This window comes from Chenopodium album, chromosome 6 (genome assembly GCF_948465745.1).
Source record: "Chenopodium album chromosome 6, dcCheAlbu1.1, whole genome shotgun sequence".
Lineage (NCBI taxonomy): Eukaryota > Viridiplantae > Streptophyta > Magnoliopsida > Caryophyllales > Amaranthaceae > Chenopodium > Chenopodium album.
The window spans coordinates 76,760,628-76,881,845 of record NC_137839.1 but is presented as its reverse complement, the minus strand read 5'-3'; the positions used below and the strand labels follow the sequence as shown (position 1 = coordinate 76,881,845).

Genomic DNA, 121,218 nt, shown 5'->3' with positions numbered 1-121,218 from the left:
ATTACTAATAGTAGCAAACCAATACTCAAATTCATTGACATACCAGGAATTATGGAACTATCACACATTCCTTACCAAATCAACTAGTCAAGCACTATATTCACAAGTAGTTGGACAAAATTGACGCATGTAAAGGTTTCAAGGCAATCAAACATCATATCATGATCAACTAATCCACAATGCCTATCATCAATTACCAAGGATCAAAACAAATTTCTCAATTAAGGGGAAAAGGGAAGCATAATTTATAATTCATTGGAACAAAACTAACCTAAGAAAGTAATAAAATCTATACTAAGAAAAATAAAAATAAAAATAAAAAGAGAAAAGAGAGAGTGAAAGATGTACCATACGAACACGAGAACCTCCCCCCAAGCTAAATCAGACAATGTCCTCATTGTCTTAAAGGAAAGCTAGTAGTCAAGGTGACTACTCTTCATCATCACCACATCAATGTCACCAAAGGCTCGAGGATTGCAATGCATCTCTTTGGAACAAAATTGGGCAAGAAAGAAACAAAGTGTTAGTGGGAAAAAGTTCAAATTTGAGTCAGGTGCACTATTCTGATCATAACTTTTGATGTATAAATGATAATACAGTGATTCTAATTGCATTGGAAACTAGACTTGAAGAGCTTTCCAACGACAGGTCACACGCAAAAATCGGATAAGAAACGCAAAAGTTATGGCCTGTCGAAGTTGACGTAGTTTGCTGACGCGTACGCGCGCCCGATCGGGCGAGCTCTGCCCGATCGGGCCCGTGCTACTGATTTGACGGGGCAGCTTGCTGCTGCTAATTTCCCTGGGATTCCTTTAGCCCTTCGATCTTTTCTCAACTTTTCTAGTATCTGTGCACAAAATCACACTCCCACAAATATAAGATATACTCTCCTCTACCTCTCTAAAACAAAACAAAAAGAAAACACACAAACAAATAAATAAATAAAAAAAAAAAACTAAATAAAAATCAACAAAATACGGGTTGCCTCCCGCAAAGCACTAGTTTATCAAGGTCCCGCTCGACCATACTCCTTCTCTCAATCGGAAGAATTCAATGCCTTGAGTAACTTATCAAACGCTCCTGCAAACATTTCATTAAGCACTATATAGGGCTTAATAGCAAGCACATTTATCCCTATAAAGAAAAAGTTAGGGGTACATAAAGAGAACTCAAGGTAGAAAGAAAAATGAAAAGAGGGAGATGAAAATATACCACAACCTTCTACTTCCTCCGCTAAAATTTTAGAATTAATAGAACGAACATGGAGGTAGTCATTGTCTTTATCATCCAATAATGACTTTAAAATTTTACCCTCACAAATAACCTCATCATCAACAAAGGAATTATCAACCACCGTTTCTACAACTAATGATTTTTCAATCACCGATTCGTCAACCAATGATTTTTCAACCACAAATTCTATAACCGATGGTTCTTCATCCTCAATAACATTCATATTATTATAGTGTCCATAGACTTTTTCATCAAGAGCCTTCCAATAACTTTCATTAGCAACTAATCGTTTCCGAATATGATCATATGTATATGGAAAGACTCTAAAATCATCCGGAGCACGCACAAAAAACTCACTATAAGGGCATTCAGGATTTTCATGACAAAGACGTTGACAACTACAGTAGTTAGGTGCTGCATAAAAATTATATAATTCTTGTAGTGACATAAGCATGGATATTTTCAACTCATAAAAAAAAATTAAAAATTAAAAAATAATAATAATAATAAATTAAAAATAATCTAGACTCTAATAATAACTAGAAATAAAAATAAAACCGTTTCCCCGGCAACGGCGCCAAATTTTGACAGGGTAAAGTCGTATCCCCTAATCAAAAATAATTACCTAATTCACTAACTAAAGTAGATAGGGAAGTAGGGTCGATCTCCACAGGGAAACAAGTCTTTTTACTCCTAATTAAATATTATAATCTAAATTATTTAAGTAACCAATATTAAAAGTTGAATATGAAACTAAACTAAAAAGAGTAGGAAAAGGGAGAAAATAATATATAAAAGGATCTAGGGCATAGGTTCACCAATAAATAATACTCCGGGGTAAAATAGGGTAATCAATCATTGACATTGCATAAATAACATGATTAACAGGCTCTCGCAATTTTATTAATCAACATAGATCTAACAGGCTCTCGCAATTTACTAGATCTAAGTTCTTATTGAAAATAGCCTTTAATATTAAATTAACATCTGCTCGATTCATCAATTCAATATTGCTAAACATTCACAATCAAATTACATCTGCTCGATTCATAATCTAATTGCAAAGAATTAAAACAATTCAATAAGAAATTATCATGCAATATCAATAATCAACAATAACAAATTATCCCTTCATATTAATTATGGATCCCCATAAACCCTAGAATTAAATTACTCAAACATAATAAAACTAAACTAAACAAAGCAATTAAATAAAGCATAATAGAAAGAGATTTAAGTAAGAGAGAGGAATAGTTACCAGAGTAAAGGAGATAGAGTATGGAATAAACCAAGAGTTGTAGAGAGAGAGAAAAGTAGAGAGAGAGTAAGAGAGAAAAGAGATGATCTAAGGAAAATTGTCTCACACAATGATCCAAGACAACTAAAACTAGCTCCACAAAAGAGTATTTATACTAATCTACGAAACCTAAGCTAAAGCAAATAAAACGAACGCTTAAACCGACTTCCGGAAACACGCGCCCGATCGGGCAAAGGGCCGCCCGATCGGGCGCGCCTTTTTCCTCGACTTCATAATCTGGGCATAACTTCGACAGGCCTTTTTCACTTGGGCTGAATTTTTCTTTTCTTAATTTATCTTGGACTTAACAAAATTAATACTCCAAACAAACCGAGCCCTTAATCACCGAACCAAATTTAATTAGCTCGACCTTGGGCTTCAAAAACTCGTCATAAGGTACGATCATCTCTAATATTTTCATAGTGGCTCAATAAGCTCGGGAATTGTCATAATTCTTCAAATTCCTACAAAATAATACCAACTCTACAAAAACGCTAGAAAACGTATATTAGTAATAAAAATAGCTCCGTAGAGCCCAAATAAGCACAAATATGACCGTGGGACGGGGAATAAATATATATATATAATAGACTCATCATTAGTATAGTAATTACACACGGTTAACATAAACATACTTAAGTTAGTGTGAAAATCAATATTTTTTTTTTAAAACCAGTGTGAAAATCAATATATTTTTTTAAAAACCAGTGTGAAAATCTATCAATATAATACTACGACTTTTGTGAAATGAAAGTATCAGCATTTTGGCAAATATAAAAGTTTTAACACTTACTCCGTACAAAATTATAATCAACCGATTATGACAATCATAACAATAATATAAATTGAATATTTCATATGATAGTGAAGAATGCTTGTCAAGTTGGCATAATTAAAACTACCACCTTTGTCCCACAGCCCCCACGGGCTACGGTAGTCAATAATCAAAGTGTATGTGGAATGGTGCTACATTCCACGAAATTACTACGGACAGGACTACTTGCCACTTTCTTATGCACAAAGGTACCGCCAACCTACCAAGGAAAATATGTAGCAAAAAGTCGAGCAAAATATTGCATGATCTTCCAAAGCATGAATATTTTAAATAGGAAAGAAAATTATGATTTGTAATCCTTAAACTTTCTTATGGTCTTATGTACTCTCATTAAATACAGTTTAGGTAGCTTTTTCACAAGTTTCACAAGGTATTATGACTAAGTATAACTTATTTAAAGGTTCATTATTATAATTCTATTACCAATATAATCTATTTGAGCCCACAATAACATTATACAATAGCTATAAGTTTATCTATTAAAGATGTGTCGGCCTTGAACATTATACTAAATAAAGATATATTCACCTAATGGGGTAAGTAAATGTCAGTATTCATAGGAAGCAACTCTTAAAAATGATTACAACAAACACGCTAAGAGTTGAGTTTAGAGACAATAAACGATTAAAATAGTTGCTAAACAAAGAAATAGATTGACCAATTTATAAATATGTATGAAAATGGAATTCTCACTTATGAATTGAAATAATATAGCATATCATTTATTTAATTTTTTATTTATTTAAACAACCTTCATCCCCTTCCTCTAGGGACATGATGTCAAGTTTGCTATGTTTCCATCCTTAGACATTTTCATTAGTTCACTGGCATGTTTAGCTACATTATATCTTTATGTGATTTCTTTAATTTAGAAACAAAAATGCAAAAGAGGTAATCAACAAAAAATAAATATTACTGTACTTGGTAATTTTTTTTACTAACAATCAAAATTTTATTAAACACATAATCACTTGTTCTTTCAGCTAGGCAGAGACATCATCTTGTGCCATATGTTCCTTTCAAAAGCTAGATTGTAAAAATTATTGTCATCATGTGCCAATTTATAAGATATTTCCATATTTTTACTATTTTCTTAATTCTACGGAGTAAAATTATGGCTACTTTGATCCAATATTAATATACTACTCCCTCCATCCTCAAAACTTCGACTCTTTTGGATTGATGTTGAGGTTATTAAGAAACTTAAATAAAAAGAAATAAAAATATATTGGAAAGATAAATTTATATGTGATTTGTACAAAAGTAGAAAGATAAAGTATTAAAAATACATGAAAAAACAAAATTTTATATGAAGAAGCTAATTTTGCACAAATATTGTTGTAAATTGATGGAGAGAGTAAGTATTATAATTCTTCATATAACCACATTGTAAACATTTCCATATTCCCTATTATTCCTTAGCTTCTTCTTCACCCCTAGTATTTCTTTTCGTAAATCCCACTTACTACAATTTTTGAACCTTTGAAAGAAGGTACTACGTATATAGACAAAATACCATCAAGTTCTAGAATATATTGTAACTAATGGAAGTTGAATACTTTGGAAAACGTCTACGTGTGATCTGACTTTATAAGTATAAATCATCCAAATCACTTTTTTTTTTTTGAAAAAAAAGGTAAGTGCAACATGTACGTCTCTATGACATTGCCCAACGTTCATTTCTCATCACTAGATTTATTTTAAAAAATTGTGTTCATTTACATTTTCTAATATAGGCTAGGTTCTCTCAACTTGAATATTGAATTTATATTATTTTTGCTGAATACAAATTATTTTTACTTACGAACTTAATGAAATTCACTAAATAGTTATTTTTATTGGTCTAAACTTATTTTTGATGATTTTTGTTAAAGTGTAAACTTCCCAAAACAATACATGGAAGTGTCGCACATTGAGAAATGAAAAGTGAGTTACGGAGTATATGCTTTATTAGGCTAAGGGGCTACTCCTCCTGTTGCCATTTGATTTTGGGATGAAACCTCCTTAGACTAGTGAAGTGGACTCTTGATCTCTTCTTGGTTGTGGGTGCGGTTAGGCTCGTATTTAACATTGTATTGGAGTCAGGCCCACGATTTGGGACCGTTAATGGCTTAAGTAATGAGTACATTGAGCCAGCTTATCCACGTAATGAAGAGAGCCTTAAACGCCTAATAAGGCTAAGGGGGCTATTCCTTTTATTGTCACATGATTATGATTTTGGGATGTAACCTGCTTTTGCTCTTGTGAAGTGGACTCTCTCTCATGGTGACGAGTGCGGCTCATGCCGTATTTAACAGGTTCTTATTATTATTCTTTAAGCTTATTGATTACTCCCTCCATTTATTTATTGCAACACTTTGACCGGCATGAAGTTTCATGCGGTTTATGATTTGAATTTGTTTCTCTTTTTCGTTTATTTATGTGATACTTATCAAATGCGTCCGTTTTTGTAAAGTGCTACATTTCCATACATTTTTGGCAGAAAATAAAGCTACATATAGAATTGAGATCATGTGAAAACCAAGGTGAATAATAGGAACTAGAAACCAATCTCAGCCTTTAATCACCCAACATCTGACGGTTCACATCTCTACCGCATTCATTAATGACATTTTCGTAATTTTTGCGAATTTTTAAACTTTTTTTTCCAGATTTTTAACTTTTAAGGCAATTTTACTTTATGACTGATTTCATTTACTTTTACTAATTTTCATTTACTTTTAGAAATGAAACTGGAAATCTCTTTGTAAAGTTGAAATATTACGAAAATGCCATTAATGACATGTTGACCATCCGATTAACATGATCTAAGGGCCTAGATTAGTTCCTAATTTTTACTATAGCCTTAGTTCTCATTATAACTTGGTCTTTGTTATAAGGTTACGAAAGTAACGATTATAAGGTTACGAAAGTAACATTTTAAAAGTTGAAGGCTATCAAAGATAATTCATATACAAAGTGGCTACCAATGGAAATAAGCAAAAGTTGAAGGCTACCAATGAGAATTTCCCTTTTACTTTTTATCACCCGGAAATAAAAATTGCTGAAATGTTTACCATAATCCCTAATACCCGCCAAGAGTCCAATTGGGTGGGTGGAACCATCCAATTTTCTTTTAAACGACCAATTACCGGTTTATAACTTGCATCCATTTCATTAACTCAATCCTACCACGAACATTTATAACAACAAATGATGATCATATATGGTTCCAAACAGTATAATATGACCCCGGGATGTATATCCTACAATCACAAGCCTTTTTGACACCTAGCCAGAAACCTCAAAAATTTCTCAAAAAGCGTGGATATTAGCCTTCAATTTTAGAATTTTTTGACTTATTTTCGCTCGGAAAAAAAATTGACGAAATGTTTACCATGGTCCCTAATATCCTCCGGGAGTCCAATTGGGTGGGTGAAACCATTCAATTTGCCTTTAAAGGGCTAATTTACAGGTTTACAACTTACACTGATTCCATTAATTTAAGCCTACTACGAACATTTATGACAACATATAATGATCATTTATGGTTCCAAACGACATTATATGACACTGAGATGTATCCACTAAAATCTCATTTCTTTTCGACACCGGGCCCCGAAACCTTCGAATTTTCTAAAACAACATGAATAATGCATTCAATTTTTGAATTTTTTGACTTTTTTCGCACGGAAATAAAAATTGCTGACATGTTTACCATGGCCCCTAATACCCCCCGGGAGTCCAATTGGGTAGGTGGAACCATCCAATTTGCCTTTAAACGACCAATTTACTGGTTTACAACTTGCACCGATTTCATTAACTCAAGCATACCACAAACATTTATGGCAACAAATAATGATCATATACGGTTCCAAACGACATTATATGACCCCGAGATGTATCCCCAAGAATTTCAAGACTTTAAGACACTGCGCCCTGAAGACTAAATTTCTCAAAAAGCATGAATATTCGCCTTCAATTTTTGAATATTTTGACTTTTTCTTTGCCCGAAAATAAAAGTTAACGAAATGTTTACCTTGGTCCATAATACCCTACCGGAGTCCAATTGGGTGGGTGGAACCATCTAATTTGCCTTTAAACGACCAATTTACCGATTTACAACATGCACTAATTTCATTAATTCAAGCCTACCACGAACATCTATGACAACATATAATGATCATATATGGTTTCAAATGACATTATATGACCCCGAGATGTATCCACTAAAATTGTAAGGCTTTTCGACAATGGGCCCGAAAACTCCAAAATTTCTCAAAAAGCGTGGATATTAGCCTTCAATTTTTGAAAATTTTCACTTTTTACGCCCGAAAATAAAAATTGATGAAATATTTACCATGGTCCCTAATACCCCCCGGGAGTCCCATTGGGTGGGTGGAACCATCCAACTTGCCTTTAAACGACAAATTTACTGATTTATAACTTGCGCCGATTTCATTAACTCAATCCTACAACGAACATTTATGACAACATATAATAATCATATATAGTTCCAAACGACATTATATGACACCAAGATGTATTCCGTTGAATTTCAAGACTTTTCGACACCGAGTCTCGAAACCTTCAAAATTTCATAAAATGCGTAGATATTAGTCTTTAATTTTGGAATTTTTTGACATTTTTCGCTCGGAAATAAAAAAATTGCCAAAATGTTTATCATGGTCCCTAATATCCTCCGGGAGTCCAATTGGCTGGGTGGAACCATCCACTTTGCCTTTAAATGGCTAATTTTACTGGTTTACAACTTGCACCGATTTTATTAACTCAAGCCTACAACGAACATTTATGACAGCATATAATGATCATATGTGGTTCCAAAAGGAATTATATGACCCCGAGATGTATCCCCTAAAATATCAATTCTTTTCAATACTGGGCCTCGATACCTCCAAAATTTCTCAAAAAGCGTGGATATTAGCTTTAAGTTTTCGAATTTTTTTTGAATTGTTTTCACCTTTAAATAAAAATTGCCGGAATGTTTACCATGGTTCCTAATACAATCCGGGAGTCCAATTAGGTTGGGTAGAACCATCCAATTTGCTTTTAAAAGGCGAATTTACCGGCAAGCCTACTACGAACATTTATGACAACATATAATGATTATTTATGATTTAAAACAATATTATATGACCCCGAGATGTATCCCCTAAAATCTCAAAAAAATTCGACCCGGGGCCCCGAAGCCTACAAAAATTCTCAAAACGCGTGGATATTAGCCTTCAATTTCGGAATTTTTTAACTTTTTTTTCGCCCGAAAACATAAATTGTTGAAATGTTGCCCATGGTCCCTCATACCCTCCGTTAGTCCAATTGGGTGGTGGAACCGCCAATTTGCCTCTAAACGACCAATTTACTGGTTTACAAATTGCACCGATTTCATTAACTCAAGCCTACCACGAACATTTATGACAACATATAATGAACATATATGGTTCAAAACAGAATTATATGACCCCGAGATGTATCCCCTAAAATCTCAAAGATTTTCAACACCGAGCCTCGAAACCTCCAAAATTTCTCAAAAAGCGTTGATATTAGCCATCAATTTTTGATTTTTTTGACTTTTTTTTGCTCGTAAATAAAAATTGCTGGAATGTTTACCATGGTCTCTAATACCCTCTGGGATTCCAATTGTGTGGGTGGAACCATCCAATTTTCCTTTAAACGCCCTATTTACCGGTTTATAATTTGCATCGTTTTCATTAATTCAAGCTTACCACGAACATTAATGACAACATATAATGATCTTATATGGTTCTAAACGACATTATATGACTCCGAGATGTAATCCTTAAATTTCAAGGCTTTACAACAACGAGCCTCGAAATCTCCAAAATTATCAACAACCATGGATCTTAGATTTTCATTTTTGAATTTTTTGATTTTTTTTTTGCCCAGAAATAAATTGCCGAAATACTTACCATGATCCCTAATAGCCTTCGGGAGCAAATTGGATGGGTGGAATCATCCAATTTATTTGCTTTTAAACGGCCAATTTACCGGTTTACAACTTGCACCTATTTCATTAACTCAGGTCTTCCATGAACATATATGGTTCCAAACAACATTATATGACGACCCCCGATATGTATTCCCTAGAATCTCAAGACTTTTCAATACCGGGCCCCGAAACCTCCAAAATTTCTCAAAAAGCGTGGATATTAGCCATTAATTTTTGAATTATTAAACTTTTTTTCGCCTGGAAATAATAATTGCTGAAATATTTACCATGGTCCCTAATACCTTTCGGGAGTCCAATTGGATTGGTGGAACCATCCAATTTGTCTTTAAGCGGCCTATTTACCGGTTTATAAGTTGCACCGATTTCATTAACTCAAGCCTAGCTACCACGAACATTTATCACAACAAATAATGATCACACATGGTTCCAAACGTCATTAAATGACCCCGAAATGTATCCCCTAGAATTTCAAGACTTTTCGACATCGGGCTCGAATCCTCCAAAATTTTGTCAAATAACGTGGATATTAGCCTTTAATTTTGAAAATTTTGACTTTTTTACGCCCGGGAATAAATTTTACTGAAATGTTACCATGGTCCCTAATACCGTCTCGGAGTCTCATTTGGTGGGTGGAACCATCCAATTTGCCTTTAAACGACCAATTTACCGGTTTACAACTTGCACCGATTTTATTAACTCAAGCCTACCACGAACATTTATGACAACAAATAATGATCATATATGGTTCCAAATAGAATTATATGACCCCGAAATGTATCCTCTAAAATTTTAAAACTTTTCGTCACATGGTCCCAAAACCTCCAAAATTTCTCCAAAAGTGTGGATATTAGTCTTCAATTTCGGAATTTTTTGACTTTTTTTTTTTGCCCGGAAATAAAAATTTTCAAAATGTTTACCATGGTCCCTAATACCCTCCGAGAGTCCAATTGGGTGGATGGAATCATCCAATTTGCCTTTAAATGACCAATTTACCGGTTTGCAACTTGCACCGATTTCATTAATTTAAGCCTAACACGAACATTTATGACAACAAATAATAATCATATGTGGTTCCAAAGGCATTATATGACCCGAAAATGTATCCCATAGAGTTTCAAGACTTTTCGACACCGGCCTCCGAAACCAACAAAATTTCTCAAAAAGCGTGGATATTAGTCTTCAATTTTGAAATTTTTTTGACTTTTTTTCTCCTGGAAATAAAAATTTCCGAAATGTTTACCATGGTCCCTAATACCCTCCGGGATTTCAATTGGGTGTGTGGAACCATTCAATTTGCTTTTAAACGGCTAATTTATCGATTTTTAACTTGCACCGGTTTACAACGACCAATTTAATTAACTTGCCTCGAACCCAACTTGAACCGAAATTGACCCAAATCCGTTTTAACTCGTCAAAATCCGAATTTAACACGACTTGTTACTAACCTGACCTGAATTCAACCCGACCCATTGTAATCCCCCATATTTTTAAATATATTATAAATGAAATTATATATTATTTATAATATTTATTTGTATTTTTCCGGAATTTAATTTCAAAAGTTTCAAATTATTTTTGGGGTTGATAAACGATTTTATTAAAAAGAACTTTTTATGAACCTTCCTTCTATAATTTATGTCCAACAAACAAACCAAACCCAGTTTACTTTCTTAATTGACCCATTAATTTAATGAGGCCCAATATCCCTACTTACCCTACTACCCTCTCTCCTATAAATACCCCATACATCTCCAAAAATTTCCCCACACAAAGGTTAGTCTTATTTTCTTTCTCCTTTGTTTTATTAATTTGTGTAATTATAATTATTGATTATGGGTTTTGATTTTATTGTTTGAAATTAATTTAATTAGTATCAAATTGTATTTTGATGATTAAACTTTATAATTTCAGATTTTATAAATGTTATAATTTTCAGATTTTGTAAATTTAATAACCTAGGGTTTTTAATCATTGAAAATCATGATTTTAGGGTTTTTATGAACAATCGATTTAGGGCTTTTATAGTAATGATGTTTTGAAATTTTGGTGATTATACTACTAATTAGTTTAACTTAATTCCAGATTATTTTGAACACGTAAATTCGTGTTTTAATGTTTAGATTTTGGTTCGTTAATATTAATCCCGTTTTAATCCCGATCAGGTTCTGAACTCATCCGATTTTGACAAAAAAGTAGTGTTTTCCATGTGGAAACAATGTTTTAAGAAAGACTCAGCATCTTTGGTAGTGAGCACCACCCTCTCGTGGCCAAATTCAGCCTCTAAATATGATTTTCGGGCAGTTTTTGATTTTTAACGAAGTTTTTTTTATGCTTAATGTTTATAATTAGTTTTGGGTTTTGATTTTATAGTATAAAGTTTATATTTTTAGTATCAAAATCATGTTTTTATGTTTTAAACTAATAATTTCATATTATAATTGTTGTTATAATTTTCAGATTTTATAATTTTAAAACCTAGGGTTTCAATTTATTTAAATTGGGATTTTAGGGTTCTTATGACTAATTAAATTGGGGTTTTTTTCCTATTGTATTTCTAATGCATAATTAACCATATAAACATGTTTTTAATGAAGTTTTAAGGAGTTTTAATCTAAATTATATTGCTGGAAATTTGGTTAAGTATTAATTTATTATTGTTGCTTGTTTTCTAGGAAGTGATTATTTCTTAGGAGACTTTTAAGTGATTAAAAGTGGCACAAAGGATTGTTTATACGAGGTACGTACATGTCTACTTCGTTGTAAGTAGTATCATGTTTAGGTACCAAAGAAAAGAACTTAGTTTCATGATTAGAGAACACTTGGATGGAAATTGTTGGTTATACATTTAATTAATTCATGTGCTTATGTTTATGAGACATGTTTTGGTGAATTGATTATGTTTGTATGGAATTATGGATGCAAACATGTTGAATTATATTGGATTAATTGTTTGTATGGAATGTTGATACAAACATATTTTATTGGATTGGTTTGTTAACCACATTTGGATTATTAAAGGATTGAAACTGAATGGTTTAAGTGGAATGAATTTATTAATTATTCCACAAGGTTGTTATTTTATTTTATTACTCAATCATGAATTGTTAGTATGTTGAGTAAAGGTGGATTAAGCCGAAATGGCTAGGTGAGTTGACTATGTTCAACAATTTGGATAATTTGGAAGTTTAATGGAATTAAAGGTCAACTTGTGATGTGATCACCATTGTCCTAAATAAGATTAAAAATAAATTGATGTATGATTATTATGTATGTTCTACTTGATTGAGTCGGCTATTAATTAAATTTGTAATCACGTAAAGTGAAACATGGATGAGCAATAAAACTCTGGAAAGTGTGCACTTCTAGAGTATTGACAATTATGGGTTGGGGTACACGGTGGTAGCCCGTGGCTTTCCGAGGCTTGTTTGATCAACATGTCCTCTTCTCTTTTGGTATTTACATTTTTATTTTATAATGAAAGTTAGATGGGATCCTAGACTAACTTTGTGAGAATGGAGTCGCGCCCATTCTTGCATCGCGCTAAACTTTTATTTTAAATGGTCATTTGGGACCAAAATGATTCGGTGGATTGGACAACCTCGTCTATTGCTTACTCCAAACTAAATTAATTAAATTAAATATAAAGAGTCAAGTGTTTGGAATTTATTAGCAAGTATGTTGAGTCGTTTGAATTGTTTAAGTGTGGAGTCTTGATTAATGAATTTATGTTGTATATTTATTTACTTTAACTAGTTGAACATGCTAGATTTTGTGCGTTGTAGCTTGTATGTACTCAGCTTTGCTGATTGCGTGCTTTTGTGTGTTTTCTTTTGGTCATGGCCTTCGCCATTCAATGACCCTGTGATGATCCAATTATTACACTTGTATTATTGGGGAGCAGTATTGCACAGGTTATCTTGATGATGTGAAGTTCGGGGATTTGACATACGCATTGTCAAGGGATTGGTGTGATTGAGAGTATTCGTTCTTTGTGTTAAACTTATTTATGTTTTACTATTCTAATTATGTTTTGGGATTTTGATTATTGGTTTTTAAATAAGGGTCTTTATGGTTCCAATTTGTAAGCTTTGACTTATTGGTTTTCTAAATTATATTATTTTAATATTTAAGTTGGATTTCCGCTGCAATACTTTGATAAAGCCTTAACGTTTTAACACGTGGCAGTAACATGCCAATGGTTCTCCTCTATTTTTATTTAAAGTAAGTGGTTTGGAAAAGGGAGAATTATTGGGGTGTTACACCCATTCCTAACCCGACCCGAATTTAACCCATCCTGTTACAAACGCGACCTGAAATCAACCCAAATTGTTATTGACGTGACCCAAATTTAACCCGACTTGTTATTGACCCGACTCGAATTTAAGCATACCTATTACTTACCTAACCCAAATATTCAACCTGATCTGTAATTAACCCGACTCGAAATTAACACGACTTGTTATTGACCAGACCTAAATTCAACCCAAATTGTTCCCGACCCGATTTCAAATCACCTTAAATGCAATTTAGACCACCTTATTATTGTTGATCAAAGCGTTTTGCCTTGGGAGAACAAGTTGGTGTCGGCCAGCAAAAGAAAGGAGCATCATCCTCTAATTTAAGAGTTAAATATAGTATATATTTGTTGTATGGTCAAAGGAGATAATTATCTGCCTAAATTATAGACTATAGTTCCCTAGTATATTGTTATATATATTATAGTCAAAGGAAATAATTAGCTTGATAAAAATGATAATTATCTATTTATAGTTAGTTGAACCCGAATATGACCTGACTAGGAAATGACCCGACCTGATTGTAATCTGCAAATTATTGACTTGAACATAATCCGACTTGAATCCGAGAATGACCCGACTTGGAAATGACCCAACTTGATTATAACCCGCAAAATTATTGACTTGAACCAAATCCGACTTAAACCCGAGAATAACCCGACTTGAAAATGACCCGACCTGATTACAATCCGCAAATTATTGACTTGAACCGAACCCGACTCAAACCCAAGAATGATCCAACTTGATTCTAACCCGCAAATTATTGGCTTCAACCGAACCGGACTCGAACCCGAGAATTACCCTAACTCGTTTTAACCCGTGAAAAACCGAATTAAACCCGACCTATTGTTCACCCGACCCGAATGTAACCCGACTTGTTATTTACCCGACCTAAACCCGATAAAAAGTATGACCCGACGTGACCAGACTCAAGCATGACCCAACCCAAACCCGACCCACATAGATTTTAGAATTAATCTGAATTGACCCATCCCGAGTTAACTCGACTCACTCCTACCTGACCCAAATCTGAAATGAAGTTTTGTAATTAAAAATTGAGGATCGGATGTAAAACTTTTAGTTTTGCACACGTCGTGGAATATGTTACTGTACCATTTTTTTTTTTTTTTTTTTTTTTTGGAAGGAGAATATGTTATTACACTTTTTTTTTTTTTTTTTTAAAATAGAGGAAGTAGAAGCTTTATAGAATTTACTCTTAGCTGGAAGCCTCAAGCCTGGAAAGACTTCTCTCGTTGACTTATATTCCTTAAATGTACTGCTCTTATCCATGATAATGGCCATACAATTTACACTAACGGGTTGCAAGAAAATTGCTCAAAATTTTCATATACTTCTTTGTTTTTTGTTTTATTTTTTTAAATTGCATTTTTTTAAAATGTTGGAGGGAGACAACGGAGAACCACACCCACATTTGGACACTTTAGCCCGAGAAGGTGCTCAACTTGGATATCAGCTTCAACCCATTTTCCTACCAGGTAAGGAGGTCAGGACTCAGGAGGGTTTGTTTTGTTTTTTTTTTTTTTTTTTTTTTTTAAATTTATTTTATTTATTTAATTTAATGTACATATATTCAAGACAAATAATTGCAATTCAAGAATTCCCTTCAAAGAAAAAAAACAAAAAAATTGCAATTCAAGAATTGAGGTGAAAATATATTTTTTTTCCCCCTTTTTAAAAAAAGGTACTATCGTTGTATTTTCTTTTGTTTTTCACACTTTCCTACTATTTTAGCTAGTAGTAGTACTTCGTACTGTAAGTAATATTTTTGTTTTGTTCTAGACTTCTAGGTAGTACGGAATATTTCTATAAAAATAGCTTATTATACTAAATTTGTTACAGAGTATCTTCAGCTAAGAAATACGCGTATTCGGAATAATATAAAAAAAATTCAATCAATATTATAATAGGGTAAAATCAGTAATTTTGACTATAGTGACTTAGGCCTTGTTTGGTTGCAATGTTAAATAACTTCCCATGGTAATTTACAATTCACGGGAAGTTATTTCATTCATGCAATTCCTAGGAATTTAGTCTAATTTGTTTGGTAGGTATTAAGGAAATTATAATTCATAGGAATTTTAAATGACTTAGGGGGACCTAGGTAATTTACTTCCTAGATTATGTGGGAGCTTCAAATTCTCATGAATTTCAACTTCCTCCATTTTACACTTTTTTAGTTAACCAAACAACTTATCAATTTTGCATTTCCTCGGAATTTTGAGTGCCCATGGAAAATTAATGTAACCAAACAACACCTTAGTAAAAGAGTGAAATTCAGTTTCAAAATGTGAAAAAATCCATTCTAATTAAAGAAAAATTAGTTGCAATGAACAAGTTAAAACGAACTCTAATTAATAATTAAAATTCTATTAAAAACATAGAATATGTTTTAAGTTCAACAAGTATCAGGTGAAGAAAACACGACTTTAATTCCCAAGTTTTAATTTTTGATAAATAAAATGTCATTATGATGAACATTTTTTCCAAAATATTTCAAACATCTTCTATATAATAGTTCTCTCTTTTATTTGTTCATTGTTGTTGTAACTATTTAATTTTCTTTTAAATGAAAATGTTGCAAGTATTGTACCAGTAGAATTGTATATAGAAACAAATATTATAAATTACAAAAAAAAATTGTTATTTTTTGTTTTAATTTTTAGGAATTAGGGATAAGACTTAATCAGGGAATTCAAACATAAACCTACTTTAGAGAGAAAAAAAATAATGGAACAATTCTTTAAGTTTTATAATGATAATTACATTATTATCAACCACATTTTTATATCATGCATTAGTCCCCAGTTTTATTATTTTTAATTAAACTCTCCACCAACAAAAACTATTTCCATCAACTCATCATCATTTACATAATTAGTAACTTTGTTTTGATGTTGCTATATGAGCTTATCAAAAATTTCAAAGTTTCAAATCAATGAATTAATGTTATATTTTAATTTGCTTTTCCATACCCCTAAGAACTACATGCATGTAACATTACCCAAACTATAGAAAAATGCTATACATTAATTTGTACGTGATTTTGTCATGTTTTTCTATAATCAAATAAAAAAAGTTATTAAATGCTTATTCATCCCCTTAAGAACTACATGTAACATTACCCAAATTTAAAAGCAGGTGAATAACAATTTTAGCGTCACAATTTCAATGATTTGCTGGTTAAAGGAGACGTCAGTTGACTTATTGGACCCCTGTTCAAAGTTTGCTTTCATTGCATTAATGCTTCTTGTATCCCAACAACTTTGTATATTAGTATTGTAGCCTTGTAGGTTTCTATTACATGAATGAAAAATCAATACTGTGGGACATATTTTTATGGAGAAGTAGAGACTATTTTAAGACACGTTCGAAATATATAGAATCCGATCTTGTAATAACCCACTTAAGTTAACTACGTGTATTCCAAATATAGGTCACAAAATGAAGTTAAAGGGAGAATATCATGAATTCATGATCTTTAATCTAGCCAGTTTTTTTTTTTCTTTAATTTTTGACGTGGAACTATTGTATAATATTATATAGGAAAATTTGTCAATTGCAGTCATTTAAAAAAAAATTGCAAATTGTAGCTCAAAACTTCTTATAAATTGTAAATTGCAGCCTGTATCAACTTTTTCATCGGTTTACGTGTCGAAAAATATTCGGTTAAGGTTTTAGGATTCATTTTAGTTCCTAATGGTTCGAATTGAGCTCAGAATTAAAAAAAAAAAAAAAAAAAAAAAGTTGTCTCTATCCGAATTGAGTTCAATATAGGAATAAGGAGATTTGTAAAGTCAAGTAATTTTTGTTGCCCACTTGCCCTATTCAAGGTGGCATAATTTTTATCTGTATCTCACCTTATTTTTCTTATCTCTTTCCCTATCACGATCTTACCAAACGACTTATAACGCCCATAAAGTACAAATATTAGGGAAAAAAAACTATAGGAATAGGGAGATTGGTGTAGTCAAGTCATCTTTGCCCACTTGCCCTATCCGATATGACGTGGCGACTTCTATGCTCTTAGAAGACTTCACGATTAAGGGAGACTTTGACAGTCCGTAGGAATAACGAATAAGTAGCTAAATTTTGAAAATATGCACTTCATCTCACTCAAATGGTTATGCAAAGTATGAAAATTTTGATTAAAATCTTTAACAAGTATCACTATTACAATTTTACAAACATCAAAATATTACTATATGTAAGGTGTATGATTCGTTTTATTGTGTATTTGAATGAGTATAAAACTAATGATTTATTAAAGAAAAAAAATGAATCATATAATTTGGCGAAACACAATATTTTAGTAGAGAAAAGAAATTGAAAACTACAATAAGGAATGTGATAGTGCCATTGAGAGAATAACTCGTAAAGAGGTTATATAGGAATAATTTACAACTTTTTTCACAATAAAATACATTGCGATTTAGAAAGAACAAACAACGCATAAATAGTCAAATGCGTTCTTTTAAATCGTGAAAAATCAAGTGGAACCATTTCAATTAACTCTCGGTACTTCGGTAGTACGTCATGATATTATGATGCTTCTATGTTGGATATTCACATATGATGAAAATATAGATGAAACAAGCATGGAATTCTTGCAATATGGTGTGAGACTATACCAAGCAGCCATGAAAGGTGATTTATTGACTATAGACATGATTAAGCGTCAATCCCCTTCTTGGATCCGCGCAAAGATTACTAAGGGAGGCGAAACAGCTCTTCATATTGCAGCAGCAGCAAAACATGTTGAGGTTGTTAAAAAGCTCGTACACTTTATGTCCTTTGATTCTCTAGCTTTGACAAACAAAGTTGGAAATACAGCACTTTGTTTCGCTGCTGTGTCCGGTGTTGTTGAGATTGCCAGAGTGATGGTAGAGAAGAATGTCGAGTTGCCAAACATCCGAGGAAGTCAAGGGATGACACCACTTTACATGGCCGTCTTGCTAGGCCACCGGGATATGGTTTGGTATCTCCTCGACGTCACTGAGGAAGAAATATTGACAGATCAAGACCGCATTGGATTACTTACTAGCTCAATCAACGCGGATATGTTTGGTAATTAACTAGCACTCTACCAATAACTGCCTATATATTGTTAACTTCTTGCTCGGAATCTTCATTTCACCTCAAGAACCTACATTCTTGAGACAAGCTTGTTTGGGTAAAGCCGTAAAGGTAAGGGAAGGAAAAGAATAATAATACTTCCGTTAAATTTTATGTGCAACTTTGGGCTATTATTTGTTGCACGTAATATTTAACGGAGGTAGTATTATTCACTAGCTCAATCAAAACCTACATCACAAAATAATATTATTTGTTCAAACTTCAACAAATTCTATGTTTCTTGTCGCATGAATCAGATGTTGCATTACATATTCTTGACAAGAATTGGAACTTAGCCTTTTTACGAGATGCTAAGAAAGAGACTGCACTACATGCGCTAGCTAGTAAACCTCTGAAGTCCATTGCTCATCAATCGAGTATTTGGGGCGTGATAATGGAGCGATTAAGTAAGTTGCTAATTACGTATTTAAAATTGCTCTTTATAGTTTATACTTAGCGAACTAGTGCTAAACGGGTCAATAAATCGATGTTTCGCTCCTTTACAGTAAGCAGCACATATCAAGAGAAAAGGGTAGAGCCACAACTTGCACTTCAACTTACACAAAACCTTTGGGGCGAAGTCATCAAACTAAAGGAGGAGGATATATCGAATTTGATAGGCTACCCTTGGAGGCTGCTATTTGTTGCCGCGAAATTAGGGAAGGTTGAGTTTTTAACAACTCTCATCCAATCTTATCCTGATCTTATATGGAAGGTAGATGAAAACAGGCGTACTATTTTCCACATTGCAATCATGCACCGCCATGAAGAGATCTTTCAACTGATCTACGAGATTGGAGCAATTAAGGACTTAATAGCTACATTCAAAGATGATCATGGTAATAACATGTTGCATTTGGCTGGCAAGTTAGCACCCCCTCATCGACTTAACTCTGTGTCCGGAGCAGCTTTGCAAATGCAACGCGAAATATTGTGGTTCAAGGTGATGATAACTCTATGTGAATGCAAATTCTATAATCCATTTCTTTTGATATATAATTTTAAAATTTAATTGATTTCTTGCTTTGTTGTAGGCAGTAAAGAAGGTAGTGAGACCTGAGTATGTTGAAGCTGAAAATGAGGATAAGAAAACTCCTCAAACCTTGTTTAGCGAGGAACATGAAGAATTAAGGGCCAAAGGCGAGCAATGGATGAAGAAGACTGCTGAATCATGTGCACTCGTTGCTACTCTTATAGCTACTGTTGTATTCTCAGCTGCCTTCCAACTACCTGGAGGTGTTAACGATAAAGGAAGTGCTGTCCTACTGAAAAGTGCATGCTTTGTGGTATTTTCCTCCTCGAATGCAGTATCATTGTTCACCTCCCTCGCTTCTGTGCTGATGTTTTTATCTATTCTCACTTCGCGGTATGCAGAAAGTGACTTCCACATTTCACTTCCCTTAAAGCTCATGATGGGACTCACCTTATTGTTCGTTTCGATTACAACCATGATACTAGCCTTCACTGCTACTTTCTTCATAACTTTTATTGAAGGTGTGAAATGGCTTCCTATTCCTATTGCCCTGATCTCTTCAGTTCCTGTTGCACTTTTCGCCTTGCAGCAGTGCCCTCTCTTGTTGGACATATATCGCTCAACTTACAAGTCTCATCAATTTCTATTCGAATCAAGCAAAACAAAGCTTTTCGACCATTCTTCTCAGCACGATCTCATTGTAAATGCCGCAGCAATGGTGTCCATACGCCCAATTAAGATTCATCCAATAACCTCCTTAACTTCTAACATCCCTCGCCACAACTCTTCCCATAGGCCAACACCCTCACAGATAGTAGCACCTTGTGCTTCAGAGAATAACACACCCAAATTTTATTCCTCAAATGATTTGTTTTCAGAAGCTGATCCTTGAAGCGGATTTTTAAGTTAGCAAGGAGAAATACTCATATCAGCTTATATCTGCCAGAAGCTTTTGCTCATCTTTTTTTGAGCTATTACTATCATTTTTTAGGCCATTAAGCTATTAGTTTGTTCATTTAATCATTCTTTAGTTATTCAACCGAATTCATATGTGACTAATGATTAATAATTAATTATTCTTTTAGCTAATTACCTGTTTTTAATCCTAGAGTACTGTCATAATGAGAGTGAACAATTCTGATTCTTACAATAGTTAAATACTCAAATGTATCATATATGGTGTTATGTTCTAAATTAAGCAAACATCAATATCTACCAGATGATCGTGGCCCATGCCATATAATATCGTGGCCCATGCCATATAAAATTTTACACGCTCTTATAGCCTCTTATTACATGTTGCTCATTTCACTTTTTTGAGCATCATCTGTAAGATCCACTCCTAAATCTTTCAAATAATACACATAATAGAAATTCATCAGTTCAGATTTTTAATCCAATTGCAGTTGTAATAATAGATACACTGACATAACAGAAATTCATCAGTTCAGATTTTTAATCCAATTGCAGTTGTAATATTAGATATACGACATAACAGATATTCAATAAGATCAAGATCTTAAAATGTTAATTTATAGTGCTTACGCAAGTAGCGATTTCAATGCAAGCTTAATAACTTTTACTGACAAGGTTGAATTTAAACACTATTTACAAACTCTATTTTGATATTTTTATATATAAGGCAAAAGCTAAAGCACACATCGAGGGCATTAGATAAGCTAACTAAAAGTAGAAAGATTAAATTAATTTAACATTAATTACACCTATCGCCACTTGATTTTGTCATGTTTTCTCAAATTAATGTCACTTTAGGTAATATTTTAAATGCTTATCCAACTTCCCGGAGACGTTCGTTAGTAAGATCCTTATAATAAAGCTCATTCACATAGAACCAGAATTGTCTCAATACCTATTTCATAATAACAAATTTAATAATTTTGCATATAAATAATTAAATCACTTTTATAATATATACTACCTCCATTTCATATTATTTGCAACGATTAGACATTTTTCCTCTCTACTTAATGTCAAATTGTTGCAAATAATATGAAACGTTGCAAATAACCGAGCATGGCTCAAGAATTACCTACTACGGAGTATCATATAAATCTAAAATTTGATATATTTCGTAAAGCCGCCAAGTAATGAATGCTTCTCTTTCCCTTTCCTTCCTAGTTGTGCTAGTTCCCACACGTTTTGACTTAGAGATAAATCATGAAATAAAAACGCTACTTCAACATGAAAGTTGAACGAAATTTACATTTGCACAAAGGACAGTGGACACGGACTAAAGTTGACTTGATATATCATTCTCCCATGCGTATTTTCACCAAGCTCCGATTTAAATTTCAACATTTTCTTATCTCCAAAAAAGAAAATGTAACTAGTATTACAACTGCAATTGGATTAAAATTGCCTTTTAGTGATAAGTATCTATCTTTCGAATCATAATAGCAAGCTTAAACCACAAGTCTGATACCTACAAGTTAGCAGTAAAAGACACAAAAAGAAGCCAGCAAATGACGAGTTCACAGCAGACAGAAGATGTATTTCCGTCGCTCCCTCAACCTGTACCTCTGCCTCGACCACCAACATCAATTGCAGGACCATTTCCTCCCGCTAACCAACCTGGTGAGTTCATCTATAAAAATACTCATTATTTTTAGCTTAATGTCTTTAATTGCATCACTGCAGGAATTGACCCTTTCAAACAAAAATCATTAGGCTCCGTTTGTTTTAATGGAAAAGATCTTTAGAAAATCATTATTTTTTAAAATAAAATAAAATAAAAACTAATGGAAAATATGATTGGGGGAATTAATTTCCTTTGTTTGATTATAAGAAACTTAAGGAGAAAAGGGGAAATGGCAGTAAAGGGAGAAGGTTGAGAAGAGAAAATAGAGTAATGAGAAAAATGTAGCATACCTTTGTTACAAAAGGAAAACGTCTTTCTTTCTCTTAAAAGTAAATTTCCACCTAAAAAATTGTTTACCACAAAACAAACAAAAGAAAATGAAGAAATGAAGGAAAATCATTTTCCATGAAAATGTTTTCCACAAAAACAGAGTTAAGATCATAATTGGACCCTCAATTCTTCATTTTTTCACCTTTTAGGTACTCAATTTTTTTTTTCACCGTTTTTCCGGCAAAAAAAATTAAATCCCCCAAACAATTGAGTACCCAAAGTTAAGAATTGAGTACCTTGAGTTAAGTCATGTAGGCCCCACCCAAAAAAAATCTCCACCGTTGATCTCCAACTCCGACCCCACTTTCCTCTTTCTCTTTCCTACTTCGACAACCATAGCCCAACTCCCAATTCTTTCCTTCTTCACACACACACATTTACTCTCTCTCCCCTCTTCCCTTCCACCATACTCAAGATCCAAAACACCCATTTAAAGCAATCAATTCAATTCCCGTGTTCATCCATCATTTTCTCTCTTTTCCTTTTTAATTCATCTTCCAACCTCACAACTTATTATATTGTTGTTAGCGAAGATGTCGGCATGGAAGTTGTGGGCGGTGGTGTTAATGATAGTGCTAATGGCGAGGTTAGCGATGGCGGATATGTCAGAAGAGACGAAGGTGAAGGGGAAGAAGGTTTGTACAAGAGGGTGGGAGTGGGCGATTGATTATAGTTTTGTTGCTAGTTAGGGTTTTGGTTTTGTGGGTTAATAACGAAATTGAAATGGTGATTTGTTGTTGTTTTGTCGAATTATTTGTGCTTGTGATGTTGTTTGAATAATTTGTTGTGAGTGATGTCGGATTATATAAATTGCAATTTCAAAGTACTAAATTAAATCAAATCCACAAATTGAAATTAAATATACAGTAATTAAAGAGAAGGAAGGATTACATTGAGACGAGAAGATGAGTTGAGGATTTTGCCACGACCAGCAAACACAAGAAAATGAAGCAAAAAATTAAGAAGAGAAGATGGGAATGAAGCAATTAATATGGGCAAAATCGCTGCTAACCATGCCATTCTTAGTAATCTTTCAATTTCTAACTCCTTTTTCAAGATTTTTTTTTAATTTTTTTTTTATTTTTTATTAAAAATTTTGGGCTAATCGTGGATGGTGATTTTAGTCTTAGAGAACTTGATCTGTTTTCTGTTTTGCAAGGATGTATTCATGGCTTTTTTTGGCTGCTTTACAGTTAAATTGATTAATGTTTTTTTTTAAAATTTAATTAATTTTTTAATTATGTATGGTTATTGGTTTGTGGTGAGTTAGTGATGAGTTAGTTGGCCTGAAAATTTGTTAGAGTACCTAAAGGGTGAAAAAAAAGTTTGACTACCTAAAAGGTGAAAAAATGAAGAATTGAGGGCCTATTTGTAGTCTTAACTCACAAAAACAAATGCAGCCTAATCTTGACAAGTTACAGAAAATTCACCAAATGATATTATTACTTGTCTGCAATAAAATTAATAAGAACAAACCTAAAATTTTGAAAGAGCAATAAACATATAGACAACAAATAACTTAACAATAATTTGATATCAGACTTGGTTTAAATCCCCTCGTTCAAACAACTTATCAAGAAAAATCAAAGTACAAAAAAGCTTGTTTTGAGTTTTGACAGTACAACAAAACAAATTTCTGGTTCCTAGCACCTCTCCTTCATCTTCAAAAAAAAAATAAAAAAAAATAAAAAAATAAAAAAATAAAAAAAAAACAAATAAATCTTATTTTTGGCGCCAACTCTCGTGTATTTCAAGAGTACTAAAACGAACAAAGGTATTCAGTTAACACAAGATTCAAATCCTGGCACTCTAGCAGCCACAAAGCTATTGAGGAGCTAGACAACTTTTCAATCTCTAATCTCAAAAGAGTTTTGCAGGTAAAACACATAGCAAAATGGAAAAAACATTTTAGCAGTTGAGTATTAAATGTCCTCGAGTAATGTTTGGCTACATCCATATATGTAATAGGTGATGATTTCTTGGCATACGGAGTGAAAATTTATCGAGCAGCACTTAAAGGTGACTGGTTAGAAATAGAAAGGGTAGCCCGTGTATCTCCTACATGGATTCACTCAAAGATCACAAAAGGTGGGGAAACAGTTCTTCACATAGCAGCAGCAGCCAAGCATCTCCATCTTGTTAAGAAGCTAGTTAATATTATGGATGCAGATTCTCTAGCTTTAACTAACAAACTTGGAAACACAGCTCTCTGCTTCGCTGCTGTTTCCGGGGTGGTTCATATTGCACAATTGATGGTAGAAAAAAACAAAAGACTGCCAAACATCAGAGGCAGTCAAAATATGACTCCACTCCAAATGGCAGTCTTGCTAGGTCATCAGCATATGGTGTGGTACCTTCTTCAAGTCACCGACCATCAACAGATGACAGACCAGGATCGAATAGGGTTGCTTACCAGCTCAATTGACACCGATATGTTCGGTAAGCCAAATTCCTCTATCAATGGCAACAACAGACTGTTACTTAGATTTTCATCTCAACAACTCATGTTGAATATTTTCTATTTTTTGGACACATATATGTGGTCATATAATACTAGATACTTCCACTGGCAGTGTCACACCCTAAACACCCACCCTTTATCTAATGCTTTTAATTGAGGTGAAATGATAGTCATATAGGTAAAAGCAATATGCTTTCGTGTACTAATTCTAACTTCTTAACCTTCTCTATATTTGAAAATGTTTCATAGTACAGATGTGGCATTGCAAATTCTAAGCAACCACCGCAACTTGGCCCTTCTTCGGGATGCAAAGAAAGAGACCGCATTACATGCATTGGCTCGAAAACCCTTAAAGCCAGCTGATGGAAAACTGAATGCTAGGTTCTCATTGCAATGTAACTTCCAAGACACATACCTAGTCAATCTCACAATAAGATAAAAATGGATTTATGAGCACATAAATAAATTATTTTCAGGGACCGCTATAGATCAAGGTAAAAACATGGAGCCACAACTTGCAATTGACCTAATACAGCGCCTTTGGGATGAAGTCATCAGACAGAAGGAAGAGGATATATCTGCACTGATTGGCTACCCATGGCGGTTACTGTTTGTTGCAGCTAAGTTGGGGAAGGTCGAATTCTTAAAGACATTGATCCAATCTTATCCTGACCTTATATGGAAGGTAGATGAAAACAGGTATACTATTTTCCATATAGCAGTAAAGCACCGCCAAGAGGAGATATTCAAACTTATATATGAAATTGGAGCAATCAAAGACTAGATAGCTACTTACAAAGATGATAATGGAAATAACATGTTGCATTTGGCTAGTAAGTTGGCACCTGCTCATAGGCTAAATTGTGTGTCTGGGGCAACTTTGCAAATGCAACGAGAGCTTTTGTGGTTCAAGGTATTTTAAATTAGGCTATAAGCCTTAAGAGTTGTTTAAATTCTATAGACTTCTCATCATCACAACTAACAAGAGTTTGATTTGCAGGCAGTGAAGAGGATAGTGAGGCCTGAGTACATTGAAGCTGAAAATAATGATCATAAAACACCTCATGCGTTGTTTAGTGAAGAGCATGAAAGATTAAGGACAAAAGGGGAGGATTGGATGAAGAAAACAGCAGAATCATGTGCTCTAGTTGCAACTCTAATTGCTACCATGGTGTTCACTGCAGCCTTCCAATTACCTGGAGGAGTTAACGAAAAAGGATATCCAGTCCTACAAAAAAGGGGTTGTTTTGTGGTTTTCTCAGTGTCAAACGGAGTATCGTTGTTCACCTCTACTGCTTCAATATTGATCTTCTTATCAATCCTTACTTCAAGATACGCAGAGAGTGACTTCCTTGTATCATTGCCAATGAAACTCATGAGCGGGCTTATTTTGCTGCTCATTTCAATAGCAACCATGATAGTGGCCTTCACTGCTACATTCTTCATCACTTTCCGAGAAGGGGTACAATGGGCTCCTACTCTAATTGCCGTAATTGCTTCAATACCCGTCACCCTTTTTGCCTTACAGCAGTACCCCCTTTTGCTGGACATATACCAGTCAACCTACAAGTCACATCAATCTCTATTTCAATCAAGTGAATTAAAGCTTTTTGAGACTACTACTACAAAGACAACAAACTACCTCACTCTTCGCCAATGTCCAGCCTCTTTTCTCCATGAGCAAGCTCTAACGACAACATCCAAAAGCCTCTCTTCAAATGATCAGACAGCCTCTTCTGCTTCTGATGGATCTCACTCAAGCTATAGAAAACATCCAACACCCTCACAGATAACAAATCCCATTGCATCGGAACAGGGTTCTCCTCACATAAATAAATTTCAGGCTAATTTGCGGTCCCAATCGCACTGATGGCGGAAAAAGTGACATCTCATGAATCTCCAAACGGTCTTCACGGCAATTCACGAGCATTGTGGCCTTGAATTTTTTATGTTTTTTTTCAGAACTCGTCCTTATGACATTCAAGATTTATGTAAAATCATCCTTTGAATAGCCTTTTTTTAATTAAGAAAAATAATAAAAAGTTAAAAAAAAAAAAAAAAAAAAAATCAAAATTAGCCCTTGTCTAGTTATCTTATCCATATACTATAGACTTAATTATGTAATTATTGTTCACATGACCTCATACATAGCACTCGCCACTTCGCAATGACATGGCAACATGTACTGCTAAATAAATTTTAATTAAATCAAGACAGAACCAACAAATGGTGTTCTTTTAGGACTCACCACTTTTTTTCCACCCATTGAGACATGTGGTTGACAATCTGGCCATTTAACTCAACAATAACCCACCAGAGCAAATGCTACATGTAATTTTCCTAAAACTTAGGTCCTTAAATTGAATTGCAAAACTTACTCCCATCCAAACAATTTGTAAAAAAAGCTTGAAAGAAAACCAAGAACATAGAGAAAACAACAGTGGTGGAAATCTAAATCAACCACTATGATTGAACCGCAATACAAAATACACCCTTTTAAATTGCATTTGCGACAACACCATTATTTTCATCAAACACCTTAAGTCCTTAACTTCTTCCCTCTCCTCCACCACCAATCATCCTTGTAACACCGCCATATCGTTGTATCATCTCTCATTCCAACAAACTCTCCCTACCATGTACATAGGCGGCTATTCCACCTCTTTCACAGGGGTAGCTAGAGCTGTCAATTCAGGTATTCAAGTCGGGTTCCGGTCGGGTCAAATCAGGTCTCAGTTCAAATCAGGATCAGGTTGTGTCGGGTCATTCTAGCCTTAGATTAGGTTCAGGTTCCGATCGGGTAAATTTTGGTTCAGGTTATTCCAGGTCGTTCATCCTTTCGGGTGTAGGTCGTTCATCCTTTCGGGTGTAGGTCAGGTTGTATTGAGTCGGGTTTGGTCGAGTTAATAGATGGTACATTCGGGTTCAGGTTAAGGTTGGGTCAGATAATTGTTTGGTCGGATAATCTTAAAGTTGGATCATTCTTGGTTTTGGTTTAAGTTCAATTCGAATAAATTCGATGTGGTCAAGTTAATTTATTTAATTACGCTCAACATAATCTATTCAAGCATTATCAAGATTTTATTACACCTATATACGAAGTAATAAAGAACAAAAGGTATATAAAATTTTATTAAACCGTCCATGACTCGCTTCAATAACAGGTTGTGTTGGGTTATAAACATTTTAAGGTTCTAATAAGGTCGGGAACTAGTTCGGGTTCGGATTGTTGTCACGTCGGATAAATAGGTTAGACGGTTACTATTGGGTCGGGTGCGGGTTCGGATTCAGGTCATAAAGTATTGGATAAAATTATTCGTCGGTTAACATCAGGTTCAGGTCGTGTTAAAGGTCACTAGTTTCACCCCATTGTTCGGGTACACGTCATATCATTATCGGTTCAGGTCGGGTCAATTTTTGACAGCTCTAGGGGTAGTTTCTAAAAGTCCTCCCTAGTGAAGAGATCAAGGTTGCATATAGGAAATAGGTTAGAGTTCTTCATCCTGATATTGTTCTTGTCACGTCTAAAGGATTAAAAAATGTCACATCATCAATTGATAAGTTTATCACGGTTCATGAGGTTTATGTACATTGTCGAATCCTAAGAAGAGGGTTGACTTTGATCGGATGATATGGCTTCAAGGTTGTCGTTATTACGAGAAGAAATCAAAGGTTTTAATGGGTTTGTTTTATTAATTTGAAGAAGTGGGAATTGCATAATTTATTGCAGAGTTAACGAGGTGAGAGAAAGAGAGATTGAAGAAGATGACGAATTGATGAGAAGTTGGATTTGGGAGAAGAAGACGGGGTCTGCAGTAGTATCATCAAAAGAAACCTCAATAAAAAAAATTATAAAAAAAAAAAAAAAAAAAAACAAAACCCCATGTAAAAGGGTTCTCTTGATAATGGGGTTTTGTTGTATAAGCAATGATTAATATGGGATCTGCAGCAGTATTCATGGATTTGAAGCAGAAATTAATGGTTTTTTTTTTCTAAAAAAAATTGGAATGAAAGGGACTACATTTTTAAAACGACTGAGTTTTTAACTCACCTTTCGTATGGTTTTGGATGGAAACAAGGGTTAGATCCCAAAAGTTGAAAAATGATAAATGTTAACATGTTAGGTCATCCCAATCTTATACTTAACTCCGAAAACCCACATATAAACTAGGCCTGTACAAAACAATCCGAGAATCCGAAAATTCGATCCGCAACCGATCCGAATTTTAGGATATCCTATCCGATCCGAGTTTTCGTTTCGGATCGGACGGATATCCGAATTGATATCCAATAATTTAAAAGGTAAATAATTAAATTAGATATAGAATATTTTTAAAAAATAAATAAATAAATATTCTTAAAACAAATTAATAATCAGACAACTACACAACCTATTCACCTTACTCACTTTCTCTCACTAAATTCCTAAGAACCCTAAATTCCTCCCTTTCTCTCTCTACGCTCCACCGCTCAAGGCCTCAAGCTTCCACCCTACCCCACCGCCACGGCGCCACTTGCCACCTCAAGCTCAGCCGCTCAAAATCTCCTTCAGTCCTTCACTCGCCAGATCTCCTACTACCCGTATTTGCTCGGCTAATCTCCGCCTCTTCGGTATGTATTTTGAAGTCATTATTTTGATGTTTTTGCCCTTTTCGGTGGTTTTCTTGTCAATTTTATTTTAATATTTGTTGTTAATTTCGTTTTGGTATCTAAATTTCGTTCTATTTGTTGGGAATTTCGGTTGTTTGTTAGATTTTCGATCAACGAGTATTTGTTTGGAATTTCGATTTTTTATCTGATTTTTCCTATCTATTTGTGTTAATTTTTGATCAAATTATTGTTTCTAGTTTTCTGCTAGTTTATTTGTCATCTAGTTTTGTATCTATTTGTGTTAAATTCATTGAATTTTTATTGTTTATTTTCTGAATTTCGTGCTTATTTTTTGTTTCTTATTTTCCTAATTTCGTGCTTCTTTGTTAATTTTTGATCAAATTCTAATTTTTTTTTACTGCTTGATACTCCTCAACATAATTATTTGAGTTTAAGTTTTCTATTGGAGAATTCAAATTCTTATTCTGTAATTGTATGTGAATAATTTTAGGTTAATGGATGAAACCTTTGATATGACGAGTGAGAATGTCACTCCTTTGAATGAGGAAGGTGCACAAATTCCAGAAAATCAAACTCCACAATCTGAGACAGAAGTTCCAGAAGTTCCTAATCCAAATAAAAGACCAAACGAAGAAGTTGCTCCAAGTAAAGGTAAAAAAAACGATCTTGGCTTTGGGAACATTTTGAGAAGTTCAATAAAAATGGAGTTGAAAGATCAAAATGCTTGTATTGTAAAATTGGTGTTTCTGGTAGCTCTAGACTTAGCACATCTATTATGAAAAATCACCTTAACATTTGTAAAGAATACCCCCCTAACATTGATAAGTCACAAAGAAGACTTTCTTTACAAAGTGGAAAATGTGGTGGGGGAAAAGAAAGGGAAGTTAGAGTTGTGGAACTTTAAGCAAGATGATGATTGTAAAGCTTTTGCAAGAATGATAATAATGGATGAATTGCCATTTAGGTTTTCCGAGCGCGAGGATCTTCGTTACTTTATGTCGGTTGTCCAACCAAACTTTCTCATTCCATCTCGAATTACTGTGGCTAGGGATTATTATCGTGTCTACGTAGATGAAAAGAAAAATCTAAAAAAAAATTTAGTAAGTGTTCTTCACATATTTGTCTCACCACTAACACACGGACATCTTGTCAAAATTTGAGTTATATGTGTTTATCAGCCCACTTAATTGGTCAGAATTGGAAACTACATAAAAAAAATTTGAACTTTTATCCAATTAGTGGTCATTCCGGAGAAGTTATTGATAAAGAAGTTGAGAAACGATTGCTAGAGTGGGGCAAGCGTAACAGTAGACAATGCTAGCTCAAATGATGTAGGACATCAATATTTAAAAAGGAGGTTTCAAAGGTGGAAAGATAGTACTGTTTTGAATGGTAGGTTTGTGCATATGTGTTGTGCAGCTCATATTCTCAATCTTACTGTGAAGGAGGGTTTGAAAGAAACGGATAACTCAATAAAAAGAATTCGTAATGGTGTGAGGTTTGTAAGATCTTCTCCGGCAAGAATGCAAAATTTTAAAAATTGTGTAAATCAAGAGCAAATCGAGTCAAAACGTAAACTTTGTCTAGATGTTGATACTAGATGGAACACCACTTACTTGATGTTAGATTATGCCTTGATTTATCGTAAAGCATTTGATTTGCTTGAAACTTGTGATGGTGGTAAATTTAGAACCGAGTTGTCAAAGACTTGTGGTGTTCTCGAAGATGAAGATTGGGACCGTGTTGCTTCTTTAAAACCATTTCTTAAAAAATTTTATGATGCCGCTCTTAGACTTTCTGGTTCTTTGTTTGTTACCTCTAATATGTACTTGCAAGAGCTTGTGACAATCAATAGAACGATTAAGAGAAGGTGTGATTCTCATGATCATAATGAGAAAATGATGCCTTATGGGATGAAGGCAAAGCATGATAAGTATTGCGAAAATATAGATAGTATCAATTTTATGTTGTATATTGCTGTTGTGCTTGATGCTAGGCGTAAGTTGGATTATGTTAAGTGGGCAATTGATGATCAATATGATTCAGATAAAGCTAGGGAGTTGTATGGTAGGATTAAGGAGACTTTGACTTCTTTATATGATGAGCATTATGCCACACAACAATCTGAAAATCAGTCCACCACTTCTTTGTTAGATGATTTGTCTTCACAAGATTTGGAGAACTATGATGAGCATGATATGACAATTTATGAATTTGAGAGAGATGTTGGTGCACAAAGTGTTGTTCAAAAGAAGAGTGATTTAGACAAGTACTTAGAGATGAGAGAGAGCCACATGTCATTGGAAAGAGTTTAAATGCATTAGAGTGGTGGAAAAAACGCGAGGAAAGCTATCCCATAGTCTCTCTTATGGCTAGAGATGTATTAGCCATTCCCGTGTCCACTGTAGCTTCAGAATCTGCATTTAGCACCGGTGGTCGCGTGCTTGATCCATTTCGTAGTTCTCTCTCACCAACAATGGTAGAAGCTTTAATTTGTGCACAAGATTGGTTGCAAATGACAAATGAACCACTTGTGGTCGAAGAGCGTATTGAAGATCTAGAGAAGATTGAAGAAGGTAATATATTTTTTCTTTATATGATTTCAAGTATAATTTATTTTATTTATTTTAGCCTTAAGTTAAATGATAACTATTAACCTTTTTTTTTTTTTTTTTTTTTTGGGTTTCGATTGTTGATGACTACATTTGAGGCATTCATTTGAGGGGTATTATTGGTACTGTTTTTTTCTCTTCTTTTTTTTTTTTTTTTTGCTACTGTTTTTATTATTTAGTAAAATTTAATATTGACACTTTAGTAAACTTTGTAATATTGAGACTTTATTAAGCTTTGTATTTTTAATTTGAGGAGTTGGATTTGTAATGCACTAAGACTAATGCTAGTATGCTACTGCTTTGTATTTGAGGAGTTGTATGTTATTTAATGGTTTTTTATTAATTTAAGGAAAATTTGTTAGAAACTACCTTATAAATGACTTTTTTTGTCAGAAACTACCTTATAAATTTTTTTTATGTGAGAACATACCATTTTAACAACATTTTTTGCAAGGACATACCAGTCACCGGATTTTCAAGTTTGACCTCAAAAACACGGCGTTGACCAGTCATGTGCCGGGCACGTGACTTCATTAAACCCATTTCTTTTCTCTTTTCCTATTCTTTTCCCTCATCTTTCTCACGACTTACCCCTTTATGATACCCAATTTCTTCTCTCTCCTCAATTTATCTCTCCTCTTAATAAAGCATTCACCTTAAACTTTCTTCCAGAAATTGTATCTTTGTAGAAATTACAAACAACAAGTCTAAATATCAGGTTATTCGAGTATGTATGTTACTTTGGTTTTTGAAAATGTAAGTGTAGTGGTTGGTTGATAAATGTGTAACTAATTAACTATATTAGGGTCTAATTGGGGATTTCTGTATGTTAATACTTGTGGCCAATTCGCACAGGTAAACAAGGCTTTGTGAGGAAATTGAGAAGATTGAAGAAGAAAAGAAAATATGGGGGAACCAAGCATCTTATTAAGTCGTGAGAAAGATGAGGGAAAAGAATAGGAAAAGAGAAAAGAAATGGGTTTAATGAAGTCACGTGCCCGGCACATGACTGGTCAACGTCGTGTTTTTGAGGTCAAACTTGAAAATCCGGTGACTGGTATGTCCTTGCAAAAAATTTTGTTAAAATGGTATGTTCTCACAAAAAAAAATTTATAAGGTAGTTTCTGACAAAAAATGTCATTTATAAGGTTGTTTCTAACAAATTTTCCTTAATTTAATTTGCAAAAAAGACTACTACAATTATTGTACAGGTTTTTCAAAAAAAAAAAAAAAAAAAAAAAAGTACAGGAATTAACAGGTACAGGATTACAAGAATACAGCCAGTCACCCATTATTAATTTTGAGTTTTCAATAACATTGGATAATGGATATCCGACATATCTGGTCCGAATGATTTCGGATATCGGATATTGGATATCCGAAATTTTCGGATCGGATTCGGATTTCTATTTCTTATATCCGATCCGTGAGAGCGGTCAAATATGACTTGGCCTAACATTACCGATTGGGTCGAGTACTTAAGTAAACCATCAAAAAAATCCTATTCGCAAGTAAATTCTAGGAATGTTCAGAACTTTCTTAAGAGTTCATCATACTACACAGTGATTTGCATACCATAACTTTCTTAATAGTTCATCATGCTACATAAAAACCTTAAACAAACAAGAAATAATCTACTTAAGAAGGTTACCCAGATTAATTCAAGCAATGCGATTTTCTGGTAATTTCTACTTTCCAGTCGTTTCAATGTACACAAGTGATGTACACATTTTATACCACATTTTACCCTCGGTTTATAGCTATTTCTATGTGATTTCTAAGCTCTACGGAGCTATTTCTCGCTAATATCCTCTTCTCTAGTGTGGCTTGGTCTATTTGATTGATTTTACAGGCATATGAAGATTTTCGGATGATTTGGACGCATTTTGGATTGCCACGAGAGCTTAGTAGGATGGAAGAGATATTTCCCGTGTCCGCCCTGAAGGGAAACATTGCCCTGGCAGCCAGTGCGAAGAAGAAAAGAAGTGGAAAGTTCAGCCTCCGTCCGCCCGGACCGGGCGGCATTGCCTTGGCAGACCGGGCGAACAAAACTTCATGTGAAGAGCCAAGCTAGTGGTCGCGCCCGACCGGGCGGCTTTGCCCGGTCTGACCGGGCGGAGTTCGCGGAACCTATTTTCAGCGTTTTTTCGGGTTTCTTATTTTAAGGGATATAAATACCCCTTTGTAAAGCCGATTAAAAACACTTAGTTATCTTAGCAGTTTTTAAACACTATTAGAACCCTAATATTCTCTCTAGATCTAGATTACATTCTACTTTCAAGTTTTAATCTTTACTCATCAACAATTGGTACTTTTCTTCATTCAAGCAATTGATATTCATCTTTATTTCTTCTCTCACTTTTAATTGCTTATTAATTATGTTTTCTTCATTGAATATTGTTTTTGCTTTCATTAATATGTGCGAGTAGTTTCTTTATTCCAAGATCTAGCGGAACCCGAATATGATTAATGCATGATTTAATTCTTTAAATTCTCTAATAATAATTGTAATTGATTTGCTTAATTGATTATGCTTATGCCAATACTAGATTAGGGATAATTGGTATTGTTATTAATCCTTTGTTCTAATTACAACGGGAGTTGGGTTTTGACGGATTTGAATAAATCAATTAAGGGTTTGAAATTCATCACGGGAGTAGTTGAATGGATGATTAGGAAGTTAAAGTAATGTTCTTAAGGTCTTTAATTTACATGATTCCACGGAAGTAGGTTTGATTATGATTAGAGAAGCCATTGATAACTCGGGAGAGACCATTGGTATTATTCATGGATTACTTTTCCTCTTTAATCAATTAAATTATGTGTTAGGGGTAGAACGACTATTGCATTAATTGTATTCGTGGTGAAGCTTGATCTTGGATGTTTTTAGCATTAAATTGTCATCTTATTTAGATTTAATCGTTTTGACTAGTCCTTTAGATATTGATTCTCATTTATTGATTTGGTTACTTGCTTGGTAATTGCTTGAGTCTATTTAATTGGTTGAACCATAGTCTCTTGGGATCCGACCCTTGCTTGCCTGTCTACATAGTAGTGGTCTAGTTAGGTTTATTTTTGTTAGGTACGCGATACGCCTATCAACAAGTGGAAAGGGAACATAAATAAATAAAATAAAGAGAAAAATTCCTATATCTTTTTTTTTCTTTACATTTTTTATAATCATGCAAACATTTAAGTACAATATTCATAGCAGTTGTTCATGGGTCACAGTTTTCAGAAGCTTATAATTGAACTTTCAGATAATAAACCAGGCAGGCTACTTAACCAATAAATTGAGAGAAGCCATGAAATAAATTTGAGCATTGTAGACGACAAATCAATTTAAAAATAAAACTCCTTGAGCAGAAATTGAGCTATGCATGGACTTTGAAGAATCCACAGAAACGAAACTACTAACAAATTGAATAATTACTAGGATTAGAGAGGCAGTTCACACCTTCCAGAAGTAGTTTCACAATGTCAGAGGCTCAGAGCACTGATGCCGCTTTATTATAGTAATAAAGCTGACTTAGGCATCTTGAGAGCTATAAAGCTTGACCTGCCTAGGCCAAACTTGACCATATACATCCTTCTGTCGGTATACACGATCCCAAGACCATGGTACATCTGCATACAAAAAAGAATTTAGAGACATGCCTGTACAAGGGCATCAAACTAGACAAGAAATGACGAAAGAAAATGAAGAAATAACCTTTGAAGAGTGGGAGAAAGTGTGAAAAAATACATCAAATAGAAACGGGAAAAGAAAAAAAAAAGTGACCTTGAGAGGAGTACAGCTTTGGAGGAAGTTCATATGGCACAGGAAGAGGAACTATTTCAGAATCAGAATCATCATTATCTCTTCGCGGCCAAGTCAGAGTAACCAGTTTTATCTTTCGAGTTCCACAGCTACCTGTTGGTCCCCTTTTCTGCCATTGACATCCTAAATTCAGAATACACAAAACTAACTACGATAAAGTTGCATAAACTTAAGCTAAAGAACAGAACAGAAAGAAAAAAATTATATATAAATACCTTTAGAGAGCTTTTATCATCTGTACAAGAAAATCCAAAATCATTTTTAACAACAGTAGGCAAAAATAGCACGCCAAGCTGGGTCATTCAAACAGAATAAACAGTAAGCATGAGATAAATAACCAATAAATAGCACAAGATGAGTATAGAATCTAGAGATCGCAAGTGAAAGTAACGAAATCATTTAACATCATCACCGTACACTCAAAAGTCAAAAGAATATGAGAGGATATTAATAACCTTTATATATAAACACAAAGGAGGAAGTTGTGATTATGCTTCTACAAGCTTTATAAAAGCAAGGCAAGTGAATATTTATGCACAATGGAAAATTGTAAAAGCAACCACAGGGTTCCAGTCATGATGTATATTATATTAAACACTGTTTTATCATTGTTTTTTGCTCAAGAGAGAAATTAAGATTACATTTATCCTCATCCCACCTCCTAAAATACCACCATGCACTTATACATACTCCCCCCATTTTGACATACCCAATTTATATAGACTCTTGTTTCTAGGAGAGGTGATAGGGTTGTAACCGTGTAAATAAGGTGGATGAAGTAAGACAGACAGAGAGTAAGTAAAAAGGTGAATAGGTGTAAAAAAAAATGGTGGATTAAGTAAGAGAGGGTGTAAATTGATGAAGGTATTGTAGGATATGGGGGAAAGATAACAAAATTGTTTTCCAAAATAGAATAGAGTAGAAGTGGACATCAAATAAAAGAAAACCTCAAATAAAGTGGGTATGTCAAGAAAAGGATTGTGTATAAATAAAGTGTGATACAAATCATACAATAGATCCCAGGTCTAAATCAGTGTACCACTCCTAATCTAGCTAAATAAGCCATGCTTCACCTTATTCAAATAATATTCAAAGCTTAATATTCCCCTCCGTTTCTTTATCATATCAAACCAATAAAACCTTTTTTATTAACAAAATTAAATAAAATAAATAAGTAAATAAATAAAAATAAAATATCAAATACAATTTGCACTAAGGATGCCATTTAGGATTCCGTCAAAAAAAAAAAAAAAAAAAAAAAAAGGTCATTTATGATGTGATAAAAACCTAATGCAGGTAACCATGTATCCTTAACATTATCATGTGTCCACGTCTAACCATACATCTCATTCATACACAGTGAAATTGATAAATACCTCATAGGAACGGATCATCAATTGAGAACTATTCTTTTGAAGGGCTCCCCAGGCAGCTTTGCTGAGATTTGATGAAGTTAATAAAAACCAACTGTTTTGGAATGTATGGAACACATGTCAAAACCTTGATGATGTACTCTTAAAAAATGAAATTAAACTTAAAAAAGAAACGTGCTGAATGGTCTTACGCGAGATTTTGACCATTATAACGAACAAATGTCTTTATATGGGGCATTGCACGGCTGAACAAAAAAAGTCACTATCACTGTTAACAATTAATAAAACATATCAGTGTACAATTGTAAATGACAAACACACTGAGGGAGGGAGGGAACAAAAATTCATATCCACTTCCCTTCTGAAATTAGCAAACGCTTCTCACCTTTGGAATCTCTAGGACTATGTTGGTCCCACTAAGTGTATAGCCTAGATTTGTATAGCATGTACATCTATCAAACAAGCCAATGAAATATACTTATACTGTCATGGATAAAGTTTGAGGGGATCTGACAAACGAACTAATTAGCATGGAACTCAACAATATCATACTGACATATCAAGGTCTGTTGAGTGATGACATTGTGTTACAATCTGACTCTTTTTAATGTATTAGATTCCCTTTAGATGCTTTCTTAGAGTTAACTTTATGTTTTATAGGCCTGAGGTCCCATTATTGTGTTACTGTGAGTGCAGTGTTCACTAGGGATTCTCCTTGTAATCAAATTAAAGCTCTTTAAAGGGTGAATGATTAATGAAATCTTAAGCCTTCTACCAGTGTTGCCTTACTTTTATGCTTGTTTGTTGTTAGACATTTATAGATATTGTGTCTTACTTGCATAATAGCTTCCCCCCCCCCCCCCAAAAACCAACTTGATGCACTAAGAACTCGTGGTTTGAACCCGCTTGTGCCCACCTTGAAGTATCGATCGTCACAAGCCCTGACCACCCGCACTCTGTCGCCCAAATAAACGTGAGTGCTCCTATGATTTAATTACCCGCTTGTAATGTTTTGTGCTCACAAGCCCCTCTTCCGCTCAAGGCAAAAAGGCTAGAGCGCGCCGCACGTTTCTGGGCCCAAACTCCCTGACCGTGACACATTGACAACTGCCAAACTAATGTTTTAAATGAGGAAACAAAGGCAGTCTAGGACAAACTGCGAAGCATGCTGATACCACAACCAACGGGACTCAACAAGTGATGAACAGATAACCAAACACATAAAGCTCACAGGCTCATAGCTAGATCAACAAAGAATAAAAAATGCAAACGGTTGGAGGGCCATTTTGATAGGGTTAAGTGTTTAACACTTAAACAATGCCCTTGTGTTAGAAACCAACCTCTTTTCCATGCTTCAAATGCTTTTCTAGGCTTTTGTTTATATTTCCTAAGTTCTAGACGTTGATTAGAGGTAGGGATGGCAACGGGTCGGACTCGGAGCGGATCATGCTAAATCCGACTCCTACTCCGACCCGAAGTCGGATCCGACATCCGACTCCGACTCCGACATTCGACATTCGACATCCGACTCCGACTTCAATATCTGACCTCCGACTCCGATCCGACCTGACTCCGAGTTTTTTTTTTTTCATTATTCAATATACTTTGAGATGTTGGGCTATTTGGGCCTTTACAACCCACACCCAATGCCACCATGACCCACACAAAAATCCACTATCTTTTGGAGTCGGAGTCAGATAATCCGTTAAAGTCGGACATTTGTCGGAGTCAGATTTTTTTCTCGGATTTTTTGTAGGATCCGACTCCGACCCTCCTCCGGCTCGGAATCGGATTATTTTAACGGAGTCGAACTCGGATTACTTTTTTCTCGGACTCGGAGCGGATATTTTACCTCGAATCGGGGCGGAGTAGGGTCAGATCCGAACTAGATTGTCATCCCTATTTAGAGGGCAAGTGAAAAATGAAATCCAAAGGCCTTCTACACAATGGCGTCTCGTGTTTATGCTTGTGTTGTTATTAGACCTCAATAGATAGTGTTATGACATGCATATTAGCACCCCCAAACTCACTAGACGTTTAAAGAAACTCATAATTCGACCCCGCTTGTGCCTTGCCTTTACCTGCATAGTTTTCACAAGCCCCACTCATTTGCACTCCATCGCCAAAAGACAAGAGCACCCCTTTGAGATCTAGACGCCTACTAGAGTCGCTTTGTGCTTAAAAACCCCATTTCTGTACAAGGCTTGTATCCTTGCCGCCGATGTTACAAACGACCGTGGAACACAAGGCAAGTTCTAAAATTTTAGGACACAAAGACTCTATCCAATATTTAGACACAGGTGTGGGGACACGTCAATACGCCACTTAAATTTATACAAATAGATTATACATTACAAAAGCTTTGAATTTTGCATTACGTCCACCCCTATTTTTTTTAATTTAATTCTTTCCTCGGTAAATTCCACAATAAATGACAGTCTTCTTCTATCCATCTTCTCTATATCAATAGTGGTCTTCGAACAAGATGAGTTTTTCTTTCCTATTTCTCCTCTTTTTTCCTCTCCACTCTAATGGAAGTGTCCGAGTGCACGTGAAGGGTTGCACACAAGTCCTGTGTCTGTGTCGACATTGACACATCGCGATTTTAGCCATGTGCAATTAACATAGCTTGCCATCAAAAGACAAGAATGCGCCGCTTGATCCGGTGTCAAAAGACAATGACACCTTGCGTGCAGCACTAGGTTAAAAAAATAAAAAATAAAATAAAAAAAAATAAATAAAAAAAAAAAAAAACTCCTTAACAAGTTGGTCCTCTTATCCCCAATCTAGGACAACAATAGTAGAACTAGTGAGACTACTTTGGTGCCATAAGCAATTTTTTAGGAAACCCCAGCACAAATAGACAAGTGACTCCCCTAAACGCCACTAACATCTGGTGGACTAATTATCCCATGAAAAAATTCTCAAATACTAGGACTTTTGTGAGTAACTAACTACCTTACTAATACTTCCTCCATTCCCTTAATATTGCACCATAGGGGTTGACCACGGATTTTAAGAAGAGATGAGAGATGGAGAGGTATAAAGATAGGGACCCATGTAATCAATCAATCAATCAATCAATCAATCAAAGCCTTAATCCCAAAAGTGGGGTCGGCTAACATGAACCAAATTTGATTATTCCGTGTAGTCATCAACATAAATCTTTCTCCTCCATCCCTTACGATCCAAAACTTCATCCTCACGTAAATCCATGCACTTCATATCCTTCCTCACTCCTTCCAACCAAGTCATCTTTGGTCTCCCTCTTCCTCGTTTAATCCCTCCATGGTCCCACTCTTCCACTCTTCGCACCGGTGCACCCTCGGGTCTCCGTCTTACATGTCCAAACCAACGCAGACGATTTTCCCTTAATTTATCTACAATGCCCGCCACACCTACTTTCTTGCGAATAACCTCATTTCTGATTCTATCTCTTAAAGTGTTTCCACACATCCACCTTAACATGCGCATTTCCGTAACCTCCATCTTTTTAATATGCTCTTTCTTAGAAGCCCAACATTCTGTACCATAGAGCAACACTGGTCTTATGGCAGTCCTGTAGAATTTTCCCTTCAACTTTAAGGGAATGCTGCGGTCGCATAACACTCCCGTGGCCGCTCTCCATTTAAGCCACCCTGACTTAATCCTGTGGGTCACGTCTTGATCAATGTCACCATTCTTCTGGATGATCGACCCTAGGTACTTAAAACATTCACTCATGGTCAAATCCTTTCCATCCAAACTCACCACTTCATTGCTTGTCCCCCTCTGAGTGCCAAAACGACATACCAAATATTCAGTCTTACTCCGACTTAGCATAAACCCTCTAGATTCCAACCTTTGCCTCCATTGCTCCAACTTGACATTAACCCCATCCTTAGTCTCATCCACCAAAACGATATCATCTGCGAACAGCATACACCATGGAACCTCATCTTGAATTGGTCTAGTTAATTCATCTAGAACCGTTGCAAAAAGAAAAGGGCTTAATGCAGACCCTTGATGCAATCCGATTGTAATAGGGAAATCTTTTGTCAACCCTCCGCATGTCCTCACATTTGTTGACACATCCCGATACATATCCTTAACTAGGTCTACATACCTTCGTGGGATACCTTTCTTCAACATTGCCCACCAAAGTATCTCTCTTGGCACCATGTAATGAGGAAAAAAAAAAGAACGAGAAAAAAATGTACTAATAGGGAAATGTTGTAATATTTGTGAAACTTCCGGAAATGGTAATTGTTGCAATATTAGGGGAATAGAAGAGGTGCAAGTTTGCAAATAACTATCTTATATTATTTTTTTTGAAAAAAAAAAAAAAAAAAAAAAAAAAAAAAAAACCCTACCTTTTAAGGCTTATATATATACAATTTGTTGTTGCTAAACAAAAATCATCCAAATTTCCGTTAAATTTGTGAGGTTAGTAATGGGCCCCATTTATAGAAAGTCGGATGATTTCCATTTAAAGGTAGTACAAACAACAAAAATTGTATATATGGTAGATATTTTAAAATTTAAATTTATAAGGTAGTTATTTGCAAAAGTTGAGTTTGTTAGTTCTCTACAAAAAATTTATACCAGAACTACACAATCCATTATTAGAAGGAAAAATGGAAATTAATAATCCCACCTTTGCCTGTTGTGCTCAAAACAATCCCACCTTTTCGAATTTCCAGAATAATCCCACCTTTAACCCTCATCTGCTCAAAATGAGCCTTTTAACCTACAACTTGTTTAACAGGTTATTTTTTTTATATTTTTTAATTTTTTTTTTTTTTATAATCTCTCACCAGCCACCACCGCACCAGCCACCATCTCCCCTTTAACAAGCCACCACCTCCCCTTTAACCACCACCGCTCACCACCTCCCCTTTAACCACCACCGCACAGCCACCACGCACCTCCCCTTTAACCCCACCACCTTCTTCTCTCTCCTAACCTCAACCACTAGCACTACTAACCACCACCACCTCAACCCCAGCACCACTAACCCAACCACCTCAACCCCAACACCCTAACCACGACCACCATTTACCACTAACCACGACTGTCCACGACAACTACTAACCACGAACCATGACCACCACTAACCACTAGCCGCCGATAGCCCAGATCTCCCCTTTGTCAAAGCCCTGAAATTCGATCTTACCAACGAAATACAACCGCCCTTAAACCCCCTGACACCAACCACCCCAGCCGCCCCGAAATACCGTTCCCTGAAACCCGATCTCCATTCAACCCGAAAACCCGATCTCACCCACAAAACCCGATCTCCATTCAACCGCCCTGAAACCCGATCTCCATTCAACCCGAAAACCCGATCTCACCCACGAACCCCGATCTCACCCATCTTTAATCGAAAATGGATTCGAATTTTAATTTGCTGCTGCTAATGATAATGGTGGTTGCTTTCGTTTTCTCGAGCTTTGAGTGTGAGCTTCCGTGGCGGATTTGAAGAGAGAAAGTGAGGAGAGAATTGTAAGTGGCGGATTTGCGGTGGCCGGTGGGTAGGGAGGCCGGGATTAAGGTTGCAATGGTGGGGAAACCGGGAAAGGGAGGTGGGGAAAGGGGAGGGGTGGTGAGGTGGTGTCTGATGCGGTGGTGGGGAGTTGGGGAGGGAAGATTATTTTTGTTTTTTTTTCAATTAAAAATATTAAAATTGTACCAATCAGAAGGTGACACGTGGCAAGTCACCTACTAAAATAAGTTACCCATTTCACAAATCGGTAAAAGGCTCATTTTGAGAAGATGGGGGTCAAAGGTGGGATTGTTTTGGGAATTCGAAAAGGTGGATTGTTTTGACCAGAAGTGGCAAAGGCGGGATTATTAGTTTCCATTTTTCCTTATTAGAAGCCAAATCATAAACAATTCATCAAAAGGAATATTGGCAACTTCTAAACCCATATTTCTAAGGAAGCATACATAAGAACCACAAATCACTACAGATTGGAGTCTTTGTACATGCTATGCAGCTTACAGACCAAGTCACTAAGAGTACAAAAAAAATGAAGCACACGTTTGTGAACAGAATAAAATGATAGTACCAGCGACCCGTGTGGGTAGCCTTCCACTTTGCCCAGTATTTCTTCAGAAATTCTTTCTCCACATTTTTAAGTGGACTCGGGATGGCATTTCCAGCTGCATACCCCTAAATGAAAAATAAATAAATAAATAAATAAATAAAAATAAAAATAAAAATGTGAGCACCTTGTAATTAAATAGTAAAATCATAAAGAATCTTTATTATTTTACATACATCCATATAAATATATAGCACAGATTCACATCAGTTTACAGTCTCCATATTTTACAACCAGTGGCCACAAATACCCATTATGCAATAAGTTGCAAAGACTGGGCAAAGAGTTAGAGGCTAAGTTATTCCATTTACCATACTTTCATTTTCCACTACAGACTTCTCAGGTAAATAGAGCTACAGAAGAATGCGCTTCAAAATATCTAGTCTTCATTCAATTTATACCTCTATTTTAAAACAGGGAGTTGGAAGGACATGTGTCCTCTCCCTATTTTTTGTGATTAATTAAAAAAAAAATTCGTTAATTATCATTCCTGTTTTTTTGTCTTTTTTTTTCCTTCCCAAACAACACTTCATTAATTATCATTCCGGTTCAGCCTGTCAAAAAAATCAAAAAAAAAAAAAAAAAAAAACTGCTGCAAAATTCTCAAACAACGATATCTTCTTCAGTTTTTGTATTCAAAATTTATAAAGATATTGATTTACAATTGTACCCACTCTGAAGATTCACCAAACTCGAAAATTGACATGTACACAGATTTGATTTCGCTGAATTGAATAAATTCCATCCAGAAGGTTGTATTTGCGTCGGCATTGATGAGTATTTGTCAGTTTGTCACACCCCACTTTTGGGATTAAGGCTTTGATTGATTGATTGATTGATTGATTGTCAGTTTGTCACTGTATTGCTCTGCATTCATGAAGTTAGTCATTTTAATCACTTGATATAATTGCTGGAACAACGCAATTGCTTAATCTGAAGTCAAGGTGATAGCCTGATAGATAGTTGGGTATGCTTTTGCTTAAATTAGTTTATTTGTTTTGTTTTTTATTGGTTCCCATGAATTAAAAATTTATTATTCATTCAACAAGATGTAAATTTTGTGGTTAATTCAGAAAAATATTTCGTATTTAGTTAATGATCAAGTTATTGGGTATTTTTTTTCATTTTGATTATCCGTGTTGTTTTGTTTTAATGGTTTTATTTTATCTCAGTTGAGAGTTTTTGTAATTCTCGATGATTCACTCGCAAATTTATTTTTTTTATTTGTATATTCTGTTGGGATATATCTTCGTGGTGTTTTCAATATACATTTTCACGTGTCCCTCTCTTATTGGTATACTTTTATTTATTTTTTTTAACATTGTTTTTATGGAGAATAAAAGTCATTTTACTACTACAATTTTGTATAATACAATTGCATTTTACTATTGACTAATCTAGATATGAAACATAAAAAGTGTTCAATTCAATTTTTTTTAACTGAATAATGTTATTCGTGCATCGCACGGGTTAAATACTAATTTTTATTTAAAAGGCTTTCCAAAAAAAACACAAAAATTTTTGGTAAGCAACAAGAAATGACCTATAATGTTCCTCAATTTCAATGTCACACAACTCACACCACTTAATGCATTCAACACTTCTACTTATGAAGTGTAAGGTGTAACTGAATTAATAGAATAATAAATTTTATATGGACCTTAATAAAAAGAAGTAAGTGTAAATGGCTCCTCTAATAAAAATTATCTCACAAAATTGTTAACAAATCAGAGACCACTAAATCAATTGATTTTTAAGACTAACTAGTAAGTTGCCTGTTATGGACCGAGTAATTGGGCCTCGATTCCAGCAACAGCCTATCCGGGTTTATGAAAAAAAGAAAGAGAGACAAGAGCAATCAGCAATTGCAGCAAACATTCACTTGATATTTTAAATGATAAAGATGCAAAAAATATTGTTGTTTACAGATAATTTACAGAATTATAAGAAGCATGAATAACTGTATTTAACTCCATAATATTTATGTTACTCTGTTGCAAAGACAAAGTAAATTAAAAAATATATATATATAACTGCAAAAAATGAACCATGAAAACCAATTAAATATCAAGCTGTCGAAAACAAGTCGGCAAGAGAGAGCAAAAATACACATTTTATTATTAAAATTACAAAAGATAAAAGTGAATCTCTTAAAAGTTACCTCAAGTGACCATCTGACATCTTCCACAGTAGGCCATATGATCAATGGTTCGCCCAAACCTAGGGTGGATGCATCAGCTGACAATCCAGATGACATTGAAGTTCTTAGCTCAGTCATCCACTTCTCATCCAGCGAACCAAGAGAGGAAAACTGAACCAAAACAAACACTGGTGAGAACGAAAGATGCCTGTGAAGCAGCCATTGTTATAAAAGGAAAAATTATAAAAAATGCAAAACAGCACCCCCTAACTTCATGTAGGCAACAAACTACATGGCCCCATCTATCTCCTTAGTTTTATACATGCAATAGCCCCCCTCCCCTTCTCCCCCCACCCACCCCCAAACCAAGTTCACTTCCTCCCACCCCTAAAGCTAATAATTCTAGCAGATAAGGACCCTCTCTCGTCTAAATTCTAATTACATCAGTGATCCATTGTAAAAAAGAATTACATAAAAAAATAAAAAATAAAAAAATAAGAAAAAAAACAAACATTTTTGCTGTCAATTGGTCACCAACAACCCAAATCATTGCAATTCCAGCCAAGCAAGAATCCATTATAACCATGACCAAAAAACAACTTTATTTAAGCACAGAGTAATGCCTCCAGTGAAGGCCACAACCTAGGAATAATAACAGTCTGCAGTGGGGGTCAGTCATCATAGTCGTCTACGAAAATGACGGGGGTTTCAGGCAAGGCATCAATCCCAAAACACCTATTTATCACCTTTCCCAATAGCTTCAACCATGAGTTCATGACTACATCAGAATTCCAAAGTATAATACACTTATAATTGGTTGATGTAGCCTGTAGATAATAGGTATAACCTAAGGTTACTCTGATCAAGATTATCTCTGAAAACTTTTGGAGAATTTGGAATAGGGCTCATCAGTTCATAGCCATAGCAGATTAGAAAGCAACAAAAACAGAGGGGAAGAAAAGACAGAAGCAAAGGTGTGAGGAAAGGAGAATAGATCTTCTTACATCAAACATTGCATATCAATAAATCATCTACTCTTGAACAACGCCTATTATTAATAAATTAACAGCTATCTGCTCTTTCTCGCTCTATATGTAATGAAGTTACTAAGAACCAAAAAGAAAAAGACCGCTGCACTGGATGTACTTCATACCAGATGACCACACTTCTACTCCTCAGGCCTCCAAAATTTATTTAAGCCCCCCCCCCCCCCCCCCAAAAAAAAAAAAAAAAAAAAAAAAAAAAAAAAAAAAAAAAAAAATCTCAAATATTATTGAACCTCCAAACAAGAATGATAACTGATGGTCTACGAGATTAATTTTTCTTAGAGGACACATTGCCATCTTTATGTAATCAAATCTTTAATGACTGATTCACAACTTACCCAATATCAACTAAAAAGTACTTTAGAAATTAGATGCACCAGCATGAATCAAAGCTTCAAAGAAATTAGTTGACTAACAATATGATCAGGCATTACCTGATAAATTAAAGGAGATCTCTTAAATTCGTCGTCAAAAGTGCATTGCTCTAGGATAGAGCGTAGTTTCATATGACCCCACTTCTTTAGACTGGATCCGGAATGATATCCTGGAACTGATGCAATTAATCTGACCTGGAAGAGCAAATACAAAATATTGTAACAATTTGAACATACAATTCAAGTTGGTTAAAGTTTCCCGTTTTGTTCAACTCCTTAAAGTTGGTAACAATTCCTCTCTCATCCATTTTCGGTGAAGATTATTTAAACTTTCGCCCGTCTCAACCCAATATGAACAAATATATCTCCGTCTTTTTCTTACATAACCCCACATATAATATTCTCTTCTTTTTTTTTTTTGTTTTTTATCCCACTTACAAACCATCTCTCATTCTCTTCTACTTTTTCTTTTACATGACTCACTTGCTAGTTGCTACACTCTCCTACCCTAATTAACCTTTGAGCAAATAGTAATTGTAATCAAGTCAAAGGAACACAATTTACAGAAGTTGTATACATGAAATGTACGTAAGGGAGAGGATTTAGGAACATTGGGTGATAAAAAATACTTAGGAATCATTGTAGATACATTAAGTGAATTATTGCATATACATCAAAGGATAATTGAGCATACATCAAGGAACCATTGAACTCCGTCCGAGATTTTTTTTTTTTTTTTTTTTTTTTTTTTGGTACTCATGCAGGTTAGACTATTGTTTCTAGGTGAGTTGGTGGATGTAGATATAAGGAGTATCAAAATAAGAGAGATAGAGTAAAAAGGTAGGTGTGCAAAATGAAAAAGGGTAGATAAAACAAGAGAGGATGAGTGTAAAAGTGTAAGAAGGTTGAGATGGTAAAAGGTGTTTCCCATATATAGAATAAAGTAGAAGTGGTAAAACAAACAACCAAAAAAAAACTCAAAACAAAAAGTAGGAAAGGAAAAAAAAAATACAAGGGAGTAAATAAATCACATATTCTTTTAGCAGTACCAGATACAAATTAACTTTCAAAAACAAGTTATCTGAACATAAGAAATACCACCAGAAACTAGAAGTCATTAAGCATTCAAAGGGAAACAACTATACCGCTGCATTTTCATAATTGAACTTCTTAAAGAAGGAAGCATTTATTTTCACTCTACCAAGGGCTGGCAAACTGGCAGTAAATTCTGGCAACTGTAAAAATACAATCAATGGTTTAGAATAAACAGCAGCCAGAAGAATATCAACAATAATTGGTAAAGAAAAGTGGAAGAAGATATAGAATTTGAAAAAGGATGTTGTACATCCATTTGCTATAACTTTTACACATACACATACACATACACATACACATACACATACAAATAGTAATCTGTAACAACAAAACATATAAAAAAGGAAAAATTAGAAAAAATAATCCCAACTTTGTCTAATTTATGTAGAATAATCCCAACTTTCGTTAATACTGGAATAATCCGAACTTTGGGGGGTCTTCTTTTTCTTCAATCCCAAACCGGTCAACCAAAGTAAATGACCTATTATATCAGGTCACTTGACACGTGTCAAGTCCTGATTGGTCTAAAAAAAATTAAAAAAATAAAAAATAAAAAATAAGAAAACCACCCAGCAACCCCTTCCACCACCGCAGCATGCACCTGACCACCAACATAACCTAGCCCGCCGCCCCACCTATCCACCCTAACCTCCACAACCACAGCCAGGCCGCCGCATCTCCCCCGCCCTTTGAGTCGCCTTTTTCCCCTATCCCCGAAACCCCACGCAACCGCCTAAATCACCAACCCCAAAAACCACCGTAACCCCAAAACACTCCTCTCCCACCTCGAATCTGGCTTTTGGGGTTTTCGAATCTGGTGGCTTTTGGGATTTTCGAATCTGGTGGATTTTGGGGTTTTCGAATCTGGTGGCTTTTGACAGGGGTGCCGGAGTTTCGGAGAGGGGGGATGGTGGTTTGGCTCGGAGCGGCGACTTTAGGGGTGGGGGAAGGCTGGAGGTCCGGCGTGGGAGGTGGCTGGCCTGGGCTGGTGGCTGGTGGTTGGGGCTTTGGCCGGTGGTTATGGTTTTTTTTTATTTTGTTTTTAATTTGTTTTTTTTATTTTGTTTTTTTATAAATATTTTTAGCTAATTAATTTGTGACACGTGTCACTTTAACCAAAAAAAAAAAAAAATTAACCCATTGAACCGGTTACCGGTATTTGGGATTGAAGAAAAAGAATACCCCACAAAGTTCGGATTATTCCAGTATTAATGAAAGTTGGGATTATTCTACATAAATTAGACAAAGTTGGGATTATTTTTTCTAATTTTTCCTATAAAAAATAATATCAAACTTGAATGCATATTAACATCATAACAAACAACATTAATTTTTACCTCACAGCAAGTCACAAGATATCTTCATAGTTAAAAGGAAAATAAATTTTGTAGGCTTGTTCTCTTCAACTTATTTCAGAAACTTATTACTTATTCTTGTCAATAATAGATTAGATCAAATTAAACCGGAAATATATAGATCAGACGACGACGACAACAAAGCCTTAGTCCCAAAATAAGGATTCGTGCGATATAAATAAAAGGACATAGCAAAATCATCATTTAAAAGAGTTTGGAAAAGGTGAGTAAAATGAGTGAACGAAAGAGCATTTAAGAAAAATTAAGGGAGATTTAGAAAAGAACCAAGAATAAAATTGAAGAAAGTTTTAAAAGAGTGGTTAACATGTTGATATAGAAAACATAAAGGTTTAAGAAAACTTTAGCAAAGGAAAACAATACAATTCATAATACATGGGTGGGCTAAAACTAAATTAATACGAAAATAAATTTAGAAAGTATATATAATCACGACACGTCATTGACGTTAATTTTCTCCCTCTACACCGCCCTATCCAACACCATATTTTCCTCAATCTCCAAAGCACTTGTGTCACTCTCAATCACCCTCTTCCAAGTTTTCTTAGGTCTTCCCCTACCTCTTGCAATCCAAGACTTGGCAATTTTTCAGGCCTCCTTACCAAAGCGCCACTTGGTCTCCTTCTTACATGACCAAACTATTTTAAGTGATTCTCCCTCATCTTGTACTCAATCGATGTAACCCCTACTTTCTTCCTTATTATCTCATTCCTAAACCAATCCTTTCTTGTATGACCAACTATCCATCGCAACATACGCATCTCTACCACATACATCTTTTGCACATGGAAATGCTTTACGACCTAACATATTGTACCTGCTAGAGCTCTCACAACAGAAATGTGGCTTCTACTAGATAATATGAAACCGATACCTCACAAAGATAAATAATATTTTGGGATAGACAAATAAACACTATGAAGGAAATAATAAATATAAGAAAATAAACTTCTTAATGCTAATCAACTTTTGACATGAATAAATGATTACTATATATTTCTGCATTATGATTCTACACATTTATAATGAATGCAAAGCTAATTAAACAATGGTTCACATTGTTTCCCTAACAATCACTAATATTGTTTCCTGTAATTAGCAATAACTAAACAAAGGTAAACATCCCTATTATCCTCCTTGTATTGCTCTCATCCTATTCTTTCCTTAAATTTCTCACAGTACCATATAACAAAGTAGGCCTTATTGTCGTTCAGAACTAACCTGTTTTGATCCTATGAGCAGATTAGTGGCAAGCAGCTACTTTCTTCAAGGCATGCACATCCTTGCAACATTCGGCACGTCTCACCAGTAGCTACTACCTTAGTTGGTTTGCACATCCGCCAACTTTGACAGACCATTTTCTCCTTTTCTCCATCTTTTTATTTGGGAGTCAGAAATACCCCTTTAGCTCATACAAATATACTTTTACACCCTTTTTCACTTAGTTTATGCATGGAACTCCTCTTAATTAGCTTAGATTCCCTTAAACTCAATTTTTGTTAGTTCTCTTAATTTCAACAATTTTTCCAAATTTGAAGCTTCAACTTTAGCAATTTATTTCAACTTTAGTAAATTTTCTGATTTTATATGTTTTGTGAATGTCAATTTTCTCTTAATTCTTGTTAATTGTTCTTGCATGTTCAATCTACCTCTGTTCCATTACTTTTCTCAACTTATTAACTTAATGGTGAACGTTAATCTTACTGTTAGCACGTTGTCATAGCCATAGATTGTGAGTAGTCCCTTAGCTAAGGGTTGGGTAGAGGCCCAACCTAGCCATGAGTAGATTAAATTAGGATGTTTTCATGTTCTAATTAGGTTGATGTTTGTTTATTCATGAGTAAATTGTTTCCACGTGTATTTTGGTGGCAACTTTATGCTCATGTGGTTAACTCTCAGGCTTGCATTGAGAAATAAAGTTTGGTTGAAGCTTCTCTTCTGCAACTAGACTATATTTCTTTCATGATAGTGGTTGCCTAGTTTCAATGACTAGGAATCTAGTATGCTTTAGTGTAGCAATTAGGTGAAAAATAACAATTGTTTGTGTTTCATGCTATCTTGAAACAACCAAAAGACTGACTTGAGTTAGAAATCCACTTTCTATCATTAAGACTTAGTGTCTTATCATGTTTATTGTTTAGTCAGGAAACTATTTAGTGTTTTAACTTTGAAAAAAGGCAAGTTCCCATTCTATCACCCAAGTTCGATCTTGTCTCCACTTAGCATTTATCTCCCATAATATCACCTCCCTAGTTTATTTCAATTGCGAAAAAGTAATTAATTTATCAATAAATCAATCTTGTGACTGAGTTAACTTATAGTTGTTTTACACTTTCTGTGTTCTTATTAGTAATTACACGTGGATACGATCCTTTGCTTGTCTTATACTCATTGTTTGGTAGTTAGGTAGTGTGACTCCAGGGTGTTTGCCCAACAATCGAATATTAGGCAGCTTCAAAAGGGGGGTTTCATCTGATTCAATTGATTTTTATTTGGGGTAGGTTGAGTTTTAATGGAGGAAAGACAAAAGTTTGAACAGATGATTATGAAAATGATAATATCCGAAGATGTTAGGGTTGTTGGATGGTGATGTGTGGCAGTTGGGAAGGAGAAAAGGAAAAATCTCGGACAAACCAAAGCCACATGCTTAGCAAGTGAGGGTCAAAGCCGAAAATTGACAATCAAAGGTCAAAACGAGGCAAAAAGTCCTTTCTCACAACAAACTTTTCATTCACAATACTTTTTTTTTTTTTTGTATTAAGTGACAATTTTCATAAACTGTCTACCTTACATAGATTTTTTGAATTTTCCTTAATTAGCAGAAACAAAGTAGTTTAAAATATTGTACATTATATGGTACGGCTTTCCATTAGCGAACTCATTACCAAGAAATTACCATTGAAACATTCTAATTTCTCTCGCCTCTATGATTTATTTTACTTCCACTCCCTTTACATCATCTCTTTCTGTAACTAACTTCTAATGTGTTCCTCCTTTCGGCTAATCATACCTTCCTTTTTCTAGCATCATAATAGAATCCATAACCACATGTTAATCTACTCATCTCTGATTCCACTTCGTTTGAATATGTAAACTTCATTTTCTTCCACCATCTCATAACAATGGCGACATCCAAAATATAACTACTAGCGACAAATGAACTATGCTTCTTAGGAAATGTTTAGATAACACCATCCCAAGTTGATATGCCAAAGTGCCAACACCTAAGACATAATCTTATCAGCAGTAGAGAGTAAATTAGAAAACTAATCAGTTGAAAGCCCATAAACTCCTTAAACCTCTAGTCCTATACTTTATACGTACCAAAGGACAAAAGTATAAAACTACAATTGTCACTCTTTCCAAATCCTTAATTTCAGTTAGATGATTAAACAAATTATATTTATAAGACAGAGTAGTTAAAAAAAAAAAAAAAAAAAAAACCTACGTAAACTAAGTCTCTCTCTCTTCGCTCTCTACATTTCTCTTAGTCAATGTCTTAATCCACTGTTTTCTTACACTACTCAATTTTACAAACCCTTTTTTAAAAAAAAAAATTAAAAAAAATAAAATTATTACCAAAAGGAGCATAATACAACCACTTTTTCAAACTTTCCTATGATAAAGAGCCTACAACACTAGCGTAAAAACAATAATAGAAAAACATATAATGGGAGTAGTGTTGGTCCACGATCTAAATATAAAAAAGAGCAAGTAAAACACTTTCCACTCCAACAGAGATAAGGAAAAACAAATTAAGAAAAATAAAATACTCCCTTAGTTTCGATTATTTTATTTCCATTTTGATCTTCAAATTTCCCAATGCACATGTGATCATTAATACATATAATGATACAAAAGTAAAATAATTATAAATTTAATATTTAGAGAATATTCATTGTGGTAGGTACAATAATATTCTAATTAATTGTTTTATATATTATTGAAAAAAACTATGGTCAAAGCATGTGAATATAGTGTCAAACTCTAACAATTAAATGAATTAGATAACCAAAACACATAGTGCACAAAATATAGCAAGTATTAATACCTTTAGAGCCTGTAAATAATCAATAAGATCACTTTCAAAAGGACACCCCTTGCTTGTCGCATTCTGGTCTTTCCAAGGAAAGTCTTGCATCCACAAGCCTTGACTTTTATTGTTCCAATCAACATGAATCAAGTTTGCCGTATGCACAATGACCCTCAGACCCTGAGGATATACAAGAAGCATAGCCTTCGAATGGTGTGTCCCATATGAGATAAGTAATGGTGGTTTATGCAAAATCCAATCGCTAGGCTTGTTCCTCTACAAAATAAAAGTAAAAATATCTAATGCTCAATAAGTATATCAATCAGAAATTCAGAGTTAGAAAGTGAGCACATCTAAGATAGCTGAGTCTCAATATTAATCCACACAACACACCTTCATGTATTCAACTGTACCGTCACCTTCTCCATGTACAATCAGCACCTGAGGAACTTTTCTAAGCATTGGGCATGCTACAGAGGAAACCAGAAGTGGAGACCGTAAATTGTGTCAAGAAGTGCAATAAAAATTATCCAACAATTATAAAGGAGCACCTAAGAACGAATTACACGAGCTCTATTCTAAATCCAAAGCAGCAGTTAAGAAGAAAAGCACTTGACAGTTGAAACAGGGAAAGAATAGATAAGATTCTACAAGCACATAAAATTAGAAAAACCTACAGCTACAATCATGACAGCAATAATGGTCACAGAATTACTGAGACAGCATCACAAGGGTATTATATTCTGTCGTTGTCAGATTGGTCACAACAGCATTATTTGATAAGTTGAAATTTCTTCACTTGAACATTACTCTTATATTTTATTTGCTTTCTATCATACTTTAACATATACTTTCCAGCACCTTGTTATTTATCTAAGAATTGAGTTGTAGTCAACATTTATAGTAACGAGTGTAAGCTTGAAAGTGTGCCTTTTAATAGTGTCAATTGCATAGATATTGGCTTTAATAACAAGATAAAATAGCTAGAGTGGTAATATAGCGGCCTATGCTGGACTTTGCACTGTCTTTGTAAGACAAATGATAAGGAATAGCTTTTCGAAAGAAGGAAAGTTGAAACTCCATTACAAATCTGCCTTAATGTAACCAACGTATCAAACAACCTTTTATGTATATTCAAGCCCACAAGCACCCTCAAAATTATGAACTACCTCCGTTTCATATTATTTGCAACTTTGGTGTAGTATTTGTGAGATATAAAAAAAAATCCCAAGTTGCAAATAATATGAAACGGAGGTAGTATATAAGATAGCAACTGCACACAGTAACACAACTAAAAATTACTGGAAGAATGCTGAACTATTTAAATTCTGGGCCTCCTCAAATCCCAAAAAAAAAAATTCAATTTGCATAGAATTACATATAACAGTATATAGATCGAAATGGTGACAACCCATAAATAAATTAACATAAATACAGCATAGAAGCAAAGAGACAACCATGCATATTCAAATATAAAGTCCCACACCACATCATAATATAATATCATATGCTCTATGTGACCCAACTCTACTATAAAAGATACATAACAAACACGCAACCTGTCAGTATCTTAACCTTCATTATACATGATATGACAAAATGCACGGTACAAGATGTGATTTCACAAGGTAATTACCCGATAACAGCCAGTCTATGTCCACCATGTAATTTGAAAGTACAGCAACAATCACATCCCCCTATAGGAAAGACCAGTAATCAATCAGCCAGATCACTTCATGAAGCATGTTTCCAGCTTTAAGATATATTCTGATTAAGATATGTTCCAGTTCAATTTGCATGCTAAGATAGATGAAGCATCAAAATAGACAGCAAAAACAGATGTACCTAAATATATTTTCATATTGTAACAATAAATAGATTGTTAAAAAAAGACACGCTAGCTTAAATACTGTTGAATTATACAAAAAATTCAAACCAGGTGGTCAAAAACATCATAATAGATGATTTTATTGATCAAAAAACAGAGAACAGTTGAGGATCTTATCCTGAGATCTCCAACCTATTCCTCAAACATAGGGCAATATAAATATATTCAAACCTAATAACAACCTTGATCAAGTGTATTCTAGCAATGTCATGTCAAATATACAAATATGCCTTTCATGCAACCCATTATCTGTGCAGCTTCCTAAATGATGAATAACAAGTAAAAAGATCCAGGAGAGTTTAAACCTCACAATCATAAATTACCTCAATCACATTGTCAATAGAAACACAAGAGGTGTTTGCCCATTCTGGTAACCCTTGCACTTTCATAAGGCGAAATGTTGAAGGCAGACTATCATTAGACACATGAAAATCACGTAGCGCCTCCTCAGTGTTCCTGGACACTGAATGATTCTGCCTATTAGATTCAACACTTACATTATCAATATTTTCTTTTACGTTTCTTCCAATCCTGTGTTGAAGCTGTACAAATACACAAAGCAAAAAAGCAGGTAAGAAAAAACTAACAAGTTCTACACCGCTTGCAATTTGCAGGTATAAATTTGTCAATCTTATTTATAAGAACTTCTATTAAAATCAAAAAAATAAGAGGGAGGGAGGGAGAGAGAAAGAGAGATAGTAAGAGTCCCTTATGTCAACCACTAATTAGCATAACGATGAGAAAAACTGAAGATTATCAAATTACAACCATAGTTTTGTCAATCTTTTGCAAATACCCAGCTATTGAACATGCATCCTTGGTTTTATTTTAGTTGACATGTTTTGACTTTCACAACTATTCTCACCAATTACTCTTACTACTTTGTTATTTATTCTTAAGATAAAGATAGTCCACTGGAAAACAAAGAGAGAAAGTCCACTTCACAAGTCCAAAGGAGGTTCCATCCCAAAACCATATGGCAATAGGAGGAGTAGCCCCTTAGCCTTATAAAGTGTTTAACTCTCTCTTCTTCAACCAATGTGGGGCACTTACATATGGTGATATTTGAGAGATATATTCAACATTATAAATATTTGAAGATGTATTTATTAAAAGTTACACATTGACATAGGCGCCTAAAAGAAATGTGACAACTAATATGAAATGGAGGAAGTAAGATACTATGCTCAAAGGCAAACAAAGTTTACATCCATGGATAAACACTGATAAAATAGATAGCAAGTACCAATAAAGGGAGCAATACATATGAGGATCCAAATAGCAGAGAATACCGTCAAGTGACCCGCAGAAGCTCCAAAGTTCAAGTCTTCTCGTGCTCTCTTCCTACCATCTCCGAGATTTGTCCGTTCCCTAGCACCTTTAATCCCTTTGCTAACAGCATCAGTGTTTCTCTGGTTACTTAAGGCTACATACTTAAAATAATGACTCCCTGGTATCAATTCTAAGATATCACCATAATTAACAGAAGCTTTTTCTCCAGAATTCAAAACCTTCCTCTGACCACCAGAATTAACCACCACAGGATTCATTCCTTCCTGCCAGATCATAAGTAAAGACCTAAGATAAAAATGAGATACTCCGTACATTGTTACTTCGACAAATTATTTCCATTTATACAAGCCATAATGATGATATTAATCCTTGGAATACACAAACAGTCTCACAATAGTACATCCCTATTAAACAAAGAGATATAAAGAACATCAGCCAACATAACTTGAACTAACCCTTCAAACACCTCACAATACATCTTGAATCAGGCACAACTAACCAAGTTCGATTAGCCGACTTTCAAGAACTTATCAAACCACTCAAACTTCATTACTTCAGGCTTAACGCTTTGTTTGGATAGCAAAGTAGGAAGGAAAATAAGGGGAGGGAAAATGGAGGAAGGGAAGGGAAAAGAAAGGGAGGGGGAGGTGAGCTCCATTTTCCCTCCAAATCTCTCCAATTTTGGAGAGATTATGGTTATTAAAGAGAGAGGGAAAATGGATCCCTCCCTCTCCTTCCCCTTCCTTCCCCCAATCTTTTACCCAAGCAAGAGATTTTGTCCCCCTCCATTTCTCTTCTCTTCTTTTCCTTCTATTTCTTCCTATCCAAACAAAGCGTAAAGGAAAAAGCATTGCCCTCAAAATTCTAACAAATTGTTGGCAGCTAATGCCAAACATTACTAATATCATCACTACCATTTCATATAAGAGACAGTTGAGGACATGAATCGCACTCTCACCTTGATTCAAGGTATCACGCAACTGTATTCTTTCATGTTAACTTTCTTTCCTAGTTTTTATATTGCATATAGACACTTCTCATAACAAATTCTAGCTTTCTCAGTGTGAGAGTCCACTCTGCACTTGGCGGTTCTCTTTATATTAAAAGACTATGCTTCGCGTGTTTGTACACCAAAAATATCGACTATTAGCTTCCATTTAATACTGTATACTTGCGCAAACAAACATAAATTTCCAACAGAAAAAAAAAAAAAAAAAAAAAAAAAAAAATCAACTCCAAAATAAACAAAAAACAATTCTAAAATTCAACGAAGTCATACAAGTTCTATCTAAATTCAACTCGAATTGCATATCACAAGAGAAATTCTGGCAAAATGCACAAAATGAAACACACCAAAACCACACATTACAATAGAAATTCATGCAAAATACATAAAATAAAACAAACTAAAATCTCAAAAAATTTAGGAAGTTCAAAAATTATACCACAAGCAAATCAGCAGAGCCATCAGAAGAAGCAGACAAAATGAGGTGCTTGCGACTAAGTCTTTTATCAGTCACCGGAACATTACTACGGCCGATCACATTATCACCTTCAGAAACCGGCAATTCCGGCAACGATTTCTCCTTCTCCAAGCTCTTATTCAACGGAATCAAAATTCCTACCTTCACACAGAAAATCAAGCACAAAAATGTGTTAAAAATTGAAATTAAGAGAGAGAAAGAGGAAACGTTATAGAGAGAAATACCTGAGAAGACACCATTGAAGATGAACAAGAAGCTCCGAGAGGAGCGGAGAAGAGAGAGAATGGAACTGGAACCCTAGGAGAGAGAGAGAGGAAATGTAGGTGAGAAATGAGAGTGGAAATTCCGGCGAAGTGAAGTGAAGTGAAGCGAAGCTTATGAATATGAAATCATATCGTTGCCGGTAGAGTGGCAAGGTTTTATAATCGCACTAGCATTCTAGCAAGGAAGAAGCAATGAGTTTGAAATACTTGGGTTGGGGGCGTTGGGGCTGTTTAGTGTTTTGTGTATTCGTTTGTCAGGCTTTGCGCCTTTATATTGCGGCAGGTTTGTTTTTGGTGCAATTTGGTCTATCAGTTGGACACCGTGAGGCAGCTAAACACATAGACGCTAGTGTGTTACGAGCACGATAAATAAGTCAACAATAAAATTTGAAAAAAAAACACGCAAATGTGCACACGATGACACAAGCGTAAAATCCACTTTACATTTTTCATTTATAGAGATGAGATTAACAAAGAAGTATAATCATATGGAATAAGCACAAATTTTACTGATGAAAATTATTAGTCATTCATCAATGACTCAAGTTATTAGAGGCAGAGAATTTCTTATCAGACTCTACCACCATTAAATTTCTGGTACAATGCCAATGTCGCAATATGGCATGCATAATTTTTTAATAATTAAATTAAATTAATTGCTCTTTATTTACTATGAGCATGAAATAATTAAACTAATACAGAGTATTATTTTAAGCTAATTATATCGTTCAACAAACTGTATTAATTTTTCTAGGGGATTGGATTGGCAGCATGCATAGGGTGATTAACGTCTTTAAAAATGATTTTAACAAACTTTTTACTTTTACTATGTTGTCAAAACAATCCTTTATGCTCGACTGAAAGATCAACTTTGATTTGCCAAAGTGGTATTACCCAAACATGGGGCACCAAAGAATCTTTTGCAAAAGTCTTGATTATTGATCTGTGAAAATAAGCAAAATTATGAAATGCAGAATACTTGTTTGCTTAAGATGAAACTCCCCAGCTATAAGAGCCACAACCTGTCAACTGTAGACAAAAACAGAATACTTGTTTGGTATATGCCAGTGTGAGTATATTCATCACAATGTCTTATGTAAAAATGCAATATCTTGTGTTCATATTACTAGAATCAAAATTGAAGACCTAAATGTATAACTATCCTATGTTCCCATTGCCGGTGTGAGTATGTTCTAGATCTCGTTCCATGTTCTTAGATGGAGCAAGTCTTTTACACAAAGATCTACACTCGAATTACAATTTCATTAAGAAAATCCCATCCCATTAATTTGAGCGCCATTTCCTGCCCCTTCCACTGAGAATGGTTTGCATCACTGAATGAAAAGAATGTCATCTCGGCATATTTTGGAACAAAATTGTCAGCAAAAGAATATCAGCTATCTTCGACGCTTTGATTCTCTCCGCATCTCCGACACGTAGCTGTCCATGTTGGATTTCACCCACAGTTTTCTCTTAACAAGATCATCCTTAGTCGCTTCATCTATGAACCAGCAACACAAAACCTCTATCAGAACTCAAGTATATGATACATGCAGAACAAAAATGCAAGGATGCACAGAGTTTCAAACAGGCAAACCAGAGTGATCCCATTGAGCTAATAGAAGTATTTCAAGAGACAAATTAAACGACTGAAGCGATAAAGCAAAACTTTCAGATGAGAAGATCCAAGACCATGGAACGGGACTGCAGTTGTTTTTGATGGAAAGGTCAGCTTTGGTGAGGTAATAGGCTAACAAGGATGATATCAGTATCAAACCTGAGCTACATCATGTCCAATAAACAGATGAGCCCTGATGAATCGAGATTTTAAATCAGCTTGCATATAAGAAAACCTCCTGGAGAACCCAGTGAATCTAAATTCTGACAACCAAATTTGTCCCTGGGATAAAACATTCACTGCCCTCACATAAGACAAAACATTCACTGCCCTCACATAAGTTCAGGGGTAATTTTCTTTTCCAACAATAGAACAGAAAACAAATTTCCTAAGAGTAACCCAAAACCCCAAGCAAAATCAGCAATCAAACACCCAATTGGTTTTTTTGGTAATTGATAGACAATAAGCAAATAACTATTACCAAGATTCCTCCATGCATCAGCAGATGCACCAAGTGATCTAATTGTAAGGTATGAGGCATCTTCCCAAGAATATGGCGCTTTCTTAAAGGTGTATCTCCAAAACCAACACCCGTGCCACAAAAGAAGCTGTGAGGACATTCACACACAATATGTTAAAATCAAGACAGAAAATATTATACCGGACGAAAAAACTCAATCTTTTCTGAGGAATATGTATGACCTTGACGAGAGTGTACGGTAAAAGGACAATTCGAACACCAATTAGGCCCCATACAGACGGCTTTTCAGCTCCTGTAATTTGTAAATCAAGCTCTTTACTCAAATCCTCTTGTACTGTCCTGCGATTAAACCCATTCGTATGATAGGAATTAGCTCAAGATCAGATCAATAAGGCCAAAGACATAATATGAAATGAGGTCATGTACAAACTTGTTCATTTTGATATTCTTTTTCCTATTAGATACTCCTCCTGAGCGTTCAAGTTCCAATGCCCGTAGCTTATTTTTGTAAGCAGGTGTCTTCTTAACCATCTCTACAGCCTGCAGGAATTGGAATTCTATGTAAGCAACAAGAAAAGATCAAAATTAAGTCTTTTTAATATACTCATAGGCACTGGCCCATTGGAATATGAGAATACATAAATGACATGAAAAGAAACAAGCTAGAGACTTAGTTACATCACCTAAAGAAGGTTCATAGGAGAAATTCAGAAATACAGAAACAACGAACGTCATTATAACATTAAACACTCAAAGAAAATTCAAAGATCAACTTATTGCTCACTATAGTACCAAACCCAACTAATACAAAAGCAAAGATGGAAAATATACAACTGATGCTTCTATCCGACTTCAAAAGTATCACAATGAAGTTTAACAGCTTAAGAATCAGTCATTAAGGAAGATTGCAATACGAAAGTTGTGTAGAATTGCTGGAGTACAGCTGTAAAGGATTGAACTAATCATACGTTAGGCAACGTATAAGATATTTAAATATAAAATTGAAATGGATGATAAAATTCTTGCCACAAAAGAAGCTGTGAGGACATTCACAAACAATATGTTAAAATCAACACTGCAGCATAAAAAAACCATAACCTGTCCTAAACTATCAGCAATTTCAAAGTACCTTGATTAAAGTTCATTGATTAAATGTCGTAAAGAACCCTAGATTCTACAATACCTACGTGATTCTACTTTATTTCTTCTTCCATATCTGTTACATTGTCAAAGACTCAAAAAGACAAAATCTTATACCAATTGCACCCCTTATAATATGCTACTGCAAAAAATAAGATGAAATGACAATACATGGTTTTAGTATAGCGTACACAATAATACCTGATTGTACCTTGTCCACTGATTTACATATTGCAATCCAGAGAGAATAAGAAGAAGACCAACTAGAACAGCTCGAGGATCCTGTCATTACAGAGTACCACATCATCAGAAGCTAGATATAACATACCAATCCAAATCTAGAAAACCTTGATGACTTAAAAGTAGTTCTTACCGTCTTGTGACCATAGTAGGCTTGGTAGTATCTTGCAGTATTATAGAAAAACTGGAACATCAAGGAGACAAGCACATGAGGTTAGAAACAATAATTAATTTACTTTAAAAACATATTAATTTAGAATAAAGATTTTCAGAACACAGATGCTTCAATTGAGTACGGCAATCACCGACACCCATCAGCATCCAGACAGTGCATAGCATAGCATTGCAATGCAATATCTTTAAAGTTTAGCAGTAAGCAGAAATGGAGACAGCCACCTCTAACCAATTAATTATGAACCGATAATTTTTCTATAACACGTAGCAATGAAACAATCAGACAAGAGAGAACACAACCATTCACAAGTGTATAATATAACTTAATATTCAGCCCATGCAGTAACTTTTACCATGACTTAACGACACAACTAGATCATCATCAGCACAAATTAAAGCCTCTAAGTTCTCTTTGTAATTGGAAAAAGAGTGGAATACAAATTACCTCCTCTGGATGCTCTATAGCATAATCATACTGTGAACGTGTTTCATCATCTTTCAAAATCTGCAGACAATAAGGCAAGCATGCATCCGAAGTACATAAGTCAGTGAACAATACTGGTACTTAACAAGTTACATAAATACTTAAAAAAAGCATTCTTGCTCTTGGACCTTACTCAGGCTCTCCTTTCCAAATTCTTTATATAATAAATTAATAAGGGACAGTGATTCCTAAATAATTTCCAATTCGTTAACATGCTCTCACAGTAGTCTGGCTACTCGCACATGTTTCTTGCCTAGTGTCTACTGATGGAATTCTCAATCAAAATTTTAGCTTATTACATACATAATGACAATGACACGTTTCTCCATTATCATACAAACTACTTCATGTTTATAACTATAATATACCAACTGACATAGTCTCAATGTTTTTGTTCTAGATTTGAATAGATTCATTTGTTCAAGAAAGAGTGTTTTATCACCTTGGTAAATTCAATGGCTATAAACTATCCAAATTAAGCAATAAATATTATAGAATTCTCATTACCAAAAACGTGTATAATATATTAGAAACCAACAGTACATTATATTCACTCTTACATTCATACAAATTAATCGAGTGTTGAGTCTGTTGACATCTTTTGGATGCACAAACATGGAAAAGTATCATTTACATTTTACATAATTTCACACAGTCACTCTCCATCAAACACCCCGTCAAACAACACCAGGAGTATATCCAAATTAACCACGTCATTCTTAGTTTTAGGGGATTGACCTTTCACTTTCCACTAAGAAGCAAAAGCTTTAAACCCGTGTCATTAATATAAATGTGAACACAACATCAATCTCTATCCCTTCAAATAATTAAGATTCCTGATTCCATTTAATCCAAAAGCCTGCGTATCGTCGTATCCAGAATTTTATTAACCAGGCTGACAGAGTGGCCCACACTAAGAACCAAGCATTGCCAAGTATCATTTTCATTGTCCAAAGATATTATACTCACAAAACTAAGCTCTAGTCTAGGTACAAATTATTGGCAAAACCTTCCTACTTGATTGAGCACTAAAACCTCAAAATCTAGTCAGAGAAAGATAGCCACTATACTTCGCACAACCAATGAACTAGTGCATTTGACCTCCTTTTTTTTTGAGCGAAGGGGATGTATAGGGAACCTAAAAGGAAAATGGCACAAATGGGATTTGATCCCATTCCGTAGTTAGCAGGTAGCAGTGTAGCACCCAAAAATGTTGCTAACAAAGCTAACTGATATTCACAAGGACTATTTTATTTCAGCTATCAAAGATTACCAAAACTAGTCTTCCCTTTATTCCTCCCCTCCCCTCGCATCGCCCCATCCAACAACAGCATTAACATATTCAATAATTTCACATAGCTTTCATACATGACGATTGATGTGAACAACAACAATTATTCTCTATCTTCAAATACAAAAGATTCGATTTAATCCAAAAGCCCGTGTAATCAGCACGTCATTAACCACATGAACCCACATTCTTCAGTTCTTCTCTCACTTACTGATCCCCATACAATGGCAAGCATTAAGCTCTACCAAGTACCAAATGCTAAATTTCGTTGCCTGAAGAAACAATACCACACTCTCCTATAGACCTATCGGCACAGACTATTAGCAAAACTTTCCTACCTAATTGAACACTAAATCTCAATATCTCATAAATTCTAGTCAGAGCAAGCAAGATATTACACTTGTGCTCAAAAGCCAGTGAACAATTACATTTGCATTTCTTGTGCTCGAAAGCTACAAAGGACAATGACATAGACGGGATTCAATCCCGTGTCATAAGTACCCCAAACTTTACCCACTAAACTAGCTAATATCCACATCGAATATTCCAATTGTACATCAAAAACGAAAAAGGCATTTCAATAAATCAAGTAAAGATTTCTTTAAAAAAAAACCATCAATCATACCTCGTATGCATTTGCAACCTTTACAAACAATTTTCTAGACTCTGGGTCTGGATTCTTATCAGGATGGCTACAAATAAATTCCAAAAAAAAAGCAAAATTAATCAAAATTTGAATCAAATCAAACTAAATAAAAGCAATTAATTCATCTAATTACTTACTATTTCAAAGAGAGCTTGTAATAAGCTTTCTTGATTTCCGAAGCGTTCGCATTTTGAGAAACCCTAGAAAAAATTATACCAAAAATCAAGAAATTAATTCGCACTACAGAACAAAATAAAAACAAAAAAAGTAAGAGAAAAGGAGAGATTACCCAAGAAGATCATAGCAATCATCATCATCACAGTAGATGGAAATGGACGGTGTGATGAGCAGAAACAGTGAGAGTGTAAAAGTGAGTGCGTAACACCGGATCACTGCCGGCGACGCCATTTTTTCTCTCTCTTCTCGCTTTCAGTGAAGCTAAAGCTAACAACAACACAAGCAAATACAGTTAAGAATTGAATTTTCAACTCCTTTTTTTTTCTTCTTTTTTCTGTAGTTGGTTTTAATGCAGTTTTGTTTTGATTGATTTAGGATTGGGCCGTTTAGTAAAACTGGGCCGGATTTGGTTAAACTACTTGGGATATTGTTTATGGACTTACTTGGTGTTTAACCATAGGATTGTGGACTTTGAGGTGTTCTACTTCTCTGACATTGGTTTTTGGATTTTGCGAAAAACTGCCATTTAAGGATCTATTTTGATTGACTGAATTGAGATGAACTGAACTGTATTTATTGGAGCTGAAATAAACAGAAATGAAAATAATCTGAAGAAAACAGGCTCTAAATGACGAGTTTGGAGAACAGCTATCATATAAAACTTTTTTTAAAAAAAAAAAAACTACCACAAAAACATAAAAAGTTTGAGTAGCACTACCTTATCAAGTTTTCTAGCTAGAATCTCTAGCTGTTGGCTCACCATTTAGTATTTCTCTATCTTCTATTTATAATTGTTAATCTTCATTTTCCTCTTTTTGCTTCTGTTAAAAAAATTAAAACCCTAATCTATTCATGGTTGAAGTCAATTAATTGCCATAAATACCTAAAAAATAATGTGTAATGAACCCTGCATTAGATAATATAGAACAATTGCCTCAAATCCCCCTATTTCAAAAACCCTCAATTTCAATTTTTTTACCATTAACCCTAATTTGAAGATTCAATTGAAAAATTGTGTCAATTACAAAGCAAATTAGATATATATTATATCTTCAATTGTGTTTTCCAAACAATTTTGCTTCTTCTCTCGCCCTGAATTGATTGAAATGAATAGATTAGGGGCCCACAGCCGGAGATTCTAGTCGGAAAACTTGATAAGGTAGTGCTACTCAAACATTTTATGTGTTTTGTGGTAGTTTTTAAAAAAAAAATAAAAAAAAGTTTTAAATGATAGTTGTTCTCAAAACTCGTCATTTATATGGTAGTTCTTCTCAAAATTTCCTTGGGTTTTTTTTCGATGAGAAAATTAACCCTATTTAATCGACATGGTGACGTCTGAAGTGTCTGGTTTCATAATTTGTAAATTGGAACGAGGTATATTTAGGTGAAACTCATACCTTGTGTTTGTTTATGATAATTTTAATTTATGAACATACACTTCAAAACCATAAAGTATATGGTTTAGACTTTAGATACTCAAGATGGAGGATACGATTCATATCATATACTTCCTCCGTTTTCTTTTACTTGCAACACTTCCCTAAAAAGGAAATGTCACAATACTTGCAACACACTATAAAAGGAAAGTTACTTTAGGGAAAAACTATACTCCGTACTATTTCCCTTATTTAAAGCACATGACCCACTAAATTACACTCCTAAGTCCTAACAACCACTCATCCCATTTTAAAGTGTATTATATCATGTGAACCCCACATTTCTTAAATACCGTGAAAAAGTGTGTGTTGCATCTAAAAAAAAACGGAAGAAGTATACAGGTATCAAATAAATGTTGCACCACCCTTTTTTTTTCTTCTTAATTCTAAGCTCATACTACTTAACAAACGAAAGCCTCCTAATAAAAGGTACTAAGGAAATTCTCATTCTTAAACACACGTAGTGAGGCGTGATAAAATTGAAAGAGTTAGTGAAAAGTGAATGCTTCTTCTTTTTTTTAAAGCAAAAGGTGAATGCTTTTACTTATTCACTTCACATAATGTGAAATATATTTAATTTTTATAAATAACTAAGTACATACGGAGTATATCGCAATTGTTTAATCAATCATAATAATCATGTTGCTCACAATACATTGTACATAGAAAATATTGAAATAAGAGTGTGGGACAACTCTACAACGAAGGCTTGTGCCAAATTAATGCATAATTGATTGAGTAATATTTGGCCACCGTCCAATTACTAGGAGGGCAGACCAATAATCCCAATCATATGAGTATATGACCTATCAAGAGAGACTTTTATAGTATAAGAAGCATCTTTATTGCAATGGGGACCAGGATTAGAAAGTGGTAGTGATGCTCATATATGCCAAGCATAAAAAGCAACCGTCAAAACGCATAGCTGCTATACACTTTTGTTAGATAATAGATTTATATATTATCTTGTTAATATTCTGTAAATGATATCTTGTGTAATTCTATCACCATGTCGCAAAGATGGACAATTGCAAACCGATTGTTACTCATGTCGACACTAAGTCGAAGCTTAGTGCTCATGATGGTGAGCCAATGCAGGATCCCTCTCTGATCTACAGGAGTCTAGCAGGTGCCCTTCAGTACCTCACTTTCACCAGACCTGACATTGTTTATGCCGTTCAGCAGGTTTGTCTATTCATGCATGCTCCTAGGGAACCTCATTTTAATGCTCTTAATCGTATTATCAGATATATCAAAGGCACTTTTGATCATGGCCTACATTTGTACCGTTCTACACCTACGAGCCTTACTTCCTTCACAGATGCCGATTGGGTCGGCTGCCCGGACATTCGACGCTCCACTTCGGGGTATTGTGTTTATTTGGGTGATAATCTGGTCTCATGGTCCGCAAAACGACAGGCTACATTGTCCAAATCAAGTGCCGAATCAGAATATAGAGGTGTCGCTAATGTTGTTTCTGAACTATGTTGGCTCCGGAATCTTCTTCTCGAGTTACATTGCCCTATTCGACGGGCATCCTTGGTTTATTGTGATACTATTTCTGCCGTATACTTATCTTGCAACCCGGTACAACACCACCGTACCAAGCATATTGAGATAGACATTCATTTTGTCCGCGACAAGGTTGCTCTCGGTGAAATTAAGGTCTTACATGTTCCTTCGCCATCCCAGTACGCAGATATTTTCACCAAAGGATTACCTCGTCAACTATTCTTAGATTTCAGAGACAGTCTCAGCGTCCGTCCTCCTACCGCTTCGACTGCGGGGGTGTGTTAGATAATAGATTTATATATTATCTTGTTAATATTCTGTAATTGATATCTTGTGTAATTAGGGATCTCATTATTAGGTTGCACATACCTATATATATTGATTAATGAGAATACTCCAACTAAGGAGAATTACACACTTCTACAACTTTAAATTTTACTCTATTATGAGATTTTCTAAACCAAACAAGGTTATTGATGGTGTTGATGAAAAACTCTCCTTATGAGTGGTGTGACCTTGAGGCTGATTGTTCTTGAAATGAGAATTGCTCGCATAATTACTGCAATTTAATACATACTCTCTCCGGCTTTTTATAATTGCAACACACACTTAGGATCTGTTATCTTCAGCTTAATTTCAGTTCAGTTCAATTTCTAATTTTCTTCTCTCATAAACAATCTAGTTTAGCTCAGTTCAATTCATTAAATCATAACATGCTCTTAATCATGGTTTTTAAGAATAGTATACCTTCTATATGTGATATAATACACTTAAAATAGGGTTAAGATCGAGGTTAGGAGTGGGTTGTGAGCTTTAAGTAAAAGTAATTGTAAAATTTTGACGATAAAAACCTTTCTTTAATAGTCTATTGCAACTATTATGACATTTCCATTTTAGGGAAGTGTTGCAAGTTTACAGAAATGGAGGAGCTGTATATTAATATATTTCTTACATATATAACTTTTAAAAAATGACTAACCCATACGAGGGACTTGATTGGCCTTGATAATTAAGGGACATTTAGTACAAACATTGGAAATGGAACGGAAAGAAAAATGGGGGGGGGGGGATGAACTTATGTAAGTAACTCTCATTTGTTTAATTTCGTTTAATCATGGTAATGAATCACTAAGCTTAACTCTCTTTCTTTTTGTTTGAGGAGGATAAGGGAAATTGTTATCTTATTATGTTTTAGAAATGTAATAAATAGATTGAAACCATTACCCTTACCTTTAATTGTTACCCAACCTTACAACCAAACACTAACCATAAATAAGTAATGATATAGGATATGTTTTCAACCAAATCCACACCCTTACCAAGCATGCTATATTAGTGTTTTGTGATGAGTTGATTCAAAGAGTTGATACCATGAGATAAGATGATCTATTTTGACTAATATTAGTCGATGACCACTATTAAACGCTAGATAAGATGATCTAATTTGACTAATATTAGTCGACGACCACTATTAAACACTAATTAGAGTGTTTGGTGAATCGGTGATTCAAAGAATAAATTCCATTAAATAAGCTCAGTTTCAAGAAGTTGTTTAAAAGAGTTTTTCACTAGCTTATTAAAATATTTTAAGGTGAAATGACAAATATACACTCATTTAACCAAAAATTCCATCACAATAAAATTTATCAATATTTGCAAACTCAAACTATTATATGAAATATTATCTGTTATACCATATACTGATACAATTAATTAATACAATCAATTAGTTTAAATCAACTAAGGGATCGGAGTGTTCTTTTCACTTAGTTTTATTACTTATCTGTTCTTATCTAAACTTATTAAAGGCTTTATTAAAACTTAAATTAGTTGTAATGTTAATAATTTGGACAACTTTATCAAAACTTATTTTTCTAAAATTGAACTTAATTTAGCTTATTAGACGTAAAATGAGTGAAAATAAGGTGAATAAAACAGATTTCAACATGATCAATTTCAATTTTTCAAGTTTTTACCAAACACGATCAATAACTTGACAATGTTAAGGCTATACACTATTCTTAATGAAAAGTAAAGGACGAATCTATTAAGTGGGCCTGGACGATGATTGAATAAAGAAAACAGATTATCAATGAAAGTGGTCACCTTTACCTTTACAAGACATGACCTCTTAAGCTAGTAATGACCCTTTTTCCTTTAATTTAATTCAATATTTTTCAATGCTTGCCTTTGCTTTGTTTTGTTCTCTCCCTAGCTTTATTAGAGTTTGTCCCAATTTTGTTGGAGTTTTCCAATTTTTTGGAATTTTAATTTTCATCTATGGATGAAAATTTTATTTTTAGCTTGGGTTTTGAAAAAAAGGATAGGTGATTTGGATTCATATAGATTAAAGGTTTGTCATCAACTATACGATCAAAACATCATCATAAATTGCAAAGGTCTATATTTGAAAAGATGCAAAGGCATAAAAAATTATTGTTCATGTCAAGTTTGAAACAGTGGTGTATGAGATATGCCAAATATGCAAATTAGTTATGATTTTAATTGTAAAAGTTATGTTAAAATCTCTAAATGTGTGATTTACAAATCTTTATTATTATTGTAGATGTCGTATGACTATTTATTAATTATATTATTTCTTCTTGTAAACAAAAAAATGTTGTTGTTGTTATTATTATTATTATTATTATTATTATTATTATTATTATTATTATTATTATTATTATTATTATTATTATTATTATTATTATTATTATTATTATCTTTCATAAAAAAATAACAAGGCCATCAAAGTGATGAAAGAATAACACAATATTATTTACTTTGTAATAGATATGATTAGCAAATATTACACCCATTTCACTTACAATTCATTGAATCAAGTTTTTTTTTTTTTTTTTTTTTTTTAAAAAAAAAGTTTGGTTATTTATTGCTAATTACATACAAAACAAAAATCATCATGTGTAATCTTGTTAGATTTGTTTTAATTTTGTAATTCACCAAAACAAAAGGCATCGCGTGATATCCAAACATTAAAATTTTAGTAAAATTTTAAAATTTACGTTAGTATATAATTAAAGATATAATTGACCAAACATGTGTATTGGTGATCGCGCCAAAATGCAAGTAAATAGAAGGGGGAAAAAGTGTAATAATTAAGATATTTTATTAATACTACGTATATTTTTTTATTTCAACTAAAGGTTGCTATCTATTTAATTAGTTGATCTTAACTTTTATGATGAGTTAATAAATTTGAAAAGACAAATATTTGTTTAAATAATTTAAGACAATTTCATATCTTCAATTAAGTTCACATAGTAAAAATCGATCATCTAAATGGTTTTGAAAAAATAAAAAAGTAAAAATTATTTAAATGTAATACACTATTATCTAATTACAAATTAAACTTTATTTTTCAAGACATGTATAGATTAAACTTAGATGAACCTTTAAAGTCCTTATTTGTATCCCCCCCCCCCAAACCAATTTTACTTTAATTTACTACTTAATTAACTCGTTTTGGCCCATCCATACCTGATGCAAATTAATTCCACCTTGAAAAGAAGCGGATGATATTTAAACCCGTGACTTTTGTGTCACGCTGGCTCTGATACCATGTAAGTGGACCAACTCAATAAAAAGATTAAGCTGATGATTGAGGACCGGAAATATGTTTTATAATCTATCAGGAAATTGTGTATCCTGATTGAAAATCTTACTTGATGCCTAATAACTCTTTAATTGGGACAGAAAGGGATAATAAAACATGCATGGTAGATTCATTTTGCCACACTTTTTTCTCTTCATGGTAGAGCAAGTTTGTGCGGGTTCAAATTTTTCTTGTCCAATTAACCTGTTAGACCAATTTTGTAAATCTCCACAATCACTTGATACAAAGGTCAATTCTTCAACACTCCCCTTAACATATAGGAAAATTTGTTAGAAAAAACCTTTCAAAGTAACTTTTTTGTTCAGAAAAACCTTATAAAAATTTCTTGGCAATTTAAAACCTGATTGTAAATTTTTTTTTGTTGAAGACAACCAAAAGGTCATTTTCCGGCATTGACTTCTTCTTTCCGGCATTGACTCCCATGTGACATGCACATCCTCATTTTTTTTTACTAATTCCACCCCTTTTTCTTCTTTGTTCCCTCTAATTTACCTCTAATTCCCTCTTATTAAATCTTGTTTAATATTAACCACCAGTCCACCACCATCGCCTCCACCACCACCAACCAACCCCCCTTCTCCTGTCAGCAGCCCCTCATCCCCTATTCCACATGCCGTCCAAAACTCCTCACCTTCCACTGCTGACCGACCTCCCACCGCGACTACCCAGACAAACCCTAACCCCCGACAACCCTCTTGCCTCCCTTCTCCCACCACGAATTTCAGAAGGGGAAAGGGGTTCGAGTTGAGAGAAGTTCAAAATAGTACCATTTGAAGAATCAAGGTCTTCGATTTCCCAAATTCTTTGGTTGAATTCGATGTTGAAGACATCTATAATGGTATGATTATTGCCTTTCACGAATCTCCCAATTCGAACTTTAGAGTTGAGCAATAGGGTCGGTCGCCAGTGGACGCGGCTCGCTAGGGGCGGGGAGATCTGACGGCCGGTGGGATGGGGGAGCGGGCTACTGGCAGAAGAGGGGTAGGGTGGTTGGATGGTGGTAGAGGTGGTTGTGGTTTTTTTTTTTTCTTTTATTTATTTATAAATTAATTTATATGTTAAGTGAGTTAAATTAGAGGGAAATTAAAAGGTAATTAGAAGAAATGGGGTGGGAATAAGAAAAATAGACATGTGCAGGGCACATGAGGGAGTCAATGCCGGAAATAGTCTAGTCAACGCCGAAAAGTAATCTTTGGTTGTTTTCAACAAAAAAAATTTACAATCAGGTTTCAAATTGCCAAGAAATTTTTATAAGGTTTTTCTGAACAAAAAAGTTGCTTTAAAAGGTTTTTGCTGACAAATTAGATCACTTTTTAACCTTGTCTCATTTGATTTTTTTCAAGCTAGAATGCTTCTTCACTACTTCATATACGAAGTATTATTTATATTCCCTGATCATCCATTGCCCATCGCCCAACCCATCCCTGGAAGGTACCAGTAGTATTCGTACTAGATAGAGTAAGTCGGTACGAATCAGAATTGGTCTTACTCATGCTATACCGCGGGCGGAGAGTGCCACTATATACTTACTAGGTCGAGTGGTGGCACTGCAAAGGGATGACTAGTAATAATTCACAAAAAGGCCCATGACATAGGCAACAATTTTCCTCAGAAATTGTAGTAGTGTCGCACTCGTACATTGTACATAAATTCATTTCAGAAATCAAAATTTCACTCAGCTGCCCCTGCCACTGTTGTGGGGGAGTCATGTTCAAGAATCTGCATTAAAATTTGGACCGTCTTCCAGATAAGAAATTTTAATTAATTAAATAATTACACCTATAGCCGTATGATACAAATTTGATCCATAAAGTGATAAAAACTAGTTGCCCTTTGTACTACGTAGTTTCTACTCTGACGAATAGTACTCGATCCGAGTACTCGTAAAAGAAAATACTACGGAGTACGTACTTTCTGAAAGTTTTGTGTACGGTGGGGGGACGGTGAAAGTGGTGGACTATGCTTCTGCGCCAACTAAGGACCCAAATTCAATTTACAACTAATAATGCTTTTATTACATGAACGTCGAAATTAACTAACCTTTAGGAAATATAACTTATTCTTAATTATGGATATTCTTTATTACTCCGTAGCAATTAACCGTATACACTTGTTTTTTTGAACTTATACTCCGTACATGTTATTTTAACTTAGAGAGTTTGTTCCGATTTATTGAACTAAATAGACCTGAAATGAATTGTCTATGAGAGAAGAAAATTAGAAACTAAATTGAACTAAACTGATTGAAATTGAACTGAATTGAAATTAAGCTAATAGAACAGACCCTTGTATAGAATTTAGTAGGATTTTTTTTATTTTTTTTAAGTAAAAAACAAGAAATACGTGGATGGAATACCCTAACTAGACTTCTCTACCTTTTACAAAATTTGGGAAAATTCTTAAGTGTTTGGACAACTGTACCCTGTAAATGTTTATTTACTTAATTATCCTAACCACAGTTAATAGCCCTTTTTTTGAGCTGTTAAGAATAGTGTGCGTATTTCCACACCTCTAAAAATATTTAATTATATATTTTCCTGTTATCAATCGTTGAAAAATTTCCCGAATTTGGCTAACTATTACACAAGTGCATATGCATTAGCCACCTTAATAATTATGAGTAGATCGATTTAGATCACGTAAGCAAAAGACACCTTTAATATTAATAATTATTTACATTGTCGGCTGCTTTAACTCTAATAACCAGTAGTCATCACGATCTATTCTAGATTACAAATTTACAACAGTAATGTTAAAAACTTAAAATTAGTGAGGAATAAATGGATATTTGATAAGTAAGTATTACCGTAGTACTTCCTCCATTTCTTTTTATTTGCTCTTATAATGAATTTTCATTATTAATTACCCCATTCTATTTTGGGTCATAATTGTTACACACTAACACTAACTAGAGAGTAGAGACTAGTACCACTCCCATTATATTTCTCTTATTTTTTCTTAATAAAATAGATTTGCAGGATGGAGCAAATAAAAAATGACAAATGAAGTATATATTTTTATGCAAATGAGGGTCAAGCCCAAACAAGATTGATTAGTAATAATAGCTGACACAAACTTTTGTATCGATTGTGAATTTGTGATGGATTATTCACAACTCACAAGTCATTTCAACTGTACACATTATCACCCACAAATTGTACACTTTAAAACAATTATTATGATGATCACTATCATTTTAAAAAAATTAAATAAATTAAATATGTATTCTGCCGACTACGATATTACACAGAGTATTGAATACATTATACATGTATATATAAAGGAGTATATAAAAGAGAAAAATGTCCTTTTCTTGTGAGACAGTCGCCACGTCTGTACAAATAATATTAGCGCTGCGCTCTGTATGTCCACTGCCTGCCACCGTCGAGTCAATTAAGTACTTGTATAATTGTATAAATCGACGTAGCTTCAAAAAAAGTCATCGTCAGAGGGTCATATATGTATAATTTATGTAATTATGTGAAGTTCATACTTATCATATGTTCTCACCGTGAAATTCCAATGATGTTTTTTTTAACTTTTTTTTGCTTATTTGTTGTTTTTTTCATCTTAATAAGATTTTAAAATGAGCAAATTAAATAAACAGAAAATACTCTTGGGTGCACCTTACAACCGAGTGTATATAAAAAATTTCCGTCTCCTTAAAATTACCTAATTTGATAATTACTCCGTATTAAAAGTAAGTAGTTTTTGATTTTTATAAATATTGACATTAGTATAATTTGATACACAATAAATATAATTTCATATTAGTAAAATAAGTTAAGTTCTGTAAAATTAATTTTTGTTTAATAAAAATAATTTCAGTTCAGTAAACATCAGAACTTTTATAGAAAAAATATAATAGAAAATCAGTAAATAAAATAGTTTCAGTTCAATAAAAATAATTTTTGTACAGTAAAATTAATTTCAGTTCAGTATAAATAATTTAAGTTCAGCAAAAATAAGATATAATAGCGTTTGATTTATTGTTGAAAAATAGGGAGAAGAAACGTAGCCCATCCAGTCATACGGCATTACGGCCCATACTGTGAGAACAAACTAAATGCATGTAGTATTTTGATTACGCGATACCTAAGGAGCAGGCCTTTTAATTTGGCTAATTGGCTCCAACAATACTGTGTCCTTTTGACCTTCTCCTTCACAAGTCTCCACAGATGAATGATTAACCCACACGCCAAACTGTAGGAAAGTCGGCTAGCTTTTAATTATAGACTAGATCCTCTAATAATTGCTACATGTGTAAATGTGTTTTAGGCAAATTGTTTCATTTGTTTAAAAAAGAAAGACCATGATAAACATTAAACATACCTATACACTAGAAAATATAAACACTAATTACACTGATTTATATATATTTTTGTCATAAATTTCTAATTTAATAGAATTTTTAAGAGTGTATTCAATGCTTAGGGCTACATATAACATTACTTCAAAAAAAAAAAAAAAAGTGTGGTATTGTTACTTATTTGGTCGCTTTTCTAAGGTTGTTGAAATCTAGAATAGATCGTGATGACTACGTGATCCAATTATTAAATATTTTGGTAAATGAAAACAATTGCATTGGAACTGTTTAAAAAGTTAACATGGATTGATTGATTTAGGTAATGTGCTTATATGCACGGAACATAGACAACAAAATTAACACGTAAATTTGAGAAGTAAAGTATAAAATAGATGAGATAACCACGTAGATTTAAGTGTAATAGTTAGATTAACATGACCTATATCCACAGGGTAAGAGATAATATTTTCTTATTATTTTGTAGCTTTCATGGTGGATAAAAAAGATATATAACAAAATGAAATATAATGCTCTCCATCTCACAAAATTTCTTAAGTGGGGTTATATATTGGTTTGAATTGGCTAGGCTAATCATTAATCAATACAAGCACTTCTAATTGTCTACCAATTGACTTATTTATACTCCGTATAACATAAGAAAACCCTAAATTATTCTCTGAGGAATAAAAATAATTACGGAGTATACAAGATTTTGAGACTTTGAGTGGTTTTTACTCTCATTACATTTGTTTGTTACACGAGAGTTGGCCTCGAAACCTCGTCAAAAAGAAAAAGAAAAATAGAGAGGAAAAATGTCTAATCATTGCACATAATATGTAACGGAGGTATTACATATGAAATTATATGCATGTGAGAAACGATTTCCTAGTACATTCTATACATAACCAAACAAGCACTAAGCCACTAATTAATTGGAGTAAGAAGCTACTAAATAAAGACACCCTTTTTTTGGTAATAATAATAATAATCACTTTATGTTACTTAAGGTGCAAAACGCCAAAACTAACACTTTTATGTCTTTAAAAAACTTTAACTAGGGAGTAATAAAAATTTCCACAAGCTGGCATAATTCAATGAATTCAGTCGGTTTCGATTCTCGAGCCTAACTTTTTCCTTTTTGGTACGGAGTACAACAATCTAGATTATCAAGTGATAGATTATCAGTTATTGATTTTTTTTTTTTTTTGTAACCACCTACTCCATTTGAGGTTAATCGAGAAAGGCATTATTGATTCATTTTCTTTTAAAAGCTTGAAATTAAGACAATGGTATCTAGTTTTCAAAGACAATGGTATCTAGTTTTCAAAAAAAAAAAAAAAAAAAGAAAAAACAAAAAAAATACAATGGTGTCTATGTTGAGAATACTTTTACTTTTTTCTAAACAAATGATATGCACCGGCAGCACCGCGCTTCTAAAAACTATTCCAATCAGTATATAATAGGTTGAATATATAATAAGTGGATAGTGGACTTTTAAACCAAATCAAACATTAATTACATTGACATGGCATTTCATTATACATTTCCAAATTTAAACTTTATACTTGCTTTATACCAATTTAAAAAACGCATTTTTTTTCAAAAAAAAAAAAAAAAAAATTAGAGAGAAATGCTAAAGGGTGTGTGTATTTTGTTGGTAAATTTCTTATCAATTTGAATTAAAATCAACTCATAATAAGAGAGTGAAAACTATGAAAATGAACTACTTTATTATTTTCAATATTGCAACAACTACTTAGATAGTCTCGCAAATTTTGCATCGCTTATACCCCTCCGTGTTTTAATAAGTATTACAGTTTGACCAAACACGTATGCCGAGACACAAATTTAACTATTAATTATATGTTAATAAAATTATAGGAAAATTCATGTTATGAAAGTACGGAGTATACATTATAACGAATACAACAATGTATTATACAATATCATTTTTTTTTATATATATTAGTGAATTAATCAAGTCAAAACCATTATGTGAATAGTGGAAAAAGTCAAACTTTAACACTTATTAAAACACGGAGGGAGTAAGTGCTGTATTGAGTAGTGTTTCGTGCCTAGGGTTCAGTTAGATTTAGCCCCTAATGAACCCAATTTTTAATCAAGTATTGTTGTGTCGGTTGTGTTACGCTTTACCGTGATTCTCTATGATAAAAACGTGACATAGACCCATCCCACAACTCAACAAGTGCACGTATATAGTAGCATGTTGTACCGTGCCTAGCTACATGCTCTACTTGTGTCCATACCCATGTCATATGGTGGTTTTTTCATGTTAACTCGGTCTGATCTAGTGCCATCTTTAATTTTAATAATCCATTTTCCATTTCTTAGTAGTACAAGTGTGCTGTGCAGGTAGGTGAGGTGTGAGGGAGAGAAAGAACAACCTCAAATGAAAGAAAAGGAATATTCACAATATATATTGGTTTAGAATTGAAGTACTTGGTTCAATTCACACCATTTGAACTTTGCAAGGGTGCTGTCTTTTCCCTCTCATAGTGCTTATGTTCCCTCTTCCTTGGATCTCTCTCTCTCTCCTCCATAATTATAATTTACAAATAAAGTGAAAATAATTTCTCACTATATCAACAATTCATATCTAATTCCAAACATAGGTAACCGAATTATAGTACTATATTTATTTAATATTTTCGAAAAAAAATAAAAACTTAGCAATCTTTTACATACATATTGCTACAGCCTACAGAAAATTAAAGTTTTTTCATTTTCATTTTCTATGATCACGTACAAAGACGCGTGTTCTTTCTTATATTCATAAACCCTCAATCCTTGTTTCTATGATTTTGCATCACCTATTTTAAATTCACTGTATATAGTCTCTTTTCCTTGCTTCTTATATATACAAGTATATTAAAAGAAATATCTAACCTTAGCTTCTTTATATAATAATAACCAATCCTTTTTCTATAAATATAATACATAGTTTTTATATTTCCTCACATCATTCTTGCATTGCTCACTTGAATTTCGCCCAACTCTTCTCCTCCTACATCTATCTCCATTCATGTAAGTTTTAATTTCCATTATGATTCCAGCTTCTTCTTTCAACTTATTCATATATTTTTGCAATTTTTTGTTAATAACCTTTGTGTTGTTTATATGATATATGGTGACAAATGGTGTAAGTGAGTAAAGTAACACTAATAGAAGTATAATTAAGTTTAGGGCATATATAAAGATAATGAAGTAAAAAAACACTTATATGGAGTAAAATTTTGGTAAATTAAAGTATAACAACGCCAGACTGAGTTCAGTCCTATGAGGTTCATAAACATAAAGTATAACCAAGTGTAGGGCATATAAAAAGATAATACAGAGTACTAATGAAGTAATGATAAAACTCATATGGTATAAAATTTTGGTAATTTAAACTAAAACAATACTAGTGTGTGTTCAGTTCTATAAGGTTCATAAACAAAACTGACTTATCTATGAATGAAAAGTCAGAATATAAACAAAACAAGCATATTCTTGACAGAAAAGTCAAATTTCAGGGTTTAGGGTAGGTAGTAGGTAGGTAGGTATGATTATTGTTACCATTTTATATTTAATTTCTTAACCTTTTTTTTTTTACTAGTGAAATATGGGGAAAATAGAATTTAGTTAAATTCTTGCTTTTGTCTAAAGGTAATAAAAAAAATGCTACTCTTTTTTAGTTACTAAGTACGGAGTATTTATTTTTATCTTTTTTATATTAAATCAGAAAACAGAAATCTCTCTTATTGTAGTAACATTTGTAAATATTTGGATCGGTATTAATGTGTAATGATTGTAATACTAATTGTTCTGTGATCTCTCTCTCTTTTTCATTCTTTATTTCCTCATTGGGTGGCCTCTTTTCATGCAACAATGACATTACAGTAGGACCTTTTTTTTTTTTTTTTTCTTATCATTATTAGTTAGATTAGATTCTCTCTCCCCCCATGGTTTTTGTCCTCATTTGAATGTAAAATTATGATTCACAACGTGAAAATATGAAGAGTATTCAAAATTTGTTCAATGCATATAGCTAGCATACTATTGAAGATATATACAGTACGAGTGATGAATAGAGAGCAGATTCAATCGAATCCCATGTGTTTTTTTGTCGTCGTATGGTACAATTTTTGTATGAGAAATCTTCTTATGCGTTTTAAGGTATTATGCTAAAGTATTTCTTCATAATTTCATTTTTTTTTTATCCTAGTGAATCACTAACATAACCTTTTACTCAAAAGTTTATGAGAGGGAAGGGGAGGGATGTGACTTGAATACTTGAAAATAGGGTACAAAGTATAAACAACAAAAGTTCGTGGCTAAAGGCCACTAGGTTACACCTAATAACGACTAAAAACATGTTGGTTTTTTGGATTATGTTCTGAAGTTTGATTTTTTGGGCCTAAGATGAATATGAGTTATTTTTGCAAAATATAAAATATTGTCGGTGATGTCTAGCTAATTTTTTCGTGTTTGTTCAAAGTCTAGATTATATTAGACATATGTGATAGGTATACCTTTGGAAGAAGCTTCTATGACAAAGTAATAATAAGCCACATTTTGTTTTCAGTGGAAAATTAGTACCTTTGACAATAAATTCAGTAAATTGAGTATAGTATGAACTATGATGTGAAGAAATATGGTTAGACACATCTATAAAAGAACCTTAGCGTCATAAGTTTATTGTTGCTGGTTTTGTGATGCTGCAAGCTTTAATTAAAACTTTGTAGGAAATAAGAGCAAAACCTACAAGATTTGATGATTAATTGTTATTAGACGGTGATTTTTTTTTTTTTAATGTTATATACTGTAAGAGTAATTGTTATAGATTATTAGATGTTATACTTTCATTATATTATAATTGTGTGGTAATTTTTTTTAAAAACTAATTTATGTATATTTGTAGAATCAAATGGCTTCTGCTAAGGTAGTGGAGCACATCAGGAAAAATGCTGTTAAACAGGTAATACACTTGAATGTTTTTCCCATTTTCTTGTTATTACTGGCTTGTAGAATATTGGAGTAATATATATCAACAGTCTATTTTCAATTAAATCCGATCCTGAACCAATTTCTTTACAAAGATATAAACATTCACAAACAAAGATATACTAGTTTTAGGGTTTCATTTATACATATTAGATGAAACATTTAATTAGTCACGTTTGCCAATGCATACTTTATATTGTGTATCCTTTATTACATATTAGCAAAAATTACAAAAATTTGATATTTGATCTATACTACTGTACTAAAGTGATACATTTTTTTCGAGGGAATTTCCTTCCTAAATCTCTCTTCTTCTTTTTTTTTTTATTTATTTTTTTTTAATATTTTGTTAATTAATTTTTAGTTGATTTTAAAAATAATAAATCTATTTATATTTTTCTAAAAATCATATATAGCAACATTATATTATTTATCTAACTACGTCTCAATTATTAATTATTGAATACTTTATATTATGAACTACATCCATATTTTTATGACCGTATTTCTCTTTATTATTGTTTTTTTAGTACTAAATATTGTATTATATTAAAAAAAAAGAAAAAGAAATAGATGACCAATGTGTATTAATTAAATATCACTGCATTACTTAAATCCGAGCCTAACTCGGGTATTAACTAGTTTAAAAAATAGATGTTGAGACGAATCTAATAAGATCCCATATGATGATTATTTTTTTTCATCATAAAATCACAAAATGAAGTCAAAACAAGTTATGTGAATAGTGCACAAAGTCAAACTGTGTCATCTAATTTGGAACGGAGGAAATATTAATTTAGTTTTGAAGAAAGTCGGTAGGGTTTTGTTAAAAACGTCTTTGACTTTATAATTAAAATCTGGAAAGCAACGTCGATCTAAAATTAATAAACGCCTTTGACTTCATAATAAAATCTGGAAAGCAACATCGATCTACAATTAGTAACTACGGAGTTAAATAAATAAAAAAAGAGTTAGACAGGGTTCTCAAAATAACATCTCAATTCATTTCATCATCTTAAAATGTATGATGTTTAAGGTGCGTTTATTTAGTGTGTTTGCTAGACATAATACGAAGTACATGCTTGACATTAAGATTTCACCACCTTAAGGTGCTTGTATAGTTGTATGTGATTTGTTGTGAAACAATCCTTGAAAAAAAAGCTTTATAGGAACAATTCAAATAAATTTAAATTCTTGTACTAATTACCCCAAGTAAATTCTCAACCAATTAAACAAGCCTTGCTACAGCATATAAAATTATATATGGGGTGTGGTTTACACAAAACCAAGTACTCATAAGATCGACTCACCCTAAAATATCAATTGTTTAGTAACCATAACTAACACACGCACGATACTGAGTTAAATACATGTAAGACGTTAAGTTTATCTTATCTTTACTTATTAAAATTTATTTTTACTGGTTCTCTGTTATATTTATTGTTAAAAATAAAAAAACATAACTTTGTTTAAAAAAAAAAATGCATAAACAATAAATTATAAGTTGCTTTAGCACATATTTTTCAAAAATGAAGTTATCTATGTGTTGGAATGTTGGATGCCCCAACGATGGGGCTTCTCAATTAAATCGAAATTAGGCTATTGAAAATTTAGATTTAATGGAGGAAACTACGAAAGGAATGCCTTTCCCAAAAGCCTTTTTTTCTATGAACTTGAACCCCAATGTCATTGAATAATACTAAAAAATAATTTTTTTTGGTTATATATACAAGTATGTGTGTAATACGGAGTAAGAGATATTGTTCTATTGACATGTATCAATTAAGGTTTAATTCCATAACTTTAAGGTTGTAAAATACAATTTTTATTTTATTTTTTAATTTTTTTTAAAGTACAATTTTTATAATTGAATCCTATGTCACTAAGGGAAAAAAAAACTTGTATGCATTGTCTAATGGGGAAAAAAAATATAAAAATAAAAAATTCTTTTTTTATGATACCAACTTTACTTTGGCTGTAGAAACAAACTCTTTATTAGGGAGTACGTTACTGCACTCAACAGCAGAAATTATATTATTGTTAAGTGTAAATGTGTAATGCATAACTATGCTAATATTGTACTCCGTAATATACTAATATGTTCGACTAATATGTAGTGTTATGATACGAAAGAAAGTGTGAATTACAGTGGATTGAAAATAGGATCATGAGGTCCATGACAGATAAATAAGGAAAAATCCTTTACAAATTGGAAATGAAAATGGATGGAAGTGATAATAGGTAGAAAAAAAAAGTTCAACGAATACAAAGAAGTCCATAAGTGTAATATATAAAGTATAATATTTTATATTTACTCTTATTCACATCATTTATGTTTGTAGATCTATCTATATGAATGAATGTCGATAATTGTGTGCATTCTATGTCTATTATTGTGTCTGAACATGTTCACTACGTGTTATATAGTTACTTTAAGATAAAGTTTATAAACTAGTATTCTTGTATTCTCATTTTTAAAACAAGGTAATGTTTGGTAAGAAACTAAGAACCTATTTGCCATACATTCAATTTGTCATGTGAATAATATAATTGATCACAGATTTTTCTTGATATTAATAGCGACCAATCCTAGTTTCTGACCAGAAATATATGAATTCAAAATGAAGTATGACTTTAGTCACTTTACGCATGACTTTTGAGTAGTTTGCAAAAGCACTTTTATTTGCTTCTATTATCAATGCTTTATTTTAATGAATATGCTCCCAAAACTTTTATCCCAAAATTTTAGCCAAGTATCATGTGTGTAGCCAGAGTCGACCTAGTTAGAGTGATGAATAGTCATGAGTTATACAAGATTGACAATTAAGTAATGACACGTTTTCAATTATATCTTGGTTCACAAAAACCACACTGTCATATTGACTCTGTTAAATGAGCTGTAGCCAACCATAATATCATTTTAAAGCTTCTATCTCATAACTTAATATAAATATATATCGTTGTTCATGAAAAAAAATTATACTTTCACACGCCATCCATAACACAAAACTTAAATTACCTCATATTTAGTAAGCCTCTTCTCCAAATCTACTAGGTTAGTTTTTTTTTTTTTTTTTTTTTTTTTTTTTTTTTTTTTTACTTTCCTTAGATAGCTCTTTTCTTTTTTTTCTATTTGAATATATGAACAAAGTAATTAATTAATCCTCCTTTATTACAGCAAACAACAATGGACCGTAATGCAAATAGGTCATCATCAGACCCTCCATTTGAAGAAACATACAAGAACCTCTTCCTAAAACACAACATTAAACCACTCATCACCACCCCCACCACCACCACTACTATCGAAGAGCACGATTTACCCCTAATAGACTTAGGGCAGCTGGTGGCTGGCACGGCCAAAGAGAGAGAGCAATGCAAGACAGCAATCGCGGAAGCCTCTAGGGAGTGGGGGTTCTTCCAAGTGGTGAACCATGGCATATCGCGCCATATCTTAGAGGAGATGACCAAGGAACAAGTGAAGGTGTTTAGGGAACCATTCAACAGGAAAAAAGAAGATAATTGTATGAACTTAAGGCTATCTCCTGGAAGTTACCGTTGGGGTTCTCCTACACCAAATTGCTTGACACAATTATCTTGGTCTGAAGCCTTTCACATTCCTATGACTGATATTTGCAACACTGGTTCAACAAATATTGGCAATTGCAATCCTCAAGTTAGCAATTTATGGTACGTAACAATTGTAGTGTTGCATTGCACCTTGACAAATTTTGCCATTCAGAATATTTCTTTTTATTTGCAATGTTTTGACCATTCAATCTATTTATATATTTTAATTACTTTGAGCACTTAAACAAGGAAATACAATGTAAAACAAGAAAATACATAGCTCTTTGACTATCATCACTAAAATGATTTATATGTAAAGAAATGCATAGTTATGAATTTATGATTGATCTTTGTAAATTTAATTTGTCGTGTACTATATATATATATATATATATATATATATATATATATATATATATATATATATATATATATATATATATATATTAGTGCTTCTGCTAAATACAAATTAAAGTTTAAGTGAAGATTTTCTTAGATTCGTCCCAACATAGATTTTTAAAATTTTAAGTTCTAGTAGGTAATATCAATCTAATACTAGTATTAAAGATAATAATAGTTGAACTTAGGGTTTGTTCACATTTAATGAATTGGGATGAAATGAATATTTTATGAAAGAATTGAAGGAAATTAGGAGCTGAACTGAACTGAATTAATTAAAACTGAACTGAACTGAACTGAACTGAATTAATTAAAACTGAACTGAACTGAACTGAACTGAAATTAAGCTGAAGTGAACAGACCCTAATGTATACATGTGTTTATTAATAACATAAAATGGGCCTAAACAATTTAAACAATGAGAATGAGAGTTTGATTCACAAAGCCCTATGAGATTTCATACTAAACCAATTGGTGACAATATTAGTAACTACAAGTGTAACCACTCCTCATAAGTGGATTTACAATGGGCTTTAAGTTCTTTTAACATTGATATTAGAAGACATGTCAAAAACTTAAGACTTATGGTTTCATTAAGGGTGTGAATTTAGTTTTCAATCATATGAACTTATTATCTAAACTAATTTAACTTAAACTCATATGAACTATTTGTAAACTATTTTAGTTGTAAATTGACTTTGAGTAACTCAATTAATTCTTATTATTAGAAGTTTAGAGCTTATTTCTCTTTAGTATAATTTATCTTTTCTAAACTTATTAGACTGTATTTAAACTTGTTTTTTCTTGAAATAAGTGAACTTATTAGCCTATTAAGGCCTTAGAAAAAAACTTTAATCAAGTGGAATGAAATATTAGCCCTATGACCTAAGTTATGTACTATTACACACAAGATACTAATAGGCATAATGATATTCTTTGTGTGATTCTAAGCTGGGTTAGGTGTTCTTAATCCTCACCTCATTTAATTATTATTATTTTTCCAAATTACAAATTATGCGATATGACGTTCATCTTTTCAATGCTGGGGTTTGCCTCCAAAAATAGAGGATTTTCTTATCCTTGGACTTTGTAGATTAATAAGATAAGAAAAGTAGGAGATAGAATGCCACAAGAATTTCTTTGATGAACATACCAAGAAAAATATCAATCGTATTGTGGGCAATTCTAAAGTGTTATCCTTTTGTGGATGACACGAAAACTTACCAAAAAGGATTACTTTATATTATAGAAACTTCATTTGTGTGGCTTGCTTTCTTGTTGAACACAAAAGTTACGTTGATTTGAAACCAATATCAACACCCTATCAAAGTCACAACTTTTTTTTATTAAATTTTCACGATTTGTTTAATAGCTAGGTGATAGATCAAGAAATGTACTCGTGACGTAAATGTGTAAGAAAAGTCTTGTCTTAAGAATTATGGTGAAGCTAATTCACTTTAATCTTCTCACTTTCATCATTAATCTTCATTTACATTTGTTAATGGAATATTGTGGAAGAAGGAAATTTTGTAAAAAACATTTAAAAGTTTGGTGATGAGGTGACACTATTATGATTATTTTATTTATTTCATATTACGCTTTCACATGGGCTATTAAAGTGGCAAAGTTATAAGTTTTTGTTGACACTTAAATGTCACAAGCTAAAAATTTAAATCAATTGTTTATATAGAACTTTGTTCTTTAAGTCTAGACTAGATATTTCTCTTATCAGGTAAGCCAACATCATAGAATGTAAAAAAATACTACTACCTATTTTATACTATATTCTCTGAACAACAGTCTCATTTCTTTTTATGATAACGAATCAATTGGTTAATTACATTTTTTTTTAAGTCCATAAACTCCTCCCCAAATAGATTATGTCAATGCCACCAAGTGTAAAAAGGTTTATTTCTTTGTATAATCTAAACACCTATCTCTTTTCAAATTCTAAACAATTCAACCTTTTATCAATGTTTTGAACTATTGATACATCAATCTACAATGTGAACTTATTCTTGTCATACATACCTGGCCTATCTTTGGAAATTATGCTTGCAACACTTATTTTATAATTTATCCATTATCACTTTTTATAAACCCAAACTATTGCTCAAAATCTCTCCTTCTAACTTGAATGAAATACAATTATGCAATTAAAATATATAATAATGAAAATTCCGGAATCATCAATCATGATGTGGAATTTATTGATTTTTTACTTGGAGGAGAGGAATTTTTTTTTTATTAAATTATACTTTCTTTGTTCCAATAATATTCCAATAAGGATGAAATTACGCATTCTAAAACCCATTTTATATACTACCTCCGTTAATTATTATTTATTATTTGCAACAAAGGAATATTTTATATCTCACAAATAATACCTCCTTGTTGCAAATAATAGTTAACGGAGGTAGTATATATGTATTTTATGAGACAATAGGATTTCAAATAACTATATTTTGCTTTACGTATAAATTATATTATATGGTCAAATAAGAGTGATAAATAATGCAAAAGTTTCATTGGGATGATTTACGAAAGTATGGTTATTTTAAAACTTATTTACACTTTTGCGTCGGAATGAAACTTAATTACGAAATTACTGTCCACGTAGGCTCGGATAAGTTTTTATTTTATTTTTTTATTTTTCAAAGTAAAACCGCTACCTCAGGTAGCGGTTTATGTTTATGTACTAAAACCGCTACTTGAGGTAGCGGTTTTACCCTTCATAAATTGATTAAATGTATCTTTACTAAGAGTACTAATGACAAACCGCTACCTCAAGTAGCGGTTTTAGACTATAACCGCTACTTAAGGTAGCGGTTTGTCTCTAAAGAAAAAAAGTCCCCCAAATGTATCTCCAAGCCTACGTGGACTATATTTTCGTAAATAAGTTTCATTCCAATGCAAAACCGTAAATAAGTTTCTTAAAAGCTATATTTTTGTAAATCATCCAGTTTCATTGCTGTAATGTAATTGAAATGGAGGAAGTATTTATTTTTAGCTTTTTATATTGATGAAAAATACTTTCTACTGTCTAGTAACAGCTGGTCAGGTCAAAAACTCCAAACTAGTAGGATCTTCATGATTTTCTCTTTAGCCTGGAAAGTGGGCTTTGGCCTCACGTGATACTCACCACTCCCATAGTTGGGCCTCACGTGAAACCACGTGAATTTCACAAGGATTGCAGAAAAAAATAAAATCAAAAATTACTTTGTAGGCCCGGCCTTAGCTTTGGGCCTACAGCCAGCTACACTTTGCTCTCAAGATCTTAGGCATTTAGAATGTTGTCCTTTTCATTTTTTCATTGACTTGAGCCCAGCTGAATTTTTTACCCCCCAAAAAACAAATTTGTTTTCAATGAATTAACCTAAGTTATGTTTGGGAACCATTTTTTTAAGTTATAGTATGTGGTGACATAGCCAACTAGGTCAACTAGATACACTACTTTAATTAATATGGCCAACATAATAGCTCACGGATGACGAGCCAAACTTCATATTTTAACTTACTTTGTCAACATTATAACAAACCAACTTTAATATCGTTTAATAATAATTTTTAAAGCAAGTTTATTGATATAAGAATATCTTTCATATTTTGCATTTTTTGATATTATTTTTTTTTTTTTTTTTGCAGCTTAACAGTAAAACAATTTGCCATCACAGTTTCTGAATTGGCGAATAAATTAACAAATATACTAGTAGAAAAATTGGGGCATGAAGAACTAACCTTTTTTGAGGACAATTGTTTGCCAAATACTTGCTACCTACGGATGAATAGATACCCACCATGCCCTAAATATTCCCATGTCTTTGGATTGATGCCACACACAGACAGTGATTTCCTCACAATTTTATACCAAGATCAAGTTGGTGGATTGCAGCTTGTTAAAAATGGAAAATGGATTTCAGTTAAGCCTAATCTAGAGGCTCTTATTGTCAATATTGGCGATCTATTTCAGGTAATTTTTTTCTCTCCTAAAACCTAATGATTAAAGCACACTTGATCACCTAGAAATAACTTGATTTAAGGTACTTGGATACTTTGTATGACCTATGTCATCTACTAATATGAAATTCAAATACATTTTAATTAAATTGATGTAAATAATTTTGTAGGCTTGGAGCAATGGTGTGTACAAGAGTGTGGTGCATCGAGTTGTCGCTAATCCAAGACTAGAGAGGTTTTCGACAGCGTATTTCCTTTGTCCATCTGGTGATGCAATCATACAAAGTTTCAAGGAGCCTTCAATCTATAGGAAATTTAGCTTTGGAGAGTATAGAGAACAAGTTCAACAAGATGTTAAAGAATATGGTTATAAGATAGGACTTTCTCGCTTCCTTATATGCAACTAGTAATACTTTTCATATACAAAAGTATATAGATTAAGGAGATTATAAGTTTTATACGAAGTATATTGTGGTACGTACGTAAGGATTAGTCACACTACCAAAATTCGATTATTTTTAATTTTTTTTGTCGTAGGTGTGGCAAAGAACTCTTAGCTTATTATTGATGTTCAAGCCACACACGCTAAGAAAGATATATTATTTACCGATATAGTGGATATAACTTTGTAGTAGTACAATTAATTTTGCCTAAGAATTGTTGGCTTTTCTCAATGATTTTGGTATAGGCGTGTAAAAGGAATATATATGCATGGTCCTATTAATTTTATTTGCACTATTTCCTTAGCCCTTTTTTGGTTTTAATTTTCTTAGATATTATGTACTAGTGTTGTTTCATTAGCCCTATCACATGTGTTCTACAGGATTTGAGAAAGAACAAATTTTTATTCAGTAAAAATATTAAACAAGAAAGCATGCACAGATTTGACGTGGTTCACAAATAACACGTTGACTACGTCCATATGACCATATGCAAGCGATCGAGAGTAATAGCTTTATTGATATTGAAAGAAAACAAATTACAATCAACAAAAATAGAATGATAACTCTCAGACTTCTAAACCTATTTATCTCAAAACTCACAAATGGGACATACAACATAGAACTCTTAGATTTTAGAGTTTATATCATCCAGGATTAACTGTAAGAAGGGATATACATATGTAGTTCTTAAAATATGAAATACATCCTACGAATAACGAAATAAAATCCACGTGAAACCAACCTAAACCTGCCCAAGCATGGGCGTCTCACATAAGGCATGGGTGGTGTTAAATTGTGACTCGAAATCTAGTAGGGCTGACTTTGAACGATTATATCTCTCAAACTACAACTGATTTTGAGATGATTCAAAATGGAGGTGATAGCTTGGTTCAAGAGCTTTCCAACGATAGGTCATATGCCCAATTCCGATAAGAAACGAGAAAGTTATGACCGTTTTACAAAAACCTGACGAAGCTAGAAATTTGCAACGAGGCTGCGAGTGAGCTATAGCTCGGCCCTATGAGGACTTGCGGCAGGCATGAGCTAGCTGCCGAGCTATAGCTCGGTAGTTAGGTTATTCTAGGATAATTGATGGAATATTTCCTAAAATTATATATTTTCTATGACGGCTATTTGAGTATACTTGGGGAACAATCTTAGGGTTTTATTAGGCTTTCCTTGTGTTATAAAAGGACTCTTTAGTTGATCAATTAGATAATACCTTATTGAGCCATTAGATTTAGGACTCCTTGTATTATTCTCTCGTTCTTTCTCCATTATAGTGAAGAAGCTCTCGAATCCCCCACCCGTGGATGTAAGTCTATTTTGACCGAACCACGTAAATCCTTGTGTTTTTTTTTTTTTATTTTTTTATTTTTTTTATCTTCTTTATTGTTTTTTTCTCCGTTCTAAATTTCATTGACTTGTTCCGCATTAATCAAACATAATTACACCCTAATTTCCTAACAGTTGGAAGTGTCTTTAGCTCTTAATCCACAATGAGGCAAAACTAGTAATCCAAATTAACAAGGTTTGATTACAAATAGGCAAATAGTATTTGTGGGCTACTCTATAGAAATAGAAGAGTTATGTGACATTTGATTCGTATTTTCGAACAAGTACTATTTCTGGTCGTGCATTAGTGTGTTTGTGATTGCATATTCCACAACCACAAATAAAATAAAATTTTGGATATTTAATACAACTATATACAAGCAAGTTACTAAAGTACATGTGTCGATTTTTTGCGAAATATGTTTTTAGTAGAGCAGGCCCTTCTCGCAGCCTAGGTTAGGGATAATGGTAAACATTATTCGGTACACTATAACTTTTTACTTCCTCTGCTTTTTTCATACTTACAACACATTTTTTATAACGCTTATTAATAAGGTGATTAAACTAGGTAAACGAATGAATTAAGCTATGAAATTTGAACCGTAACAACTTATTCCTTTCTTCTTATGGGTGTTAAAATTTTGTAAATTAATTTATCCGTTTACATAGTCTAATATCTTCCCTAACATGCGTGACAAAAGGGTGTGTTCTTCTTATGGGTGTTAAAATTTTGTAAATTAATTTATCCGTTTATATAGTCTAATATCTTCCTTAACATGCGTGTTAAAAGGATGTGTTGCAACTAAATAAAAACGGAGGAAGTATATATTAGATGTAATGTATACCTGTTCGAACTATGATCATACGTAGTAGATAAAATCTTGCAGACAAGCATATCTTTTATTCAAAGGATGTTTGATTGTACCATGTCTGATGTCTCCCCCTTTTAAACTTTTCTTCCGAAAAAATAAATATTTATTATTTTGTCAAATTATAATGTTCTAAACTTGGTTTTGTACGGAACACTTGTAATTCTTCCCACATCTGTCTTCTTTTATCGTAGCACAACTTTTATACACTTTTCGGACACTATTACTACGGAAGGTAAACGCTTGATTATATGAAAATAATTTGAGCACTGGGAATAGGGAAGGATTATTAGCTAGCCAATGCGTAAAATAAACTAAACTTCATTCATTTGTTCATTTACATTGTATAATCTCAATCGAATACGAAATGCGTTATTTCCTCCATTTTTTTCCTTTCTTACAACACAACCTTAAAATGCGTTGTTTTGGGAGGTAATCAGTAAAAGTGAACATACAATTTTGCCAAAATAATTTTGACACTTAGGGAAGGTTCGTTTAAGTAATATGTGTATAACTTATTTGATTATCTCGTCTGTTAATATATATATATATATATATATATATATATATATATATATATATATACATATATATATATATATATATATATATATATATATATATATATATTCCATCAAACTATAATTGTAACATTGGTTTAAACTTAGGCTTTGTTCATTTCACCTTAAAAAAGAATATTAAGCATAAATAATTTCAGTTCATTAAAAATAAGTTTAATTCAGCATAAGGTGAAGTAAACGAGGCCTTACTCTCGAGTCATTAAGAAGATGTAACCCAAAAATATATATATACCCGTGCCTTTATTTTTAATCATGAACATATATCTTATTTTAAATAAATGTGAACATACCCTTATACTTAATTATTTATAATCCTAAGGTGTACATATAACATTACTTAAGAAAAGTTATAAAACCATATTTTTGATATTGTAAATTCACGTCATCATCAATCTTTTGTTTTAGTGAGGAATAAATATAACACGACACAAAATATTTTTCATTTGCGTTCCATAACTTTTATCCCATTTAGCCATGTGTGTGGCAGTGTGGCTTAGTATTTCACATATATGGTCCTCTATGACATTTCAATTTGGGAGTTTAGCAAAGGTCACATCCAACAAATTCATTGGACTACGACCTACTAAAAGAAGTATTATCCCACGTGAAGGCCCAAGGCCCACTTTAACCTAGTTTGGCCCACACGTCGTTTTATCCTTACGAATTATCTTTAATGAGCAATATCCAACTGTAATACAACCCTCAAGGTTTCTAAAAAGATGTATAAATAGCTATCGATTCTTGTGAAAAATTCCCTCTCCTTAAATTACATGCAATCCACAACATAAAACTTCTACTGACTCATCTTCTTGTTAGCCTCATCGATCTATAAAGTTAGTTTTTTTCCTTAAATTCCTTCTCCTTTTTCTATTTGAATATGATCAAAGTACTCTACATCTTCTTATTGTAACTAGTAAGGTCTTTTACTATTATACTAGCTCCAATCGTTATTAACTTTTTAATCAATTCTTTAGCTAAGCCATTTTGATCACAAATTCTTATGAAGTACGTATTTTATTATTAGTTGAATATATGATATCTCCATCAATCTCTTTTAGTTTAACCTATTTGTCTATCTCTATCATATCCATCCAATGTCTATATAGTTTATACATACATAATTACATACGAATTACATGTAAAAATCCAACTATATAACAAGATTTTAGAGGTTTTTTGTTTGTTTGTTTGTTCTTGTACCATTTGAATTTAAACTCTTATTATACATGTATCAACAGGAAGCAACAATGGAACATAATACAAACAACTCAGAACCTCCATTCGAAGAGACATATAAGAATCTCTTTCTCAAACACAACATTATTTCACTACCCCTCATAACCACCCCCACCACGAACACAATCAAAGTGCACGACTTACCCCTAATAGACTTAGGGCAGCTGGTGGCTGGCACGGCCAAAGAGAGAGAACAATGCAAGATAGCAATCGCGGAAGCCTCTAGGGAGTGGGGGTTCTTCCAAGTGGTGAACCATGGCATATCGTGCTATATCTTAGAGGAGATGACCAAGGAACAAGTGAAGGTGTTTAGGGAACCATTCAACAAGAAAAAAGAAGATAATTGTATGAACTTAAGGCTATCTCCTGGAAGTTACCGTTGGGGTTCTCCTACACCAAATTGCTTAACACAATTATCTTGGTCCGAAGCCTTTCATATTCCTATGACTGATATTTGCAACACTGGTTCAACAAATATTGGCAATTGCAATCCTCAAGTTAGCAATTTATGGTACGTAACTAAAACTATTGCTTCGTTCTTAACTATTTTTCTGTAGATAGTGTACCTTTTCTTAGTGTTGTGCTACCCTACAAAATTCATGATCAAGTACGTTATTGGTACATGCTCATGCATGCATTCAGATCAGATCATTTTGGTTGTTTATTTATTTATAATGTGTACTTGCGGCTTTAGGCTTACCATATTTTTACTTATTTTAATTTATTAAATATTTGGTTCAAATATTTTAAGTTTTAGAAACCTAAGTTAAGATAGGTCCAATTAAAGAAAATAAAAATTGCTCAATTTCTTCAAAACTTACATTAAATATTTTCAAATTAAAATTAATTAGTTCACCAAAGTTAAGTAATTAATTTAATTGGTTTTAAAAAAAAAGTAATTAGTTTAATTAGGAATTAAAAAGATAATTCGATATGATTATTTAAGCTAAGCGTAAACTAAACCCTTAAAAATTATAATTCTTTGAGAATGGATTGTGGTAAAAAGAGAGATAGTAGCAAAAAGATAAGTGAGTTTATTTGATCAGTCCTAGCCTCGACTGGGCGGGAGTGTTTTGTTTAGAGAATCGAAAGAGATCAGAGGTTTGAGCTCAAAATTCTAATTATGAAAAAGTTAGCTATATATATAGCTTTATATTTTGAAAGAGAGGATTTTCAATTTACAGCCCGTCTGGTGTATGGCTAGCTATACCGTGTGACCACTAATAAAAAAACAAAGTAACCTCTATAACACTGACCAAGTAACCCTTACAACATTGACCAAGTAACCCCTGTAATACTGATCGAGTAATCCCTTTAACACTGACTAAATAACCCCTTTAACACTAGCTGATCAAGTAACCCCTATTACACTAACGAAGTAACCCTTATAATGGTTGGCCACACCGCCACACCGTGTGGCCAACCACATATAAGACTTTGTGTTGAATTTATGTTAAAAAAATTTAAGTGATTAACATACCCTATCCTATATTAGTCATATTATATCCTTGTAAGTCATTTTATTTCTTAAAAGTAGCTAGCTAGCAACTAACTATTGTTCCCTCTATTTTTAATAGTTGACATGTTGTTTTGGCCTAACACAATTCACATAATTAACTTTTCCTTCATTTTGTGATTTATACTTAAAGAACAAATCAGTCTTGTACACTTGTAAAATTCGTCTTAATAATCTACAAAGTATATATTATGTTTATAATTTTTGCCTATTATTAAGTGTAGATATTAAGTTTGAAACCATACATAATATTAACAAATGTACTTATGAAAATGTGATGATTATAACCAAACGAAATATATATTTAAGAGGTTTTTTTTTATTTATTTATTTATATATAACCAGCTAACACAATTAACGCACTAAAAGTTAGCAGCTAACTCAAACATCAAACGACTAGCATTTAATCTCTAATTGTCAAACCGATGCTACATAAAAATTTGTAGAGTATATAATGTCGATAGGTAAATTCACAAACCAAAAATAGTTGCACATTAAGTATAATTACATATAATGATCTTTCTAGTGATAGGAGGTTAGGTTCACAGTACAAATTTACTAAAAAGGCGGGTGTATGTTTTTTTTTTTTTTTTTTTTTTTTTTTTTTTTTTTTTTTTAACACAACGGGTGTTTGTGAATTTATTGTAAGACGGGTTGAAGTATTTAAATTTATCCTTTATACTACAAAGTCATTATTTTCAAATATTAAATATGATCTTACAAAAAACTTATTATGTATTAAATAAATCATATTATCCTTTATAATATGTAATCATGAATCTTAAAAAAAAATTATACATTAAAATAACATCCAAACGAAAAACAAATTAAATCAAAAGTTACCTTGTAAGGGATTAAAATTACCATAAAAATAGTTAAACACCTTAAAGATACTATCAAACTAATTGTCTTATAATAAAATTAACGTACACCCATCTTGTATAAACTTATTGAATTAGATTAGGTTAGGTGTTGGATAATTCTCGTCTCATTTTAAATGATAATCCTAACCACAAATTGTGCGATATGACGTTCATCTTTTCAATGGATGGGCTTGTCTTCACAAATGATTAAAATCAAACTGAATATTCTTACCTGTGGACATTGTAGGTTAAGATAAGGAGCAATGAATGTCCCAAGTATTTTATTTGATGAAGAATTTGACAATATTTTTTTGTAAAGTCTTAACTTTTTATGGATGAGACAAAAAACTGTCAAAAGTGTTTTCCTTATTTCTTGAAGCTATATTTGTACGGCTTTATGATTATTATTTTTTAATAAAATAAAGTACTCCTTAACCATTGTACTTTTCATTTTTTTAATAAAATAAAATAAGTTTTGATAAATATAATAATTTTATATAAGAATAAATTCAGATTAATAAAAGTTTATTTTACAGCTATAAATTTTAATAAAGTTAATAAGTAAAATAAAGAATATAGAAACACGACTTTTAATTTTAACCCCCTTTTTACGCAATTTTCTCAAAATCATGACTTAAAGCTTTAAAAGCATTATATTGTTGATTGTATTCAAAAAAATTTTTTTTTTTTTGTTGGTTGAATCGAAGTTCAATACCTCTACCAAATTAAAACTCTTAATTTTCAAACCTAGATCATATCAATGTGATCAAGTGGTGAAAGCAACCTAATAAATTACTCCGGTTATTCTCTTGTCGATTTCTAATGTCAAAGTTTTCAATAATTTTGTTTTTTTATCAATTATATTTAATTTATTTTTGTTATTACAAAAGTGCAAACTACAAAGTAAACTTCCTCATAATGTACCCATCTTCAGAAATATGCACATTTGTATTTTAAAACTATATTATATACAGAAGTATAAGTCAAGGCCTCAAGGGGAGGAGAAGGAGTGACCTGTATTCAGTTCATTTCAACTTAATTCGTTAAATATGAACAAATCCTTAATAAATGGTTTTTTTTTTTTTTTATTATTATTTTTTTTAAGTCATAGGTCAAAATTATATCACAAAATGTTTTAAGTTTTCAAAAATCAACCAGAGCACGCACACATCCGCGGCATCGCGTGCACAGATTAAAAGACTAGTAAGAAATTATTGGAAGTGCATGTTTTGGACAGTAATTGCTGGAAATTTACACCATCCAACTAATTAATCATTTTTAAATAAAAGGACATCATGTACGGAGTAATAGATAATTAGAAAAAGGCAAAAGCTAATGAGCGCCCCTGAGGCGTTAGATAAGAGAATTAAAGTGCAAATATTAGAGTAAAATTAACATTAATTACACCAAACGACGCGTGATTTTGTCATGAATTCCTAACTTAATATCATTTCAACCAATATAATTTATCCTTATCTAACGCCCCGGGACGCTCGTTAGCAAGATCGTTAGAAAAATACCATTTATTTTGTATTAGAATAACACACCTATCTATAAATTCACCTAATATTAGGGTTTATATACTACGTACGTAATTAATATGATTATAATTTTTTTTTTTTTTGAAAACATTAATATGATTATTTTTTTTAAAAAAAGGTTTTAACTTGAAAAAATCAAAATTCAAAAAAAAAAAAAAAAAAAGAATTCTCTCAAATCCTCGTGGCACTATGCTATTGATTGGATAAATGAAACAATTTGTTGGGTACCTCCATTGTAAACTCCATCGGTCCCTTAGCTTACATTTTTGAGTAGTCGGCAAACTTTCCAATTGAGTAAAGAAGGTGGCCTACAATGTAGGTGTTCATGTCAATATATTGTTAGTAGGGTACATGGAACTAGTTCGAACTCAAATTGTGGGACACGACAAATTAGCCAGCTTAAAGCCATCTCCAATGTATTAAGTATTGGAAGACACTATGATGATGTTTTCAATAGTCTTAAAGAGGGCCATTATTGGTATCTAAAGCATCACAATTTAATATTTTTTTTTCCTCTTTTTTTTCTGGGGAAAGAAAATTTATAAATCATGCTCGTATGTTCTTTTTTTTATTGCACCACAAGTGATTTCAAGCTTGTCAATGCATTTTTTTAGCTATGAATATCTTCAATTATACTTTTGTAAAAATTATAAAAAATTGATATTTAAAAAGAACATTTCGAGATGAATCTAACTAGATCCTACATGATTATATTTTTCCAAATGGATCACAAATAATGGTCAAAGAAGATTAAGTGAATAGTGTAAAAGTTCTAATAGTGCAATAAAATAAAAATGGAGGAATTATGTGCAACAAAGATATTAACATGGATTTTGAGGCATAATCGCATAATCAATAATCAGGATAATCAAAGCCTAGTTTAGTTATAGTTAACTGGACCATGAAAATGAGAAATGAAATTCCAAAATAAAATGAAGTAAAAATAAAAGAGAGTTTCAAACAGTAAAAACTAAAAACCTTACCTTGTAAAAAAAAAAAAAAAAAAAAAAAAACTAAAAACCTTACAACTCAAAAGACAGATGTATAAAGCACTTTTTTTTTTTTTTTTTTTTTTTTTTTTTTTTTGGTGTTTAGAGAGCCACAAGGGCGGGGTGAGAATCGATCCCAAGATTTTTTGGAACTGGGAGGGAAGCTTTAACCACTTGAGCTACCCCTCACTCTCATAAAGCACTATGGATATAATGATGTTCGTGTAATTAGCCAACTAGCTACTCCCCCGTCCCATAATTAAATTCACGTTCTTAATTATGTAATGTTTCACCAATAAAGTATGACATATTTTTTTTTGCTTCAAAAAAAAAAAAGTATGACATATTTTTGAAACGGGGGCGGTAGGTTCTTGCAGTTGCTCTATACGAGTATATGTTGTAAAAGACTTCGTCTCCCTAATCTTAAACAATCAACCAAAGTATTGATTTTTAGCAAGGGAGAATGTGGTATTAGATGTAGCACTGTCAAAACGGTTTGACAGTTCGGTTTCGGTTCGGTATTTAATCGGGTCGGTTTGGAATCGGTTTAATTGTCTCACGGGTCGGTTTTGGTTCGGTTTAAATAGTTATCGGTTCGATTCGGTTTCGGTTTATTCTTAAGCGGTTTTAATTCGGTTCAGGTTGTAAACAGTCTGGGTAGTAAACGGTTCGGTGCAGACGGGTTGCGGTTTGTTAACGGTGCGGTGTAAACGGTTTTTATCCCGGTTCAAACAGTTTCGGGTTGGAAACGATTTCGGGTTAGAAACAGTTCGGTTCTTTTTTGGTTCAGTTTATAACTGGTTCGGTTCTTTTTCGGTTCAGTTTTAACTGGTTCGGTTCAGTTTATAACTGGTTCGGTTCTTCGATTACCACTTTAACGTTATTCATATCGGTTCCATTTCAAGTTTACTAAATTATAGTTGAATCTGAATTAAAACATAGCCTAATAGTATATTCATGTCACTAGCACACTCCCATCTTTATTTCATTATTACTCACAGAATCAATGTAATCATATGCTTAATAGTCTCTGTGAATTAATTTTATTTATTACGCCTTCAGCCAAGCCTTGGTACTTAATATTACAAGCTTTTTGTTCATTTGGTTTCATCACCTCAAATGTATACATGACTAGAGGCACTAGTGTTGCTAATAGTTTGAGGCAAGGCCTGAGCCTGCTTGTTTTGCTCTTGTTTGTGAACACTGATTATCCTTAAGACCTTAATGAATGATTTGCCTTGCTATTTTAAAAAAAATATTCTAAGATTTCTAATATTTAATCCATTTAATTATATCCCCGTCAAAAAAAAAAAAAAAAAAAATCCATTTAATTATATAAAAAAGTTTGTAAACGGTTCGATTTAGAAGCGGTTTGGTTCATAAACGGTTCGGTTTATAACCAGTTCGGTTTACAATCAGTTCGGGTTTTAAATGGTCCGGTGCAAACGGGTAGCAGTTTGCTAACGGTTCGGTGTAAGCGGGTTTTTTGCCAGTTTAAACGGTTTCGGGTTGGAACCGGTTTCGGGTTAGATACGATTCGGTTCTTTTTCGGTTCGGTTTTCTTTCAGTTCGGTTTATATTCGGTTTGGTTTGTTAACGGGTTCGGTTCTTATACGGTTTAACATTATTCGGGTCGATTCGGTTTCGGGTTTACTAAAATACGGTTCGGGTCGGTTTTCGGTTTCCAAAAAATCGGTTTTTAATCGGTTCGGTTCTCATTTGGATCGGTCGGTTTCGGGCAGTTAAACGGTTTCGGTTTGAAATTTGACAGCACTAATTAGATGTGTACTTTTATGTTTTTTGGCAGGAGGTACGTGGACATTGTAACACATGTTGCAGGCATGCTTGTTAACCTGTTTAGTGGTTTATAACCAAAATCAAAGGGCACTATCTATGTTGTGAAAAAAGTTCACATGTTATTGTTAGGATGTTAACACTCCAAGTCTCCAAGTCCCAAGTCCTACCATCTTGTTGGTGACTAATCAAGTATTAAGCATGGGTTTTGTATGATTTGTACTAAGACATTCTGAAAGTCCCAAAGTCGCATAGTGGCATAGGTACTACATGAACTCGAAGTAGGTTAGGTAGTGTTATGCCACCATGACATTAACGACGAGGTTCGATGACTTTATCATTCTTACCATGTAACATGACCTAGTAGACACAGTGCTTTACTGGTTCTAGTCTCCTAGACAACTATTGATTGGTTTTGTGCTACTTATTGTCTAATTAAAACCAGTGTTATTTCATCGATTATATGTTGAGTTGATACAAATGACTTAATTGTCATTTTTACTCATTTTTGTGTGTTTTTATCTTCGATTCTTTGTTATCCTTTTATGGAACACCAATGCTCGTATGGACTGACCGTACAAAAGTATATAAGATCCTCAATGTATTCCGTATTGGATAAATGGCTTGAAAGTGGGCCTGGGCCTCAGGGAAAGGTTGGGCCTCACGTGAAGCCACGTGAAGTACACCGAGTGCAGCAGAAGGTAGGCCCTTATGTTGGGCCCACAGTTTTTTGCTTTCAAAATCCAATCCAAAGCTTTTTAAATGTGTCCTTTTCAATTTCTGTTTTTAGGTAATGATACTAGTGTAAAATAACTACTTGTATTTGTTTCAAAAAAAAAAAAAAAAATTAACTACTTGTATTATATTAGTGTAAAAAAGCTATTAATAAGATAGATCTGAATGTCCTTAATTGAATAACTCTTTGTCTATGAGAAAACTAACATCAATGTATATATAATTTTTCTCCTTTCTCTTGTATGCAGCTCAACGGTGAAACAATTTGCCAATATTGTATTTGAATTGTCAAATAATTTGGCAAATATATTGGCTGAAAAATTGGGGCATGATGAATTGACCTTTATTGAGAACAGGTGTTTGTCAACTACTAGCTATCTAAGAATGAATCGATACCCTCCATGCCCTAAATATTCTCAAGTTCTTGGCTTGATGCCACACACAGACAGTGACTTCCTCACAATTTTATACCAAGATCAAGTTGGAGGATTGCAGATTATTAAAGATGGAAAATGGATCTCAGTTAGACCTAATCCCGAGGCCCTTATTGTCAATATTGGAGATTTATTCCAGGTAACTTATCCTTTTGATTTCAATTCTCATGTACTTAACAAGGCAGACTTGACTTGAAATAACATACTTTAATTGAGTTTGATATGATTAGTCCTATAAATATGATTTGAACCAAACACAATTAGAACATTCAACTTGTTAGAAATTTCGTTGCAGGCTTGGAGCAATGGTGTGTATAAGAGTGTGGTGCATCGAGTTGTTGCAAATCCAAGAGTGGAAAGGTTTTCAATTGCGTATTTCTTGTGTCCATCACGTGATGCAGTTATACAAAGTATCAAAGAGCCTTCTATTTATAGGAAGTTTAGCTTTGGAGAGTACAGACAACAAGTTCAACAAGATGTTGAAGAATTTGGTCATAAGATAGGACTTTCTCGTTTCCTCATTTGTAACTAAAACCCACATATAATGTCCACGTTGAAGGATAACATACTACTATACTAGCCTACTAGGATGTTTATGTATCAATGTACAAACTTCATGTGCCACCTACCTATTTTCATGTACTTCATATCTTCATTAGGAATGGCAACGGATCGGATTCGAGTCGGATGTGGCTAAATCCGAATCCGATCCGTTTAGTAAACGGACCCTGGAATCGGATCTGAATCCGAGTCCGAATCCAAAAAATCCGAGTCCGAATCCGATCCGACTCGTAATTTTCGGATCCAAATCTGGTCCGTTTATTAGGACCTCCGAAATGGTCCGAATATTTTTTTTATTATTTTTATTTTTTGTAATGTCATATACCTATAATTGCTTGTATTGTCATACCAATTAAAGTATAAACATAACATATTTAAATTATAAACTAAGTTACATAACAAAATTTTGCTACAAAACAAGCAAATAATTGTCCCAAGTTATAGAGCATATGCTTATACTCTCGGATTCGGACTCGGATCGGACTCCGTCGGACTTTGCGTAGGGTCCAAGTCCGATCCACCTCCTATTCGGATTCAGATCTATTTTATCGGATTCGGACTAATTTTAAACGGATTCAAATCGGATTTTTTCCTTCGGATCAGATCGGATTCGAATCGAACTCAGATTAAATTGCCATCCCTAATCTTCATGTACTTACTCGTAACCCAAAAAAAAAAAAAAAAAAAAAAGGAAAAAAAACCCAGTTTATGATATGATTATTCCTACCTTTAAAAAAGTATAAGAAAATACTTATGAATAGTGTGAGGACAATTATATGCTTAATATATTTGTTTACTTATATATCTCTATTGATATGATGTTAATTGGTTTGAAGCTTTTACTTGTGTAATTTTATGATTTAATTCTTGTGAATAGTGTCAAGGCAATTACACCCTCTAAATTGATGATTTAACTATTTGCTCTCGTTATCCTGAATTGTTTTTTTGTAAAAAATCTTAAAAATAGTGGGGGTGATTTCCATAAAAATTGTACAAAGATTCAAAAATTCCCAAATTGCATTCTTTTTACAAAAAATTCCCCCCATACCGTCCAACTCAGCATTTAAATTAATTAATATTTTTTTTACAACTTACTAGTAAACCGCTAATTCAATTAGCGGTTTAGTTGTTAGGTGAAATAATCTCCATAATTGTATGCACAAATTCTTATAAAACCGCTAATTGAATTAGCGGTTTTATCCTTTATGAAACCGCTAATTCAATTAGCGGTTTTGTGTTGAATGATTATTTTTATTTTTTTTAAATAAAAACGCAACAAACTTGCTTATGTGGACGGTATGGAGGGAATATTTTGTAAAAAGGGAGTAATTTGGGAATTTTAGCCTTTTTAAACATTATCTATGGAAAACACCCAAAATAGTGTCACAACATTTATACATACTTATATACTATTCCTCCGTTTTTATTTAGTTGACACGTTTTGACTTCAGCACTATTCACACACCTCCTTTGATCGTGTTTTGTGCTTTATACGTAATGAAAAATATAGTCATGTGGGATCTTGTTAGATTCGTCACGTTATATACTTTCAAAATATCAACTTTGCATTATTTTTGTTTATTGATAATTAGAGATATTAATGATTGAATAAGTGCATTGACAAACGTGACTAAAGAAACGTGCCAACTAAAAAAAACGGAGGAAATACTATTTTTAAAAAAAAATATTTTCCCTCATTGTGTTGCCAATAATCGAAATAATTCTTAAAAATAACGCGCTCATTAACCACTCTTGTCGGTTCAATGTATTCCATTAGTTTTTCCTACTTTATTTGAACTTTTTTTTTTTTTTGTTTTTAAACATATGAAGATATCATTTAGGCAATGAGGCCTATTCAATTCACCTGGATTGAAAGACCCAAATAGCCCAATTGTGCAAGTGCAACAGAACCTTAAAAAATATCGTCAATTTCTAATTTTAGATTTAATTGTTTTTATATTTAATTTTTTTGCTTAGAAAAACAAAAAAAAAATGTTAGCCGCGACTAGGTTCAGTCTCCCAAACCCGAGCCCGAGCCCACCTGAACCCAAACCAACCATTTCTCTCTCCTCCGAACCTCCCTCCAAACCTCAACCTCGGAAACTAAAGGGTAGCGCGAAGCTCAACCTCTGGTCCAGAGCTCGATCAATCCGGTCCGGCCGGAAATTGGATTTCCCCGACAAACCTGTCCATGCAGCAGAACCGGTTGCTGAAGCTCCGTTTCGAACCGGCGATGGTTTATCTGATTCAGAGAGAGAAGATGACAAAGAGGGAAAAACGATATACATGGTTTCTGATGGCACTGGTTGGACGGCGGAGCATTCCGTTAGTGCGGCGTTAGGGCAGTTTGATCATTGTTTAGTTGATCATGGTTGTTCTGTTAGTACTCACTTGTTTTCTGGGGTAAGTTTTGCTGAAACAATTGTTAATTTTTTTTAAAATTAACCTCTCAATTGTCATGTTTTTTTTAATTTTATTCGAGTCGGACATGGGTACGTGTTCAAGTGTTAAGTATATGACTTGATTGAGCTATGGATTTTTCTAGGAATTTGCCAATGTGGTCTGTTGAAGTGTCTATAGTCTATACTCAATGTTAAGCATATGGCATAGGTACTTGAAGTGAAATGATGTATTCGAGTGGCATTGATGGACAAGAATGTAATATGGGTACTTGAGGTGAAATATTGTGTTCTACTAGCATAGATAATGCCTTGGAATGAACCAATTAAGAAGCATCAATTTATCTTTGAACAATAGTTTGTAGTGTTATAACATATTAGTAAATTATCTTTCATTGTGTATGATTTAATGAAAAGGTTGTCTTCACATTAAGGTTTGTAGTGTTATAACAGATTATATTTTGTAAATTCTATTATGTTGCTGTGGCTCCTGGCGGCATCCAGTTCTGACTTTACATTGATCCTCAGATCTTCTTAATGGCTTTAGAGTCTCAGTCACGGTGGGGATTGTTTCTAATGTCAATGAGTACCTGCATCTAATTAACAGTGGTTCAGCAACGATGGTGTCGTGTACTTGTGTGTATGTATCTTAGTATTGTTTTTGTTAGTTGTTGAATGTTAATGTGTGTTGTCTCTAGACAATTTAGTGTCTGTTGGTTAAGCAAGTGGAAGATAGAGTAACCTTAATTGTAAAGATCATTAGATCAAGGATCTTATAAGAATTCATGTTATTGTCTGATCTCTAGACCTTCGTTGGACAGCTCATAACCTCAAGGGTAGCTTTCCTCAGATCCTCCTGGTATATGGAAGAATTACATAGAGGTGAAAATATGAATTAGTTGCTGATAGAATATTTAATTAGCGCTTTCTTTTGTTACTGATGAGTGATATTTGCAATTCTTGGATTACTGGAGTTGTGATACTTCTCTTTATAACATGTGTGCTATTAAGTGCAAGGAAGGTTAGGTTGCCATGGTTTTCTATTCTATTTGCTGGACATTACGAGTTTTGTGTCTTTTTAATAGGCCATGTTGTAGTGTTTTACTTGAGGTGAATGACCTTTCTGAGTAAGATAGATTGTTAACAATGAAGAACTTGAAAATTGCCTATATTTTCTTAAAACTTTTGGTTGTAATTTGAACTTTGCAAGCATGATTATTGCTGTTGTAGACGTGTTCTGCCTGCGATCTGTTTTACAACCTCTAAGATAATCTCTCTTATTAATTTTTTCTGTCAAACATGCCTATCTATTATAAAAGGGTGATTTTTTATTCTGAGTAATTATAGCAACATACAAGATTGTGGAAACAGTGTCTTTGCTGTCCTGCCAATGATTTCTCTAGTTATCTCTTTATACTGCTTCCTGATTATATGTGCTTGATACTTGAGCAGGTAGATGACATTGAGCGGCTTATAGAAATTGTGAGACAAGCTGCAAAAGAAAATGCTCTGCTTGTCTATACACTTGCTGATCCTTCAATGGCTGATGCTGCAAGAAAAGCCTGCCAATTATGGGGTGTACCATGCACCGATGTCCTTGGCCCAATAACTGAGGCAATTTCTTCTCACCTTGGAGTTTCGCCTTCAGGGCTTCCCCGTGGTGCGGGAGGTAGAATTTTATTGAGTGAAGACTACTTCCAAAGGATTGAAGCCATTGAGTTCACCATAAAACAAGATGATGGGGCTCTACCTCAGAACTTGCGCAAGGCTGATATTGTACTCACTGGTGTCTCTCGGACTGGAAAGACTCCTCTGTCAATTTACCTTGCTCAAAAAGGATATAAAGTAGCAAACGTTCCTATTGTAATGGGTGTGGAATTACCCAAAGCTTTATTTGAGATAGACCCACACAAAGTTTTTGGTTTGACTATTGATCCGGTTGTTTTGCAAACAATTAGAAAATCACGAGCCAAGACCCTGGGCATAGCTGAACATGATATACACAACTATGCACAGATGGGTTATGTAAAAAAGGAGTTGGAACACGCGGGTAAAATTTTTGCACAAAATCCCAGCTGGCCTGTAATTGGTAAGTACTCAGATAGGCCTATTGCTCGTGTTAATTAGCATATTTCTTTTCTGTGGAGTAAAAAGGATTGCACTGTTCTTTTTTTTCCTGATGATTTACCTCTTTCAGCATCAGCCATATTCTGACATTAAGTTTAATTATTGACAGAGGTGACTAGCAAAGCCATCGAAGAGACAGCAGCTGTTATCTTGAGGTTATATTCTGACAGAAAGCAGAAGCGATCATTGCCCAGCATATCAAAACGCTATTAGTGATGTTGAGTTGATGATCGATCTTGATCTGAAGTTTCCGATGTGTGAATAAGGAGGCAGAGTAAGACATTGAACCCTTGTTTAACAAAGCTGATTGGCATATTTGCATAATATCCATACATATCATCAGTACATGTACATCATTAAGTCTCTACTCCTATAGTGTATATATGGTCCTTAATTTTGGTATTCTTTCATCATCAGACTCGACTGCCAGAGTTAGTACTACTATGTGTATAATCTGTATATGGCTGTTAAATGTTAATATCAATGGTCTGGATCAGAGGACGAGGTTGCTATCAATATTTGTATAGTCATAACGATAACAAGATGTCAATATATGTATTGACAGCGAACTGTTCAACATATGCAGTGTGGTAATTGCATGTTTTCAACAGGATTACATTTCTAGGGGAAATACTCCATAGCTGTTGTTTCATTTCAGGTCATAGTTGCTAATAATAATTGTTATCTGATTGAATTTTAGTCATTTTACACAACATTGTACAAAGTACAATACTAATGTGTTTGAGGGCTATGGACTTGAAATGGGTCTATGGGCCATAAGATAACCATGTATTTTGGACCATTGCTCGGTCCCGCACGCGTAAATGGACTCTGACTCATGGGCCTTGCAGTGGATCTGTTAGCCCAAAGAATCATCCTTTGACTTTAGACCAAATATCATCATCATCAAAGAAGGAATCAAATTAATTTTAAGAAGGAACCAAATAATTAAAAGTGGCCCTTGGTTTTATTATTCTTTCCTTCCCAAACTACCACCAACGTGAATAAGTAACTACCAACTCTATAGTCCCAATTATTGTAGCCCCAAGTCCCTAACAACTATCTCTACCATACGACTATCAATGTTGTACCTTTGATGCACAAGCACAACTACCATTATCTCTTCAGCCCCCGTGTCTCGTGGAAATTTTATATCTTATAGTTGCATTGACCTCATGTTGCAAAGTGCTATGAAGTATGTCTTACGGGCCGATATGGGCAATACCACTTGTACATACCGTTTGGTGTACGTAGCGCTCTATACTATGGAATGACTTAAGAATCTATCTCTTAAGGGGCTTATTCCTACCCCTTTGCATACCCATAAATGTTATGGAGTGGTACGATATCAATAGCTCCGATTCATACTTGGTTATCTACTGATAGTATGATACATATTTGCATTATTGAGGAAAAAACAAATTACATGTGAGTCATCTAGTAAATTATAGGTCGATATCAAATGAAATATTTGAGGATCTTACATACTTGTATATGTTGCGTATGTTTTCAAGCATACGATTAGTCTCTAAGTAAAAGCCTTCTTTACAAAATTAGTATTCCCTCCCCAACAAGTAGAAATCAAACTTCTTTCATTGCCTTCTTTTTATATTCACCTTTACTATCAAAGTATCAAATCTGCTATTTTTTTCCCTTTGATTCTTCTAATTAACATCTTTTCACTATCTTTCTTTTTATTTTCTTTTTATTTTTACCTTTAATCAACCAAAGCTCCTCCATCGACTTTAAGAGAAAAAAAGCCTTAAGAGATGGAGGTTGTACAACTGGTGGTGCAAAAATCCCTCTCCATATTTTCCACCTTCATCTATGGCTCGAATTTGCAACTTAGGTGTTTTAGTCTTATCTTCGTTTCTCTAATTATCTAAACATTCTAAATAGCAGAAAAATGTGAGTACAAGTAACTCCAACTTTATTTTTTCTTTGGCAGGCCCCAACAAAAAGTAACAAGGGGAAAACAAAGCCCACTTTTTCTAGCGAGAAGGGTATATATTGAGTAGGAATGATGTTGCTTTTGCAAGCACAAAGGTTGAACGGCATATTTAAGTGAATAAAATTGAGTGCCTACTACTCAACACATGGATATTAAAAGTAAAATACACCCAAAACATCACTAAAATGTCACAAAGGAAAAAAAAACATCAAACTTTAATTCCAAAGATAAGTGTACCTAAAAATATTCTTTGCTCGTTTAATGATTAAAATAATATTTCTAGGTGTACTTGGGTATATACAAATGATACAAGTATTCACCAAACAGACAAAAAGAAAGCATTATGCATCCAAGCGCACGAGTACAATAGGGGGAATTTCTTGTTGCAAGAGCTAAACAACACAAAATTATTCCTTCACTTCTTCACATGAAACCCACACATAACAAAAAGCTAATTTGGTGCGGTTTTTTAACTATCAAAAGTACAAAAAAATTAAAGTTAAAAGGAAGATTAATGGGGCTGCTAAGATCAGCAAAAAGCTAAAGTTATTAAAGCTTTCTGAACATTCTCTATAACATATTCTTTGTATGTAAGAAGCATGGACCAAAACTATACAAATATATCAAATGTTGCTTTTCTCTTTAATAACGTATGAATTCAAGTATGAATCTTGCATAGTGCTATTCTTTGCTGTATAACTCATGCAGCCCCCAACATTCCATCTGTGTAGCTCAAATCTACGCCACAACCTCACGAAAAAAGACGAAACTTTTCCATACTGTTTCGAATTCTGACAAAATACTCTGTACAATTCTCAATTGTGTTGGTGTTGAATCATTACTGCCAATCTAAGACACCCTCTACACCATCAGCCTTACTCGTAGACAGCGTGAAGTAAATGAGCAACATCGTTCCCATACTCGATCTGTTATAAGAATTTCAGAATATCGCGTTAGTTGACAGTATCAGTCTGACAAACAGAGTGGATTTGAATGCAGAATAACTAAAAAGACTTACAGAGTGGCAAACAGGAGGAGGATTCTTTTAGGGTCAGAATACCAACTGTATGAAGATCGTTTGAAACTCGATCTCTTTCCCATTCTACCATCTGCCATAGTGTTCACGCCGCCTGTTTTAATTGTGATCTGATGCTGCGGTTGCTGCTGGTGGTTGTTAGCCGCGTGATCTTGGGACCCCATTGGTAGTGTAGGAGGAGGACACTTTTCTGGCGTGCTTAGACTGCTTACTACTTGAGCAGCTGCAAAATTTAAAGGAACTTTTAGTGTATTGGACTATTGGAGAAAATATGGTATCAGTAGTTAAGTTTTCAATTATTCAATGTTCCCTCAGAAGTGCACAACACAAACATTGCATTGGTGGTATAAAGGCGGTACATTATACAAGTAATACATTTTCTGTATTATTAACAAAACAATCAATGAAACTTCAATTTAGGTTTACACAATTATGGACCTCACAACCATATTGATACACATTGCGTTACTGGAACTTTTCATTTCATTTCAATTGGCCTATATTATAGCCTTAGCACTAATGCGAGTTGACACTATACATTTCATTTTGAGCCTAAAATATGGAAATTTTTCATAAGATAGTCAAATCCGACACTAGAACATCCAGATATGTACATGTAAGTGACCCTTCTATCCGAGTTTGAGTAACATAGCACATCTTTGACATACACCGTCACAGCATTATAATTTCATTAAAAATCCAAAGGTCAACTTTTGACATCTATGTTATTTATGAGGCCTGAAAACAACAACTCAGACATAATACAGCTGAGCAAGTGGTTTAATTCCATTGCAAAATATTTGTGTGGACCAACCCCACAATTTGCATACATAAATCAAATATTTGATTAAGTATTTTAATTTTTATTAACTAGCATGACTATAAAGCTACCTGGCACAGAGACGACTTAGCCACTACCTAAATTTATGTGCAATGTGACTCAGTACAGATTTCTGAAATCTGATAATACATAAATTTTTTTAAAAAATTAAATGAGTAGTGCTTTAGGCGTTATCCTAACATATCTTTCAATTGTAATTAGTCATGTTTGATGTTTAATGTTTGATTAATTGTTGACTACAAACATTTGGTTACGTGCAAAAACAACTAAACAAGTAGCACCAGCAATAAGGGAAAAGATAATGACAATGATAATCATGATTATGATAGTATTCATAATCCTAATGCCAACTGTGTTAATATCATTGCTAAACACCATTTTCGAAGGACACGTGGATACGGATTAATGAGGACATAAAATAAATACCAAGGATTCTCTCTGATTACTAGACCATCTTATCTCAATTCCACCCGTAACCCGGCTGTCTAAAATACTGGAGAGGATCCCAGTGTGTTAACCTAATAAATTAGTAATACTAATTAGTCTAAGATTCTAATATAATCAAGTATGCTAATTCGAACTGTCTGACAGCTGAGAAATGAGAAGACTTACCAAAAATCAAATAATAAATTTGATCAAATCCCGCGTTAAGGTATAAAAAAATCAGAACAATTCTTTATATTTCAAAATCAATTACTTCCTCCGTTTTCTTTTACTTGCAACACTTTCCTAAAAAGGAAATGTCACAATACTTGCAACACACTATAAAAGGAAACTTACTTTAGGGAAAAACTATACTATTTCCCTTATTTAAAGCACATGACCCACTAAATTACACTCCTAACAACCACTCATCCTATTTTAAAATTTATTATATCATGTAAATCCCACCTTTTTTAATTACCGCGCTAAAGGGTGTGTTGCATCTAAAAGAAAACGGAGGAAGTATAAGTTAATCATAATAAAGCTCCTCTTTAAACGGAGCATTAGCATTTCTCTTTAAAATTTTCATCTAAACCAAAAGACATTCAACTACATACTTTAATTTACACAAGTTCTCTGATATACTACCACAAAGGCCAAAATTGTGCTAGCTATTACTACAAACGTTCGATCAAATCTAACACGAAATCAAATATAAAAAAATCATACTAAAACATTATCGTAACAGATTAAGAAGTGGAGCTATCTAGTTTTAACCAATTCAATCAAAGTGCCCTTGCCCATCCCACATCCCTTGTATGAAAATGATGTAGTAAGAACTATGGGCCCACAATGGAAGCTACTTAGGACAGGCTCATCAAAGGATAGGTATATTCACTATCATCAACTTAATCAAAAATATGATGTCACATCAAAGATTAAACTACATAACATACAATTAAGTCAATGATACATCATATATTACGCTCAATTTCAAATTAGTCAGATTTCAAATTAGTCGGAATCTAGTGCACTGTAACATACTGTGTGGTTTAACATTAAACTACGAAAAAGATATAATTAAGATAATGTCATACCTCTAGGGGATGAGGCAGGAGGAAGGGTGTCTCTATCATTAAGCTTCCTCTCGGCGCCACGCTGAGGAACTTTTCTAGAAAGGCTTCTTTGCAACTTTTATATGTCCACATATTAAAAAATAAAACCAAAATCAATAAAAAGAACATCATTAGCAAGCAAATGGCATGATTCACCTAAACCAAACACATAATAACAAACTATTCAATTTTTTTATACATACATAAATAAATATATAATTTTTGTAAATCTTTTTCAATAAAATTCACCGAAAAATCTTTACAATTCTTTCAACCGCTCAATACAAAACACACAAAAAGTAGCCCACGTTACAAGTCCTTGCCAAATGCCATTTTTCTATGCAAACATTACAAAATTTTACTAACCATCTCTTTCCTCTTTTAGGACATACCATATGAAATTTCATAATTTACATGTAATTCCAAATTTATGGAATTTAAAAGGAATACATAACTAGTTACAAACCAAATTCCCCGACATACTTGGTTGTTATTATTGTAATTAAAAGCTTGGATTTACATTAAGTTTTATTTAGGACGACACACCGTATAATTTCATAAATGCAACCTTACATCAAATTCAAAACTACAAGAATGTAACATATAATCTCTTTAATCTTGAATGAGTGCATCTACTTATAAGTGAGTTATACACAAAGATTAAAGATTGACTATTGACTTTATTATGTTGCTTTTCAAATACACCATTGGAATAAAAGTAACTTTAACAAGTAGTATAAAAATAATAAAAAAAATTATATGGGAAAATAAAGTGGATAGAATTGATGACAAAATTCCAAGGAAAAAAAAAAAAAAAAATCTTATCCCAATAATGGCCGAAAGTTAAAAGGTAGACATCACACATATAAATCAATAATCACACCATAATATGGACCAAGCAGGATTAATATTCATAATAAGAAACCATCTAATCCAACCACCAATTATTAACATAACAAAACGGTTTAGATAAACATAAAATGAAAAGGTATTTATTTTTAAAAATATACAAGTATGTATTAATTTAGGAATGTACACAAAAACACATGTCAATTCTTTCGATAACTGCTATTTGAAATTAAGAAAAAAAAATGAACTTACAGTAATTCTTGATGAATTTGTAGTAGTTGAGTTCTGTTTGTCAATTACACAATTGGAGAAATTCTCTAAGTCAACTATGTAACAATCAGATTTATCACCACCATTTTCATACTTAAAACCATTCATTTGATCATCATAAACCCCTGTTTTTTTATTGCCCAATGAATTTTCTCCAAGAAATTCAGCCTTCAATTCCTGAAAATAATTCCAAAACAAAGATAAATTTTTTTAAAAAAACAGAGGAATATTAGTAATAAATTGAAATGATTGATTACACATTTACACAGTACCCAATAAAACAGTTGATCCAAAAATAGAATTCTTTTCTTTTTTCTGAAAAAAATGCTTACCATTTTCGGATAATCCGCTTTTTCCCTGTTTGATTGCTGGAAAACCCAAAATAAGGGAAAAATTGAAGAATTTAGCGTAATTAACCAGAGTTATAATCTGGGTATTTATAAATATTCAAGAACAAAAGAAAGAAACTGACTTTAAAGTCAAATTTTTATGAGAATTCTGTGAAAGAATTTAGGCTAGGTTTGGTTTATCAAGAAATATATTTATACAAGAGTATATCATAAAATGTAGTGAAAAATTAAAAAGAAAAAATTGGTGATGGGTAATTTATGATGTTGATTGGATTTGTGTAAGTCAAAGTTTAAAGAAGAAGAAAGATGAAATTTTTGAATAAAAAAGATATGTAGGGTGGAATTTTTATAACTTGGTGTGTAACTGCTACGCCTCTGTTTTTGAGGAGAGAGAAAGTGAAGCAAAGGTTGTGATGATGTAAGTGGCTAGTAGGAAGGTTGGTCTTATTTATAATTTCATAAAAAACTATAGGTTATACGAATAATAATATGGATTTAATTTAATTTGTGTGATTATAATCTTCTAGGATAATTCCCAATCACGGGCAATATTAGTATTTTTTAGATCTTCCTAGTTCTTACCTACTAAAGTACAAAACCTTAAGTAGGTATTAGTTTTATGCCTACCTCGTCTCTAGCTTCATGGAACGAAGTCATGAACATGTCAAAATTTCATGTTCGGTGTATACTTTTGTGTCTTGTTTTGTTAAGGTCTCGTGGATATCAATGAGTTTAGTTGGTTGGTGAAGTCTTAAAAAATACTACGTAAAACGTTACTTTTATGTACGCTGAACATGACATTAATTTTGCAAACCGATTAACAGTGATATTAGATGTATAATGATCCTTAAATCCTTAATACATTTATGTGATTCAATATCTCACCCTATTAGGTTTAGGTGCAATTAACCTTTGATTATTGTATATCTTTGTTATCTTTCAAGGATATTAGTAAATTTTTCTGAAATAGAATATTATTATATGGTACACCTTTAATATTTATGCTCCCAACCGTATTATGATTTTTTTTGCCTCTTTTATGAATCAAGTACTTGTTCAATTAATTCATAGAAAGTATTGATTTTATTTTAGGATGAAAAATACGTTTTTATCTAATTCATTGATAAGTGAAAACTAGAAAACTAATAGTGAAACAAAACATCAGACATCTTTAATTTTACTCCCTCTGTTTTTTTAAGTGCCCGTTGGAACTTGGTTCACATGTCGATGCAAAACTTTGATCAATAATATGTTTAAGTATGAATTATAACAATGAAATATTAATAAGATTTTATTGAAACGATTCCAACAAATATCCACAAGATAAATTTTTTTCTTATATATAATTTACAAACATTGTTTAAAGTGAGACAAGTAAATAGTGCAAAAAGTCTCAATATATGATACTTAATAAAATGAAAGGAGTACCATTCTTTTTAGCAATCAACTGGCTATGCATATTTTCATATTTGTCATATTACTTGATAAAGTAGTTATCATTTAATAACTACAGTATTTACTAAACACTTTGACACAAACATATAAAATTAACTCATAAAACTAGTCAAATCAGCTCCGATCATCATACAAACAAGTGAACAACTAATGTATCCGGTTAGCATTTAACCTCTCGGGTGCCAAAACAAGATCATAGTATTAATTCATTTGAGCTCATTATCCTGAAAATAACTTATCTTAAGATCTTAACTTACTTATCTTGATTTTTTCTTGAAAGTAGTAGTTTTCATTTGCATGGAAGCCTAAAACACAAGTGCAACCAATAGGGAAAAATCTATCAAAAATCAACGTACTTTTTGGCCCCATATTTCAAGTTTCAATGCAATTACAAGAGACCCACGAAAATTTGCAGCGCATTTTGGTCCCATTTATGTTTTGAAATCAAACTATACGATCAAATAATACATACACTTTGGCCACTAATTTGTAGCAAGTGACACGTGTCTACTTGACCTTTAGACTTATGGGGTATGAGTGAGTATAAGACCTGAGAGCCACGCGATCTTATATAAAGAAGCAGCCAAAAACAAGCTATTGATCTTCATATCTTGAGAATTGAAAGGTACAATACTAATATTTGAAAACATTTAGATATAATGCGAATAAGAGAGTGCAATGTTATATTTTGTTCATTTGAATTTCACATATATGAATTTACATCTTGAAATTAATTTTAGTTATAAATTGAATTTAAGTAGCTCTAATTAATTAGGACATGTGCATATGTCACTTAAAAAGAAACGAAGAAAGTACCTATTAATGTTATGTTTAGTTTGATTTTTAACTTTAATTGATCAACCAAACAATCAACGCATTACATAGTATCAGAGGCAGGTTGAGTTGGGTTGTGATCTGGGCCAATATTATGGATAACTCACATGTGAGGTCGAGTGTTGAGCCATGAGAAACCCACATATGAGTGGTGTGTTATCCCACATTAATTGAGTGTAAAAGTGAAAGTTTGTATTGAAATGTGTAACCTACATTGAAAAAAGAAGATAATTGTGTCCACTTTATAAGGCTAATGGACTACTCCTCCTTCACTGCCATATGGTTTTGAGGTAGAACCTCCTTGGTCGAGTAAAGTAGACACTTATGGCGGGATGGTGTGACTCAGGCCCGTTTTACACCTCATGTAATTAATCATCAATATATATCCTAAAAAAATTTCATTCCAGAATTATTTATTATCTGGCACCTTAGTTTTTATTTATGTTATTCTTGGCCATGTAGCTAGTATATATGAATATGATCGATCAATTCAACAAGGTAATGATAGTTTTGGGGTCACTATCAACAAGTTTATTAATAGTTAAATGATAAATGGCATATCTCGATCGATTGCTCCTCTAGAAGTGGGATGGCCTATGAATTTAATCATTGAGCTACATAACTTGACATCCACCATAACTTTCTAAGGCCATATTATGATTGTAAACTAATTGTAACAATAAGACATCATTATGATCTCCTCAATACGTTTTACCATTAAATTATGAAGAAATGATAATGGAACATTTGATGTTCTTTTAAAACCCTATTTTAAAACTAATCACGTTTTAAAAAATATTGGGTTTTATAATTAAATATATCCAGAGAAAGATTTTGTTGAGCAATTAGGTTTTGATGATTATAAACTAATGATGATTATCTATCTAACGTGTATGTTAAGTTGTGCATAGAAAGAGCAAGTTATGTTTGGAACAGGATACAAGGAACCTGAGCAATGACAAGTATATATATAAGGAACTTGAGCAATATAGGATAAGCAATAGAGGAACAAGAACAATGATAAGTGTTACGGTTGATAAGCATGATGATGGCTAAGGAACCATGAAGGTAACTATGTAAATAGGTGTTTACATATGTTAGCTTCACGAGGTAAGTATCCTATACATATATATGTCATGTATGTGTAGGAGTCTTTTAATTTAGTTTAGTTTTCTTTACTGTTTTTATAAATGAAAAAAACTAACCTTCTGAGTTACTTTGTTATCCTCAGAAGTTTGCTCAGTTTGTCATCATTAAAAAGGGGCAACTTGTTGACCCTTATGAGGTTTTGATGATGATGTTAAGAATTGAGCAAACTTCCATTTAATAAGGATTTTCTAGTGTTGTGATGTTTGCAGGTTCAGTAAGCGTTGAGGGCTGAAGTAGGAACTGAAACAGAGGAACTTTAGAAGATCCATGAGGATACAAGTAAAGTTAGAAGAAGAGTTCCAGAAATGGAACTTCCAGAAGTTTCTTAACAGGAACTTCAAAACGGGTTGTAACGACCTGGTTCTGGTGTAATGCTGGGGCAAACCCTAAGATCCAGAATATATCAAGACTACAGGATTCCAGAACAAGAGTTTCAGAGAAGCAACATGAAGACAGAGAAATAGAAGTATATTGCTCTAGGATTCATGTAAGTATGTTGGACATAAAAGTCGGTCTGGAACAAGTCTATATAGAACCTAGGTGAACTCCAAACAGTCAATGAAATTAGAGTAACTGACTTGTCAGGAACTCGGAGACTGTCAGAGTTCAGGAATCTAATAGGAACTTAAGTGTGCACGTTGTTAAAAGTCGGTTTTAATGATATATATATTTACATTATACGTGCATATCTTTTAGGGATTTGGTTTTACTGAATAAAGATATTTATCTTCTAATAAATCCCTTTTGGAAAAAGATAAATTTTGTTTAAAAAGTATTTTTAAACTAAAAGATAAGATTGGAATTAAATCTGATTTTATGTTAAGTTTATCTTATTATTATTGACAGATTTTATTCTTAACAAAAAGATATATTTTCGGAAAACTTGTTTTTAGAAAATATCTTTTAAACTTATCTTTTCAGAAAATCTATCTTTTCAAGATGAAATGAATATTTCGAGTGTACTATAAATATGCTCATAAGTATTCATTCAAAGTTGAGGCTGACGAAGTGTAGTGGTCGTGCTTAATGGTTTTAGCCTTCACCACGAAGCTAAGTCAGTTCTCCTGGTCAAAGTTTCTATCAGGTTTTGGTTACAGTATGTCCAGTGAGTTCCAGACAGGTCTCGAGTGTCCAACATATTAGTTTTATCTCTTTATTCATAGATATGTATTTAGGGATATTCAATGAGATCTTGTAATGGGAAAAAGGGTTTTTGAGTGTTTTGTATTTTGGGGTGAGATTGTGGATTCTCTTAAATTCACACAAGTGATGAGTTTGAAATCTCGTAAAATTCGAGTGGTAGCTGTGAGTGCACAGTGAGTGAAAGGAACCTGAGAAGTGTCTTGGGTCACCTAGGAAGTGTCCTGGGTAAGGGGAGAAAAAGGGTCCTGAGAAGTGTCTTAGGTCTGGTAGGAAGTGTCCTATCATAGAGTCAAGTGTCCGTGGTGGAACTTGCAAAGCAAAGGTCTGTGTAATAGGTTGTACTAGGAGAGTTGCCTATTATAGTGGAATTTGTTTATAAGTCCCAATGGGCCGAGGTTTTACTTCCAGTTAGGCACTGGATGGTTTCCTCGTAAAACTTGCTGTGTGCTTTAAGTTCCTTTACGCATTAATTGTTTATTTCCGCTTGAGTTCCGCGATTGGAACCTACTACCATTCACCCCCCCCTCTTGTAGTAGTTCATCTAAACTAACAATTGGTATCAGAGCCGGTGCTCTTGATAAACCGGGCAACCCCGAGGAGCAAGTTCCAGGCTAGGATGGATATCTACAAGGAATGCAGCGAATGGAACTCAACCCTAGAACATTCCCAATACCACGTGAAGACCAAAGTCTGCTTGTGAAGCAGAAGTGATTCAAAGATGAACATCTTTGAGGTAAGTGTCTCGTCTTGAAATCTTGATTATATGCATGATACTATGTGCAAAAGTTTCTTGCAGTATTTCTAGTTAAATTTTGGATTTTGTTTTGGAAGATTGTAAATCAATTTTGTGTAACCTCAAATCTGATTTATAGTGTGAAAAGTATTTGTCAGATTTACAAATTGATTTATTTTCAAAGAATCGGTTTACTAGAAATAGTTCAAGGAACGTATTGTGTAGAATTATGCATATTTGGTCTCTTGGAACCTGGATTACTGCTGTATGGAAACTTAATTCTTTGGGCAAGGTAATGAACGTATATTTTGAATATTTGCCAAAGAATGACCTTATCATGTGTATGTGTTATTCTGAATATTTATTATGTAGACACATGATGCTTATTGTTAGTAAAGATAGTTGGTTTAACCGTAGTTGTTTTAATTATGGATTATTGACGTCAATTACTAACATGAAGGTACCCAATATATATTGGGTAACCAAAGCCAAAAGATGACTGATTTTGCAGGCTATATGAGTGGAGACAACTGATTAATAACGATGATCTTTGATTGTTTGTATATAAGGAATTATGTGCAAGTTCCTCTCACTAGAAAGCCTTTATAAGAGGGTTATAGTAGGTGAAGCGACAATATGGATAAGTGTGTAAGTCACCTATACATCTCTCTGTAAATATTGGTCATGTGCTTTTGGTATGTATTAATCCTTCACAAATTCCTATTGAAATTCAATTCCCTATTCTTATGAAGGTTATTTGTGAATGGATGAAAAGAGAAGTTGCTTTGATGTTTATAATGTATATCATGACAAACTAACTTCTCTTCTAGTTTTGTGCAAGTTATTAATGATTGTTTTGTAGGTTTGTCCATTGAGACAAATTGGTGCATAAAAGTTTGTTCCATTAGGAGCTCAGTGCTTAAATTGGTTGGAACTTGGTGAACTTGAAATGATAGAACGAATTAGGGATACAGGAACAACAAAGCTTCTATATCAAGGTGCTATAGGAGATAGTGTATACGTTCCTGTAAAGATTCTGGTTCAATTTCCAGTTAAGTTCTTATTATTCAAAGTTCCTTGGAACAAAGCATGAATTCCTGCAGCAGACTCTTATGAAGGATGATGAGTAAAGATGATTATCTTTGACTGCGTGTTGGAGATTCATCATTTCGTTGATGGAACGACATCTAAAAGGGAGTATTCTTACAGGAACTTTATGTTTCAACACTTTTATGCTTTAGGTTTTATCTATCTCTTTTGACTAACCTACTGACATTTTAAAGGCACAAAGGAATCTCTTGGGTTGTGAACTTTCAGGTTATATCTTTTGAATGATAATATGAGGGACTTTGATAAGGTGTTGAAGAATTTGAGATTAAATCAACACGTTCCTCTACCCAAGATACAATGGTCTAAAGGACCAGAAGGACATGTTCCAACTTTATGTCAAAAGGAACATGGAAGAGTTGAAGGTTTATAATAGGAGGGAACTCGCAATATCTCGACAGCGAGGTTCCAAAAGAGATGATGATAGCCAAATCAAGGTATCTCTTACTATAAACCTACAATGGAAGAACTTTGACTTATAATACTAACACAAAAGGTAAAATTTCTACATAACAAGAAGTTAGTAAGTCAAGTTCCTATCCCATTGTGAATATTTTTCTCGTCGAGTTTTTAATGCACATTCTGGTTTTAAATTGCTTGTAACTCTAGCTGTTTCATGGCTTCAAGATGACATCATCAATAAAGAGTGGAAATGTCACATGTGAAGGGAATCAAAAAGGGAACACATCATTTGTGGATCTCAAGGTGATTCCTAACAACAACCTGACATTTCTAGGTTTTATTGAAGATGAGATACTTCTATGCTTCAAACTGTGAACATGTAAATCTTTTCATGCTTGATAAACCTAGTAGGAACTCGATAATAGGTATATGTATATGTAAGTTCCAAACAGGTTAAGATCGAGAAGCATGAGAATCAAACACATGTTACATTCTCCTTCAACATCAGGTAGTTGGTAAGCAACACTAATCCATTTGATCTTAGTGATATGGATATGTTTACCATGTGATATGTAGAGACCAATTGAAAGAGATGTCTTGTTTATAAGTAATGAAAGCAAATGTGCACTTGGTTACTTTTCTTAATAGAAGAGACGATGAATTGTTTGTTGAAAGTCTTTTCTATCACAGGGTAAGTGGCTAAGTGTTCATCATCTATGAGGTTATAGATCTAACAACGGAACCTAGTTCCAGTCATGTTTAGTGTTTGTTGCAGGAACACAGATTGATAACAAGTTTCCAATTTTGAATCATGAAAGACAAGAAGAGAACAAAGTTATATACTAATGGTCTTTGCAGGTTCTTTGGAATAGTTTTCAATGCCTCTTGCTACATCATCAACACTGAAGCAATAGATCTTTGATTAACAAGACACCCTATGTTCCACTTAGGGATGTTTGATGATAGAAGTGCCAAGGCGATTTATCCATAAACGCCGAGAACAGCAAAACATAAAGAGTTTACCCTATCTTATTTAATGTGCAATAAGTGAACATATTTTGAGACTAACATGTTTGTTCCCATCAGACAGGTGATAAAAGGTGAACTCGCAAGTTCTTGAAGAACTATCTGAGTTCCTAGTAAAGAAATATGTCACTAAGAATAACAGCAAGGGATAGCTACATATGTTGAGGAACTTCGAGGTGTTAAGTTCCAACTCATGCAGCAAAGTTCAAAGAACTCAATACAAGAAAGCAAGTTCCAACGAAGTTCCAGAGCTGAGATAATATTTGTTCCGACCAGCAATATCTCAACAAACTATGGAACTAAAGTGTCTTTCATGCATATGTAACCAAAGGGAAAACCTCAACAACCAAGGATCAGAGAAGAGCTCAAGATATCAACCGAAAAAGATGGACTTCATAACTCATAGTTGTATAAAAGATAAGTTTGT

The 121,218-nt window shown here is 33.3% G+C and overlaps 7 protein-coding genes and 1 pseudogene across 11 annotated transcripts; 5 read left to right on the top strand and 3 right to left on the bottom strand.

Moving 5' to 3' along the window:
- Nucleotides 1-17,175: 17,175 nt before the first annotated feature.
- LOC145635363 (uncharacterized) lies at nucleotides 17,176-20,784 on the top strand. Its single transcript, XM_081686645.1, has 4 exons — nucleotides 17,176-18,713; nucleotides 19,019-19,168; nucleotides 19,268-19,704; nucleotides 19,796-20,784. Exons 1-4 carry the CDS (start codon nucleotides 18,191-18,193, stop codon nucleotides 20,624-20,626), a joined length of 1,941 nt encoding a protein of 646 aa, XP_081542771.1. The 5' UTR covers nucleotides 17,176-18,190; the 3' UTR covers nucleotides 20,627-20,784.
- Nucleotides 20,785-21,981: 1,197 nt separating this feature from the next.
- On the bottom strand, nucleotides 21,982-58,839 carry LOC145636396 (tyrosyl-DNA phosphodiesterase 1-like). Of its 4 annotated transcripts, XM_081687950.1 has the most exons (18): nucleotides 58,577-58,839; nucleotides 58,314-58,493; nucleotides 56,868-57,131; nucleotides 55,899-56,117; nucleotides 55,324-55,384; nucleotides 54,081-54,157; nucleotides 53,706-53,963; nucleotides 48,332-48,421; nucleotides 47,247-47,381; nucleotides 45,788-45,937; nucleotides 43,591-43,694; nucleotides 37,732-37,785; nucleotides 37,544-37,634; nucleotides 36,383-36,460; nucleotides 36,129-36,315; nucleotides 35,805-35,974; nucleotides 22,182-22,339; nucleotides 21,982-22,093 (listed from the first exon to the last, which is right to left on the bottom strand). In XM_081687950.1, the coding sequence occupies exons 1-16, from the start codon at nucleotides 58,589-58,591 to the stop codon at nucleotides 35,877-35,879; spliced, it is 2,061 nt and encodes a 686-aa protein (XP_081544076.1). In that variant the 5' UTR covers nucleotides 58,592-58,839; the 3' UTR covers nucleotides 21,982-22,093; nucleotides 22,182-22,339; nucleotides 35,805-35,876. The 4 variants fall into 4 exon arrangements, with proteins under 4 accessions (XP_081544076.1, XP_081544075.1, XP_081544077.1 ...); XM_081687949.1 differs by having other exon boundaries at nucleotides 21,982-22,339; XM_081687951.1 differs by lacking the exon at nucleotides 58,577-58,839 and having other exon boundaries at nucleotides 21,982-22,339; nucleotides 56,868-57,153; nucleotides 58,314-58,460.
- On the top strand, nucleotides 22,079-27,191 carry LOC145636397 (uncharacterized; annotated as a pseudogene). Its single transcript, XR_014114127.1, has 5 exons — nucleotides 22,079-22,329; nucleotides 24,632-25,102; nucleotides 25,379-25,519; nucleotides 25,601-26,037; nucleotides 26,125-27,191. The product of XR_014114127.1 is annotated as an uncharacterized LOC145636397 (transcript).
- An 806-nt stretch (nucleotides 58,840-59,645) lies between the features above and the next one.
- On the bottom strand, nucleotides 59,646-65,191 carry LOC145636395 (chaperone protein dnaJ 50-like). Its single transcript, XM_081687948.1, has 10 exons — nucleotides 64,979-65,191; nucleotides 64,827-64,889; nucleotides 64,669-64,735; nucleotides 62,714-62,773; nucleotides 62,228-62,278; nucleotides 62,056-62,136; nucleotides 61,145-61,254; nucleotides 60,936-61,053; nucleotides 60,715-60,841; nucleotides 59,646-60,116 (listed from the first exon to the last, which is right to left on the bottom strand). The coding sequence occupies exons 1-10, from the start codon at nucleotides 65,095-65,097 to the stop codon at nucleotides 60,013-60,015; spliced, it is 900 nt and encodes a 299-aa protein (XP_081544074.1). The 5' UTR covers nucleotides 65,098-65,191; the 3' UTR covers nucleotides 59,646-60,012.
- A 13,515-nt stretch (nucleotides 65,192-78,706) lies between these two features.
- LOC145635362 (gibberellin 2-beta-dioxygenase 8-like) lies at nucleotides 78,707-89,419 on the top strand. Its single transcript, XM_081686644.1, has 5 exons — nucleotides 78,707-78,799; nucleotides 80,676-80,732; nucleotides 83,937-84,448; nucleotides 88,373-88,697; nucleotides 88,855-89,419. The coding sequence occupies exons 2-5, from the start codon at nucleotides 80,682-80,684 to the stop codon at nucleotides 89,089-89,091; spliced, it is 1,125 nt and encodes a 374-aa protein (XP_081542770.1). The 5' UTR covers nucleotides 78,707-78,799; nucleotides 80,676-80,681; the 3' UTR covers nucleotides 89,092-89,419.
- A 3,267-nt stretch (nucleotides 89,420-92,686) lies between these two features.
- LOC145635361 (gibberellin 2-beta-dioxygenase 8-like) lies at nucleotides 92,687-101,884 on the top strand. The gene is made up of 4 exons (XM_081686643.1): nucleotides 92,687-92,745; nucleotides 93,151-93,659; nucleotides 100,835-101,159; nucleotides 101,316-101,884. Exons 2-4 carry the CDS (start codon nucleotides 93,160-93,162, stop codon nucleotides 101,550-101,552), a joined length of 1,062 nt encoding a protein of 353 aa, XP_081542769.1. The 5' UTR covers nucleotides 92,687-92,745; nucleotides 93,151-93,159; the 3' UTR covers nucleotides 101,553-101,884.
- Nucleotides 101,885-103,309: 1,425 nt separating this feature from the next.
- LOC145635360 (putative pyruvate, phosphate dikinase regulatory protein, chloroplastic) lies at nucleotides 103,310-106,686 on the top strand. Its single transcript, XM_081686642.1, has 3 exons — nucleotides 103,310-103,984; nucleotides 105,433-106,069; nucleotides 106,217-106,686. The coding sequence occupies exons 1-3, from the start codon at nucleotides 103,574-103,576 to the stop codon at nucleotides 106,318-106,320; spliced, it is 1,152 nt and encodes a 383-aa protein (XP_081542768.1). The 5' UTR covers nucleotides 103,310-103,573; the 3' UTR covers nucleotides 106,321-106,686.
- A 1,748-nt stretch (nucleotides 106,687-108,434) lies between these two features.
- Nucleotides 108,435-113,355, bottom strand: LOC145635359 (uncharacterized). Its single transcript, XM_081686641.1, has 5 exons — nucleotides 112,925-113,355; nucleotides 112,575-112,769; nucleotides 111,456-111,549; nucleotides 109,077-109,317; nucleotides 108,435-108,984 (listed from the first exon to the last, which is right to left on the bottom strand). Exons 1-5 carry the CDS (start codon nucleotides 112,925-112,927, stop codon nucleotides 108,897-108,899), a joined length of 621 nt encoding a protein of 206 aa, XP_081542767.1. The 5' UTR covers nucleotides 112,928-113,355; the 3' UTR covers nucleotides 108,435-108,896.
- Nucleotides 113,356-121,218: the final 7,863 nt, after the last annotated feature.

What these genes read in the sequence shown, in the direction of transcription:
- LOC145635361 (XM_081686643.1), top strand. Translation starts at nt 93,160, where the DNA reads ATGGAACATAATACAAACAACTCAGAACCTCCATTCGAAGAGACATAT. An exon ending in CCTCAAGTTAGCAATTTATG is followed by an intron (nt 93,660 to 100,834) that starts GTACGTAACTAA and finishes TCTTGTATGCAG; the next exon opens with CTCAACGGTGAAACAATTTG. An exon ending in ATATTGGAGATTTATTCCAG is followed by an intron (nt 101,160 to 101,315) that starts GTAACTTATCCT and finishes ATTTCGTTGCAG; the next exon opens with GCTTGGAGCAATGGTGTGTA.
- LOC145635360 (XM_081686642.1), top strand. Translation starts at nt 103,574, where the DNA reads ATGTTAGCCGCGACTAGGTTCAGTCTCCCAAACCCGAGCCCGAGCCCA. An exon ending in GTACTCACTTGTTTTCTGGG is followed by an intron (nt 103,985 to 105,432) that starts GTAAGTTTTGCT and finishes ATACTTGAGCAG; the next exon opens with GTAGATGACATTGAGCGGCT. An exon ending in TCCCAGCTGGCCTGTAATTG is followed by an intron (nt 106,070 to 106,216) that starts GTAAGTACTCAG and finishes AATTATTGACAG; the next exon opens with AGGTGACTAGCAAAGCCATC.
- LOC145635362 (XM_081686644.1), top strand. Translation starts at nt 80,682, where the DNA reads ATGGCTTCTGCTAAGGTAGTGGAGCACATCAGGAAAAATGCTGTTAAA. An exon ending in CCTCAAGTTAGCAATTTATG is followed by an intron (nt 84,449 to 88,372) that starts GTACGTAACAAT and finishes TTTTTTTTGCAG; the next exon opens with CTTAACAGTAAAACAATTTG. An exon ending in ATATTGGCGATCTATTTCAG is followed by an intron (nt 88,698 to 88,854) that starts GTAATTTTTTTC and finishes ATAATTTTGTAG; the next exon opens with GCTTGGAGCAATGGTGTGTA.
- LOC145636396 (XM_081687949.1), bottom strand. An exon ending in ATGTCAGATGGTCACTTGAG is followed by an intron (nt 43,695 to 45,787) that starts GTAACTTTTAAG and finishes TTTTTCATTTAG; the next exon opens with GGGTATGCAGCTGGAAATGC. An exon ending in ATGATAAAAGCTCTCTAAAG is followed by an intron (nt 36,316 to 36,382) that starts GTATTTATATAT and finishes ACTTTATCGTAG; the next exon opens with TTAGTTTTGTGTATTCTGAA.
- LOC145636395 (XM_081687948.1), bottom strand. Translation starts at nt 65,097, where the DNA reads ATGGCGTCGCCGGCAGTGATCCGGTGTTACGCACTCACTTTTACACTC. An exon ending in TACCGTACACTCTCGTCAAG is followed by an intron (nt 60,842 to 60,935) that starts GTCATACATATT and finishes ATGTCCTCACAG; the next exon opens with CTTCTTTTGTGGCACGGGTG. An exon ending in TGATGCATGGAGGAATCTTG is followed by an intron (nt 60,117 to 60,714) that starts GTAATAGTTATT and finishes GCTGGTTCATAG; the next exon opens with ATGAAGCGACTAAGGATGAT.
- LOC145635363 (XM_081686645.1), top strand. Translation starts at nt 18,191, where the DNA reads ATGATGCTTCTATGTTGGATATTCACATATGATGAAAATATAGATGAA. An exon ending in AATCAACGCGGATATGTTTG is followed by an intron (nt 18,714 to 19,018) that starts GTAATTAACTAG and finishes CGCATGAATCAG; the next exon opens with ATGTTGCATTACATATTCTT. An exon ending in CGTGATAATGGAGCGATTAA is followed by an intron (nt 19,169 to 19,267) that starts GTAAGTTGCTAA and finishes GCTCCTTTACAG; the next exon opens with TAAGCAGCACATATCAAGAG.
- LOC145635359 (XM_081686641.1), bottom strand. An exon ending in CAAATTCATCAAGAATTACT is followed by an intron (nt 111,550 to 112,574) that starts GTAAGTTCATTT and finishes GACATATAAAAG; the next exon opens with TTGCAAAGAAGCCTTTCTAG. An exon ending in CTCCTCCTGTTTGCCACTCT is followed by an intron (nt 108,985 to 109,076) that starts GTAAGTCTTTTT and finishes TTCTTATAACAG; the next exon opens with ATCGAGTATGGGAACGATGT.